Genomic DNA, 144,179 nt, shown 5'->3' with positions numbered 1-144,179 from the left:
AGTGCTCAGGGAGGCGGAAGGGAGACACATGTCCAGCCCAGAGCCTCATCACAGCCTTATGAAAATTAACATGTCTGTGAAAATATGTTCTCTAAGGAGGGGGATGCTGCATGTCTAGGGGGAGAAGAAGAGATGCTTCACTTTCACCTCACTCCAAACTTGTTAAGTTCAGCCTTTTGATGGCTGAAGAGAAGAACTAGAAATCCCACCCCACCAGGCAAGATAATTTTTCCCCAACTCATCAAAGTCTGGAAAATGGGTGTGTGCACTACAGGGATTTTTTTGAATAGGGGATGACAGTTACAACTTTATCTCCTTTTACAAGAGTCCTATAATCTGTACCCACAAGAAATCCTGCTTTCCAAAGGCAGGATGAGGCAGAGACCCTCCATACCTGAAGGGGGAGAGTGCTAAGTATATATACTTTCACATACACATACTCAAGCATGAGCAAAGGGCAGCACCATAACAGAGACCTCGAAACACCACACAGTCACTTTGCTCTAAGGACAAATCCAGGATGATTAAAGAGAAGGAATAAATTCAAATACTTCTCTCTTTTTCACCAAGAAGCTTCTTTGAAGGTAGAGAAAAACAGAGGGACTCAGCAGGGGAGAAGGGATCTGTCTATGTTGCTGTTTTGACTGGATTATGGTAGATCCCTGTTATGGATTGCATACCTCTTTCTTGCCATGGCTCTACAGCAGAAGGCTCTGTCTCTCCCCGCTCTGGCTGAAATGACAGTAATGACGGGGCAATCTCTCCTCTCAGGGTGCTGTGGAGAAGCCACTCACCACCTCATTCCAGAGAGATGAGCCCAGAGCAGCCTGCCAGGTCCTTCCAACCTTTTCAGATGGCATTTTTTTCTTACTGTGGTTTAGCATCCACCATAATGTTGCTTTTGATTTGATGGATAAATGAAAACACAGATTCCCCTATAGCTGTATGGATTAGAAGCTCACTCCTCAGGTTCAGGCTTACTGCTGGTGTTTAATGCACATCTATCTACAAGTGAGAAGGGATTTCTCTTGCTTCTTTACCAGAACCATCAAATTTTTCAGGTTTTCATGAAAACAAAAACACCCTTGTTAAATGCTGTTGAAAGAAAAACCTTTTATTTTTAACAGCTCTCAAGGACACCCATTTTCTCAGTAGATCCATGGACAGAATATGTGAGTGAGGAAGATAAGTATTTTAATCACTGTCCCCCAGCCAGGCCAGGTGAAAGGAAGATGTTTTTCCTATGGCTTAAAGAAGGTCTTATTTCCAAAGGGAGCTCATGATAGTGGCTGCTTAACTAGAGGCAATCCCATGGAATCCAGCATCAAGGGACTGGAACCTTCAGCTTTCTGGAACATTGGACCTTCAGGGCATGAGAAAAATAACAGTCCCCAAAAGAACCAGACAGGATCACAATCCCCTTAAAAACAAACAAAACCCCCCGCTAATAAACCCAAATAAATGGGTGAGTTTTGCCCGTCACACACATGCAGGTCTAGGATGGGGTTCCTCCAGGTTCAGATCCATCTTTGCTACTCCCAGAATGAACACAACTAGAACATCATGTTCGAACCACCTCTCCAAACATGCTTCAAATCCCTTCACAAAGAGAAAAACTTCATAATCCGTCTATTCATGACTGTCCCTCTAAATTTAAACATGGATTTAAAAAATAAATAGGGCAGGGGTGTTATGCAGGAACAGCTTGTTACTTTGGGTTTTTTATTTTTATTTAAATCAATAAAACAGCCTTAAAGAGGCCCCCTCAAAAGAGTTCTGTTCATTTATTTTTCTTGGAAGCTTCCAGTCTTCTTAACTCCTTTTAGACATAGAAGAGGTGAATGATTAAGTTGAAACTATTATCTTTGCAAAGAACATCTCTTCTGGCTGCTGGCCAAGAGAAGAGGAAAACTGAAATGAAATAAACAGTCTGGAGCTATTGTGTCCCTGATGAGTCCCTGTGGTGAGGTGCTGGGAAACTTGAAGAAGTTAAAAGGAGGTCCCTGGGTGGTGACTGTTAATGAGGCAGGGCACATTTTGGAAGAACATTTTTTTTCTGACCAGAAATATGAGCATTTGAATAACGTAATGTGAGGCGAAGTCAGTCGTCGTATTAACAGGTGCCATTCGGAGCTGCAACATGCTGGTGGCCAGTCCTGCCAGCTGTGGCTGGCAACTTCCTTTCCTCAGTCACCCCCCAGAACATGAAAGCAAAACCTTTGCCAGTGAAGTGTATGAAATAAGCTTTGCAGTTCCCTACTTCACAAGCATAATGTTAACTACTCCTTCAGCTGTCTCTGAACAGCTGCAGTGCTCAGGGGCTGTGGGCAGGGAGAGGGACCCTGTGGCACTAGGCAGTAGCAAGGTGGGCAGCAGGCATGCTTTCTGCCCCCTGGGACATACACTGGTATGAGTTAGCACAGATGTGCACTTGCTGTATGAGATTTGTACCTGGCTGTGCCACCAGCTGGTGGTCCATCAGTCAGTAATAGCCTATGTGTCCAGATTCCAGCTGACATGTGAACTTTGGGCAGACACTGCCAGGTGAGTTTGGGAAGAATTAAAGTCTAGTGCATGAAGAGATGAGCATCCTCATGGTCTGACTCCTGGGGCTCCAGTAGGCGTGGTTATCGCTCTCTCTGAGACTCCAAGGCTGGCATGTAGCTCAAGGACAGCACCAAGGCACTGCCGCACTGGCATCAGGGAAGCTCAGGGACACAGCCAGCTGCTGGTGCAGGAACACACAAGCTCTTGGGCTTCAGCTGTCTGGGGGGACAGTTCACAACCCCAGGTGACTCACTGACACAAGACTGCCCAGGGAAGAGGCTGTGCCAAGGGACTGGTGGTTCAGCCAGACCACTTGCCTCAAGACAGATACAGAGGGAGATCAAACTTGGCAGGTCACTAGACTTACCCTTACTAAATGCCAAGGTAAGTGAGAATTTAGAAAGGTTACAAACACTTTGTTACAGCTTCATCTGATTCAGCAAAAATTATGTAATGTCCTGAAAATGAGGTGATTTAAAAGACCTAAATAGTTAAATCCAGCTTTATTTTCAGACTTCAGACTGTGGAATTAACTTGTCTTGAAAAGAAACATGAGATGAAAACTACTTACTGATCTATTACTCCAAAGGAGTTACAAGCAACACTTCAATATCTTGCTCAGGACAGAGACATCAGGAAGTCAGTGGACAAAGTCATGAGATTCATGCAGGCAGTTACATGGGATGCCCATATTGAAGCTGCCCTGAAAATTTCTCTTACTGGCTAATTCTATTTGAAAAAATGATTGACAAGGTATTGCAAGTTGTCCTTGGACCTGACTGAGCCAAGGAAAAGCTTTAAATTACCATCATAGGCCCATGTGTCACATGCCAATTGACTTTTGCTTTGGAATCACCCTCTTTGACTAAAGAAAAACAAAAACCAAACCAACAAAAAAGGCAAAAAAAAGGCCAGAAGTAACATTTACGTCACAAGTCACATCTGCTCCTGTAATTACTTTCCTGTTGGCTGTTTTCAGCGGAGAAGGAAACCTGACAGAACTGGTATCCAACAATGGATTACAATTCCCTCCTTGAAATCTCCAAGTTTTATGAAGGGGGGGAAATCATGGTGCACAGCTGATCCTCAGTGTGTTGCTGTGAGGACAACAGAAAAATCAAATGCTTGGCTTTGACAGCATGTTTACAAATCACTCTCCAGGAAAGGAAAACTTAAAAAATCTCCACTGTGAACTTCCTACATGCGTACGTAGCCCCACATGGCAAAACAATGCCAAAGTCACCTGCCAGGCTGAGCTGCTGGAGAAGAGGAAAACTCATGAGAACCCAATGATGCTGGCTCATTGAGGCTTTATCTTTGAGCCACATGCAATCAAAAGACAAACAGTAAGGCAGCAATAGTGGTGATAGCACATGTGTACAGAACAATAGCATAGCAGCCAGGACAAGCTGTTTAAATGTGGGTCACTTAGACAACAGCAGAAAACCTGGCCACATAGTAAAATATTTAGCTTAGCACAAGTAATTTCCAAAGAAAACATGCAATATGCACAAATTATCTGGTAGGTGAGAAAGGGTGGCTTCTCTGCATAGACTCTTTGTACTATACACCTTAGCTTTGATGAGCTTATAGATAACTTCTTTTCTCTTTTCCAGAGCAGAAGGATAAGAGGGAGCATCTGTTCACCAGAGCCAGGATTTTCTTTCTTGGATTTGAGACCTTGATAGGTAAATCCTGAAGCATTTCAGCACTAAGGCACAGAAAATTCTTATTTCACTACTGCTGCTGCGTACTCTGGCAGTGATACCATTTCAAGTCTGGATGCCATCTTGGGGCTGCAACAGCACATTTGTGCACCAAGATGCTCTGCATAGATGTCCTGAGCAGGGCTGAGCTCACCCTGGGCATGCTCAGCCCCTCACCTCACTGCCGCCACAGCAGTGATGTACCTCTGCACACTGGAAAAACGTTTCTTTTCATTTCCTCCACAGTGGGCACCACACAAGTTTTATTTGTTTAATGTTTTGATGACATTTTGTCCTGATGGTGATGGGCATCCCCAGCCCTTGCTGGCTCAGCCTGCCAAGAAGAGCATTTTGCTACATCACTCTCAGCTGTTGGGAGAGAGCAGCTGTGACTTTCCCAAGCAGATGGAAAAATGATCTGCCATGAGCACTGGATCCAGACGTTCAGTATGACTGTTAAGGCCAAATCTGTGGGAAACAGTTTCTGTGCTATGCCTGTCAAGCACAGAGCACCAGTCCCATTTCATTCATTTTCTTCATTTTTTTTCAAAAATCTAAAGATCATTCTAAAACTATTGTTTCAACAGATATCTGATAAATCAAACATCATAAGGGGAGATCACTGCTGTTCCCTGAGCCAAACACATTCCTGTATTTCCTGGCCAAGGACGGTGACCATCAGGACAAGCATTACATTTCAGCTTTGCTTAAGTCTGAAGTCAGTGAGTGGTGAGAGGTTCTCCATCTGGAATAATTTTATAGTGTTAGAACTGTTATTCTCCAGCAGCAGCAACTGCCTGCTAATGTAAAAATACTTGGGAGTAAAAGTAATACATTTTATTAGGTTGGTAGGAGGGAAAAAACTCTATCCAATACTTCCATTAACTTCTATGAATATCTCTAAAGAGATTTATTTTTATAATAACATTGATGCAGAGGCATAAAACCCAAGTTTCTTGACACTCACAGTATGATTTCTCACTAAAGGCAAGTTGAGAGTGCCTGTGGCCAAGCCTTGCACAGCTTCACATAAAGAGCAGCTCTGAAAGCCCAAGCCTGGCTGTGAGAGGAAGGGTGGCCCTGTGGCTGGCACTCACAGAACCCATGCTCATGTTTTGGTTCTGCTGCAGGCTCCCTGAATGATCTTCTCCACATCACTGGTTTTTGTTCTGGGGATGTTCAAATCTGCTCCTGGAATACCCCCACATGCTGAGGTGACCTATCCCACTTCAGATCCTAGTTTCCAATAAACAGAGGTCATCTTTTGACTGAAAGCTTAGTATTTCTACCCAATTAGTATTATATGTGCTCTGTCTTGACTTTGGTAATTGCCAGCATTCCCACTGTCCATCCAAATTCTAGCCCCTTTCAAAACTCACCACACTGTGGTTCTTCACTATCTCCTGAGGTAAAAAACTCCTTAGACTGGACTCTCTTTATATAAAAATACTTTCTCTGATCTCTTTTGAATTTACCACCTTCTAATTTCATTGAATGTCCCTTTGTTCTGGTGTCATAAGACACGGTTCCAATATATTTATTATTTTTCTTCCTCTCTTTAAACCTCAAGCTATTATGTGGAAGAAGAAAGAGAAAAACAGAACAAAACACACACACAAAAGTTTTAAAAATCTTCCCAGGAAATTGTTCTAATAAAAAATTATTATACTTTACATCATGGCCTTGCTTCTCTCTACAGTTGTTGCAAACAAAACTGGTGCATTGCTAAGCTGTTGGGACAGAGGCACCATGTGTGAGATGCACACATATGGTCCAGGTACCCTAGGTATGCTGGCATGGGAAGGACTGATGCTAGGGAGCAGAGAAATGGAGGCACTGGCTGAGGTTGTGCCCACAGGCACCAGCACCAGCAGCATCTCCAGCACTTCCAGCTGCAGATCTGGGCATTTGTTTGGATTTGAGGCTGTAATATGCAAACCCTGAGGTATTTCACCATTGCAGCTCTCACCCAGCCACCACCACCAAAGAGAAAAATGTTCCTTGCTGCCCAAGCATGTTCTGATGCTTGTAAGTTGTGCTTTCATAACCCAATAGGAAATGACAAAAATATCACTCCAATGGGTGAAAGGCCCTCAGCAGACTTCCAACAGCATCTGGGAAGCAGCTGGCTGGCCAGGGTGTCTGCAAGGCTGCTGTGACAGGTGGATCCTGCCCTGTGCAGCTCTGGGGATGTGCTTTACACTGCAGTCACTGCAAGATGTGGAACAGAAGATCCCTAGCACCCTCCCCAGACAGAGTTCCGTCCTGCATCATGTGTGCTTTCAGCTGCATTTTAAAGCAGGGCTGATTTCTGTCTTGATACGCCACCCAGTGACTGTGCAATTCCTTCTGGGAAGGTCTGACAAGTCCACAGAAGCTAAGTGACATGGACCAGCACACACAGGAGCACTGGGACCAGCCTCAACATTGGTGTTAGCAAGGCAATCCAACAGGTCCCTGCTGGGCTTTTACAGTCCAAAGGGATGAGTGAATGATACCTGCTCAGCCTCACTAGCAGACGCTTGTCCCTGGCCACCCAGTTCAACATGCAACTCCTGGCCACCAATGTGGCCATAAAATACCAAAACACTTAAAGTAACAGCTACATCTTTCAGCAGTAAGCTGAGGAACAGGCTAGGCCCTCACAGTTCTGATATAGACCTCAGACCACCAGTGACCACCAGCTCTTGTCCCCAGTCTAGGGCCACAGACTACTGGGGCAATGAAATAATCACAGCCCTTCTGTCTGTTTCACTCACCATGTCAGCAAGGAGCTTTTGCCAGGGTAGCTTCTCACCCATCCTTGGCTGGAACAAAGAGCATGGTTGGCTTTCCTTAAGGGCTCAACCCAGAAACATCAGCTCACCCTTCCCTCCCTGAAACAAGTGGGGTACAGCTTCTGCTTCTCATCCAGGCCTTTCCAAAGGCCCTAAGCAGCTTTCAAGGGTTCAGAGCAAAGCAGGCAGTGAGCAAGTATGGTACAAACAGCTTGTTCACATACTTGTAAATTAGGAGAAAACCCCCCACAATTGTCTCAGGACATTATCTCCTGCATTGAAGACAAAACTCCCTTTGCTGGAATGGCAGACATGTGTTTCTTCAGGGGAAAGAGGATCTGCCTCCTCGCTTTGCTTCCAGTGATTGAGGTCCCAGAGGGCAGGACGTGCCGTGCATAACAGCACACATTCTGCTCAGTGCAGTGCACTGGGACTGCCCCCCACTGCAGGGACAAAAACAACTCAAGGCAGCTACATTTTAACTTCAGGAAAATTTGTATTTCAGGCAGGATATTTTTTTTACTGGTTGTTGCGTGTCTCTGCATCTCCTGCCCCCACTGCCAAGGAGAAGATCCATGGACCACCAGTAAATTGTCCAACTCCAGAGGAATATCAGAGTCCGGGTACAATGAAGCAGTCTCTTTGTTTCTCCAGATCAGTGGAAGTTCTTTGGAGGATGGCGGGTGCTGTCTGCTCCCAGAGTAGGGCAACAGGCTCAGCCCGGAGCTGGGCTTCCCGTACCGTCTGCGGTACCTGACTGCCCTCTACCCGAAAGTGTGGGATGGACAGCGTGCGGCTCGCTCAGCACCGGCCCTTTCCCACTCCTCGCAAAGCAACACAGTCAAATACAAAAAATAAGAGCCAACGCATCCAGCCCTCAGGACGCACCCTCTTTAGTTTCTCAAGACTCATGCCACAATGCCTCGAGTAAGGAAAATGTGCCATTGCAATGTTTGTAACATCTGATTTAGTGTTACGCAGTTTCTCCCAGCCATAAACCAGAACAAATACTCCCAAGATTTATGACATCCTTCCCTCCAGGGCTTAAGCAATTGTACTTGATTAATTCAGCAGTTAAACAGCACTGAGCAGAAGCATGATAATTTTGTATCCAGGATTCCTAAGACATGCTGTTTTCCACAAGGATTTAGATCTAAAACCAGAAAGATGAATCTTTAAATATGTACTTATCCATATGCACAGGATAATATGCAATGGATGTTTCCTCCTTGCAGAGAGATACTGAGCTGAGTTTCTTCTTGCTCCCCAACATTAGGAATTCCCCATCACTTTTTGAGGCAATAAATACCTGTTCCTCAGCTTACTTCTGGACAGGACAAGTATTAACAAACTTGCCTAACAGCAGTGTAATTTTAAGTGAAAGAAACATTTCTTCAGTACGATTGTTAGCAGGAGTTAACAACAAGGGAGACTTTCTGGTGCATTTCTCCTGTAAACACAAGCAGTGTGAAGAAATTTGCCTTTGCCTGAACCTCACACACAAATACCCAGATTTGACTCAATTCTGCTTCCTTGCAAATATATGAAAGTTTTGAAAGTTTATTATTTCCTTTCTCTACATGAAGACCTCACAGCAAAGTCTCCATGAGGAAAGATTCCATCGTGTTGCAAGCATGCTGGTGCCAGAGAACAGGCGGTTCCCTTCCAGAAAATCATTGGGAAAACAGAGACCAAGTGTTTCTTACACATTTCCTCAGGACCTCTCAGGGCAGGTCTATCCCCATGACAGAAGCTCTTCAAATGCCAGCTAGGAAATGTGAAGGGAGCTAGAAGAAAGCAGTGGGACTGTCTGCTTCATAGCTTCTTCTAGAGTCCTATTTTGCCCTGAGAGACCCATGTGTCCAAGAAAGCGTGTAAGCCAGGGAAGAAAGCAAATCTTTGGCATACAGTTAATTTATGGAAGCAGAATGAGAAAGGAACACTTGTGGACAGTATGTTGCCCTTGAAGTGCTAGAGCAATTGAAAATAACAAGCCTACTTTATATCATCACTGTAGTGAGCAGTGGGCACTAGATAGGGTGTACTTCAGTTAACTATAATGTGCAGAATTTATTGCAAATTAAACTGTTTACTGCATAAGTCAATTTCCAAGTACTGCCATTCTCACAAGGTTTTTTACTGCTGATTTTTCAAGTATTAAAAAACCATCAAAACAATATTAATTGAATGCTCCCTATGCCCTTCCATATCCTCAAAGACATTTACACATCTTCAAGTAATCAAGAAAAATTACCTAGATTGTTTGCATCTGATGGGCCATTACAGTTCTACAGTGCCCACTGGAAAACGCATGTTAACAGTGCTTTGACAATAATGTATTTGAAGCTACACAAAAAAATCATGGAGTGTATAGACTAGTGCTTCAATTCATTTGAAATATGGCCTAGCATTTGTCTTGGCTGCATTAACAAGGTCTGTTTTACCAATACATTTGTATTTATGATGACTAAGGGCAGATTATAGTTGTTAAAATTTGTCCTCCTGACATGAAAACACTACTTTGTCACTAATACATTTTGTAGCATAAACTATGATGTCAGGTCAATGTAAAGGGTAAAAACTTTCCTAAAGTATGCGCACATCATTTTTTTAAAGCTATTGAGCCTAATGGAATAACAAAGGTCATAATAACAAACCATTACAGCTTCGGTCTTGGCAACTATGTCCACAGAAGAATCCTCCAAGAAACAATCATCATTTCTCCAATGTTATGGCATTAGGACGACAGGAATGGTTCACAAATGAGTCATGTGAGCCCAGAAACGCAGTAGCTATGTGAAAGCTGAGCAATCAATTATTCATTTGTTTACTGAGAGCTTTCTCAGCCGACATTAACCAGAACTTCTTAAAAAGAAGAACTTTACAGCTGTCCTTGGCTGTCCCATGGGGCTGTGCTCAGAGGCTGAAAAGATTGCTTAATTTCATTGTAAGCAATCTGGTATTTTTATTGAAATAAACAGCATACAGACTAATTAACTGGGTTCAACCTGAGAGCCTGCAGGTGTCAAAATATCAAAGATCCAGGGCTGGGTTGATGAAAAGATGAAAGAACCAGGCAGAGGGGAGGACATTCAAGAAACAGAAATCTTACTCTTGCTCCAATGCAGTACATGGGATTCCAAGTAAGCTTTCCTGTGCATGGAGTATTGAGGACACATATACACATTTTTGTGGTATTAATGAGTGTAATTAATCTGCTCTGATTGAATTACATTTTTTTCATTTCTTAGTGATTGTTTGCCCCAGACCCTTAAAAAGTATGATCACACCTTCAACTCTCTTTAACATGTGTTACTTTTGCCTTTTCTGGTATGAGAGACACATCCAAACCAAGAAAAACTGTCATATAAAAGAAACTGAGAAAATATGGACATAAAATCTGGACATAAACACAGTGCAATGAAATGCAAAGGAAGCTCATAAAAAGAGCTGATCTGAGTGGAAGTTAAAAGAAGACTTTTTTTACACAGTTTCCTCTGTAATGCTGAAGCCTGTAAGAACACTAAAGCTTAGGGAAATGCAGACAGCAGAAAAATATTTATACATGGGACTACACCAGATTCTATCTGAACTCCATGAATATTTTAGATGAAACAAAATTGAGAAAAATCTGAAGTAGTAAAATCTTTCGTGCTGATGTTCCCATTGTGTTCAGGCTGAATTCTCAAGATGCCGTCTGTGATACCAAAAAAGGTGACTATGGAGTTGGAAATTTTGGTCTTTCAAAAATGCTAGCAAATGAAAACTCCTACCTTAACCTTCTAGTATTTACTTGATCAATCAGCCTCACTTTAATTCTGTGTCCTTTTTCAGATTAAATGCCAAAAACACTTGCATATTTTAGGAAAAATGTCATCCCTTACATCGGCCTGCATCTACTAGAAATAAGGGCAGTAAAACCTACACTGTTCTAAGAGTGTAACTTCTGGGTGGACATGATCTTACAGATCTTTCCCAACCTAAATGATTTTATGATTCTTTAAAGAGCCTGTTGTATTTCTAGGTTTTGTAGAAATAATTCAGATTTTGGCAAGAAGGATTTGAGAGGTGGTGAGGCACTGTTGTGAGATTCACTTGCTGAAGAAGGAAAGGGTCTCACTTTTCATATGCTTCTTTACCATTTCCAAAGAGCATTTACTTACCCAATCTATGCGTGATTCTTCATCCTAATGTTCCTCCTCTATTGTTTATAAAAACAATGGCATAACACTGGCAAAGTCCAGCACTTAACGGGAAAAGCTGCTGGGGTTGCTGGAGTGCCTCACTAGCCAGGGAAGGCTTGGAGGAGACGCAGGAGTCTTGCTTTTACTTCTTCCCCTGATTATGCCTAATGATACTGACACTTCAGATAGTTTACTGTTAGGCATAGCTTCATCTTCCTACTTCATGAGGAAAGCAACTATCAGTCCACCCCACACCAGAGATAAAGTACAGGAGGCTTAGAAAGGCTGTGCAGGGTCACTTCAGGCAGAGCTAGGAACAGAATCCCTGTCTAAACAAAAGTCTCACCCGTTTCATTCCACTGCTTTCCTCTGAATTATCATGCCAATCCTGTGAGCTATAGGCTGTCTGTAGGCAAAATACCACCTGTCTACTTTCACTAACAAAGGAAGAGAGGACCATTAACAAAACAAACAGTGAATGAGTATTGGCTTTTCTGCATTAGCCACTCTGAAGGGGAAATTCAGGAGAAAAGGGAAATCCTGATTCCCAAGATGCAACTAGTGAAAAAAATAGATGGACAAAATATGCATCACCATGGTTCCATGGCCTTCTTCTCAAGATATTGAACCATTTAATATGAAACTCTGCGTAGAAGGAATTTAATCCATGTTGCCTTTGATAGACATATCTTTAAAAGAAATCATCCTTTTTTTTTTTAAGTGTGTGACTGTTGGCTGAGCATTTTGGTTTGTTTGATTTGGGTTTTTTTGTGGCTGCACACATGAATTGAGGGATGGAGTTATACAGAATACATAACACATAAAGGCCAGGAGCTGATCAAAATGAAAACCCATAACATTAACTCACGTATATCTAGATAACATTTTTTAATAATCTGATTTATACAAACTTCTTAGCATTTCAGTTGATCTGAGCTCCTATATATAAAATACATAGGAAATATACACACCTATACGGAAACATTATGCATTTGCAAAAGGTCTGAGCTGCTTATTCAGATCAAAGAATGAAGTAGTCATTAAAAAAATCTAAAATTACGTTAAACAAGAATTTTAATATCTAGGTTACAGTCCTATCTGCAACAAATAGTATGCCATTTTATGGAGTTTTTTGAAAATCATTCCCATATATTATTTAATTTTTAATTGTAATAATGACAGGACAATATTACTTCTATACAATTCTAATAGGTTAACAGAAACAAAAAATGCTACACTAATGGAGCTACACTGACATGAAAGTAAAGTTTTGCCTTCGCTTGATTTGTTCCAAACTGCTACCTGGCAGTAATGTAATTGACATCCCCATTTTCTGATTTCTTTCACCTTTCCATACCTGTTTGTCACAGATGATTAAGTTTTCCATGGTTCTCTGACTGCTCCTTTCCAGCAGCCCAGTTCAAGAAAGGGTTGGCTGTACATGGCACATCAGTGATTTAACAGTAAAGAGCTACTGGTCCAATGTACTCTTCTTTTGGAAACAAGCACTGATGCATCACCATCCCCACTGCCATGCTGCATGCTGGTTCCTGACTCTGGGAGATCCTAAATCTGTCACCCCAGTGCAAAGCTTAATTTTGGATTTCCTCCTCAGAACAGTTTCCAGACCCCTTTTGAAAAAAGCTGACTCTACAATCACAGTAGCAGAATCACTAGATTTGAAATGCTGACAGAGTTTAAAAATCTTGTTGCTAAATCACACTGCCTCTTTCCTCCTTTCTGCTGCACACAGTTGTGCTCACAGACAGAACCACCTTTTGTGCTTTAGGGTTTTATAAACAGGCAGTGGTGGGGACGCTGTAGGAGGGCACATCTCCTTTTGGCACTTGCATAGAGATGCATAAAGCTCCAGCTCACTGCTCACTGGGTCTGAGGATCTGCTCAGTACCACTGAGAAGGCAGCAGAGCTCAGTGCTGTGGCATTTGCTCTCCATCACCTCAGCACTTGCTGGAGTATCTGTGCCTTTAGGAAAAGCAGGTGAAAACAAGGTCCTGTTGAAGTTGGTGGGAGCCTGAAGAGAGATTATCCACCAACAGGTGTGTGGCTTATGCATGTCATTAGGAAAGAGAGCAAGGAACAACCACATGAGCACTGCTGAGCAAAAACAAAGTAAAACCACAAGGACAGATTAGCAAACAGAGACAAACAGGTGGTGAGGAGAGCAAATGAATAAAGGCTATTGCAATACAGATACTGATGCTTATGACTGAGTAACTTACCACAGCTATTTTACAGCTTTCCTTATGCTTGAGGATAGCTTTTCAGGTCATTGTTCAAGCTGAAATTGCATAGAAAAGAAATCAAAACCATCCCATCCCTCTCATCTAACCTGTGTTCTAGCTACAGTGGTCTGCTAGAAAAAGTACAGTAAACAAGAACTGCCTTCCCAGTCATATTCCTTCTGCTTCATTATTCTGCCAAGCAGATAAAACACATGGTCTAAAGTATAATTCATATTCATTTCAAGATAGTTGTTCTATAAGAAGAAGCAAGCTTGTGTCGTAAAGAAAATCTGAAGCTCAAACATCAATATATCACCTGGTGACATGGGAGGAAAGAATAAATAAAGTTTGGCAAAACTTAGAACCTGTATATGGGTAACATTTTTCCAGAGGTCAATACGATGCAAAACACAACTCAAAAAGGAAGATGATAGTTATTTCAGAAATATGGGTTCAGAAAAAAAATTTTCAGATAGCTGCAAGAGAAAAAGTATTCCCTTACTCAGTTTGTTAGTAGGAGCCTGAATTCCTCCCACCCAACTAACTCTATGTACAAGATTGTCTTTGTTTTCTTCATAGTTGGGGGAATGACAGACATACCTCTTCAGTGTGGCTTGGCCCTACAATATACAGACTTCCCTGCTGGACCTTGCAGCTGCATGGGAAGTTTTCTGGAAGGCATGTTCATGCTGAAAAGCATCTCCAAGCAGCTGGCACTTTAAGAGAGACCCTCACAAGAAGAGAAACCAGTTTGTTAAGATGATTCAGAGAAGGATCATTTAAGTTGTGTCTTAAGTACCACTAAAAAGGAAAAGCAGAAACACTGTCTCTAAAACAGTTTTTAACTGGCAATTTTCTTCTTTCAGTAACAAAAGGGGGCAAAACCTATCACAGCATAATGTGTTTTCACTGTTTCTTTGGGGCTATTCCCAGATTATCAGTAGAAACCTCTCAACGGGTACCAAGAGAACAGGGTGCTTCCTGGATTTGCAAGGAACACAGAAGTGTATGTGGGGGAATTTGGCCACAGGTTGCCACAAGTGTGAGTAGCCTCTTTCACCAGTTTTATGATACATTATTCCCTATGGTCAACTAAGAGAATTAAAATACTCTAAAATAAGAAAAGCACATAAAATCTTAAACTGTTGAAGGACTGATTCTCTTTCTATTGAAAACAATGGCAAAACTTCAACTGATACACAGGGCAGGCATTTCAACACTAAAACAACCAGTGGTGAATTTGTGGGCATGCCACAAGCTGCACGTGGGAGCTCTTCAGCACAGCCAGAAGAGTTTCTCATTTCCACTAATACCAAACCACCTATACAGCAAGGGGAAAAAAACTCCCTGAAACATTCATCCAAGAGTGATCTGAGCTCCAGTGACAGCAAACAGGTGAGCAACAGCCACTCTATTCAAATGTGGTTTTAAAGTGTATTTACATTTTATCTATGATTTAAAATCTTAACTTATGTATTTATTTAAAAAGCACCAGAACTGTCAAACATCTGACAGCAGGAGTAAAATACATCCTTACTTCTTGAACATCTGGAAAAGAGAATAGTTTGTGAGAACTGTAGAACTATGACATATTTAGAACATAGTGTTGGCAAATGCAAAGCTCCTTCAGGCATGAGTGAAGGATCCTCAACTGGATCTGTCCTTCAGGATGCAAAGGAAGTCAGTCCCTTAAATTAACAATTCCCTTTCCTGGAAACCTTCACTTTTTCATAATTATGGGATATTAAAGTTCACATATAGTCCTCAGACAGGCTAGAGAGCTCATGCTGAATTCCTTTGTCTAGAAGTTTACTAGTTCTGTAAGAAGGTCAAAAATAGGCAGAGTTCATTTTGTTTGCATCAAAGTCCTCTATAGACACAATTCTCATTTACCCACACAGACATCCCATTGAGTAGGTACAAGGCAGCAGATGACATCAGGTCTTCTTGGATGTAGACTTCACCTGAAATAGGTCTCTTAGCAGAACTGTTAAGTTTCCAGTGCTGTATTTTTGTATATAAAGAACACAGTAACACAAACAATGATGCTTCTGTGTGGTGAGTTTATCAGGTTAATCAGCTCAGGCTAAAAAAGCAGAGCTCTGAAGGATACAGCACAAATCCCCATGGTATTGTTCCACAAAAACATCTTGAAGAAAGGGAAAGACAAGGATCATCTGTAGCACACTGAGCTCTCAAGTCAAATGCTACTCACCTTATTCAGGCGAAATGATTCTTCAGTTTCGGGTCTCCTGGAGATGCTGGATGTATAGCTTCTTAGGGCTTACAAACCCTTAACAGTTCAAAGATAATAACTAGAAAGGCCAGTGATTAAGGCTATGTGTGTAAAAACAAAGAGCTACTGAACTGTGGAATGTCAAGAGTCACAAAAAAAGAACAAATAAGGAATAAGTCACTCTAAAAGCAATTTCCAACAGAAATTGAGGGTGAAAATGTACCCTATTGCGCTGTGAGTCCTGACAAGCATAAATGATAATTGAAATGAAGCAACACAAGTTTGTTGTACTCTATAGATATGTGAGGCCAATTCAGCTTTTCATTGTGCCCACACATTACAGATGCCATGGATTGTTTTTTTCTTGTTGTTGTTGTTTGTTTGTTATGTTTATCCCAGAAAATGCAAGGAGAATTCAATAGCAATTTAAATCTCTTTTAGCCTGTTTATTCTTTGTACAGATCTTTCTATCCAGATCTTTCTATCTATTGCAGCATAGGCAGAAATTAGCATTTATTGCTAGTGACTTAAAATACTAGATCTATTATGCAAGAGATTGAACCCACAGGCTACAATGTTTTAAACACCTTTCTGCACTTACAATTCTAGAAAAAATTTACAGACTAAAGTAGCAATGCGGAAAAAAGAACAACCAAACAAAACCCCCAACTTTCCAGGCAAGGTTTGTCCAACTTGTCCTTAAAAATCTTGAAGAGCAAAGCCTCTCCCAACACCTTACAGCCCTGTCCAGCTTCTCTTTTTCTTGAAAAGGAGGCTCAGGGGTGACCTAATCACTCTCTAAAACTGCCTGAAAGGAAGTTGTAGCCAGGCAGAGGTCAGCTGCTTCTCCCAGGCAACCAGTGACAGGACAAGAGGGCATAGCCTCAAGCTGCTCCAAGGGAGATTCAGGTTGGACATCAGGAGGAATTTCTTCACTGAAAGGGTTGTTAAACACTGGAATGGACTGTCCAGGGTAGTGGTGGATCCACCATCCTTGTAGATGTTCAAGAAATGACTGGATGAGGCACATAGTGCCATGGTCTAGTTGACAAGGTGGACTCGATGACCTCAGAGCTCTTTTCCAACCTGAATGATTCTGTGTTTCTCTCTCTTTGCCATTCAGAAAGGTCTTCCCAATGCCTAAAGTGGATGAGCTTGCCATGCAGATATACACAAATTGAGGGCTATTGTACATGTGTCTCTAAAATCCTGTCTGTTTTAGAGGGCAGATTGTTTTGGGCTGCAGTTAAGTCAGGAAGTTGTGATACCTCCCAGAGAAGCTATTCCAGTTCCTGTTCCAGCAGGCAACATCAAATCCTGAATGAGCCTTTTTCTCTAACCCTCAAAACAATAAAATGCAGTTTTACCTCCACTGCAGCTGTGGATCAACACTGACTACATGTGAGGCTAGTCATAATTATCACCAGCCTTCACTTCAGAAAGGGAGACAACTGCAACCTATACTTCAAGGGGAGGGGAGCTAAAGATGCCTCTGTGCTGCAAATACAAGAACAAGGCAAATACCTTCTCCAGCATCAACCCAGGCTCCTCACAGCACAGCTGACTACCAAGCAGAGATAGTCTTCAAGCAGGATGCATGTGTTATCTCCATTCTGGATGCAACCCAGCAAAGCCCTGGCTGGCAACCTTCACCCACTGCTGCTGTGGAGTTCCTTGGCCTGCACCACCATGAGGCTTCCAGACCCAGCTTACATGCAGTTTGCCTGCTGGCATGCTGAAGGCTCCTGGATGCTGCCAGCTCACTGTGCATGCCTTGCACGGCACACACAGCCCCCTGCCTGTCTCTGAGAAACTCCTGGCAGTCCTCCAGGAGCCACTGCTTTCTGACTGCAAAATGCTGGCATGACCTGCAATCAGAGCATTTCACCTCTTGTGTTTCCCTCTGGTCTTCTTGAGAACAAGAGGATGATTACCCATTTCTCTTGGGGTTTGTGAGAAGCCCAAAGCCTGGCAGGTGCTGAATTAACACACCTGAGGTGCCTCAAGCTCTTCATGAGGTGGCCAAAGAAGTATTTTACAAGTGACTTCTGGCTCTAATTCAGAAATAGTTTCCTGCTCCCCCTGTTGGCTGCAGAAGCAATATCCAATGAAAGAGAGTTGCACACAGCTGATGGGGCACTGCTGAACAGCTGTGTCAAGCAGGCTGGTGCCAGGGTTGAACCACAGCACCCTAGTGCTTTGAGGAGGAATTTGTCTAGGGGTCTTCCAAAATAGAGTGGCACACGAAGTATGTTTTCTTCCCTTTGTTCTGATCGATCAAAAGAACATTAAAAGAATGATGTTAAAAATACACAACTACTAGCCAAAAGAAAGGCTTATGAGAAGGAAAATCATTTCCAAGAAGCCATGTGCTAGAAAACAAGGAGCCGTTTCTCTCCTCCCCTCCCATACTGCAACACCCCAGAAACACCATTACTGCAGCACCCTCATTCAGGGTGTGCCACCCAGACATGATATACCACATGTTGCTCACAGAGAGCTTCTTGGTTATTTCAACTATTCAGATGTCAATTCAGCAATTATGCATTATTACAGATAAATCCTGCACTGACTTTAGAAAAGACTCCCTGAAAGAACTGCTTTGTTAAAAGAAGCATCATATTTGTGATGCCATTTATGACTGCCTCAAAAGCATTTCCCAGAGATTTCCTTTCAGGTGATTGTTTTCCCCACTTGTTTAGTCTCTGTTGCAGAATTTGCTAGGGCATCTTAATGCAGAGAAACAGCTTGAAAGATTATGCTTAACATAGTTACTCCTTCTCAGAGAGTGATAACTTGCACAGCACTTTCAAGAAGCTGATCTGTGTGAAACCTTTATGTATTTATTGTCCCCCTTGTGACTCCTGGCTTGAGCTTGTGCCATGCAATTTATGGAAGACTCCCTAAAGCACAGGCTGCTATTCAGCCATGTCACTGGCAGGGGCTGGTGTCAGCCACAGTGCACATGAAACAAAAATAATCATGCACAAAACTTCACTTAGGACAGGTTGAAGAGAGAATCTTTGTCAATTATTTATTTCTTGGTGTTGCTGAGTGCCAAGGTTTTTAATTTCAATATGAAGTGAAGATTGAAAGCAGAACTTCTGACACCAATGGGATTAGACATAAATAAATTCACTCTAACCAAATAAGCCTGGGATGTCCCATATCCCAAATTGATTCTGCATCTTTCTTTCTCAGTATATCATCTTCAAGAGGTAGATATCTGGCATGCAGGTGATACATTAATCAAAAACTTCTGCAACAATACAGGCACAACCAACATGTAGGAAAGTGCATCACATTGGAAAACCTCATATCTCAGCACAGTGTAAAAGACAGCAAAAGATTTACTGAAGTTGCAAAACCAAGCTAAGCAACATCATTCTTTAGAGAAAGCAGCCCTCAGCAGAGAGTACCTCTGGTCACAGCCAAAGCTAAAGCAGAGCAGACACTGCAGCTGGTAATTAATACACACAAGTCTGCTTCCCAGTTCCTCTGGAACCTCTGGAGATGCCCCCTGACAGCATCCAGCACACAGATGCTTCTTCTACATGGCTGTATAGGTGTGCACACCTTGGAGCTGCCACTCAGCTCTGTGGCACAGGAGGCGGCTGCAGGGTGCCTCACCACCTCTGTGCAGGGTGTCCCACAGATGCCACTGGGATGTCTGACAGAAACCCTGGCTTATCCCAGCGACAGACACCCTCAAGGGTGCATATACCCAGCCAGGTGTGCTCCACCACACACTAGGAGTTGGCATTTTCAGAGTGGGGCTGCATTTATGACCATGCACTCTCTAGGAACCTGCCAGACATGCTGGAGTGAAAGAGAACCCCAGGAGCAACAACAAGGGTCCTATGTTCTCAACAGAACTTGTCTATATCCAGCAGAAACATATTTTTCACTGGGTTTTGGTAAACAGAAACCCCAAACTATTTATAATTTTAATGCATTATGATAGTTGTTCTTTTCCCTTTCCTTTCCCCAGTCTCAACACACTCAGATGAAGAGAGTCTCAGGGCCATCCTACTATCCTGTCTGGCTGCACTACACCCTGAATGGCGCCATGAGCAACTGGACTAAGAGCCACTGTAGGTATAGGAAAGATGTTCAACCTGCAGAAAAGGTTACTGAGCATTAAATACAAGAAGGGATGCACTACCTATATGATAGAGGGGGTCTTAAAAGTGCAGCAGAAAGCACTGAAGTTGGACTATCAGTAAAAACTTCCTTTAAGGTGCCTTACATCAGGTCATTTTCCAGCCACTAAAGACAGACAAAGAAAGAAGAAAGAAAACTAAGCCCTGCCCCCCCCCGCCCTCCCCCCAAAAAAGGGAAATAGAAAAACACCAGACAGAAAAAAAGGAAAAAAAAATCACAATCCAACCAAGTTTTAAAGCTTTAAAAGTTAATTATCACAACTTCATCCAGTGCTGGGACACGCTATACCATTCTGCTTTATTTCACTGATGCCACGAATCTTTTAGTCCAGAGGATGTACAAAAAGTGATGCTTCCATTTTTTTTTTAATTGGAAACCTGCCAGGAAAAAAAAATACATGCATCTATAATAGGTTGTGGTGAGCATGAAACAAGAATAGCAAGTCAGGGAACCTTCACATTTTGCAGGAATGGAGCTTCAATTCCCTTCTCCAAGTTAAACATGCTATCCAAAAGGATTTTCTCATGAGAAAAAGTAAGCAATCAGGAATGGAAATAAACCAGTCAGAGCTGATTATCTTGCCAGCTTTGAGATGCCTTCAGACTTTTGTTTGGGGCAACCTTGGAGAACCTGACAAAACAAAGTATTTGAGTGTAAATGCAAAGCACACCATTTTGAGACCAAGGTTGATTTCTTGAATATTCAACAATAAATATGTATAGATGTATACATACACATAGACTCAGATGCACTACAAACAGCTGACTCCTTTAAGGGTTTAAGATGGAAGGAAACAATGTCCATATTGCACTACCCGACAAAGAAAGAGAGAGGAGAGAAAGAATTTCATTTCTTTTCAAAAACACATTTGTGTTGTATGATTTTTTGTAGAGAATTTCAGGATTTTGTAATTTCAGGGAGAACATGCAGATTAAACATTGATACAGCACAAATAAACTCTATAAAAAACCCCAAAAGCATTATCTGGAGTCTATTATATATAGTGCAGAACTAAAATTTATTTTTTAAAATGGATAAATGAGCTTGGTATGAGTGGCTGTTTTCAGACTCACCTGCAGGCATACTTTCCCTACTTTTAAAATTACAAATTAAAATGGTCTTCAAATCCAGCTTCAAATCCACTTCAACAGCTCCATCTACATGAACAGATAAAATACACTGACCTCTTTTCAAATTAAAAGAGGATATGTTAAATAGCATCTGTGGAAGGCCCCTTCCGAACAGGCATGCCCAAGAAACATACTGTATTGAAACCTATTCCATTTAAAAAGGACAAACAATCCCAGAGGGACAGGGAAAGGCAGGAACTATCTGTGATACCAATAGCTTTAAATATAGTTTATTTTCTTCCAATGCAGCTGGCATCAAACATCTTTCTGTTTGTAGAAAGTTCAGTGGGGTAGGAACAGCTAATTTTGGACTGAAGAAATTTCAGCAGAACACAAGGCAAGCATTGGTGTTCCAAGGCTCTTGCAAGAATACTAAACTTGACAGGGCTTTTTAGGAAGTGCATTTTTACTGAAGAGATTCTGGTACATAACTCCATAATGATTATATGCATTGCTGGTTGATCAGCAATATGGCTTTTCTACTGCTTGGAGTTATGCTGTTGGGAATCCTTTTCACAACAAACAACTGAAAAAAAAAAACCAGGCATTTTTAGTTTTAGGGTTTCAAGGGGTTTTTTGATTGTTTGGCTTTTTGTTTGTTTTTTGGTTTTGGTTTGGTGTTTTTTTGCAGTGGAGTATTTTTGGTTTGTTTGTTTTAAATTCAATGAAATAATACTTTAACATGTTGTGCAAATAAAGTGATAAATTTCTGTTGAAAAGCAAACAAACAAACAAAAAGCTTTAATGGCAGTGATTGTGTAGTCAAACCAAGTAACTAAGGCTTCAGACACACAGATGCAAGAGTTAATCTTTCCTGCTCCCCAGGCAAAGAAGCTATCTGGCCATGCCATCTGTGTAGCAGTTTCTCTACAATTGGTAAGTGCAATACTTACTGTAAGGGCAGTGAGGCACGGGTTGCCCAGAGAAGTTGCGGGTGCTGCATCCTTGGAAGTGTTCAAAGTCAGGCTGGATGAAGCTCTGAGCGACTCAGTCTAGTGGAGGTGACCCTGCCCATGGAAGGGGGGTTTGAACTACAATCTTTAAGGTCCTTCCAACCCAGGCCATTCTATGATTCTAATAGAATAAAAAAGTAGAGAAGTACCCTAATGTTTTGGGTTTGTTTTTTTTTTTTTTTTTACTCCAGCAGCTTTCCACTGTCTGCTGCAGTGCCTGACTTCCCTCAGGTCCAGCTGCATGTTTAAACTAAAGAAATCAAATGGACCTGGCTCTTGCTGGCAATCTTAAAATAAATACATACCTTGCTTACCCTTTATAGATGCACAACACTGACTCCAGCACTGATACCACCATTTTCAAAGACACATTCCACAAGGCCAAGCTGAGAGCAGGTGATAATCTGAGTGAGGTTCTCAGCAGTGCAACAGAAGTCCTTGCAAGCTGTTTCAATTTTATCTGCTCTTGGCATTTTTTCCAGGGGCTGGTAAGGCCCCGCAGCTTCCCTAGAGCATGGGTGTTCCCAAAATAGGTCCTTCCAGAGAGCACAGCCAACACTGCCACCCTATGCTGCAGATAAGGGTCTTGCAATGAGGGAGATCCCAGCTGACCACTAAGGCAGGTGGTTTGGTTCCACAATGCAGTACAGTTTTCACAGGTAGAGAGCACTAACACACAGAGTTGCCTCTCGGTGAGGTTCAGCACAGGCCTTCTGCTCCATCAGACACAGTGTGCCAAGAGCCTTCTCTATTTTGAAGAGATTGTTGAAGGACTCAAGTGTGTTTGAGTTGCATTTCAAGTAAACTCAGTCTTTTCCTATAATCACTTCCAGGGCTGAGCATATACCTACCATGGAATTCAGAAAGTATGAGGTATTTTTCCACACTTGAAACAACTAAGTTTAGATTGATGGATCTATTTGGCTTCCTGGTGCCCCTTCCAGGACTATTAACACAGCAATCTGCATCCCCAGTTAGGATGTTTGTGACTTACATTTTTGAGCATGTGAACAGGAGTGGAAGAGAGTTAGTTCTGCTGAAAGCCAAGCAGCCCAGGATATGGCAAGCCATTATTGAACAGGTTTAGGCCTATCAAACAGACATAAAGCAGAGATGAGGGTTACAAAACTTCATGTTATCCGTTTCTTAAGGTAATTGGAAAGAGGTTGACATTTTGCTTTACCTTAAATAAACCCAAGGGATGGAGAATGATTATGGACCACCAAACTGCATAACTGGAAACACAGCAGAATATGATTTTTTGAGTTCGGTCTTTACCTTTGAAAGTATGTATGACATTGTTGGTACTCTTGATCTCTCTCACGATCTTCTTGCAGTCCAGCTATGACTGTGGCTTTTGATCTTTTACTATAACAAGAAGTTGGCTCTGTGGCCCATGGTCTGTGAAGCAAGAAAAAGCAGGTATTCCCCAAGTCTGAACTAAACATCTATTGTTTTGTTTTCTGCAGCTTGAGAAGACTGCACTCTGATCCAGTTGGTTGGTTTTTTTTTTCCAGTCTGACATGTCAATATGTTATGGGTTTGGCCAGATGGGCCTAAATTTAGGTTTTAAAAGTTCAGCTAGGCCTGGGAATTGTCAGCTGACTTGAGTTGGACTGAGCTCGCTAACAGCTGACTTCTTCTGGCCAATAATATTGTATTCCATACCATATTGCATCATCTCAAAAGGGGTAAGAGCTGGTGTGTGGGTGTGGCTTGTTCAGTTGCTTCACAGCTGTGGTGCCAGCAAGACACTCTGCTGTCCCAGGAGGGATGGGGAGGCCAAGCCCAGAGCACCGGCTTAACATCATGTTATCTGAGGGAAGTAAAATGTTTGTTCTTAGCTTTTCTCTCTGCTTAAGTCTGTCTCTGAAGAACCAACTTCTCTAGAATGATTTGTAGTTAAAATGGTAGAATTTGTGTTTACTGGGAAGTGGGAAGTTATTTCTTGTTATACATAACTTGTGTAAGTGTGTGCTATATTGTAGTATCCTCTTAATTTTCTCTTTTCTGTATAAATACATGTAGTTAGTTTCAGCATAGACTTGGCTTTGGAAGTTTTTTTTTCCTCTCTCCCTCTTCTTTTCCCCTTAGCTGGTTGGGGGGAGGAGGAACCCTTTTCACTCTGTCTTGGACAGCTGGCGTTTTGCCAGCTCAACCTAGGACACTATGTGTGAAATCTTGATAAAATTAAGGGATTTAACCTTCACCTTTAACTTATGCCAAGGCATTATAGGTAGATCTGTTGAAAATAACTGTCCATGACTCAGTGAATATAACTGTGGCTGCTATGATTGAAGAATCATCATCCTTCAGAATCTCTGGAAGACAAACTTCAATTAGCAGTGAATGAAGCTGGCTTTTGGAACTCAGCAGCAAAGTGGCTTTGAGGGTTAGAGCATCAATGGAGCACGATAATTGTTTCACTGTGCTTATAATCCAACGCCTAAAGAAACTGAGAACAGTCAGCTGTTAAACAAGCAGTGATAAGCTGTCAGAGCAATTTTTTACACTAGAGAAGATGTGATTCTCTACAATATTGCTCCTAGAGGAAAGTGAAGTTTCAGCCAGCTAGATGCCTCATGCATAATGGTCCAAGGGCAAAGGGGAGATGCTTTATCTTTACAAAGCCCCATTAAAATGAAAGGTTCCCACCCAAACGCTGCACAGTGATGTACCACAGGTACCACGTCTTTGGTCTGCACAGATAGAAGATAGTCTCTACTTACCGTTTAGCTCAAAATAAAAATCTATTTTATCAATGTCTGTAAGTATCTGAAAGTGGTTATCAAGAGGATGGATCCAGGCTCTTCTCAGTGGTGCCAAGCCATAGGATGAGAGGCAACAGGCAGAAACTGATGCACAGGAAGTTCCACCTGAATATAAGGAAGAAGTTTACTGTGTGGGTGATCAAGCACTGGAACAGATTGTCCAGAGAGGGTGTGGAGTCTCCCAGACTGGGGATATTCAAGAATCACCTGGACACAATCCTGTGCCATGTGCTTTGGGATGACCCTGCTTGAGCAGGGAGGTTCAACCAGATGACCTACTGTGTTCCCTTCAAACCTTACCCATTCTGTGATTTCCTGAAGTCAGTGTGATGAGTTGTGGTCCACTGGGGAGATTGGCATTCTTCAAGCCAGGTTATTGTAGAATACTGGGAGTTGAAGCTACTCCACAACAAAGGTTCATTCTGCCTGTCTGCACAGGAACACCTTAAGAACATGCAACCACCTGGTACCCTGGATTCACAGTCCCATCTCTTGCAACTCCAGCCCTAACACACACTGTCCACACACCTAAACCTTGGTCTTCTCCTTTCCCCTTCCAACTATTCCTGTTCCCTGGTCTGCTTGACCAAGAAAACTGCCACTTGTCATGCTGACACCATCTTTCCCTTCACTGTAGATGGGCACCTACTCAGCTCCTTTAGCTTCATGTCTTCATGCCAGTCTGCTGTGGTGGATGACACACACCTTCACCACAGGCTCAGCCCAAACTTCATTGCTAGGCTTGACCACCCACATGCTGGTTCTAACAGTCCCACACAGGCATTTGTACAGTGAAGAACCAAGAGATACCAACCCCTGGTCCACCAGCACTGACCTGTGCTGTGTGGTCTCACATAATACGATGCAGTCACACAGAAGTATCCAGTGCTCCTCTCTCAGCTGGGGACATCTTCTTCACACACTACCCAGGAAGCAGCTCTGATAGCACACAGGGAAGGCACAGTTTGAGGATACTTGAAAAGGAACACCAATAAATAAAGTGAAGAAAATTAGATTCACAGAATATCCCAAGTTGGAAGCGGCCCACTAGGATCATCAAAGTCCAATTCCTGGCCCTGCTCAGGGCAGCCCCAAAAACCACACCACATGCCTGAGAGCACTGTCAAAATGCCTCCTGAGCTCTGTCAGGCTGACACCTATAGGTGAAAACCTTTGTCCTACATCAGAGAAGTAAACACAAGCAGATTCCAGCTCCAGAGTTCAACTAGTGTCGAGTAAGCAGATTTGTTTCAGAAAAGGCCGAGTGTGTGAAACCCTTACTGAGTTTACCAGTTTCTCCAAGTAAAATGCAAAAATAACAACTAGTAACTGTGATGTTCTTAGCTGAGATTGTTGACATTACCACAACATAGATTATGTAAGAATATGAACCTTTATGGGGTATGAATGCTGCCTTTCAGCTGAAGACTGATACATGTGGGCTTTATGCTTACATTATTTTAAAGAATCTTCTGTCCAAAAGAAATAAAGACTTTGTATGTGTAGACCTCAGCCCTGTAGATACTCAGCAATTTCTTATGAATTTTGAATGAGGAAAAGGTAATTTAAGGTGCTGGGATAGACCAGAAATGAACACCCTGTTGGCAGCCCTTTGTGAAAATTTTGCCATTTCTAGAGGCAAGAATGAGGAATTTTTTTACTTCTTATAGAGCAGCAGAGTGATGCCTTTGGCATGCTGCTTTTCTCCTTAAGAAGCAGAAGCATGATCTTTTTTGGTTTTCTGGGGGGCGGGCAGATTTGGCTGAAAACATACTCATCTCAAATCTTAAGCAATCTGGAAACTTCTGCCTGCAATGACTGTTCTTATCTTACCTGGTCTTCTGCAAGAATTATTGGTGCAGTAAGTGCTGTAAAAAAAAATGTCTTGGTCTTATAAGACATGAAGTAGGAAACATGACCTTGCATTGACTTGAGCATACTAAACTTTCCTACTTTCACACCCATTTTTCCCTATTTTCATATGTTTGTGAAAAAAAAGAAGTTAATCTATAAAGATCTTTCTCATCTTCTAGGCGATAAGGGTTGTAAAACTGAGTCTAATGACCACTTATTATCTGATATTCTGTTCTCTTACACATATCCTCTTAACTGCATATATTCTTGAACTTAGAGGTAGGATTAAAAAAAAATCATCAGTATTAACTACATATAAGAACCTGGAAATAGAGAAAAAAGGAAAAGAAAATTCACAACTGTTACACCTTAAGAGAGTTTGATTCAACAGAAGTTTATACTTTCATTTTCTTCTTCCAGAGTTAGAAAAAAATTAGCTTTTAAGTACACAGTTGAAAAACAGTGGTTTATGATTGACATGTTTTCAGTCAATTTCTTAAAATGTTTTAACAAAATCAAATACAATTCCTACAGTTACAGCAATCCAACAGTCACATAAAGATATGGTGTAATGACCTAAGTTATGCTCTTGACTTCCCAAAACAGCCCTTTTTAACCATTTAATTGATTTAAGTGCCATGTGTGAAATGTGTTGTACTCAGATGCAGACTTGTTTTAGGATTCTAGGCATATTCTTCTAAGAGGCTTTACAGGAGTAAATCAGGGGGTTAGATCTACAGCCTTTTTTAATACGAATGCAGATGGCTGTTTCTCATTGCAAAGACAGCCCCATTTCCAAATTGCTCAATTGATGACAGCCTAAAAAGAGGCAACAGGATCTATACCACACAATTTGTTACATAAATGCTAATGTGGTGCTAAAACAACAGTAAGAAAAATACATTTCGCTAGAGGCAAAAAAACAGCTCTCTTTCCTTCCACTTCTTTGACTTAATGAAGAGACACACACTTAACTAATTGCTTTGGCAGGCCAGCAGGCTGCCTGTGCTTAATAATACCATTAGGAATTCCACAAGCTTTCAGCTTCTAACATTAAGAACCTTGAACATATGCTTTTTAATTGACCCTCAGAATTCTTTTTGTTTTCAGAATATGTTTTTTCTCTCACATCCTTCCACCAGTTGCTGCAGGAGGCATAACAATATACAAATACACAGTCTGCAGCCCAAACTGGGCCCTGTCTGTCCCAGGAAAACTTAATACTTACAGAGCACTCTGCTAACAAAATGACATTCAGAGCAAGTCTGAGTTCACAAATAATAGAAAATTACCTTCCCCATATGTCTGCTTCAGGCTTGCCACACACACTGACCTGAACTTGTGCAAGGCTAAATGGCTCTTCATTTCTCAGATCTAAGTTGTAAACATGCATCAAAATTCCAGGTTCATACAACAGAAAACAAAGAATCTAAACACCAAATTGGGTCATATTTGTCCTCCTCCACACTTAATTACATTCCTCTTTTTGGCTAGGGCAACACTCTTTCTAGGTCTAGTAATCCATAACAAAGCAACAAGCAGACATGCATTTGAAAGATGGCTGGCTTTTATCTTGGAGTCCACTTTTTAGAAAAAACCCCAATCATATTGCATGTAAAGAAAAGATAATACTGCCATAATCTAACTAGTTTCCTCCTCTATTTGTTTTATGCAGTAGAAAATGTAAATTATCAGCTTCCTGAAAATGACTGACATTTTGGTTATATTGGAATAGACCTGGGGGGCAACTAGAGATCTAAATGCAGAACCAGTAAGAATGTTAACATGCTTAGTCTCAAGCTGCAGCTTCCCAAACATCTGTACAGCAGCCTAACTTTCTGTAGCAAGAGATTCACGGAGCCAGAAAGGAGCTAGCCATGAACATGAGCCCTACAACAATGCCTGGACATCAGACTGAACAGGGCAGGCTCAGCATCAAATCGCTCTTGATGGCTTTTCTTCCCCTCCAGTGTGCATGAAGTCTCTGATACAGCGAGCACCCAGTCCATTTAGTCAGACTGGAAATTCTACTGATATGTTAGCAAATGCACCACTCCTCTACAGCCCTAGTGTTACAGTATAGGAGGAAAAAGTGATGTTTTGAAATATTGAGCCAAGGTCAAACCAAAGAAACCCACAGCCATCATTAGCCAGTGTTCCCACCTCTAGACAAGAGTAGCATTTAGTCAGCTTACAATCCTTCTCCTTCTGCTGTTGTTCCAATCTCAAAACACAGCAGCAATCTTCAGGAAACAACTGCAGGTTTAGAAACACTGCAAAGAAGTACTTCTGCACATAGACATAGATGGGTAAGATGATCAGGACCAAAGAGGGGTGGAATCCAAGACAGAGCCCTGCCATTTGCACTCCATGTTCACTTGTAAAGGCAGCTCTCTGACCAACATACTTACTTTGTGCTTGGCATGACTGTTTTTGTGGTTCTTTATAGGCACTAAATGTATCTATTTAATACATGATGCAAACCCTTGCACATAATTTTCTGATTCTGATATTGAGGTTGACATGAAATTTTAGGAGGTGTGATGATCACAGTAGTGCTGTGAAGTCTCTCTGGGATCAGTTTCTTCTTCCACAGCCTCCAGAAAAACTAAAGACATGGTTGCTACAGGCATGCCAGTAGATTACATGATCTGAAATGACTGGCATCTGAAATGACCTTCCTGCACCCTACAAAGGAACATGGCACAAAAAAACATTGCAAGGAATAAGAAAAAGTTGTGTTGGTGTCTGTGCTCATGGGAAAAAAATGTGAAAAATCATCTTCTGATCAAAGTCTCTTTCATTCCCAGATTATCTTGTACACAGGGTCTCCTGCTTGAATTGTTCCAGTTTTGTCAACAGCAAAGTATTTCCCAAAGAGAGGGCTGGTTTTGTAGATGTGTCGCTCAGATGGATCACAAAGGCGGTAACTGCAGAGAGAAAGCCCTTCTTTAGAATCAGTGGTAGCAAAATCTAAACATCAATATATCAGCTATGAAAGAGAAGACATGAATAATGATGCCCTGTTTTGGTCACCGTACTAGACTGAAACCCAAATGAAAAAAAAAGCCTGACCGTATTCATGCAACCATGTATGATACATATACAAAAACTTTCATAAAAAGAAAAATCAAAACATCAAAGTTAGACCTTAAAATATCTTAAATACATGTTACCCCAAGTATTCACCTTAGTAGAGATGAAAGAGACATGGAATGAAAAGTTTTCAAGAAACAAGAGAGAACTTCCTGACTTTTCTCACAATATAGAGTTGCAAAAAGTAGACTGGAAGCCAATATACACAGACTTTTACACTGCATTATTATGTTCCCCACACATTTCAAACCACTTCTAAAATACTAGTCTAACATTTGTTCGGACCTAGCCTAAATCCTCTCCCACAGCCTAAGAAACACCGATATTTTTATAACCTTCTTAATGTTTCCAAGGGCTCCTTCCTGTCTATGACTCCAGTGTCTGGGTTAACAGTTGTTAAAATACACCTGCAATGACAGACAGTGTTAAATCAGTAATGGCTTCTTATCATAAACCTCTTTGAATCTATGTAAAATAAAGGTCTCAAATATTTACCTGCCACAACACACAGTCCCTTTCATCTCCACATCACCTATAAGAATATCCTCCCAGGTGTCCTGAAGGAAGGTAATCATTGGGCACAGATTAGACACATCAACATGCAATCACTGTTCCAGGATTGGCACAGTCATTCATAAAGCTGCACCATTCCAGATGATCACCTTTTCTTGTATCTTCAAAACATGCAGTTATATTACAGTACTATTTTAACAAAAACCTTATGGTCACTGCATTTATCTCAATTTGGGATATTTATTCCAATTCAGGACCCACTAATAATTATATCTGAAAAGAAAGATACACAAGTAATGAATCCTGTTCTTCATTGTGCACTTGCCTGAAGCACTGAACCTAAATGAAGTTCATTCTTACTGTATGGGTGATGATCTGATCTTTGGCCTCCACTAAGTCATCATTTTCACAGAAAGGAAATTTTTAGTTAAACTAACTTTTCACTTCTCATCTAGACAAGCTTCCTATTGTAATCCCTCTTGGGAGACAAAGATCTGTTCCCGCTTTTTGAACTTTTTAGATTTGATAAATTATCAGCTCTATCCAGAGAAATTTTTTTGAAAAATGGCATAATGACATAAAAACACATAAACACCGCTATTACCAGTTCATTTAATCACCTGATATCTTCCTAAATAGTGTTTTTTTGAACTACCAGAACACTCTCAGAGATGCAGTGATGAACTGCAGTATTGCAAGGATCAGTTTTACTCTTGTGACAAAGGCTATTTAAAAAATATGACACTGAAAACTTACAAATTATTCACTTGTGTCCTTCATTAATTGATTACAGCATGCAGTTTTCTCTACTTTACACTTAAAGATGAACTTTCAATGTCAAGCCTGTCATTCAAACACATTTACTTTATCCTTTGCTAAGCTAAATAATCACTCACAGACCTGTATCCTCCCTCAATGTTTCACATGCACTGATGTGAGCAGAAACTGTATCTTTCTGGAATTCATTTGTAAAAATCATGGAATAGCAGCTTTCCTTGCCTTCATAGGCACCATCACACAAGGAAATTGAGTTAAAAAGAAACATAACCAAGTCTTCAAAAAGACATTTAAGGCAATTATTTTACCTCCTCAAAAGCACTGCAATCTGTCACAACAATATTTGGCCTGAAGTTCTGTATCTTAGCTTTCTTTTCCAGCCTGGTATTTAAATCATCCATTGATGCTTCAGAGAGGATCAAGACTGGGCTGCAGTCAGGATAGGCAACCTGAATAAACAAACATAAACAAACCCTAAGGTTGCTGTAAGAGCACAGGAGGAAAGTTATGGGATGGCAAAAGGACAGGTGTGTTGGAACCAGCAGCCACATATTAGCCTGTTAGGCTGCTCCATTCTAGTTTTAATTTTTCTGGGAGTAGGTTAACAAAGGAAACAACATGCTCTTTCCTATTTCAGTAACCATGGCAAGTTTCATTTGCTCCAATTGTAAAATTAAACTTCTCCTTACAGAATTAAACTAGAATTATATAAGCTGCCACAACTTCTTCCAAAATAATAACCATATATATGACCCAGCTGTTTATTCCAGGTGTTACAGACAGAATCAAGCATTTCAGTAAAAAACGTTATGGTAAGTTATGAAAGGTACTCAAGACATTTATGGACCTGCTGAACTGATCCAGTTGATATGATGAACTAACTGGATTTTTCTTACTAATGAATCTGCCTTATCACAACACCAGAGGGAGTTCCACATCCAGAACAGCAATACTCAGTTACAGCTGTCCATTTGTCAGTCTAAGTTTGCTTAGCAGTGGAAGGACTGATACTAGCAAACAATGCCAATGAACAGTATTCAGAAAACCCCACAAACATCCTAAAAGTGGACTTACACAGAAAAATAAAAAAGATAATTTTTGTCAAGAATTTTAGTATATCGCACTCCTGTCTTTCTTTTACATTCTTTCTCCTATTCTTCTACACACCTTTCAAGCATCACATGATGACTACTGAAATGATTACACAAAAAATTCTGCCCTGTTTTCATGCTATGATTCCTGAATGTTATCCATCCTAATCTAACATCCCTTTTGCAGAAACCTAGTTTTCTGTATTATCCTAGTGCCCTTACATAATAAAAGCATATCTAAAAGTCCGTAGTTGAATATACCTCCTTCTCCTTGTGCAACAACAGGCAAGACCCTGATGCCTTACAGATAACAACATTGGTAAGGCAAAGTACTCACAAACTTAATTTCTTTAAAAACCTGACACTTACCAGGTGCAGTTCAAATCATCTTCACCCAAGAGAGTTGTTCAGACAGAAAGAAGGGCATCAGTGGCTCAGATGACATGATGTCTGAGCACAGCACGTCCTTTCCATATCTGTATTAAATTCCTCTAATCTCACACCTTTGAGCCTCTTCACACAGAAAGAGATGAAACTTTCGTAACCTTCCTTGGATTTTAATTCCTAGGCCCACAACTACAAGGCCCTGCCTTAAGTATCATTCCTTTAAACAAAATATGAAGTAATAACTTTTATCAGTACATTCTCAGACTTAACAAGGGATAGGGAACAGAGACTTTCTATGTAACACTGATTACACCACCAAAACATCTTTAAAAATGTAACTTCTGTAATCACTGAGACACAAAAGTAATGGTATTCTACAATGTAACAGTTCCTCTTCAAATATCAGTTTCAGAGTCTTTAGTTGTGACTGGTCAACAGCTTAGAAGAGATTTGAAGTAAAATTTAAGCAAGTCACCTCATCACAGAAAAGGAGAATACTCACATGGGTTTAGTACATCACGACCGCCTTGGTAATCTGGGCTAATCACCAATGATAAAACATGCAAGTTTTGGTGGGTGGGTGGGAAATAGTTAAAAGGAAGTACTTCTGAGAAAAAGAACATTCATTTACCTCATCTGTGCTTCGGAAAAGGTCTATGGTGTTCTTTGACTTTCTTGGCACCATGGAGGGCTCAAAGTGCACCAGTCGATAAGGCTGCGAATTCAGGTAAGTGGTGATCCACCGAGCCACTTCATCGCCGCAGTCCCTGCCTTGGATATCCTGTCCAAACACCCTGAAGAGTCACAAACACATCAGGAAGTCAGCTGGAAAGAGGAAGGCTCAAGGTTGCTTTTTATCTGAAGGCAAGCAACATGTTTTAATAGTAGTAGCAATATAAAGAAAACAAATCCTCTGAATTATGAGGTGGAAGCAGGTTTCTGAATCTAGCACCAAGCATGAATCCCAGTGTGCAATCTCCTTGCAGCCACTGTGTTTTGAAAAGCTAAGTAACATGGACATGGCTGGTGAAACAAGCCTTGAAATAGCCTTTAGGTGCACAGAGCTGTCACATCAGTGACCACTAACAACCCTACTTGTTTGCCACACTTTCAAGAAAAAAGGGTCTACCCTTGCATTTGCATATGACTGTAAAACCAAAAGATTTCTACCAAGAAATCAATGAAAAGGTCATTGAAAATCAGAAAATATAATTACAGTTTGAAAGGATGTGATTAGTTACTATAATTGACATTTACAATTGTTACCAATTGCAAGTGTCCCTAATTGTTAAAGGAAACTTTTCTTCAGATTTTAGTGCTGTAAAAATTTTATTGAGACAAGTGAAACTTAAGCTCAAACTTCACCTCAGTATCTTACAAGCGGTTAAAAATTTATAATGGAAACAAAGTCCATGGGGCACAAAAATCACTGGCAGCAGAATACAAACAAGTTTACACAAGGAACACTTTCCCAGCAAGAAAAGGCAGACCTGAACTCATTCTTTCAATAAACTTGAACACCAGTCACAAATAATTTTGTTACATTCTTCAAAGTAGCCATTTGATACAAATGCACTGCAGTTTCCTATACCTCTGCAATCATAGAATGGACAGCTTAGAGCATAGAGATGCCCACACAGTTGACCCAGAGTTATCAGCTCCTAGGAGCCCTCCTCTACTGTTCTGGGGGAGCAATCAATAATTAGGGTGCTGTGGGAATTGGTTTACAATATCTGAAATGGAGAAAGTCCTGCCAGAAATGGATTTGTGAAGAAAATCAACAAGTCACTGATAATGCTTTAACAACTGATGTTTTTAATGTTGTTTAAATGTACAAAATGATTGTTAAAATGTCTTTTGGCAAAGTCACTGCTTCTCCTTCCCAGAATAACTTGAGGTACCCTGTTATCTCAGCGGTCTGGAGGAAGGTTTCGACATGCGTGTTACCTGACCCCCTACCTATTGACTGTAAATTATTCCCGCTGGCCCAGAGCCAAACCCCCTCCTCTTTCCTATTGGTGGGGTTAGGATCCCTCCAAGGTCCATATAAACCCCTGACCAGCAATAAACTCTCTCTTCTCCTCCCTCTCCGGTGGCCTCTGTGTGTCCTTTTTGGGCTCTCAGGGAACCATGTGGTCAGGGGAAGCGGGGAGCACATTTTCTTCTAGGTAATGGAATAACCTCCAGGACCAGGAGAATCACCATACCGTTGCAGATTGCATCCCACAACAGACAACCACACAGACACAGAAGGTACCCTGCGGAAACAGGGTGCTGGCAGCAATATCTCTGTTCCATTTGCTGGGATTCCTGTATCTACTCTGTCACACAGGCTGAGATTAAACATCATTGCCCAGACAGCAATCTTTCTTTTCCCTCCACTCCACAGCCCCCATGTGCCTTCTGACTGGCAGGGCAATAGAGGTGAGGGTCTTACAGCTTCCAACACTGCTGTTTGCCACTGACGAAGAGCACCTATCCTAAAAACTCGGTGGTATATGGATCCATAGGAATGGATCATGCACTGAAGTATTACAACATATACTGACAAAGGGCACAAATGAAGAACACAAGGTTTCTTAACTAGAGTGGCTGCAGCAGCCCTCTATCACTCACACAAACAGAAGATGTGCCTATGCAATTACTTCAGTCCTGTATTTGAGTCTCACAAAGACAGACTTTTTAAGTATCCACATAAAATTTGCAACTGGAGTTAGCAGTTTTCAAGACTGGCATCTGCACAGCCCTATGCAGCCAGAGGCACCATTGCACTGCCTTGGCTCCAAACCATAGGGCACGAGCCAGCACCTATGTGAAGGCATCGTGCTGGCCCTGAGGTGGAATACACACAAGTCTGCACAGAGCCGGCAGAGCACATTGTGCAGCAAGACAACTACTCCCACTCATGCTGGAAGGGAAGAATCTAGGAGCAAAAGCCAAATCTTCATTTCTCTGAACACAGTATTATTCCCAGACTTCATTCTCATGGATGGTACAGAAAGAGTCAGCCTTGAGCTGTCAAATGGCAAACTGTTTAAGGACAGCAGGAGTCCTACAAACCCATAGGATCCTTCCCAAGAAATACAAGGCAATGTTCCAAATATGGGTGTTGCTAATTTCATGTCCTATGACACCACCTACAATGCCAGACAACTTTGTAATTCTTAAAGCCTGCTTATGTGCATCTAACTTTTGATCACTTGCCTTCTTAAATCCTAGCAGTTTTAAAGGCAGAGTGCAAGTTTATTAAGGCAAAGGGAAAAAAAAATCAGAACAAATCACCAAGATCTAAAATTTGACAATCCAAGACAATTTTTCATCACTGAAATGTTTTAGGCTATTCAAATAATTTTCTAATGACACAACAAATTTCAGAAAAATATCTTGAAAACTGCATGTTTTTGTAGAGTACACATATTTTAAAAAGACTGTTCCATTTCTCTATGAGAAATGCTACTGTTTGTAACTTGCACCTGCCTTGTATAAACAGAGATACTGAGCTATGCTGATCAAGGGTTTCCACAGCAACAGATTTATGCCAAAAGCAAGCAAATGCTGTTCCTTGCCAGCACTCTTTTAATTACAGCAGCTGGTGCAGTAACTGTCCTGCTATTTGAAGGACAAACTCTTACCAGTATCTTCGTAGGCTAACACCATTTACAGTTATTAAATACTGTTACATACTAAACGACACTTCAGTAAATTTTCCAGTTCCTCCTGTCAGCTTTCCAGCATGGATTTCAATAGATGGTTAAGACAACTAGACCCGTGCTTATACAACAAAACTCTAAGCACACAGATAAATCACTCTTCGCAACCCATCCACCTGAAACTCCCTTGAGGTAGCAAGGTCAGGGAATGCCCTGATCTCTGGGGATGCCCGTCCTTCACCTGTGACCACAGGGTGAGACTCAGGCAACCAAGTTTTTAATAGAGGCACCTCAGTTAAATGCCTACAGATGGTGTGAGGGAATCTAAACTCCAACATCTCACCAGCTCTGAATGGCCAGCATGCATCCACAAGTGCTGATGCAGATTTTGGTGAGATCAAGAAATACCAAAGTGCATGACTGAGGCTCTGAAATGCAACTGCTCACCCAAGCAACAACGAAAACACTAGAAGAAAAACAAATGAGCAAACATGACATTCTACGAAGATGGAAGATCACAGTTCATTTGGCAGATGTATAATGCATGGTTTTTGATACTGTGTCATCATTTCCTGAGATTTGTTTTCACCAGTGTTTAGGAGATTAAAAACAGACCTTTTGTTATGACAATCAATTCTGGCCTCCTGTGTAACACATGGCAGAGAATTTCACAGAAATCACAGAACGGTGTGGATTAGAAGGGACCTTTAAATATCGCCCAGGACACCTTCCACTAGGCCAGGTTGCTCAGAGCCCCATTCACCTGGCCTTGAACACTTCCAGGGATGGAACAGTCACATCTCCTCTAGGCAACGTGTGCCAGTGCCTCACTAACCTCACTGTAAAAAAATATCTTCTTTTTATCTAACATAAACCTAACTTCTTTTAGTTCAGCACCACTGCCCCTTATCTTATCAGTACAGACGCTGGTCTGAAGTCTCTCTCCATTACCCAGATCCAGAAAAGGAGACAGACTCCCACAGAAAAGATACAAAACCACCCAACTTTCACCCTCCAATTTTTGCATTAGAAAAAGCAAAGCTTCACACAATCTTGAAAAGCAAAGTAAGTGAAAGAGACAGTAATTAGAGAGAGAGGAAGGGGCAAAAAAACCCCTTCTTCAGTACCTGCAGTTCTGGACGGGGTTTTTCCTGGGGACCTTTATAGGCAAGCACAGCTTCTCCATGTCTGGGGCATCGAAGGTCAAGTGCCCGTTGTCACAGGTGACAGATACGAGGACCAGCCGCGGCTCCTGGCGCGCCGTAACCATGTGCCCATCCTCCGTGACCACGAGCCAGAACCTGCGGCGGGCCGGGGGCAGAACAGCGTCCGACAGGGTTAATGCCGGGCTCGGCAGCACCCGCGAACAGGAGCCCCTTCCCAGGCCCCGAGGGAAGCCCGCTGCAAACGCGGAGCTCCGCGCCCCGTCCCGCCGTACCTGTCCCGCATGTCCCCGCTCCGCAGCCCCATCGGCGTCACCTGCGCCCGCCGCACCGGCACCCCCTTGCATGACTTCACCGGGTACACGAAGAGGCTCAGCACGGTCCCGACGCGCTGCAGGCGGCGGCGGCGGCGGCGCCCGGCCCAGCGCCAGGCCCCGAGCAGGGCGCCCAGGGCCAGCAGCGCCGCCGCCCCCCACAGCCAGCCCGGCCGCGCCAAGCCCCGCGCCCCGCTCATGGCGACTGCACCCGCTGCTGCGCCGCGCCGAGCGCATCAAGGGCCGGGGGCGGAGCGGAGTGGCCCGGCCGGCGCCACCGCCTCCTCCGGCCACAGCTACTGCCCCCTCCGGCCGGCCTCCTCCGGCCGCTGCCACCGCCCCCTCCGGCCACAGCCACAGTCACAGCCTCCTGCAGCCACTGCCCCCTCCCACCAAAGCTACTGCCCCCTCCGGCCACTGCCATCGCCTCCTCCGGCCACTGCTACTGCCCCCTCCGGCCGCCGCCACCGCCTCCTCCGGCCACAGTTACTGCCCCCTCCGGCCGCCGCCACAGCCCCCTCTGGCCACTGGCCCCTCCGGCCACAGCCGCAGCCACAGCCTCCTCCAGCCACTGCCCCCTTCGGCCACAGCCCCCTCTGGCCTCCCCCTCTGCCCCCTCCGGCCACTGCCCTCTCCGCCCCACCGTGCCGGCGCCGGCACCTGCCCCTCGCCGCGCCCTTCGGTGCGAGGATGGGGGCGATCACAGCGGCGAAAATAAAGACCCGACTGTCCGGCTCTGCAAAGACCCGTCAGTGGATACTTTTGTCCTGATACCCGGGCCTGTATTGGAAGCAGTGTCACAGGGAACACAGCGAACTGTGTGGAAATGCGCGGATGCGTTTAATTCGTGCGTTTGGTGGATGGAGGCAAAGAGCTGGAGAGAGGAGCAGCAAAAGGGGGCACCTGATGTAGATGGGGTGTCCCATGTCGTTCGGCTGCTTTGGGGTATCTGCCTGCCCCAGATGCTTGGTATCAAACTCGTGAGACCCTCTCCAAGATCTTCCCTTCTGCTAGCTGGGTTGCAGGGAAGTCACTTTGTGGTATACTGGGCTACAAGGCAAATCTGACATCCAATACGCCATCAAACACAGCTTGGAGTGACAAACGCTGCTGCCACCACAGGTCTCTCTTCACAGGCAAAGAAGAGCCTTGGCTGCAGTTTTGCCCCAGCTCTCCCATTCAGGCTTGCTGGGATCTGAAGACCACACTTACAAGTTGAAGTCTTTAGGATCCATGTGCTGAGACCAAAGTCCCAGGTGGACAGTGGGGTATCTCCATGCTGGGCATTTCTGAAAGATTCAGACAGCTCAGTCGTGACAGATTACTGGAAGTACTACATCAACAGCATCTTGGCAGATAGGAATCTTAGAGATGTGGTTATCATGGGCCTCTCTGACAAAAGGAGTGTGTGTGCAGCTAAGTCAGGAGTGCTCCTTGCAGCTGTCTTGTCACAAGCCAGGATCAGGAAATATTGCTGCTAACAGAAATTACCTTAGCTAGCAAAAAGTGCTTTGTGGCAACCTGCTGGTGGATGAAGACAAAGTGATAGATGTCAAAAGCAAAGGCAGTGACAGCAGATCCATCTCTGTTGGCAAGACCCTGATCTTCCTCATGGGCAAGAAGGGAGTCCACAGAAGAATCCTCAGTTTAAAGGACCAGGATTTGATTGTGTACATGTAAGCATGACACAAATGACACCAAAGAGGCAGACATCTGCCTGAGCACAGAGAAGGGAAATCAGTCTGGTTTTGTTGTAGATGTCTTTGCCTGCTTGTTTCAAGAGGGGTGCTGGACAGGCAGCTGGGCTGGGCCACTATCAGTCCACCTGACCAGCTGTAACACAGAAGAGAGTAACATACATTTCTTGTCAGGATGCTCAGTGTTACCTGAGTGGTCTCCCAGCCATCTTGGGTAGTTTCTCCTTGTTATTTGCATTTTACTGACTGATTTTGGGGTGAAGGTCTCTGGTAACATTAGTTTTTGGAAAGAACAGGAGGGAGGGCAATCCCTTTGCCTTCTTTTTCACCACTTTGGTGTTTAAATCATGCCTGAATGCCAGGCACGGGTTTTGAGACCTTCTTCCTTATCAAGTAGACCAAAACATTAGGGATAAGCAAGACTTGTGCTTATTTTGAATTTACCTCTGGAACAAGCCCAGTTCATTCCAGTGATTAACTATTGATGAGCAGAGCCTTATGTTGTTGTTGGACTGCATGTGTGACATGTGCAGAGATAGTCTGTCACTGCTTACCTTCCACATCCCTTGAAATCCCTTCTTATGCTTCTTTACTGAGAGAATTTGGGGGTTTTATGAGATAAGTTACCTGTCTTGTGCCTGTGACATGGGAATCTTCTGAGGGTTGCTTCCTTTCCATCCTGCTCAGTCACACTGTCCAGCCTCAAGACCACAGGTCCCTGTAAGCTCCCTAGGGCCCCCCAGGAAAATGTAAAGTTTGGTCAAACAACTGCAGATTTTCTCCTCCATTCACAAGTACAACTCACCCCTCCTGCTCCCACTTATGCCCCTAAATGGAGACTCTGAAATAAGATAGAACTGGTGCGCTTGAGATGGGACCAATGCAGGGCAGACTTGAGGCGTATCTCCAGCAGGGCTCATCTCCATGTGTACCTTCCTTGCTCCATGGTTCCTGGCAGCCGTGTCAGCTGTCCAGTAGTAAGCCTGAATCCATCACATGCTGTCCCACTGTAGTACAGATAGGCCGTAACCTCTCGCCATGGTGAGACACCCTGTCCTCCACACTCCTGAGACCCCCATATTGCTAAGGTAAATCTACACTGCTTGGTCTGATTTAACCAGACCTGGCCCATCATCTTCAAATCACTGATTCAGAGTCAAAAATAATTACTTGTGATGACTTTTATAATTCCACCACAGACATGAGAGGAGAGCCAACCATGCTGAGAAGACTGAGAGCCCTTGAACATTCTATGTAATCATTAATCTTCTCATTTAACATGGAGTCTATATTTTGTTGAGCTTAATTGAATTCACACAGAGATCTTTAATCTGCAACTGCACCCAGAGGAGCAGAAAAATGCTGTAAGGGGAACCAGGCATCTAATATATTAGCAAATGTTGAACAAAACTACAGTGACTGATTAGCAGTGCTTCCAAACATGAATCAAAACACATTAAGGTAAGTACTAATGAGATGCAAACAAACCCACAAACTTGTTTTAGAATCTAACAAAAAAAGTGGTGCATCAAATGTGATAAATGAAAAAAAGAAATTTAATATTTATGCTGGACACTCCAGACAAGCATTAATACTTACTGTCATAAGCTTAAGGCAAAAATAACTCACTAACTCCTGTGATTTCTTAAGCATTGGCAGTGTTCTCCACTGTGCAAATTACAAAATGCAGAAAGATTTTGCTCTCTGAACTTCTGTCTATGAGGCACCAAAATAACAGAATTTGGGATCAGAGAAAAAAAACTTTGGTGAGTTACTGCTTGCTTGCTTCTTCTGTATGCCAGAGAAAATGGGTCTGGAGTGTATTTGTACTTTACCAGTATAAAGGAGGGACCTGTGTAGTTGTGAGAAGCTACAGCTCCTCTGTAGTTACACATTATCATAGAATATGCTGAGTTGGAAGCGACCCTTCAGGATCATGAAGTCCAACTGCTGGCCCTGTCCAGGACACCCCCAAGAGTCATGCCATGAGCCTGAGAGTATAGTCCAAACACTTCTTACACTGTGGCAGGCTTGGTGCTGTGACCACTTCCCTGGAAAGCCTGTCCCAGGGCTCAACCACCCTTTAGGTGAAAAACTTTTTCCCAACACGTAATCAAACCTCCCCTGACATGGCTTCATACTGATTCCTCAAGTATTTTCACTGGTCACGATAGTGAAGAGATCAGTACCTTCACTTCCCCTCGGGAGGATGCTGAAGACTGCAATGAGGCAGGCACAGTGTTGTACAAAACCAGATTCTTTTATTTTGAAGGACTTGTAAACCAAATTCAGAAATAATTCACCTTTGTTAATAATTGGATATTACTTTAAAGTAAAAATACTTCTAAATCCAAGAAGCGCCTTAAGCTTTCACTCCCTAGATCTACTCACCAGAAGTCTAAGAAGATTTTGTTCAGACCAGCCCCAAATAGCTGCTGTTACATTTAGTCCTGCTTCTTCTTGGAGAATATGGCAAGAAGGAGCTTAAAGAAATAACAGGAGGTAGCAGCATCTGTATAATCTCTTTTCCCTTGCCGTGATACAAGGAACATAAAATCAGAAATGGCTGCAGAGAGTACAGTTGTGGCTAAACGTTTCAGGTCTAAGACTGCAGGCTTTGAGAAAAAACCTCTTCACCCATGCACCAGACAGCCTGCAGTAAATAGCTTGGCCAGCAGGTTTGTTTAATCCTCCATCCCAGGCACACCTCTGCTTACCTAGGAGCCACCAGTTCCTTCAGCTGTTAAGCAATGGGAACTGAGCCACCGACAAAATGTAGGTACTGGTGTTGTTACAATCCAAACACAGCATTTTATGTGATGGAATTGTATTTGTCATAGCTAAAGCAGGCACAGTATTCTTGTACTTAAAAGGAAATGACTCTGTTTTCAATTGCTTATAACTTCATCAAACTTCAGGACAGTTGTGCTGAAATTCCCTGTACCATGTTCTTGCCTCAGGCTCCTTGAAGGGTGTCTGATCAGATGATGGATTCACAGTGTCAATCTTGCAGCAAACTTGGGTCAGGCTCTCTCAGTAATGAAAGGGGGCAATGCTGACTTTTTTTGAAAAAGCATGATATTAACAGTACAGGGGTAATTTTCAGGTAGAACAAGTTTTATGGAAAAAGTAATGACATATCTGGCTTCAGATGCCATGGGTGATTTGTGGTAATTCTTCTAGAGGCAAACCTAGACTGTCTCGTAGCAGCAGCTCAATCAGATGTCTAAGATGAATGATGAGGAAAGAGTTGAAGAATTTTACTGGTTTCCACTGAAAAAAAGAGAAGTGACTGGGGATCTTGGAGGTTTTCAATATGTGCGCTGTGCTGTACTTTGGAAAGGCATCATATACTGCACTGCGGGGTGGGTTTGGATGGACATTCCGTAACAAAACTCAGTGACAAAAACAGCAAAATGCTGGCTTCGATTAGGTGACAGTGTGTTAGGATGGAGCTAAATGTTGGCTGGGCTTGTCTCAGTGCGAGAATTAAATGTCTATGCCAGAGATATGGCAGTTATTTTTTTAGTGACTCTCTGATAATTCAGCAAAAGGCAGGGATGAGGGGATGACATCACCAAGTATGTGGTCATCCTATGCTGATTGCAACAAGATATGATAAAAATTATATTACACCCACACAGAGACAAATTATGTCCCTTTTCCAAAGTTATAACAAGTAATAAATTCAAAAGATTCCTTAACAGAGCAAAGAGAAGAATAAAAAGATTGCTGTTTCCTCTAAAAATCTTGAAGGAAATCAGAATTCAGTGAGTCATTCACTAGAAATGAGCTCAGTGAAATTCATATATGGAAAAAAATCTCAGGCGAGTAATTGGCAAAGATAGAGTTATAAATAAAGTCATTAATGATAAATGCCTTTTAATGGAGCCAGAACAGTGAGATAAAAGGATCTTTTTTTATTATGGGGTTTTTCCTATACAGAGAATCATATATACCTAAAAACCAGACGGGATGATAGGCTACTTTGGACACCATCCAGCCAATAGAAAGATGAATTGAAAATTGTCTTTTTCTTCCAGTCAAGTACTAAACTTCAGTTTCTCTAAATGCACCAGGACAATACAGAAATGATTGTTGTGGACAAATGTTTGGCCCTGTATGAACTAGCACAGGCTAGTGATATTACAAGTTCTCCCCATGTTCTCTAAATGCTATTCCCCAGGTGAATACAATATCTGTCAGGCAGCTTTAGGAGTCCAAATAGTCAGGGTAGAGCTGCATGTCCTCTGGGAGATCAGGAGAGGCTTTACTGGGGGGCAGGGCATTTGTTCTGCAGCACTAGGACTAATACACTTCTGCAGCTATGGCTGAGCAGCCATCATGAAAGGGAAGGACGGGATTCACCAAGGACAGGAAAGTCCTCACCCTAATTCAGCACAGCTGAAAAAACAATCTGGTGCTAGTTTAGCGTCCAGGGAAAGGAAGGAACAAGGATTCCTTTATGGCAGCAGAAACAAGAGAATACAGAAAGCATGAGGAGGCAAATATACATGGCGTGCTGAAGCTGAGATCCAAGGCAGCTCCTGAGGGAGTGTGTAATTCCAGACTGCTGCCCTCCATTCGAAATCACACTCCATGTCATAGGCAGCTGTCATGTCTCCAGCAGAAGATGAGATTCAGAAACAAGAAGTGGCCATGGCTCATCCCATCACCTTCAGTGAAGCATCCTTAATGAATATTTTTAAGGCACAGCAAGAACTTCAGGGCAAAGTGTAATACATTTTAGGTGTTACGGGGAGGGGGGGAGGGGGGGGGAAGAAAAAAGAAAATACCAAAACCACAGGAACAATGTTCCTTTGGCTACACATTTGAAACACTTTCACACAGGAAGCTCAGGAATCCACAGGATGGGAAACACTGGCATACGGAGACGCACATTAACACTTCTGGGACCCAACATCCTGAGGATGGATCTGGACAAACCGGGAGGCCAGCCTAGGGGAAGGCAGGAAATCCCTGCAGGAGATGAGGCAGAACAGGGCAGGCTGACAAGGCTGGAAGCCGCCTTCTTTCCCAGGAGATGGCAGTAAAGGACGATTGCCTTACAGCCCGCGTGGCACAGTGAAGTGGAAACTTTGGGGGGAGCCGAATTGCTCCTCAGGCAGCCTGAGGTGCCACCTTCGGCAGTCGCTCCTTTTTACCAGAAGCAAAGTGTTATTCTTAGAGTCAGTGCTCCTAGCAAGGGTGAGGACATCAGTCGGTAAATAGAAGCTTTCTGCTTACCATGACAGGATTCCACTCACAGACTTATCCAGACTGGAAGGATCCCTGGAGGTTTTTACTCCAGCCTCCCACTCATAGCAGGGTCAACACTGCATTCACACTGAGCAGCTCTCCACTTTCTACAGTCATGCCTTGAGCCCCTCCATGGACAGACTTTCCAGCCTCCTGAAGCAACATCTTTTCATGCTTACTGATCATACTAGTGCTCCCTTGTACCTGGCTGGAAACGCCCGGTTTGGTTTATGACCATGACCATTTGCTGTCTGGCTGCAAACTAGAGTAAAGAGCAACCATTTCTTAGGTATTGATAAACTTCCATCAAGCCTCTCCCAAGTCTTCTCTCCTCCAGCTGAACAAGTCTAGAGCCCTGTGCCTCTTCTCATATGTGATGCAGGATTCAGGAAGATGCACCACCCTCTCTGACCTCAGGTAGACTTCACCTCAAAGCAGGCCTGGCTGCCTGATGCTGCTTCCTACATGGAGAAGGAAGGGAAAGATTTTCTTCCTTTTAATGTAGTTAAATTATCTCCATTAGTCTACAAGCTCTTCAGACTCTTTACTGCTCATTGAAGAAATAAGGATTTCCAAAGCACACTGTACAGGTAACTGCAGCAACTTCATACACATTTTAGGGCCAGTTTTGTCTCAGAAGAGGACAGTGTCCAACTAGTGAGGGACTCAGGATACAGAAAAAGAGACAACTGGTTTTACAGCACCCCAGCATAAAATCTGCTGCTTTCCCAGTCTTACAGACAGGCAGAGGTCAGAAAGGTCATTCATCCCTGAGAACCTGAAGTGCCATGCTGTGGTAGAGCTCTCCTCAGCTACTGCACTTCAAAAGCAAGCAGTGCAAGAGTGCTTCCTTGCTGCTAATGTTGCAGGACAAAGGACAATAGCCATGAGTCCTCTGCCATTTCCTCAGAGCCTACGGTAAGCCAGAGTAGTAATCAAATACTCTGGCAAAGCCAGCAGAAATATGCTTTATTATGCACTGTGACTCATTAAACAGTCAGTAGGAATAGCCAGGGATTTAAATTAAAAGTGACTTGCCAGACTGTCAGGTTATGAAGTTCATTCCTGAGTAGACTTATTGCCACTCTGGCATGTATTCAACTTCCTGAACTTACTTATCCTGCCATTTGTTATAAAGCATAGTGAAAGGTGCATAGAAATCTGAAGGGAACCAGGTAGCACAGTAGCACACCACCAGAGACAAAAACCTGGCAAGTGAAGCAATGAATAGAGACTCCACACAAGTGCCTGAAGGGAAGAACATATTTCATCTAGCTCAAATGTCAAATCAAATCTTCCCCATGTAACCACTGTACTGTAGTATCCACCATATCCCATCTTTGTAAGCGAGTCAAGTGCCTGTTTTGTTCCTCAAAAGCACCAGGAGATAAGCTGCAAACAAGCCTATTTTAATTAAAGAGCATGCTTGCACCTCTGACTTGAAAACTCTGCCTACTGCTGTGGCTCCTCCAAGCACACCCTTGTCAAGAACACATAACACCTGTGCAGAAGCCAAGAGTCAAACCTGGCCTGCCGTTCTGGCTTGGCACACTGTCAGGGCTGCCCCAGAGATCTTTCTCCGAGGCACTTGCAGACTTCCAACACAACAGCTCTGCTTCAGATGGAAGTTGCCATTTCTTGTCGGTTGAGTGGGCTGACCTGCCACTCGATGCTGAGTTAGTCAGGGAGTATTTCCTCATCTCTCATATCACCAAGACAACACGCAGCAACAGTGCTGCAGGATCTATGCTGTCCCACCTGTTTGCATCATAGCTAAGCCAGACCTGGCACAGCCATGACTGACAGGAACTACAGACCTCTGCCATCTATCCTGCTGAAAAAGGAACATCACCCTCTAGATTCAGAATTTTTGGATGCTGCTGTGTGAACTGGGCTAGTGAAGAGAGTAGCAAACCACCAGGTCAAGGCTTGGTCTCACAAATTCCACTGCTCAAAGAGAACTGATTAGCAGAATTAATTGGTAACCTTGGTGAGAACCATCAGTTCATTTTGAGGAAGGAAAATGAATCACCATGTGTTTTATAGCAACAGCATAAGTTAAGTGCTTACTTTCCCTTTCTCTCTACTCTTTCTTTGTTTCTGCTCTGTTTTGGAAATACCAGTCAGTCGAAGCTGACCCAACAATATGCTTCAAGCTTTGCTTTTCTCAGGCTCGCACAAAAACACCATGTACATGAAATTTGGGTCCTGTATACATAGCAAGCAGGTTATTCTCCTAAAGTTGCACCAGGTGAGAAGAGACCATACGTCAGCAGGCAAAAGTCAGTGGTAACCATTGTGCTGAGCAGTTCAGGAGCTAAAGTTCATGTTTACCTTTGTGGAAAGTCCAGCAGTGAATGGGCTGGACCCTGTGTGTTGCAATGAGGGAGCAGCCTTTCTAGTCAGAGGACACATGGACAAATAGATGGACACTCACTTCACAGAGAAAAATGGAGACACAAATCCCTCCTGCGTGGCTTTAGTAATTAAAAAAAAAAGGGTCTAATGATTCGTGATGTAAAAGCACTGTAAAATATGAAACGGTGTAACAAAATCCGAAGTTAATCCCAAACTCTGCAGGCTGGTGTGGCATGTGGTTGGTAGGACAGCCTTGTTCTTACTGCAGAAGAGACAACAACCCTCTGGCATGTTGGTGGGGCAGGTGAGAGGAACAGGTCTGTCCCCACAAAGAAGATAAAGAGAAGCAACTAAAGGCATAAAATCAATGAATGAAATACCTTTTTGGCTATTCCTACCCCAATTCATGCAACCTTAGATCCTCTGCAGCTGCATCTCCACACCTTGCCTTTCCTGAGCATTTCCATGCAGTCTGGGCTACAACCATGTCCTTCCTAGACGGGCACTGAGGCCATGGGCAAAATAACATGGGGAAGTTTACACTGCAGCTTCCCCTTGCTGGCTGGGCCACTGCTGAGAGACTCCTCCTTTGTGCACTTACGCATGTAGTTAAAAACACGACACAGATCTCATTGTTTTTATTTACAGTCCAGCTAGAAAAGGGGAGAAAAAAAGCCCCACCTTTGATTCACTGGCTACATTTAAAAGAAATAAAGTGTGGTTTGCTAAGACATACAAGCTTCTTCATTCAAAAAAGGCAAAGAAGGCAAGTGAACAGCATTTTTTTTCCAATTTAGTCAACTTCTTGATTACAAATGCTATGAAAACCAGGAAGATCTATAATAAAGAGAAAGAGCTAGCGGGAAAGTCATTTACTGCTACCACAAAAGACTGACAGAAACAAACAAACAAAACCCACAGGATTTTTAAGGTGCATAAACCACCTTGTTCCTGTGTCATCAATACAAGATTTATATTCCTGGAGGTGAGACATGGAAGCTGCTCCATCGTCATTACTGAGCTGAGCCATCTGATGTCGACATCCTCTGGCTACCACTTCCAGATACAGAAATGAAGATGGAGCTGGCAGATTATTTGGCCCCATTCCTATACACAACAGTTGTTCAGTCTTACACCAAATGCTGTATGTATTTTTTTTGATGCAGCTGACATTCTATTTTTTCTCTGGTGAACACCACAGATCTAGGTGTTTTTATGCCCTAGCTTCCAGAATCAGGTATGTCAGATATAAACTTTGTTCTCAGTAAAAAAAAAAATTACGCAGATTTCATAGTAGCAGAGGAAAAGTTTAAAATGTTGATCACAGTGAACCTTTAATGCCCCAAAATCAGAAGAAATACATACTTAATTTTCTTGCTGGATTTTTACATCATTCTTAGGATTTAAAAGCTCAATATGTCCAGTGTTTGAAAAGAACAGCCATGATGCAACAAAGCTCTCCATGTCTCAGGCCACAGTCAATTTATGTCCAAACATACCTTGAAGTACACTCATAATCTTAGCTGTTTCAGGGGAAAAAAACCCCACCAAACCACAAAAAACCCTCAGAAAACCGAAGACTATCTTTTACTGATCCCTTGTTATCTGTTTCCTTCACTGCTTTGACAATTCCTCTCACTACCCAAACTGAGCTCCACCTCCCCAGCTGCTCTCCCATCCTCTGTTTTCCTTTGTTTCTCTCTCCCTCATCTACTTGCTTTTCCATCCATCCATGTCTGCCTTCCACACAGCACAAGCTCTAGAAAACAAACGCCTGAGAACAAACTTCAGCTCAATTAATCAAAGATTATTCCCTCATCCTTGTATTTCTTTGACTTGATCTGATTTTATAAAGCACTGGAAGTTTTTGCAGAGAAGAGCACTCAGTCTTGGGAGAGGGGCTGGCACAGAGGCATGGGACTGGGACTGTTGGTCCAAGGAGTTTCTCAGATGCAGCTCTCAAATTTAATCCTGAGAAAGCAGCAAAGGCCTTGTGTCCTCTCCTGTGGGGTGCATGGAGCTGCACTAGCGGACAAAGGCTGCCACCTGTGTTGCCACACCAAAGGGAGCAGAATAGGCTGTTGCTAATCCTTGCAGGCCGATCACCAAATAGCGACATCCCTTCTGCAGAGCTTTGCCGACGTTCTGCGAAGAGAGATGGGAAAAGGGGATAAAAAACAGGAAAGGTAATAGAAAATACCTTCACCTAAAATCATTCCAACTACCAATGTCACTGTCCCAGAAAATGAACTTCTCCCACAGCTAATGAGGACTTGAGAGTGGAAAAACATTTTACCATCTATTTTTGTATAGAAATACACACCCACAGGGTATAGTTAAAGTGAACGGATGCAGCCTCCACAGGAAGCCAGGCTTTTATGTGGGCTCCTATTCAAGAATAAAATTAGTTTGAATTCACCCTAGTTTGTAGAGGTACATGGTTCCCACACACACATGTTCTGTTAGTAACTCTGAAAGCATATAAGGTGTTAAAACTAGAGCTGAACAAGAAGGTAGTAATCACTGAGAATGCATCTGTGGAAATGTCATTGTTTTTTGCCAAAATAAGATTTTTTTGGTCAAAATAAAAATATTTTGATCCACTTTCATATCTCTACATGTTTAAGAACTCATCTGTGTTCATGCTTTAGCGATAACTTGCTATAGATTATTTAATTGAAAACCTTAATCTATTTTAATTTAACTTTTGATAGTTTTTGGTCATATGGCTGGGGAATAAATAGAGTGTGGTCAGTTGGGGAGGAATATCATAATTAATTGTTAGTAACTGTTGATGTTTGTGTAGGACTAGATCAAAAGCATCTTTTGTAATATGTAAGACATTAAAACAGAGTAAATACTTTAAAATCAGTGAAATCTAGTCGATGTCTGTTATAGTCCTTGGATTTCTTAAAGCTGGACAGTGATACTATCATATGAAAACTTTCAGCTATCATGATGCTACTATATAGCTGAATTTTGCTGGGTTTATTCCTACGGAAACTTATTTGAAAGAAATTAAGATGCCAAAATAAAAAGGCAGCTGGATACCGGAGGCAGAGCCTGGGGCTGGAGGAGGAGATGCAGGGCCTTCCCTTCCCACATCTGCCCTGCTGTCACTGTGTCCCACTGGAGATGTCTTTCCTCCTTCCTACCCTGTGTGCAATTTACCTACTCAGACCTCACATGCACTTTCATGAGTTGTTCTTTATGCCAGAGCCAAATGGGCAAATCTTCCCTGTGGGAATGTCATCTGACCAACACAAAAGGGAGTACATAGTGTCCAAGAACTGGCCTGCGCTCTGAACAGTTCTAAGTGTCCTTATATCAACAGCACATATAGCAATAGCACCAACAACAAAGTTATGACCTGCTGCAATGTAACCGCTCTCAGAAAACTGCACCATATGGATCAACAGGCTTCAGACAGCCCTGCTGCATATGACATAGAAGTCACAGTGCTGAAAATTAGAAGTATCAAATGCATCATGAAAGAATGAAATATTCTATTAAACTCTTTATGAAACAGTAGGATTTGAGAGAGAGCTCCTGACTATGCTGACATCTGTAAGTAACTTTGCCGAGCTGACTGGCATTTTCTGCATGGCAGACCTAGCAAGCATATCTTTACCAAAATCATCTTTTTTTAAAAGAATGCAGTAGAAAGTCATGGTTCACACTGACATCTGTAATCTCTGCAGCAGAAAAAGATTCCTGACAACAGACAGGTTTTCCTGCTAACACAGCAACTATTTTTTGCTACAAATATCCAAGACATACCCAAGACGTACTGAAGTGACATGAAGAAGAGAAAAATAATCAAATTCTTCCACATAACACTTTCATAACCAAAGACACTCATCTTCCGATGGGAAGAAAACTAAACCACCAGACTGCAGGATTTGTGACTTCCCACACAGAAAAGCAAAAGAAAAATTTTGATCCAAAATAGTTGTTAGAGATGAAGAACATGTTGCACTTTCTTCTGTGACTCACACCAGTGATTCTCAGGGGACACCTAGAAGGTGAACTTGGCAAAGGAATGTCCTGGAGGGGTGTTTACCATTTCTTTTGGTCACTTCAGTAGAAGGGAAAAAATGTAGGCCAATTAACTGGAAGTTCTAAGGGATAGTATTAAAACTATGGCGCCGAGGGAAACGCAGAACCAAGCAAGGCAAAGTACCCATCAGGTGGATCAGCTTAGTGTCATTTTCACTCCGAAGAGGCAGATTTTGTGCTCTTTGATCCAGGCGAGGGTCGGTCTCCGGCCCTCCCCAGCAGCACCGGCCCCTTCCTGGGAAAGTCCAGAGCAAGCCCGCGGGCTACCCCCGCCTCGGGGCTGGGAGCTGGTACTGAAATGCCCGAAGGACAAGGGGCACTTCCCAGAGCCCCTCGGAAAAGTCGGCGCCGAGACCTCGCTGCCCGCCCTCTCCGCAACTCCCCGTGGCGATGGTGCCTTGCTGAGGAGTCCCTGTGCAAAGGGTCCCTTGCCAGGGGTCCCTGTGCTGAGGATCCCTATGCCGAGGGCCCCTGTGCTGGGGGTCCCTGTGCTGAGTATCCCTGTGCCGGGGGTCCCTGTGCTGGGGGTCCCTGTGCCGGAGGTCCCTGTGCCAAGGGTTCCTGGGTCCCTGTGCTGGGGGTTCCTCTGCCGAGGGTCCCCGCTCCGGTCGCCCGCGGCGCGCTGTGCCCTCACCTTCCCATATTTCTTCAGCCGCTTCCCGTAGGGTTGCTTGACGGAGCCCCGCGGCGGGCGCAGCGGCTCGTAGGAGTCGGGCAGGGCGGCGAACCGCACCTTCCTGGACCCGGCGCCCTCCTCCTCCTCGCCCAGCGCCGCCGCCCGCGGGGCCCTCGCGCTGCCCCCGGGATCCGCCGCCGCCTCCTCCTCCTCGCCGGGTAGGATGGAGACCTGGTCGTCGCCGGGTCCGCTGCGGGAGAACCTGCCCCTCACCTTGGCGCCCAGCCGCGCACCCACCGTCATGGTGCCGCTGGGCGCCGACCCGTCTGCGCCAACCTCCGGGCGCTTCCTCCGCCGCTGCGCCACAGGTGTGGCCGGAGGCGGCCGCTGCCCGCTCCCCGGGGCGGGACGGCTGCCGGGAGAGGCGCCCCGGCCCCCGCGGCCGTGCGGATAACGGGCCGGGGCAGGCGGGCGAGGGCTGTCGATTCCCCCGGCTCCGGCCCCGCCGCCGCTCCGGTGCGGGAAACTTGTGTCTCGGCTTGCTGAGGAAGCTGGGACATGCAGCGGGCAGCCCGGCCTTCGACCCCGGCAGCTCAGAGGGAACGAGGGTTCGCTGGCGGCAGTGTAGCCCCCGCACCGCGACGGCTGGAGAAAACCTTGGAAGCTCCTTCCCTGGCACCGCACCGGCCGCGGCAGCACCGCTCCGCGAGGTCACACTCTTTTCTCGTCAGATAAAAACGCCGAGCTCCGTTGTCATCCCTCTGCTATAGGTGTTCCTACCGAAGCCTCGGGTGAACAGCCTCTCCTGCGTCCGGGGCTGCGTTTCACTCTCTCCAAGGAGAAAACCCCTAAGTCTTCGTTGAAAGGCAAAGTTTCTGAGTGGCTTCTCCCCGCATGCTGCAGAAGGCCGATAACCCGCGTGCCTCTGCAGCTGGGCGTGCTGGAGTTTAACAGCTGTGCTTCCTGAACAGTGCTCATAAGCTGGGGTAGATCAATACAAGCAAAATTGTTTTGGGAGGAGTGATACAATTTATTCAATCAGTCGGTATATTTATCAACATTTCATACTCATACAAATGCTTTTTTGCATACAAAAGCAAATGCAATACAGGGACAGACTAAACCTTTACAATTGATTTTTCTTACTGAGGAACAAAGCCTTGAAACTGTTTCCCCGAGATGCTTCCATAACATTCAGCAAGCAAATCCTGCACCTAGTGTTGTCACCTGCCCCCAGAATGGTGATTCACCACTGTCACAGCTCCAGCCAGAAAGCTCTGTGACGGACAGTTCTTTGGAAGGGAGTGCTATATCCTTTCCCGTTTCATATTAAAGGTGACACTTCTCCTGTTACCATCATCAGGTTTTTAAGTCTCCAGAATGTTTAAGTGGAGACCTAGACCCAGGACAGAATTTCGTGCTCTGAGAACACTCCAAACACCGGTCACAGACCGCAAGTGACACTCAAGAGCTCCTCCTTCCTTTGGGCTCTGGCTGCGGCAGCTCCTGCAAGGTCCGTTCCTGAACTCCCCAGTTCTCCCCCGTTCTCCAGCCAGCTCCTGGGGCCGGGTACTGAGCTTTCATCCTGGAGGTGCCGGTATGTCCTGAACTCTACAGAGCCAGTGAAACAGAGTAGCACCATAGGCCCACAGTAATTGCACGTGGACAGTCTGAAGCAGCCACGTATAGGAGGCAAATTTTGCTGTAGATTTTCCTGTGCTACTTTCTTAGATAGTTTGAGGGTTGAAGTAAAATTCTTCATGCTGATTAAGTAGCAGCATCAACAAATAAAATAACAATAATCTGTTTAGCAGCTGCAAAATGGGATCTTTCATCTTGTTAACCTGAAGCTACCTTGAAAAAAAGAAAAGAAATGCATTAAATATTGGGGGGGGGGGGGGGGTGAGGGTTTGGAAAGTGTTTATGTCTAGGTTTTCTAGAGCCATTAGTAAATGTATATTTGCACTTATGTGAGAAGCGGAGACAGTGAAAGATTATGTCTGCTCAAGAGGGGCAGGCCTTTCCCCACAGACTGGGTTTGTACTTCACAAGTTTGCGTCATTTTCCAAATTCAACTATCAAAACCTCAGAGAATACATTTCTTAGCTGAGATTTCCTGTCTCCATTTGCGTGGCAGCAGGGAAACCATAGCATGTTCTGTGATGAATAGGTCCAAGGTACCATTGGGTGTATGACACCGGGTATCAAAATCTCATGTCTTAACTCACGGAATTACAGCATCATCATAACTATATGGCATTAATGATGCCACTTGGTTCTCCAGCAGTGTTGTTCATTCAGTGGAGGAATGAACATTTGTAGTCCTTTCACTGACCTATATACATTTTAATGTTTTAAAGTGGACTGTGTGAAAAGGGATGTACTAAGTTTGAAAAGTGTCTGTATGTCTTAAAGAAAGAAATAATGCAAAAAACCACTCCAACCCAAAGAAGCTGAATCATGCAGCAGACCAACTGCTCACCCACACACCCACCCCAAACACCCCCCAGAAATGCTGTCAAAAATTACAGTTGAACATGTAAGCCCTCTGAAGATTTGAGACATCCCTGTATCTGCCTGGACTTGTGAAACATCACGTATAATTTAAAACTCTTCCAAATTTCTCGAGTTAAAGCTGTGCTGATAAAACACCACACTGATCTCCTCCCACATGGAAGTCAGGAACACTTGGATCCAAAATGCAACTTATCCCACTCTTACCCAAGGAGTAACTTCTATGAAACAGGTCCATACAAGGCAGCTGTTCTGAGACCCAAAAACCAGGCGCTGAGGATTCGGTATGCACCATCTCTCTAATTTCCATACTAAGTACATTCTGCTTGCCAATAAAACCAGTTCTGAGAAAAATCTCATTCTCAGATCTTCCCATCTTATTCCTGCCAGAGGCAGATTTGGAAAGCCAAATGCTGCATTTGGGTGCAGCAACACCTTTCACACTCAGATTATTCTCTCGCTGGTGTATTTGCTATGGAGAGCATGAGGTGGTTCACAGCTCACCTTCCAGTAAGGCAAAAGGAAGGAGGGGCAGTAGGGTTCAGGAAGCAGTGTGATTTCACACTGCTGGCAGTCACTGGAAATAATACCATTTGCAAACTGCCCATATATGTAAACACTAAATTGGCATTTTGTTTCATGGGAGAGTTAAACTAAAATTTTTAAGCTCTCTCCTCTGGAAACATGATCTGTTTCCTGAAACGTTAATACATCTCTGGTTATGCAGAGAGTGAAAAGCAGCTACAATCTAGGGCAAAGTTAGCCATGGAAAACAGCGCCTGTAAAGCGGGAAGCTGTCCTAAGTACTTAATCTACTGTCTCACAGCATGACCTATATTTTTTCCACTCAACCTTATGAAAAGGCAAAGGGTTTAGTTTCATGGCTAAGTTCATACACAACCCTGGATTAGTATCATGGGTATATTTGAGTTGTGTATTTTCAAAGATAACTGAACATTTATGGGTAAATTGAGCAGACACACAACCCCCTCAACAAGGCTGATTTTTGGTGAATTGCTGAAAAGCTCTTGGACATTCATTTCTAAGAAGTCCTAAACCATTGATAGTTTCTGGACGGCACAGGACCACCGAACCGATGCAATGCTCATCCTGCGTTCACACAATGTTGAAGATGGACCCTGCTCACCTTTCAACTATTTTGCTACCCGTAGTAATTATTCACTTTTATAAAGGGCAAACAACAAGTATTTTAGTATGAGAACTGTTCAAGTAAGTTTTAATAGAGTGCACCAGTGAATCAAGATGACTTGCATCAGATTTTGTTTCAATGAACATCAGATAAAAAAAAAGGGGCTACAGTTCTTTCTTTCCAAACACCACCCTTTTTCTAAGGCAACAATACACGTCCATTTCCGAACATAACTGTTACATAAGAAAGCTACATCACAGTACAGTATGTAAAGTCCATCTCAGTCAAGAAGCCATTAGAGAATGGCACATTTACTACACTTACAGCCTTCTAACTTAGGGTTACAGAGTTTACCACAGCTTTTTTTTTAATTTTTATTTTTTAAAGTGACAATTTCTTAATGAACTTTCTATTCTTCACAAGAGTGTGCAGATGGGGCCCATATGTTGATATTACAGTAATTACGACATTAAATAACATTGCACAACCAACCTCTATGGTTAATTCAGTACAAAAGAACAAGTATTAAAATGTACCAGTACTAGTGGTTTTACACAGTTTATAATCATTAATCATGAAGGAAAAAAATGTGGGGCTGTTTTTTTTTCTTTTCTGTAGGCAAGTGCCTAATTACAAAGCTGCACATTACAGGCATAATGATGTGGAATAAATACAAGAAATCTGGTAAAATATTAAACACAAACAGGTTACATGGGAACAAACTGTACAACCACAAAAGCATAAATCAACAATTTATCATTATAAACAATGTATGTTTAGCTGTAAAATATTACGTGGAATTGCATGTACTCTTTGGGGGGCACATGTTCCAAAAGCCAAGTTAATTCCTGAGGTGGTATTATTAACTTACACAATTGGTCAACACTTCAGATTATCTTGTGCTATTAAACAGTCCCAATGTTAATATATTTCCATAAAATGGAATTTGTAGTATTCTGAAGGCAGCAAACAAGTGATATTTTACACCATGATATTCAAAAGAAATAATTCTGGTTCTCCATTGTGGTGCTACATTTGTTAATGGGCCATGGGAGTAAGGACTGGAATTTGCAGACAGAACACCACTTATGCCTGGTTTCTGTTCCCCCACAGTTCTGAGCTGGCCCAAGGCAGAACAAAGTTTCTAAACTGTAAGTGCCAACACTGTAAACATGTTTACCTCTTTTTTTCAACTAAACACTGTCCAACAACAAGGATAAGAGCCAAAGATAAGCAGGAACAGTCTCGTGTAGAACAAAAGCCGATTCATCAACTTTTGGTTCAATTAATGAACAATATTTAAATAACTAAAAATGGTCATGCTACAGTTGTGAAATTGTGCATTTGACTCAGGACAGAAGTTTTTTTAAAAAATGCATGGTAGAGGTAAGACTTATAAAAACACCAAAAATGTAAATGATAGGGAAGAACTTTTCTTTCAAAGCATCAAACATACATTTCTGTGCAGAAATCTAGACAACTATACAAGATCTGAATTTAAGCAGTCATCTTTTTATTATACAACTCTATGAACATAAAATGAACAGAATGCTCTATATACTTACCTGTACATGTGAACATAACTTCTTTAGCTACAGTTATTTAATATAGGTCATACTGGATTTAACTTTACAATTCTGAATAACTATGTATAACCTTATTGCAATAAGGGCAATTTCTACATGGGGAGTTTCACAGGCCAATCACATTAGGCGTAACCAGTACATTCAAAGTGTAGATCATGTATGAATCTTCCCTGATCCCAAAGAATTTAGGTTCTCTTTACAGCTTAAGCTCATTTGCTATCTTGGATGCAATGTTCTTAAATGCAATAGAAGTCCCAGATATTCTCTTGAAACGAACTCCATTGAGCGACAATCGTGGCAGTTTGCAGACTTCCATCTCCCACTGCACAAGGCTATCTTGTCGTGCATCGCCATGAACACAGAAGAGCAAAAACCTCTCTTTCTGTTCGTAATCACAGTTATTAGCATCTAACACTTTCCGAATCTCTCTCATCATATCGTTCGGGTCCATAGAACTAGTGGTCTTCATACTCCACGTGAACCGCAAGGAGCGTGGCTTTGAATCTTTGCTATCCTCCTTCTCTCTGTCTTTTGGCTCCCCAGAAACACTCCTGGAACAAGTGACATACAGAAAAGTAAAAACCAAAAGCAGTATGACCAAGAGAAAGAAGAGAAATACAGCTGTTGAACAGGGGGTTCTAAACTGCGACTGACAGACCACTAGTCACCACAATCTAATTCAAAGAGTTAGATGGATGCTGCTGGACAGTCATGCCCCATCTCCTGCACACTGCGCCTCAGCACAGCACTGCAGTGGCCACAGTAGTGCCACACAAGCAAAGCCAGTTTGGAAACCCCTGCTCTACAGTCTTCTGATGACAGCATGTGCAATGGTAACTGCAGCAGACACACGTTACTCCATACTGCTCCAAAGAAAGTGGAATCTATGTAAAAGCATGGCTGAAGTTCTGCTGATTTCATGATCTGGAGCATGCCATACACCAACAAAACTGAAGTTGAGGGACACAGTCCTGAAGCATAAATCATACTGTAAAAGCAGCAGAGGAAGAAATCCCACCCTGTGATTCACAAGTCTTCAGTTAATTCCCTCCCTTTCTTTTCCACCTTTTCCCCTTTTGCATTTATTATGTATTTTTGACCTCTCTCTGTGTCAAAAGACCTTGTAAGAACATGCTTTATTTTAACTGATGAAACAAAATTTTGTGCTGTAAATTGGTTGTAAACAGCTTGAGGTCACCATTTCAGTACAGGGCCAACAGCTTTTTCACAGAAGAAACAGCGACGTGTAGACACAAAGTATTTTATTTGATACACTGACTCAGACAAAATTGCAATGGAGTAATTTCCAATTAATGGTCTTAGTCTGATGCTTCCTTACCAAATAGATTACTTATTTCATTGTAGAAAGCATTTTGAGAAACAGCACTATTTATTTTAAAGTCATTCCACAGGCAGCTATATCTGTCCTTGTCCCAGGTACTCAAGATGCTGATGCATCCCCATCCATCACTGGGGAAAGGTGCTGTTCTCATTTTGATAGTCTATAAACCATCATTCTTCAGAGAGGAGTCAAAACAAGTATTTTAAATTTAACTTCTAGTGTGATCCCCAGAGAACCACATTGATATAAAGGGATAGAGAATGGCAGGGATAAGATCTCAAATGACTTTTTTAGCCCCAAACAGACACTGTAGGATGACAAAAAGCAGAGAAAGCTAGAGAATGAAAGCAAGAGCTGAAAGCAACCTCACACTTCATTTCATTTGATAACTTGATTAATCCCTCTTCCCTTTCCACTTGCAAGAATTCGACAGCTAATAGGCTTTGAATTGAAAAGGGCTAACTTAAGACAAATGCATTGTGTATTTTACAGTCTATCATGTTAAGAATGTGCTGTTTGTGTTTTTTTTTTTTTAAATAGAGGCTTTCTTTTTTTGAAAACCACGTCGATACTTTCTGTAAGTGATCAGTTTAGAATGAAAACTACAATGCCTGTTCATTAGAGAGCAGAAGAATAAAGAGTTATGCACTGTGCTTAAGCACACCAAAAATGCAGAACTAAATGCTGAAACATGGCAAAAGAGCAGATATACTGGAAAAGAAGCATATGAAGGAATGTTTTATTACTAACAAAGCACCTATAGATTTATGTACAGTGGTTGCCATACAAATTCAATACTCGGCAGTCACCACCCCTTTTGTCTGAATGTCACCTGTTTTACTTCTCAGTTCAAGTGACATTCATTCCTCAGGGACTATAAGGTGTTTACTTCTAGCAAACAGCAGCTTTAGTAATGAGCACAGTATGTAACCATAGTAAAAATTTAATAGATACATATACACACACAAAATATATTACACTCTCCACTGAAACCAGAAGTAAACACCATTAAATATTTGTAAGTCAAAACATTATTTGAAGTGCCTAAATGATTGGTTAACTCCTACAAGGGGCTTTATTATTCAAAGAAATATGGTTACATAAAATTTCATATTAAATACTTCGCAAGAAAGTAGATATAAAGGGATATAAAGAGGGATGTAAAGGACCTCACCAAAACCCCCTCCCCCCAAATAAAAAACATTTTTGAAATACAGATTACTTAAGCACTATTTTATTTCACATCCTGATTAAAAGTCTAGGAAATCACTTAAACCTTGATGCGAAAGACCTGGGAGCGAAGTATTAATAGTGACTCCTCACCTTGAGGTGTCAGTTCTGCCACTGGCTTCGCCTTCACTTGGATCCCTCAAAACAAAGTTAAGGTTGAGATTCAATGATAAAGTTGAAAAATAAAAGTTAAAAAACCCTACACCTAGAACAATGTTAAATAGCTACTGAAGAAAAAAAACCTCAGTATAATAATGTCAAGCCTAATACTGTTTAATAGTATTTTTTCACAGCTGTAATTTTAGTTTTCCTTTATGATACCTTAACTTCTTTTAATTCTGACATGAAATTGTTTTGTTGTTTGGTGTTTTTCAAACTGATGGCAAAATTAACACATTATTCTCAACCTACTGCAGACAGAGCAATGGCCACATGTAATTCCAGCAAGCACAGAGGAGCAGTCAGTCAAGGTGGTCCAGGGGGCTCCACTCTGCACCCTTCTGGGTCAGGCCTTTATACCTCAGTCCTGAAAGCACTTCAGGACATGTCCATGCTTAAGCACACTCAAGTAATTAACAGTAAGATGTGCCTAAGAGTTTGTGAGACCAAGTATTTGGAGCCCAGTTCACAAAAGTTACTTCAACATCTGCTTAACTTTAAGCAAATCAGCTGTTACATTGACTTCAGTACGATTAGCAGCGAGCTTGAGGTTAAACATATCTCTGTCTTGTTGAATTAGAGCTGTGCTTTACAAGAAACTGTTTTATATTAGGTCTTTTTAGTATGAAGCAACTTGAATGTATCCACAGATTGTATAAGCCACCGAGGTACTTTCCTAGTGCTGCTGTACAAACATTTTAGCACCCGTTTTCAAATACCTAATAAATACCTTCAAAATACCAATACTTTAGTAACTAACATCAGAAAAGTATCACTTGACATAAACCATTGATTCAAAATACTTCAATACCCTACTCACTAAGCATTCTCATTATGCACTAGTTTATATACTTACCAGAAAAGGCGTTTAGCTTTGCTAAATTTAGTAAAAAAGTCTTTCATAAACCGTTATTTCCCGAACAGTACAGAAGTTAAAAGGCATGCAGTTATGTGATACAACCCAAAGAACAGCAAAAAATAAAACCCTGAACCTCCACCCATGTAATCCCAACCACTAAGTAAACAACCCAAACTTTAACAAACTAAAACCACAATGAAACACTACCAAAACACCCCACTATCATCAGCAACAAAACACAACCCCTACAAGGCCTTTATTATAGGAAAATACACTTTTAACAGTATAAAACATAATAAGAAATGGTATCAGAATCTTCTATACTAGATACATAAATTTAAGATCTATTATTCTAAACACATTTTTGCAAGACTATTTTAATATTGTAGTTTAACATAATGAAAATATTGATTTCTCAAAAAAAAGGCAAGATACCATTCCTTGCAAATAACAATGATCTATAAAGCAAAAACCCAGCCTGAGCTCTTGAAATTGGTTAGTTACTCAACAAAAAATTCCTTTTTCCCCACTTAAAAATCTACACTGACACCACAGTTGACTAGCTTTGTTGTAACTTTTTTTCACTCTTTAAAACCAGAGAACAGTTCTCTCCCTGCACTTTTATGTAAGTGCTGGAGATATCAACAATGGAGGATCATAGTCCTCTATCTTCAGGTTTCTGAAAAAAGAAAATAATTAATATACTTTTTTGGGGGCAGTCATCATAGGAGGTATTCCTTAGACACACACTGATGCACTATCAGCTCATCAGGTGAAATCAATTTTATGAGGAACATCACTGCATTTCCAGCTTTCTCTCTACTTTTCCCTTTTAGTACCACGCTATGCAATTCATGGTTTTTTCCTTATGAATTTCCAACTACAAACTTAATGTAGCTTTGAATTTCTTTTTTTTTCCCACACACAAATGATAGAATTCAGTACGTAACAGAATGGTTCTGTAAGGGAAAGATAAATTTCCAGGATATAACTGTGTTGTAAAGTTGACAGTAATGCAGTATGAACACATCCATGAAAAGGCTTAAGAATTATAGACAAATCATTGCTAGAAAGAGGCAAACTGAAAATTAAGTCCCCTTTTGAGAAAGCTCTTGTGACTGCTAAGTCAAGAGTTACTTGATACTGAACAGTATATTTGAAAATCTTTCCCAGGACCTCTCCTAACAGTATTATTACTGTTACCTTCATCACAGGAATGAATGCAGATCCAGGATGTATGGGTTTTCTTCTTTCAGAATCCTGAACCTTAATTTGAAGAAGCTGGTGACATAAGAGGCTGTATGATACCGAATATTTTTTTCCAGACATCCAGAATTCTGCCTGCTTCTAAGCTTCTCATTTATTCACAGATTTTAGAATTCTATGAAATAATTTGTTAATACCTATTCCTCCTAAGCACAGTAAAAAATTAATTGTAAATACAGTGCTTGCAAGAAACTGCACCCAGTTAAAAAAGAATACTGTTAAATTAAATAACTCATGTTGAAGTCTCTGTTTTTGGTATTTAAATGTATTTTCTTTTAACTTAATAATTGTATCACCTTTGTATTTTAGCTGTAAAGCAGGAGCAAAAACCCCTTTTGGGCAGTGTTCTCTGGCTCCTTTAAGATAAAGAAGCTGATTGGCTGGTCAAACACAATGCTTACAATATATACAGAGAAGTAAAACAAGGCAGATTCTGGAAGGAACACACAAAATCAAACAGCATTCTAACTAAATTTATATGTGCTTCAGACTTAGACTGCAAATTCTCAGACTTCGCAATTATGGCCCTGGTTACAGGCTGCACTTTTTAAAATTTTTTCTCTTAAAAATCGAGGTACTAACCTGCGAACAAACTTGGAGGTTATCTTGCTTATTATACCAGTTGAAGTCCCTCTTCTAGCGTGTGCAAAAGCACCAGTTTCATGGGATGGAGAGGCAGGCGGTCCATTGTAAGTGGCATTGCGCCGCTCCCTCAGCTGCTCACCATGGAAAGTGCTTCGACTTGAACTCCCCCGAGGAAAGCGGGTTCGGTCTGGAGTGGTAGTGCTAATACTATGAGCAGACGGGGAAGCAGCAGGCACTCTTTGAGTTGCACTGCTGGGAAAACAGAAGTATAAATAAAGAGAAAGACTATGCTAAAAACCCTCCTACCTGACAATTGCTCCTCCAAGACAGGAAAGAAAGCCTGCACTTGATTTTCTTTATTTTAGAAACTGAATCTGCTACTGATTTGTTTTTATGATTCATACTTAGAATCAATCAGGAGATACTTTCACTATAAAATCAAAATATATTTTCACTGTAAAATCAAATGATCTCAAGTATTAAGAGCAGTTTAAAAAGTGTACACAGATAATAGGAAAAAGGTAGAAAAGTTTGTAGCAAAATCTGCAAGTGTTTCCAGCCTCCTTCCAAAAAAATGTGTTAGTCAAAACCTTTAAAACAAGCATTCCCCAAAAACTTAACAGGTATTTCTTAAGCAATAGTCTAACAGAAATAAATGTGTAAAGCTACTCAGGCAGTTAATGGTAAAAACAACTACACTACAGTGCTTTTAGACACAAATGAGCTTAGCAATCTACAAATCAGAGAGGTTAACATTTTTCACAGACAGAGTTCACAAACTATTCTGAGTTGGAAGGGACCCACAAGGATCATCGAGTCCAACCCTTAAGTCAATGGCCCACATAGGGGACTGAACCCATAACCTTGGCATTATTACAGCCATTTCAGTAACTTCAGCTGAATTTATAGAGGCCTGCCCTGTACGGTCCTGTCTAAAGTAGTCAAATTTTTAACTTAAGTTTTCCAGAAGTTTCCAGAGGGAGGCAGTCAAGGAACTTCTTTTAACGGTATGCATGAACAAAAACAGGCTTAAATCATCTGTAATACCCACAGTATTTGAGTAAGCTACTGTTTCAGAACAGAATGCAAGGCGACAGTTTTGACTAGATTACAAACTCACTGGGGCCTATCCTGAACCGAACAACAGCATTTTTGAAGTGCACAGCAAAGAAACAACCATCCATTTCTTACCTTGGTCGATAAGCTTCAGTACCATCTTTGATGGTTGGCAGTGTAACTTTTATAGGATGACCAGAGGCAGACATAGACTTTTGATGTCGAGGGCGCGTGGATACAGAGGCTACTGCAGAGCCTGCAGACGATGTGCTACTTGCAGACATTTCCGTTAGGCTGCGATGCAGGAGAGACAGGGAAAGGGAAAGGGAAAAGAAAGGTTAGTGTAAAAACCTTCAAGTAATTTCTTCTTTTAGAACACAGCAAGTGTTATTTAAATAACTGGATGACTGAGTGACCAGGCTGTCTCACTCAGCTAAAGTAAAAAATACAGAATTCTGTGAAAATTATGTTCATCCATAAATCAATTCACCACACCTGTTAAGTTAGGCCTTTTCACTCCTCCCAAGAGTAAGGCTTACACAGACAAAGTAATTAAGAAAGACTACAAAGAATGGAAGACACAAAAACTACATGGAAGTAGGAAAAATACCAAAAAAGAAATTTGCAAAAGGCTTAAACAGATTGATTAAATAGACTCCTCTTTTGAGACTACCCCTATCTGCAGTTAAAACAAACATATAAAACTTGAAACATTGGGAACTGTTGTCCAGAGAAGAGCAACAAGGCTGGTGAAGGGACTGGAGCACAAGTCCTATGGGGAGAGGCTGAGGGAGCTGGGGTTGTTTAGCCTGGAGAAGAGGAGGCTCAGAGGTGACCTCATCACTGTCTAGAACTACCTGAAGGGAAGTTCTAGCCAGGTGGGGGTTGGTCTCTTCTCCCAGGCACTCAGCAACAGGACAAGGGGGCATGGGCTCAAGCTCTGCCAGGGGAAATTTAAGTTGGATATCAGAAAAAAATTCTTTCCAGAGAGAGTAATCAGGCATTGGAATGGCCTGCCCAGGGAGGTGGTGGATTCACCATCCCTGGAGGTTTTTAAACTGAGATTAGACGTGGCACTGAGTGCCATGATCTGGTAAATGGACTGGAGTTGGACGAAGGGTTGGAGGTTTTTTCCAACCCAATCAATTCTATGATTCTATGATTATCACTTGGAAGTGACTGTGTTTTTACAGGACCAATTTGTACTTCTCCTGTGGACTACTCCAGCCACGGCTAGGCTGAGTCAACCCTTTCAAAGTGCAGCTCCTTCTACCAGTACTTTTATTTCTCCTTCCTAAAGTAGCAAGAAAGATGAAAGTAGTGGCAAAACTACTGTTATTAATTTTTAAAACAAAAGTCAAATGACTTAAGACAAACTACAGCTTTGCCCCTACAAGCATAAGTGAAATTGCATTAATAATGTATTCGCTACAGTCGGAAAGCTAAATAATATCTTTAGCAAAGAGGTAAATATTTCAGATGAATAATTCGATTGCACAAGACACTCAGCTGCACCAAATCTGAACTCAAATGCAACACATCATCTTGTAGGAAAGGCAAATAATAAAATTCAAAATATATTCTTCTTCATTTCTCAGAATATGCCTACAGAAAAGAGCATGATATTCATTGCACTCATGAAAGGAACAGGGATTAAGAGTCTTTCAATACTATAGAAAAAAATTAAACTGTAAAATGAAAAACTTTGAAATAAAATCCTTTCTTTTTAGTGTTTTTAGTATTAAATCTCTTGGAAGAAAATCTCTTTGTAAGATTGGAAAAAAATACTGTAGTATGCATTTTAACCCTATATCTAAAAAACGTGTTATTTTCTTTCTTTTCAAAAAAGGATTCTTTCTACTCAAGTTTCAAGTATTTGAACAATACACAAAAAATTTGGAACACATTTTTGAAAGCACCCATCCAATAATTTTAAACTAATACTGAAAATTAGTGTTCTGCTTCCTAATGTACCTTTTTAAAGCACTTTAAAACTTTTCTAAATAGCTGTACTTTACATATTCCACAGCTAATCATTTTATTATAGATGAACAACCCTATACTTCTCTTATTTCCAAAATTACATGCATCATTAAAAAATTAAACCTCTATGACAGAACAGAAAACCAAACTAGTTTACCAGATTATGTTATTTCATGCTATGGATTTTTTGTTCACTTTACATTAACTGTTTTATTTCAATAGCTTAAAAACATCAGAATAAGACCTGTTACTTAATCTAAAAAAAAAATAAAAATCCAGATTTTGTTACTCTCCATTAAAGCCACTACTTTATTTCTCAGACAGGTAAAGGGGTTAACTAATACCAAAGATCAAAAAAGAACGTATTTAAAAGAAACCAGTAAGTGTGGCATTGTTAAATACAATACTGTTTAACAAAACATACTAAACTGATGTAATTATCATCCCCTATAAAGACAATTTGGTTACCATCACTATGAAAATGTTATTTAGACACAGAAGTTATATTGAAAGTGATTGACAACTTTAAACAATTTCAGCTTTTTGAGTGATTACAGGGGGAACTGAAAAAGGATCAAGTGACACTGTCAAAGCAATCCATCTGAAGTTCTCCACAGCATAACTGCCCACTTAGCAATTAGTTGTTAGCACAGTTATTTAATTCTGTGTTGGAAGACAACCCATGTTAATACAGAGCAAAGGTTGACTGACATAGTTAAAAAAATTCCCCACAAACACAGAAACAGTAGCGGAAGACAAGATGAAAGCATATACCTTATGTGTTTTACACCATGCTTTGTAATGCTATTGATTGTTTGCATAACCTGCTTCTTCTGTACCTCACTTCTTGTATCCAAATTAATATGCAAGAAAAGATGAACAATACCTGTTGTCCTTCCCATTCTGTATGGCAGAATACCGATCTGAAGAACGTTCACAAACGTAAGTGTTCCTCCTTGTCATCCCACTACCAGAAAACACATTATTCTAGAAAAAAAATTAAGACTAAAATTAAATCCTTTCTTCAACTGTAATTTTGTTGTACGAAATGTAACATCAGAAGCAAATCAAAATATTTCAGCTGTTTATGTATATTCTTAAAACTTCCAAATGTTAATCTATTGACACAAATCATTTATATTATTTGCTACTTTATCCAATAGCTCATTCACCATTTTATTACTGCACCATTGTGACTACACTAAGGGAAAACAGAGAAATTTAATTTTGCTGACACTTGTTTTAAGAATTACTGTGCAATTCCCACATACTGTGTTACAGAATTATTTGTCCCTGGGATTAAACAAACTGGAATCCCAGAGTACACACCTATGGCTGGCTGAAAGGCTTCCCTACACAGATTAATTTGCCAACAAGGGCTCCAGCCTTACAGTTTGCTGTCCATGTCAAAAGAGCTTTCAAGAGGAAAATGAAAATACTATCAACCTGTGTCAGTCAGCCCAGAAATGATGATGCAGAAAACATGGCAAATAGGTCTTGTATCAACAAATACTGACAGGGATTTCTTTCTGTTATTAATTTTAGTTTGCATATTCTTCACAAAATACCTACACATGTTCTCCTCCACCCCATCACTCACAGGTTAGCTGCTGAAGGTTTACTTTTAGTATGTGATGCACAATTCTCAGTTCTCAATATAGCACATATTGAACAGAGGGTGGGAGGGGTTGCAATGCATTAACATTATGTACTGACACATGCTGGCAAGACTTCAAACACATTAGACTCAGGCACTGTAGGATATTGTGAATTCTGTAAGACTTACTGTGCTTAGGTCTCACTCACCTACAGTTTTTCAGCATTAATATTACCCTGCAGAGACTACTGAATAAACTGTTTCAAGGCCAGTTTGTAAGGAAAATTAACAACTGCACCGTTTCTGAAATTAAATTCTTGTAAGTTAGATGGAAGGTGATAAATGTTTTCAAGAAATTCTGCCTTCCCTAACATCACATTACTCACAAAGTTACACAAAGGTATTTTAAATCCCCCACATTAAATTAGCTTTGTTCACTTTAAATGTTTGAGTTAAAAAGAACAATTTCACTTTCTGTGTAAGTTGCTCAACCTTGAATTACTGTTGCAATATCAGACACCAATACTCCTTAATCGTGCCCATCACAAAGCCTTTTAAAGCCCCCAAAATAGCAACAGAGCTAAAAATGTACAAACACTGAAGTTGCCATTAGCAAGTAAATCAATTTCTCATTCTTCATAGCCAAGATAGTCCATTTAATTAGCTCTCACAGAGCAGAGAAATGCTTTTGACATATCAGCTTGTACCATACATGACTGGAATCAGCTTTAGGGCAATATAGTTTTGGGAAAACTCAGATAGGGAATCTAATCTTAGAAGACTAAAGGTTCCTGCATGCAATCCACACAGCCATAATTTCCAGACTCTCAGAGAGGGCGCTGGGGGTTGATGACCCTACTTAAAATATAAAAAAATATTTAAAGCATCTGCAGATCTGCTGTAGACACAGCCTACAGAACATTAAGAGTTAAATGAACTTCAGCATTTATTTTGGTTAAAATACTAGCAAAAATGCATGTCATCTTTTCAGAATATCCAAGATGAGAGCCAGCACACAGAATCCAAAAGGACAAGGAGAATTTCTGCTGCCAGCCTACTGCACTAAAAGATGGCCAGAATTTTTGTATTTAATAGACCGTGTCTCTTAAACCACAAAAAGTATACTTGAATCTTAGAGAATGATTTATGCATATTTTTTATTTCCCACATGAACTTTTGCTTCTAATAGCTGTTTAAACACTGAAATATTTTTTCATAGTGTATCTTAAACACTGACACTACTGCACATGAATTTCCATGGGGCAAAGTAGATGCTTTCACATTACAAGAGACAGACTCCTATTTAGAACAAAGACGTTTGAGGCAGTATTATGACAGCAGTTTACAGAACTATGAATGATATCCTAAGAGAAGTACTAAGAAATTATTAATTTGCTAGTTCAATTTCTGAATACAAGAACCAGCTTGTAAATCATAACATCAACAAGCACACACACTGGGGAACCAGTGGGTTGTTCTCCCTCACCTCACCCCATTTGTGAAGTCCAAAATGAAGTGGTTTCAGAAACTAAACAGTCAAATTTACAGAAGTTTATGAGGCATATTAGGTGAATACAGATGAAATCTCTGATTCAGGAAGTCCCTTGACTTTCTTGTAGATAGGGAAGCATTAGAAATCAGAAAAAGAGCACTCCATATTGGCTCCATTCATATATTCTTTCCCTAAATATTCCCTATTTGTCTTGTCTACACTTGGGCAAACTGAAGTTCTGTCATTCTCATGCTTGCTGTGTTAGTGTTAGAAAAATAAAGTTGGGGGGGGAGAGAAGGGAAAGGTTTATTTTAAAAGATCCACTGTAGCCTATTTCTGTCTGCCAGTAAAAGTGACCAGAAATAGACTTAGTGGTTTAGTCAGTAACCTTTATGTCTATAGTAACCCTGTGCTGCAGATTTTGTTTAAATAGGGAAAAATAAATATAACAAGCCAAAAGCACACACACTTACACTGGTAACTGCACTTGATTTCTTTCTCTCTGGACCCACAAGTGGACTTGCAGCCATCTCTCCTTTGGATCCCACTGTAGTGCTGCCAAGTTTGCGCGAGACATCCTTGTCCCAGTCTTCTTTCTGTTCACTTTCCACACTATTTGCCTGAGACCTTTTTGTGTATGACACAGCAGGAGGAATTGAGGGACCAACTGCCAAATAAAAACAGCATTAATAAATCTCTAAAAATAATCCCTGCATTTTTCTTGGCCGAAATAGTCTAAATATAGTTTCCCAAATCCAAAAAAAGCATCTGAACAACTATGACGGCAAACTCAGCACTTATACCAACCTACTAAATTGAGTTTTGACAGCCTGTGCTCTTTTTACCCACTCTCTCTTCATTACCAGTTTGCAGTTCAGAATTAGTTCTCATTTCATACCAGTACGTAAAACCTAGAAGAGTATTTAAATTCTGATATAGTTGTGCAATATTATGAAAAAAGGAATTAGAGGATGTTGTTCAAAATTGTTAGTACTTTATGTCACATACCTTTTCCTCTAAATACTATGAAAGATTATTTTCCCCTGAAAATCCTAAGACTGCTTTGTTTGAAAGCATGTTTAACAATTTTCCCCCTCCTCATCATTCTTTAAAATGGTTTAGGAAAACTCCTCTGTCTGTTGCCTTTTACATTCCCTTAAAATAAATCACATCAGCTAACAATTTTTATAATATTGGTTACTTTCTTGGAGGGGAAAAAAAAAGAAAACCATAATGTGAATTAGGCAGAGAAAAGAGTCAATTACTTTAGAAATATTTACGGCAATTTGATAGCTCTCTGAGGAATAAAAATTATCTTTCTTTTAATGTTTTAAATATGTACTCCTTTCACTCAAAAATGTTTCCTCAATACTTGGTAAATTTGTTGTACCTTAGAATCAAACAATTTAGCCACAACTCCAAATGTACTGATAAAAATTAGTTTGCTGCCCTGGGGGTTATCCAGACCCATATTTGCCATTAGTTTCTAAACAAAACACATCCACAATGTCTTAGTGAGTCAACCAAGTAATAAGTCCAAAAAATTAATTCTGCAAGTTATATTCATCCAGATTTACCACAGAAATGTTCACACAAATAGAAGCATCACAGCAGAGCACGATGACATACACAACAAATGCACAGAGTGGTGGACCTGTCAGGTTCACAAAACACTGCACATTCAGACTCAAACTGTGTATGTTACTTTACTTGTTGGAATGTCATCCCCACCATGATCACTGAACCGCCGCTGTTTCTGGTTGGTCGATATACTCCGCTGGACCTTCAGGTGAGCAGGAGACTGCACAGAACTATTGTTGAGGTCACTGCTGGGACGGGATCTCTGACCCAAGTTGCTGCTGGACAAGGAATCGCCTACTTCAAACTACAAGAAAAACAGGTTTTCAAAACATAAACAAAATTCAACACTATTAGTATTTTTAGGGCATAATAAGGCAAAAAACTTACAATCAAAGGCTGTTTTTTTGTAATTTAAAATTGTATCCAGGCCGGAATAATCTTCAAGATTAATTTTATCACTTAATCTGTGTTTAATGTGCTTTAAAAAGACATAGCTAAAGCTAAAAAGTTAACGAATGCTCAAAATAAAATTAGAAGAATCTTGACAGAAACAAAAAGTGTGCTATTTTAAAACTGAAGCCATGGAATGGCTTTGCTTGTCTCTTTTTTTTCATTTTATTTTAAAGCCTAAGAGTATTCATAGCTGCAGAACAATTTCAAAATGCATCACAGAATTAGAAGGACTAAAAAAGCAAGCACTGATTAAAGAATTCTTTATGGCCTTCAACACACCTTTCATAAGGTATGTAACTCAGCCACTGGTTCGTTGACATCTAAGAAATATAAGTTGTAAGTAAGAGCAGTGGAAAAAACTGCTTGGAAGATCCTCTTCCAAGCAATTTGAGTTAAAATCATTTTAGACAGATGCCCTCCGTGCTCTGCCACCGCAAGGGAATTCTGGTTCAGAGATGTGAGAAAATGCATTCAAGGATCCTTGTATCAGATCTACACTGTCTTGGAACTGAAGGAAGGTGAATGATGAAGCAGAAAAAAATTCCTTCAAAAAGAAAACCTTGTTCTCAGTTTGATTTCTTGAAAAATCCTTGTGACCGCAAAAGATGTATAGATCTCTCTAGTTCCACAACAGTCAAAAGAATTTCTACCACCAGTTTATTAATAACTACAATGCAATTAATTATTAAATAATAAAATACACTATAAGCAGTGTATGAATAAGAAAGGATGAGCACATTTCTGAGAAATGAAGGATGTCATATCTGAGTAGTTTGACAAATAATTCCTGTAGTCAAATTAATTATTTCATATTTTAACTGAAAACACACATGACAGGAAAAGGACTCAGCACTTAAAAGTTATGCCAGGTTAACAGTCAGCTTTTTAAAAAAGCAATTCAGTGTATTTGCAAGCAAACACAAAGATACTACATTTAACTTATTTCTTCATATGGGAACTAACAAGATATCCAAGAAGATATGAAAAAAAAAGACATTAATAAGTGATTAATTGCTATTTTTTAAACACATTACAAAATAATATTCAACCCAGCCATATTTAAAGGCTAAACCAGAAAATATAAATTAGATAGCACTTACTTCAGGTGGTTTTCTACCTAGAAGCAGGTAAGTAGCCATAACTTCATCATACTTTTGATTTACTAAAGATTCATGGATTTCTTCTCTTGAAAAGCCCATTGTGACCATAATGTCTAAAAGTAAAGCAAGCCAGAGGCATCAGCAGAGTAAGTGCTTGGGTTTACTGATAACTTAAGAACAGTGAAAATGGAAAAAACCTTATAATTTACAGGTAACTAAGATTCAACTCAACCCAGTGAGGTTTTTCTGCTGTGCAAAAATAAAAAATGGTACAACTCTCTTTCATTGTTATTTTCATCTTGAAAACTCTCATCTATATTATGGAACTCTTAACTAATTTATACAACAGTGTCATTCAACAAACAATGCACTGGCAAATGGAAACTATGAACAGATACAGGGCCAACACAGTAACTTTCTCTAACCACAGCAGGCAAAAACTGCTGCCCTCATAACAATATCTGTTTCCTTCAGCCTGCTGAGTTCTGTAGTCTTATTTGTCTACTGTGCTTGTAGATTGGTGTCAGCTCAGTGAAGTCACAACAGTAGTTAAAAGGATGGCATTGTAATGGAATTCCTCATTTAAATGAAAAGGAGACATTTGACTTGTATAATGAGATTGTAGGTCAAATTTGGTAAGAGTTCAGTTTGCCTTACAAGATAAAATTGCCTGTCTACATCAGATGCAACATCCCTGTAAACGTCTTACCTATTCTCTTGGTGTCATTAAAATCTGGTTCAGGCTCAGTATATGGCTTTAGTTCTTCTTCTTCATGGCCAACATTCATCCACCGATCCTTCATAATTTGCTAAGAAAAGAAATCAGCTTTAGGTCAACTTGCCATTTACCAGACCCCATTAAATCTCTGCTACCTGCTCTACTGAAAAACAATTTTAAATTCATAAAAATCTAAATGCTACTTTTTCCTTCACGCCTTTCTACCTCGCATCTTTGTTTTTGTTTTATCTTTCATATCCTTGTTTCCATTTGTTCATTTCCCCTACAATTTACCTCTTATAATACAACCCCCCTGTCCAAAATACCAGAAAAACTAGTGAGACAAAAAACCCTGCAGTTACAACAGAAAAATCTTTCATTTTGTACCTTTCAATTCCACCGTCTCCTAATCTCATCTTGCAGACTGCCTGACACTCACGCTCTAATCTTGGTTAAGATCCCTAAATGCTACTACAATACCAACTCTACCACAATAAATAACTTCTTCAAATAATAGCAAAGGAAGTGTTTAGGAACTAAGGAATATTTCAAAGTGTGCTGATGCTTCCTACAGTCATTAGGTTCAAAAACATGATGCCAACTGGTCATTTTTTCCTATGGACCTTCTCACTACACTTGACCTAAATATGTTCACAGTTTGGCTGGAGGGAGAAACGCCTCTTTAACTCTCTCTATGCCAGGTAGTTATTTACTCCAAAAATTTCTTCTAAATTCTTTGGAAAATTTCCTTCTGCTGTGTTCTGGATCTTTTATAATGCCTTCAAGATTAATCACCTGGAATCCCCAACCATCACAATTTCTCGCTAAGGGCATATTCATCTTTAAAACAGCTGACACCATTTTCCCTCCTACAGCAACAGGCATACATGTCTCTTTAGGGACAGAGGCTAAAATACTGCTTACTACATGGACAGAAGAATGAAACAAGTGGCAGCCACAGGCTCCAGATACACCTTGCAAATACTAAATTAAGTTATTTCTCACCAAGAGACAAAGACTCAGTTTTCCACTGATATAACCAAATTCTTTGTATGTAGTGCTACTTCCAAATTACAGACCCCATGCATGCTGTATCATGCAGTATCTGCAATTTTTTAAAGATATCATTAAATAAATCTGAAGTTAAATAAATCTGCAGTTTAAGCATGATGAAGTGGATGACAGTAATCATTGCTCAAATCCTGCCTCCCTGTCTTGATCCTTCTTGAATTAACAGGAAAACCAAACAATGCCCAGTTTAAGTTTTTCATGTCTCTTCAGTAGGTGGATCTACAGTTCAAGTAATTTGCTCTCAGTTTCCATCTGATAAATATCTAAACTTTTGCTACCTCCTGTATTTTAAACACATGATCTCAGAGACACACTGAGTTATTGTACAATTCCTAAACAGGCTCTTACAAATCAAGCATTTTGAAGCAACACAAACAATCCAGTTCCAGGATCAATATTACATTTGGGTAAGTTCAGCTGGGCTTCCAGGCAGCTGATTAAAGAGCAGCAGCCTTAAAAATCTGACCCAAACTACATTTCAACCAACTAAGCATTATTAATGAGCTTTCCTTCAATTTTCAGGAAAACTATCTAATAAAAATCTGGTCTGGCTCAAGACCTGTCTGGGTCAAAATTATTTGTGTTATTACATTTCATAGGCCTAAATCTGCTCTGTGGGAATTTCAAAGAAATACTATGCAAAAAAAAATTGAAGACTGGGGGAGAGGAAAGGAGGAATTAGTTGAAATACTGACAGTTAAGAGAGACCCACGTATTTTGACAATGCATTTTTCCTATCTCTTCTTGAGGAGATTTACTGGTTTATAACAACATTCTTCTACTTCTGAATTGTTCTCTCTCTGCAGCAACCACGAAAATGTCTAGATGAATGGTTTTAATGCAGATTTGCCTGGTCCTTACCAGAGGACATGTGCTAAGCCTAACCCATATGGTGCTGATCCTGTGTGAATCTCAGCTTTGATGCTAATGTCACCGACAAACATCCTTATGGGATGGTCTGTGAAAAACATGCATGGGAACTGAGAGGGCGTATGGCTGGGACTGAGCAAATAATCAAAAGGCAATGCATAAAAAGATTCTCCCCACCTAAGAGGACATTGGCTTTCCACTTTTAGAAACTTAATAATAAATATATACTGTCATCTAAACATATATTTTTAGAAGTGGTCAGATGGAAGAAGTGGTAATTTCTTTCCAAGCCACATATCATAGCTTTTTAATTCAACAAATGTGATTTCACGAATATTCCTTTTAAAAAAGGTTGTGATGTCTCTCTCTCTTAGATTAGCACACTGATCAACGTCTGATATCATAAGTGTTTTGGTACGGGCTCAAGACCCTCCGTCATACATAACATTCCCTTGCTCTCTTCCACACAACCTGACAACCTTGCTCTTTCAGTGAGGCTGCTATCCAACACCTCTCTCCAGAGATGGGAAGGAATTTTAGAAGAACTGGGTAACACTACAATGTCTAGAATGAAACTGAAATTAGATCTGAAGAGAAAGTGCTGAAAATCTAAAAGAACATTCAATAAAAGAAAAATCTACTTTCTTAGACCTTAAACATGAGACAGAAAGCAGTAATCTTTCAGCATCTTTGAAACACTACACTCCTATCATTATGTCCACTAGACACTAATAATAGAACATAATTAAGGAATTTCAGTAAAGTAGAAGCCATCATTCACTCTTCTCCTCAGCAGAGATTTTACTGAAGTTACAACTGTTTATAACGAGGCATAAACCAGCATCAGTTTGAAATGAGTTGCATGCAGACAGAGCTCAGTCAATGCAAGCTTCCTTGCGCAGGTGGCATCCATGCCAGCAAGCACAACTCATGCCACTACAAATAAAAAGCTGCTTAAATGGGATTTATTCTCTGGGACACCATCCACCGCTGCACAAGTATGTGCAGAAAGATGAAACAAAAGTCACTGGTGATTAACTCATGCAAATACTATTTTAAAAGCATTCTACTTATCTTCTGCTCTACTTTCATCTCTATGGTAAGTAGATGCTATTTTAAAAAATGTGTTCTTGTTGAAGAAATCACAAAATAGAACAGAGCAGCTTTTAGAGTGAACTCTACACCAAATATCTGTTAAATGCCAGTTCTGGCATCTTGAACAAAAAAGTCCCTTAAAGAACACTGAACCTTTTAGACATCTTACAAGTTATGAACAGATATTCTCTGCACCGCATGAAAAGAAAAAGCAATTTACTAACAAAAATAAAATTGTAACTCAGCAGAAATCCTCAAAACAGATTTTAGCTGAGGGACACAGCAGGTATTATTAAATGTGCTGATTTTTCAGCTATACAAAAACAAAGCTACCAGAAGGGGGAAAAGAAAGGATTGAATAGAAACAACTAGTGATTATTAGCTTATGAGTCAAAGAGTTCTTAGTGTTTACATGTATCATGACACTAAAACAAGCAAAAAATCCACTTTTACATCACAGTTATTCTTTTTGTACATATCCTTTTAACAAAGTCGTGCTGAAAATAGTAAATTAAATCCCAAAAGCTTATGGGGGTTTTTGTTGCTTTTTTGTCCTCTGAAAAACTTCAAGTAGATATTTACAATCTTGACCTGCTTTGCACAAATTTTGAACTAGCTTCGTTATCTGACCAAAACAATGGGAAGTAGTTTGTACTTTGAAATGCTTTTAAATGACAGTCAGTTGCAATTTAAAAGGTTAGACTTTTAGTCATAAAGTTATTATTAATTTCATCCATAACTGTCTATTTCCAAGCTGCACTGTTTCTGCGACATTTCCTCTTTTTTTTTTTTAACAAAACCTTTAGGCCCTTTAAGCAGGAAGAAAGTATCTATTGTGAAAAATAAAAGAAGTCTTAAGCAATCACTGTATGTGATATTTTCTTAATCTAAAAGCCACTTTTTCCAAGATGGAATGACTTACTTCCAAGCTGCCTCGTTTTATTGGATTCAGTACTAGTAGCTTCTTAAGCAGATTTTCACAGTCTGTGGACATGTAGAATGGAATGCGGTACTTCCCTCTCAGTACTCGCTCCCTCAGTTCCTTTAAAAGAGAGTTTTAAAAGGTGAGCTCCTAATGACACAAGAGATTTAAAGGCAGTAAAAGCCAAGCTTTCAGACAGTAACTGTACCTTTAGATTCTGACCATCAAATGGCAATGATCCGCTTACTAGTGTATACAAAATCACCCCAAGGCTCCACACATCCACTTCAGGACCATCGTATTTCTTTCCTTGGAAAAGTTCAGGAGCAGCATAAGGCGGACTCCCACAAAACGTGTCCAGTTTGTTACCAACCGTGAATTCGTTACTAAAACCAAAGTCTGCAATTTTAATGTTCATGTCTGCATCGAGTAGAAGGTTTTCTGCCTAAGGGAAAAATAAAAGAGGAAAAGGACAATTTCTGTATCAAAGTAAGTATATATACAGAGTACAATGTATCACTTAAATACAAAAATGTTTCTTTTTCTAAAATGGCTCATCAGCTGCATCGGTTTTGCAGAACAAACTAATAGTCCCAAAGACACTATAGGGATTGAAAACCGACTATATTTACTCAAGAAAATAAAACTTAAAAGCAGCAAAGCAGACTTAAAAGTCAGCTAGTGAATCAACTATGAAGATTTTATTTTCTGTAAGAAATATCTTAGTTCAGCTTTAGACTCAAGTATCTAGACATCTCAGAATAGCAGCTGCAGCTTTTGACAAGCTCATGCCAACTTCTGATGCCAAGGAGAGTAAATCTAGTCTCAGACATCATCCACCATTTTGGTGGAGTAAATGTTAGAAGTGATTTAAGAGTTTAGAAGAAGACATCTTCTGCTTACAAGATGAAACACTTCAAGCCACATGCTGTTATCTTAGTATGCTGTACCAAGATATTCTCTCCCTTTTAGTATTAGCGTTTGCTTCAGCAATTACAACACTGAGGTGTCAATACTCAAGTATCTCATTTTTTTCATACACAACGTACGAGCTCCGGTCATCTAATCCATACATTAATGCCCCTGCAGCAATGCATCACATACACATAGATGCAAGTATACAAGTACTAGGAAAGTCAGTAAATGGTATCTTATATTTAGTATCACAGGCAGGTAAAAAGATTAAAAGGATGAAGTCACAGAAATGCTAATACATTACTGGGGAGAAAAAAGTGCATTTCTCAAAATGCAAGGATGCTTTTCTGGGAGTGCAGCAGAACTAGGCAATGTTTATTCATCTAACTAACTGAGTCCTGGCTCCTGATCTGTGTATCAGCAACAAAGGAGCTGCTCTGAGAAGTGCAGGGATTCTTCTTTTTACAGAGAAAGGACAATAGGCAGAGCAAAGGGTTCATCTAAATGCCAAACATCAGTTTTACTGCAAACAGACATCTCTCATCAAATGTTCCGCTGAGAATAGAGCCCAGAAAATATAAAAACGTCTTAGTTCACAATCAGAGAAGCAGCAATCTAATTGTTACTTGCTTTGATTAAAAGGGTAATATGATTTTGTTTGGGTTTATTTTTAATGATTTCACTTACACTCAGTGAACAAAACAGGAGACAATTAACTGCCAGTATATCAAGCCAATAGCCGTGCGACAGAATTTAGCCTTTATCAGGAGTAAGATATAGCCCGTTTTTACAAACTCTACCCTGGAAAATATTTTATTTTCCCAATTCATGACCTGTAATTCCAGCTGGTTCCAGCTGATGTGCCTGCAGACAGACTCACAAAGCTATTTTCCAGATTTGACAGCCTTCTATGCTAGTGCACAAAGACTTCATTTTCCTTGTGGTGAAAACAGTACTGTCAGTGCAGCTGCTCTGTGATTACAATAGTCCTCCTGGTTCAACAGTACTCTGCTACCCAAGTACCCCTTGCTTTTGGGTTCCTTACTTCAAACAAAAACACTACAAAACCTTTCTAATAAGCCAGATAGAAATACTATACTCTTGTTGTTTACATGCTCAGAGCAAAAAGTGTGAACTAAAAAGGTAAGACAATTTTTGTGCATCATGGGATGAGCAAAGCTAGAACTGGTTATAGCCCATTCTACACAAGCTGTTTATAGTAACAGAAAGTTAAAAGGGGACAGTTTTAAGTTCCCACGGGCCCTACACTTCCTCCTCTGCTGCCAGAATGGTCTCAACAAACTTGCACATTTTCTTAAACAACTTCCTAGTTTAGTCTGAAGTAACTTATATTTGATAGAGTTTAACCTGTTATTAAAGCCAAAAAGTCTTATCAAGTAAGTGGTAGTAGACCTCTGTCTTGTGGTGCTGCAATGCCAATTGCTTAATGTGCTTATACCACGGAGAGTCAACAGAAGCAGATGGGAATGCAGACACAACTTTAAAGTTGCTTTTTCCTTCTCTGCAGCTCCATGAGAAGAATTTTAAAGGAGACAGAGATGACATAACACTTGGAAAGAAGAGATGAAGCAAGAATACCTCCCCTAAGCCATACATTTAGCCTTTTTTTTCTTTGGAAAATGTATTTTTCTTTGGCTAGGCTGGCTGGCTTTCAATCACACCTAACTAAACTTTACAAATGAGTCTAGCATAACTCCAGCCAAGACATGACAGAGAGAGACAAATCAAATAAAAAAGTTATTTTGGAGCCTGCCTGCCTTGCAAATAGAAAGGAGATGAGCAGCTGACTATTTGTGGCAGGTAATTCCTGCATGAACACTGCAAAGCAGTTTTGGACAGGTCTGTGAGCCATGCAGTGAGCTGTGTGAGCTATGGAACTAAAAAATGGGAATGGTGGAGGCTGTAACAGGCACTGGGAGAAAGAGTAAGATGCAGGATGCCAAGTAACTGCAGGGGTTAATGTAGCAAGAATCAGTAACATAGCTGGACTGAACGAGCCAGTGCTAGATAAGTGTGAGGAGATGGCTGGCTCTCTACTTCCAGCCAAGTGTAGGAGTGAGAGAACCAGGGCAAGTGGCTTGTCCTGGCAAGCCAATAGGTCCCTAGGTGCAGCTGTTTGAAAAGCTCAACAATAGTGGCTGCGGGAAGCTCCAGGGAGCTTGACAAAACATTCATGGGCTCCAAACCATCACGCAAGATGTGGAGGAATTTTTTTAATCAAGATTTCAGTGAGATCCAGCCCTTTCCTTCCTTGCATTCTGACTTCAGAGTGCTGGTCAGGCACCTCCACCATCAGATGATGACAGTCCTGGGGCAGAGACAACTCAGCAGAACAGGATTTATTATCCAGCACCACGTGCACATGGCAGGAGCTGGCAGACTGAAACGTATTAGGGAACAGATTTTTAAGACTGAAGTTCAGAGAACACTGCAGTGTATTATAAGAACATTAAAGCAAAGGACACCGGTGGGGAAAAAAGCCCTCCATCTTAAAAATTATTCAGCCTTAGGTTTTCACAAGTATTTAGATACATTTGTAGAAAAGAATGCACATCAGTGTTTTTACTTTGTAAATGTACAAAGTCATCAAAGCAAGAGCACAAGACAGCTTTTAAGTGGGTGAGGATCTTGTGTCCAAGTCCCATGGTATCTAAACTTGGCAAGAAGACAACTTCAGGTTGAAGACCTAGGGTGTACCTGCAATTGCTGAACTCTTAATATGGTCTGGTGGTTTACAGATAGATTACTAGAAAACATAACAAAAACCCAAATTCAACTAATTTCTCTTTACCCTCAAATTATTTTTCTGCCCAAATTAGACACTATACTATAAACCAGACATTCAAATGGATTAAAACCCTAACATATTTCTTATAAATCACTATGAAAAGACCCTTCCATATATCTTTGCAATACACTTTAACTGAAAATATTTTAATTAAGTAGTGCTGACTGATATCAATTGAACTTCTGCAGCTTCACAGTGTAGATATCAGCATGACAGCAGGTACAGTTCTCTGGAGAGCATGTCCTTTCCTTAAAGCCAAAACTGGAATGAAAGTAACATATGTTCTATTCTTGTCTCTCCCCTGTTCCAACAGGCAAGCCACATTATTTCTGTGCTTCAGAAAACTGAGAATAAAATACAAGTGTTAGTTCCCTCATTCACATGTTTGAGGCATTCACAGACAGTGGCAAAGACAAATCTATAGAATAAAATTAAGTCTATACTGTCAGGCAGTGGAAAGTAAAGCAAGCAATAACCTACCTTAAGATCACGATGAACTATGCATTTTTGATGGCAGTACTGTACAGCAGATACAATCTGAAACACCAAAATGATGAGTATTTTATTTCAACCTCAATATAAGTTTTTGCATATAACTTAGTAATTTTGGTTCCTGATATGATTCACTAGAACATAAGAAATTAATAGATAAAGCTTTTATTTTTGAAAATATTCATCCAGGGTTCTTTCATTAAAGCTTAAATACTAAAACTAAGTCATCCCTAAAAGCAGCTCATTTTCCTGCTAAAACAGGTTTCATACCTACTCCTCAAGGTCAATAGGAAAAACATGTATTTCTAACGGAATTCACCCAACAGCAATACCTACTAAAAGGAAATTTATCTACCCTTCAACCAATAGCCCTATGCATCATCTCAGATTTTATTTTCTAAAATATCAATTGTGTATCTCAGTAATTCATCCCTAACAAAACAATTCATTTAACATTTTCATATATGTCTTTCACATATATAACAAAAACCAAGTCTGAAACAGCAAGTGAGGAGCAGTTTCTTTACACATTAGTTATATAACATAATCTGGAAGAATACCAAACTTGGACTATTTATCTAATTAAAGCTTTTGCAAAATAATCACTAAAACCAGGGTAATAAAAGGACTAAGATGCGAAAGTTTCTAATAAGAATATAAAAGCCTGTTACAGAATAGCCTCCATACAAAACAGTGTGACATGCCACAGCAGCACATGTCATCATATCAACATCTCTAGATAGAACATCTGTTAAATTCTAAAATATTCAGAAAAGGATTTAAACCTCAAGTGAGTCACAATAAAAAAAAGTGACTCTGAGGAACACTGACTACAAGAATGTAAAACACTCTTACTATTTTTAGACAGTATGTAGGAAGCAGATCTTTTTCTCTTCAGGGATTTTTTTTCCACTGCAACTTTAGTAAACATTATCAAAGCACTTAGTGTTTTTTAAAGTAAAAGAAGTATGCTCACACTCCTGTCTACCTGAAAACACCATAAATAGAAACAAAAGGAAGAGTGAATGTTAATTTCATACCTGCCTGAATTTTGAACGAGCCTCTTTCTCTTTCATTCTTCCATGTGCAACTAGGTAATCAAACACTTCTCCTGATCATGACAAGGACAAAACATCAGTACCATTTTTTTTGGCTGTCATGAACAACCAAATCATGGCTAAAAACAACACACATCTGATGCTCCCTCCCTTCTTTAAAAGAAGGGAAATAGAAGCAGCCAATAAAAATTCATTTTTACTGTTTGCATTTTCAGACATATAATATAGAAATAATAATATAATAGAAATATATTAGAAATATAATGTAGTAATAATCTAGAAGTGCAAAAATGGAACCCTTCAATTTTAAAATTTTTAAAAAATTGACTTAATAACCACTGTGAAACCAACAAAATTAATCATGAAAAACATGCACATTATGTATAAGACACATTGGAAATTGGGCAACTTCTCATCTACCAGATTTGTTTCATGTATCTCTAGTGGCTTCACTTAACATTATCTGTATTACTTTCATTTTTTTCCTTCTTGATCTCTTTCTGATAAAGCTGCTCAAATGCCTTTCAGATCCTAATCTTTGCACTGTCTGACAGCAGCCTTTCCTAACTGTGTGAATCCAGCCCTGTGCTGGATTCTCTTCCCACATTCAAACATTTCCCATTCAGATGTTAAGCAGCTTCTCAAGCACTCACTCACTATCCCTCTCACTATAATCCTGTGAGTTCCCTTTCCCATGTTTTTTATTCCTGTCCCCAGACCTGCCTCTCCAATTGCTTCAGCATGTTTTGAAGATAAAACGAAGCCACCAGTACTTGCCTAAATATAGCAGATAAATAGAGTCAAGTTTTTGCCAGAATCAGCACCAGATTATCTCCTGATGCAGCAGCAGAAACCTCAGAATGGGAACTACCCTTAGGCACAAAGCTAAGAGGTTACTTTACAGAATGTGATGCAAAGAAGAAAGTCTGCCCTAGGAGGTCTGCTAGGAGTGTTGTGAAGGCCAGATTGGAATAACCTATTAACCGTTAAATCCTTAAATCGTTTTGAGGCATGTAACTGGCATTTCAGTTTATCCTTAACACAGATTTAAGAATCTACTTACCCCCACTGGCATATTCCATTACCAAATACAATGTCTTTTCAGTCTCAATAACTTCAAATAATTTTACTGCAAGAAAAATGAATGAGAGAGAGATTGCAGTTGGGAGTAAAAGCACAGCACAAACAATTATACTCATGGAATGAGTATAATTTATGGGCAGTGATAATGCTATATCATACAGAAACTTTATATCCTTGAGGTTAGCATTCTTTTGAGGGGGAAAAAAGCAAAATTAATTTCTAAATCACAGTTGATAACAAAGCATATTAATTCACAATTTTCTCAGAAGTTTATGCACACTGTACAAACAAGTTCATGCTGAAATTAGTGTTTAACTTGACAGACTTCTTTAAGATCATACAAACCTCCCATTTTGCTAGTGAACTGCTCACAGTCAGAAATCTGAGATTCTGACCAACTATGAACCAAATGGATACCAGAAATGTTGTCTGCCTTTCCTCAGATTGTAATAGTAACCACTCATTTAAAACAAACACAGCCCCACCACCACCCCCGAGAAAACAAAAAACAGCAGAAGCTATGAATGCTGAAAAAGCAACAAACAACTCAAGGGATGAGAAGGGAGTGCCTAGCATGTAATAACTTGTACACCTCATCCATACCTTGTATGCAACAAGCCCTCTGGCCAATTCAGGACCATTAACTGTCTCTGGAACAAGACTGTCCAGCCCTCCTCAGCCAGAAGAATTGTCATCACAAAGTAGGACCCTGAAGCTGTGGGGTAGGTGAAAGAACTAAAGCAGAAAGGGAAAATTACATACTTGGTAATTCTACTTTTCTGGAAATATCAGTCAGCAGGAATCTTTCCTAGACTGAACTAATGGAGTTTTGCTACTCTCACCTAAGAAACTCATGCTTTTGGGTCTCAAGAGTAATTTCAATGGAAGAGAGGGGTTTGGGTTCTTGACAGACCGGAGCGCTCCACATCACCTACTTTGTGTAAGCCTTTCCTGGACTGAGCAGTTTACCTCCTCAGAGCAAAATTCTTGTTGCAAGCACAGTCAATAAAGGAGGTGAGACAATGAAGCACTTACTGGATGCTTACTGTCCTATTATCTCAAAAAAAGTTAATAGTAGTACATTCAAGAAAGCCAGATAGAGTAAAATGTAAAGAGTGTAACAGGAAAAAGTTGGCAGAAATGCAGGGCTCCTACCAATATTGGGATGATTCAGAATCTTCATTATTCGTACTTCTCGAAACAACTGTCAAGGAAGCAAGACAATTTTCTTAGTGCATGTTTATTAGGGAAAAGTTATACAAAATATGCAAATTCAGTGTCAAAAGGGAGACAGAAAAGGCCACAGAAAGTAGCATTAGCATAAAATATAGATAAATATAGTGCAGTGAACTCCAGAAAACAACCTACATCTTATGCATTATACAAAAATAACCACTACATATGAAAACCAGATTAATTTTTAAGCTTTATACAAACAGACACTAAATTCTATAGCCTTTCATTAACCAAAACAAACAGATTATTCACACAAGTTTTCATTATCTCCTTGCTCTGATTTCTTTGGTGACTGACAAGCTCAGCCAACTACCCTGAATACAATAGAGAACTGCAGGTGCAAATACAAGGTGCAGTCCTACAGAAAGGTTGAACACAGATGTTCAAATGGAATTGGATTCCAGGAATCCTGATGTCCTCCGGTCCTGCTGCTCCACAGAAGTGAAACAGGGGAGTTAACTTCTCACAACTACCAAATTTTACATCAAGACACAAGCAGTGATGCCTGCTCTTCCTCTGGCAAGGTCTGAAGGTTTATGATTGCTGCAAGTCTGCTTTATGATCCCAAGTCGCATAACTAGAGACAACTGGACAAACTTATAGCCCTAAACATATAGACTGGAGGCAGTGGTGTGGTTTTGGTTTTTGGTTTGATTTTTTTTTTTAAACCAGAAACAAGAGACTGTTCCTTTTAAATTTCTATCATTTTTGGGTTATTAATTAGAACTGCAACAAGACTAACTCAAGTCCCCAAAGGAAAGAAGGCAAATGAAAGAAATCAAAAATGACCACATAGTTTGGTGCTGAACACTTGATGCTGACAACACCAAAAGCTTGTACTGGTTTACTTCAAGTGAGCAGCATATCCCCATCATCAAGTCTACTTAGAGTGCTGCACACTCCTTAGTCCCTTACTGGGCTGAAGTAGGATGCTGAAATGAAGGAAGAGACACTCATTGGCTTCAGTGCAACTCTTAGACATTTTGGAAACTTAGCGCCACAGTCCTCCTGAAAGAGAAACTTGGCTCAATGCAAAAGCTTGTTGCTGCTGTTTTGCTTTGTCTGATGCCTGAGACACCTCTCCCTCCATTTTCAAAATTAGTCCCATTTGTTCAGCTCCAACCCTTGCAAAAGGGTAAAATTATGCAAGGCAGAGACCAAACACCTCCTCAAGAGTAGCACTTTAGTGTCTATTTTATGGCTGTGACTGTGAGTTAAATTAAAATTCTTTGGCTTAGACAACAATAATTGTTTTTCACTCCATTTGTGCAACTTAGTCATAATGTTCCTAAAATTCTGCATTTATTCTACAATTTAAGAGTACAGATCTTTTTGAAATTCAGCTTTTGATAAAGTACTATTGCTACAGCTTAAGTAATAATATTACAGTTCCATATTTGAATGAACTATTTCAAGTTAATTACTGTGCACTTGCCTTGTAAGTACCATTGAAACAATTTCAGAAGGAAGGAAAGATTATAAAAAGCATTTCTCTGTGAAAACATTAGTAGCATGGTGCAGTGTATTTGCTTGTGTCCAAACTGTAGCACATGGGTATGTAATACTATGCACCAGAATTAACCCTAGCAAATATTGTTTCCTCGTAAAGTCAGTTATTGACAAGAAAAAAACATCACACCAGGACATTGTTTGCGCATTTCTTGTTTTTCCAAGTATTTGAATTTGTTGCACAAGAATAAATTGCTCAGCTAAATCAGTATCAGCTGGTCAGAAGCTAACAAATCCAAACCAATAGACAGTATAGCTTCAGAAGAGCTTCTAAGCAGGTATGTGGAAAACTGCAATTCCTGCCAAAAGATTAGAAAGCTATTTCATAACTTAACTCTCTTAATGCTGGTATAAAAGTTACAGCAATAAACACATACCCTCATAAGTAGGATTAAAATAAGTAATTTCAAAATTCATAATTTTATGTTTCAAGTAAAGCACATAGGAATTGCAAAATAAAAGGGTGCATTTTTCTATTCAACGTTCTTACAAGATTTAGAAGTTTTACTAACTGGATTAAGATTCAAACCGATTTTACAGTGACATGAAATTATGACATGTTGTTTCACATGTATTTTTTGTTGCCATAAAGGACAAGCCCATTAGATAGCAGACACCAAAGCCTATTTTCCTCAAGACATAACACTACTGGCCTCTAGTCTGATGCAGATACTTCGCTATATGAAAGAAACATTTACTCGGTCCAGTTCTGAATAGAACACATCACCAAGACTGAAAGTGTGGGCTTAGGTTTATTTACAAACATGAGTAAAATTTTTTACAACATCTTGTATTATATATCCTGTGGTGTCAATCTTCCTCATGACAGCAGGGAAAGAGAGAAATCAGCACAGTAAAAATTGAAAGAATAGCCTGAATAGCAGATAGCTGCTGACTAAATGGCTTGCTCTGAGAAAAGATTAAAAAACCCTAAGTGGTTGTACTCCTATAAACCTTCTCTCCCAACAGCCCGTCTGCTACTGAGATTACAGTACACAAGGTTGGCTTCTTTCCTGGGAGATCCACATTCCTCTTAGTTTGTGCTTTGCAGTTGTTATCAGCTTCTGACAAGTTTCCAGCAGTGTTCACCTGCAAATCAACATTTTCAAGACCTTTTTCTGAAGTAACTCAGGTAAGAGGCATCTTGCAAATTAGGCAGATGTAACTCACATATTCTGTAATACTGCTACATTAGTAAGTCAAGTAGCTTCACTAAAGCTGCTTGGCATGACAGATACCCTCCAATGCGGGAAGAAAGATATCGTTTAAAAGGCTGAAAGAACTGGAACAATGGAGCAGCATTGTGTGGAGACCACATTACACCTTGAGTTGTTCCTGGCCCGTAGGGTCCAATTGGATGTCTAAGTGTCTCTCAAATGCAGAGAAGGGAGAAAGAACAGGGAACCTTATTTCAACAGAGATGTTCAAATCAGCAGAGGGGGAGTGGAATGGAAATTGGACAAGTGAACTGTCCTCTGAAGTTCTGGTGCATATTCAGGATTTCATTTGGTCCAGTATAAAGGCACACTTATAAAATCTAAGCAGATGCCAACGTGCATCCCACTTCTGCAAGAGAAAAACAATCTAGAAAATCTCTGAACAATGGATCACACTTGAATAAAAGAGTTAACAGTACAAGTAGTAGAGTGCATTATTTTACATTGCAACTCTGCATTCCATGAAGCACTACTTTGGGATAAATCTCCTCTGGTCATTAACACTTGTTACACCAGTAAGTATGCACTTATAGAAATATATACACCTTTAACAAATAGCCATTACACCGCTCAATAACAAGCAGGATACATCTCTTTTCTTGCACATAGAGGTATTTAAGCAAAAAGACTATAGTTATTTCCTATGAAGTCAAGTCTGTTAAATTCATAAAAATCTGTACGTAACAGGGATAATTGATGCTCCTTTCACGACAAGATGACTTGTAGGATTATGATCTATTTTACTGATAAAATAGCATTTTCAGAATTCATGGACACCTGAACTTTCTTGAGCAGCAGTGTACAGCTTTCTCAGAAGGTGTAAGTGCTCCCTGACTTCTCTTTCCCCACTCTACCACACATTTATAGGACTACCCTTCATTTTTAAAAGTGCTACCAATCAAATGAGATCTCTTGAACAAGCATTTCCTTGCTGCAAAAGGGCTGTAGCCCCAATAGCTCCACTTACAGAAAAGAACAGCCAGTACCACACTGAATTCCTAAAACCTGTATGTATAGAAAAGGTACAAAACATTAAAAAAATCTATTCCTGCATTCCCAGCTTAATTTTTTAGGGCATAGACTGCAGAAAGTACAAAGATCTTCTGTCACAGCATTGACAACACTTCTAGTCGCTGCCAGATTGACACCTATCTTTAAGATTTACTATTTTAAGTCACTACAATTAAAATGAAAATCTTCAGTTAACCAAGGCTTTTTCTTGGTTTGAAAGATGTACTTGAATGCTTCTCTAATTTGGAAACCATTTGAGAAGTGATGCTGCAAAAATCCCCCTTTGCTTTCAATGGGTAACATTGAAATTGTTTCAAATCTTCTACTACTACTTTACTTCTGTTCTGCTTTTGTTAACAACAGAAAGAGCATTTGAGCCTTCAAATATGTTTAAAGAATAAAAAGCTTGCTCATTCCTAAAAGGGGAAAATTTGAAATATAATTTCCTAATTAAACCTATTGAGGAAAAAGAAAGCACCTTCTGCTCCACTAGCAGTTTGAAGACGATCAACAGAATGCTATTTTAGAAACATCCCTGACAAAGCCAGTACAAGACAACACTTTCAATGTAGCAGACATGCAGAAAATAGAACAGCTATTTTGATACAAATTCAAGCTATGACGAAACCCAAATACTTACATTTGGGATTACAATAACAACAGTGCAAAAGCTAAGTCAGTACAGTATGTTACTATCAAGACAGCAAATCAACAAAAAAGCCAGCTCTGTCTTCTAAACACGAGGCCACTGAGTAAGGTGGGAACCATATACTGAACAAACTGAAAACAAAACAAAAAGGCAGGGCCCTTAATTCAACATCGATTTTCTAATTAAAGAGGTAGAGGTTTTGAAGTGAGAAACATCATGTTCCTTAAGACAATGAAATTGCATGCACAAGAAAGCAAAATTAAAAATTAACAAGGTCAGTTTAGTTAAACCTCCAAATGTTAGGAGATGACCCAAGTTAAAACAACTATGTCTGAAGTACCCTGTCCACACTACGTGGCATGAATACCACTGGGAGAGAGCACCTAAGAAGAAAATAAATGCTATTTGCTTTTATACCCGTGACTAACTACAGACCCAGCTTGCATGACACTTTCAGCAACTGAAGTACGTGCTCAAATATTTCTGTTTACAAAACAGAATGGTGCATGCCAAGCTGCGATGACTCATTTCACTTAATTAGGTCAGTAGCAAGTACTGTGGCAAAACCTACTTGCACTTAGTATCCAGTGAATGGAAAGCGGATGGTTTTGTGAATGATCTTGTGCCTAAGATCACTACGAATTTGCCTTGTTTGATTAATAATAATCACTAGTGACTGAAGGCCTAGAAGTTTTGCTGAACTGCATACAGTTTATCAGCTTTGAAGTTCTAGAGACTTCCCTCTCAATCATGCAAATTTAGATGGGTTTCAAACTCAGGAGTGGTATTTTTGTGGCAATAAGAGCGTTGCTCTGTAAACTTTCAATACAGAACTGTCTGTTCCTATACACACAATACTACTATCACCACTTCCCATTTCCAACATTACCTCTTGAAAAAAATTGACTACTAACAGCCCTATGTACAGTATAAGCCTGATGACAAAACTATAAAAATTCACATTACAGTGATACCAAATAGCATATAAAAAAAATCAAACATTATGTAATAGTTCAGTGCAGAAACAAATACAAAGATGACTGATTTCATAGAACAGAACAAGAATTTCTGTTATTTTATTTACAAATTAGCCATCAAAATACTAACAGAAATTCTCCTAAGCATGCTAGTGAACCACCCTCCAACTCTCATTTGCTCCTCATTTACAGTTGCTTCAGTGACTCTGAAAAAACCTTCAGCTTACTTAAAAGCTTTCAGGGACATCAGTATCTGGTCACTCACTAACAGTCAGAGTCTAAGACATACAGAGCTTCAAAACAAAGATGACTTTTTCTGAAAGTTATAATGAATATTTTACAAGTAAAAAATTTTATATCAACAAATTATCCCACTTTTCAGTTAAGGCAGAAGATGCAAGGGATACATTCTTTTAGAAGCTACTGAGGAAATAAATTGTGGTTTAATCACTAAATTTAAACTCCTGTCCTTAGTTTTGCTATCAGCTCCTTCTAACTGTACCTAATACTGTTTCTGTTGTTACCAGCTTTGCACTCGAAAAACAAATAACAGCAGCAATGCCCTATTGTATGAGTATTCTGTGTACTTTTTGTGCAGTATGACAGCATCTTTTGTAGGCTGTGAGACTTTTATTTATTCATGGAATGATTTATTGAGTTATCATTGAATATTGTTGTGTGAAATGTAACATCATTAAAACAACTGTCCCAGAATTCAGTTTTTCTTGCTTAGTTTTCCAGAGAGTTTTAACACTTTTTTACCCTCTTATTGCTCAACAACGAGACAAACTTGCCTATCTCTCTAAGTGTGAAGACCAAGGTAGGTAGGAAACAAGCTACGTGAGCAGCACCACAATATGCTCTAGCCTGTACTGCCTCTGTGGGTCCCTATTCACTACCTTAAATATTAGCAAAGAGATTTGCTTAGTATAGGATTTAGGACGTAACAGCAAAGCTTTTGCATGGACTGCACAGCAGGTTGAATTAAAAAAAAAACAAATCCAGAAGAACCCACAGTCAGAAGTACTATAAAAGAGAAATTAAAGCAAATGAATCAAAGTATAAGAGAAATAAAGGAAAAAAGAAATTAAAGCAAAGCTGTTCATAACTCCCCATAACCAAAGTTACACAAGAAAAAAAATGTAATGACAGCCAGAGATAAAAGAACAACAATAAGCTCTGGCCTCTTTCTTTCATTTTACAGCTACCAACAGCAGCAGCTGAATATCTGGAAACAAAAAATATCCCAAGTTTTTATAATGGCTATGCCCCAGTAGGACAATATATTTCTGTCTTTCAGCCACAGAGCATATGCCAAGTTAAATAGTAAAAAAACCCAAACCAAACAACCCCCTCCTGGGTTTTGATAAAACAATTATTATGACAATGATTATGAAGGACTTCTGAATTTTTATCTACAGGTAGAAAAAAGCAAAACTGTTCTGATTATATTCAGTCATTTCATCAACTCTATACACAAGAAGTAATTGCCACAGGTGCCCTGAGTTTAACAAACATTTTATTGAAATTGGAAAAATAAAGATAAAGGTAGAGAAACCCATTAAAACAATAAAACCTGGTATTCTAAGTCCGCAAAAAACAGTTACTCCATTAAAGAAAAATCCAAGAAAAACACCATCCTTTACAGCATTACCTCTTGATTTAGTATGTAGATAAACTGTTTGTGTACCTAATTAGGAACAAATTTTCCTGTTGGCAAATAGCAAAGCTAGAGGAGGAAGGAAGTGCAAGGCAGCAGTGCTTAGATAGGAACCACATCGAGTAACTGCCCCCAGACAAATTTTATGTGCAATTATAGCAAAGACAGTAACACACCACCCTCTCCCAAGGTTATATGCACAGAAAGATGTTGTTTAACAAAATAAAGGGATAAAATATTTTTGTTAAGTAAATAAACAATCACATTTCATCTGTTTACAGAATTTCAGATGTTATGGTCTATTCTTACCTTTTGCAGACTAGTAGGATTCAGCTGGGTTTTATCTATTATTTTCACAGCAACCTTGGTTAAAAAAAAACAACCATAAATTACTAAACTCAGAAAAAGGTTTCAGCAAAAATACATTGCCCCTCTGTGAGCAAAATCAGATTCACCCTGAGAATTGCATATGCATCTACTTCTATACATTTCACCTAGAAAATTGAGTAACCTATTAGGATGTCAGAATTTTGTCACCAAGGAATCAGTTTTATACTTCTGTCAGTGTTTAGACAGAACAATGTTATTTTCTCCACTGCAAAACCAGGCCCTCCAAATAGTGGATCTATCAATAGATTATGAATATCAACGTAATCTACTTATCAATATATTTCTCTTCAGTTTTGAAAATGCTTGGGGATGAACAGACCCCCTCCCAGACCCAAAATACCCCTTGATATACAAGACTTCATCTTGTTACCAAGAAGCTACATTTTAAAAAAGTGTGTGGGTGGTTAGGTGAAAACTCAGGCATCTCAATTAACTTCTATGTCCTGAAACAGCCTCTAGAAGAAATACTTATTACAAAGATAGCCAAAGAGAAGAAAAAAACAGCCCGTCAGCCTGTTTTGGTTTTTTTTTTAAAGGCTTACCTCTCTTCCAGTAAGGACATGCCTTGCCAGTTTCACTTTGGCAAAATTTCCTTTTCCTATTGTTTTCAGTAAGCGATAATTTCCAATGTGAGGATGCTCTTCATTTGTAGATGTAATGGAGTTTCTACATCGGGGGATGTTTTGTCTGCTACTTGACTTGATAGGCTGGACATGTGGTTCCGTGTATCCATCCACAGAGGTATGCTGGAGGGCAAATGAAACAGTTGGGAATTTAGCTACTTGGATTTTAGACAGCTGCAACAGAATAGACTAAACGCATAAAAAGGTGTAGAGGGGAGCAATTTATTTACTTCTACAATATAACTGATAACTTTGGTCAGCAGCCTAAGGGGAACACGCTCTCTTTGGGCAGAGCTTGATGCACGTCTCATGAAAAAAAGTCTGCAGAAAGATTTTACCAGCTCCAAAAGTAAAACTAGAGACACCTAGCCAGTAGACAACAAACCATCAGAGATCTTTTTAAAATATGCCCAAATACACAGTATAGCACTGTTGCTTGTCTAATCATAGCCAAATTTAGTATTTTAAAAATACACAGTACAAAATATACTTGTACTTTGGTATATTTGGAATCGAGGTTTTATTCTATTTTTTCTTTACTTTCTTCACTCAAATAACATTACAAAAAAATTTACTTTGCTCCCCAAACATGTTGGCATCTTTTTGTAGGTCACATAAGTTCTCATTTGAGCAATAACCTACAATTTTATTTAAAAACAACTATTCTTTAAAACTCCATGATATCTCATGAAATATTTTAAATCTCAAAAAGTCTGAAGAACTAAAAGGAAGTTATTTTTAATGCATGCCAACACATCATCCCACATTAGATGTTAGTCACTGAAATCTGCACGGCTTCTGTACTCTTCCAAATACATAAGGGGCAAGATACAGATGGGGCTTGGCAATGTTCCAAGGAGAAATCAAAGTAATGAAAAATATCAAAGAGGTGGTAAGTGTTTCAGTATTTCACATACTTTCTAACAGTGGCAGATGGATACAAATGTTTAACAGGTAAAATTTAGCTTCTAATCTTTTAAGTTACAGGTTTTTAAGGTTGGCAAATACTGGAGGTAAAAACAATGTCTTCACAGACCAGTTTTCAGATTTTATAACAGAAAGACATGCTTACTCCCAGCTAAGCATAAAGCATCATCAACTCAAGAGACGCCTTAATACCTTCCCATTGCTGACTGCCTCAATCAAAAAGTGGTTATCTTTGTACAGAGCACGAACTGAGACTGTTTCTAGATCCTTGACCTTGGGGTGAAAGCAGAGTCTGAGGGCAGACAGAGGTTTCACTGTTTCTCCCAATGGCCAACCTAACATTTTTCTATGCTGATCTCACTCATCACTCCTTATGGAATTAATTATTTTAGTATACAAAACAGAATTTAAAGCAGTATTCCCAGCTTCAGTGAGCATTTATTATAGACTGAAGTCAATCCCCTCCTGTAAACACTCAGATTTACAGATAGTCCCACTGAACCAAGCGAGATTATATCAGGGCATAAGCACTAGTGGATTGGGAAAACCAGCAAACAGCTGTAATGCAACTGGAAAAAAGCAGGGAGCAGACCACAACCAGAATGTTCTCCCCAGATGTGGCACAATTCTGCTTACATCACCTCCAGCATTATTAATTATTCACTATGGCCAAGAAAACGGTCCTAAATATAATATTGTTTGTCTTTTCATTACCTCAGTATCTCTGTAAAATGCTACTGTCCTGCCACTGCTGATCTGTTTTCCAAATTACTGGAGAATCAAGCAAGCCAGGCATGTTTAGATTCTCTCTATCAGACAAATTTATTCAGCCATGAAACAACATGCTAGTAATAGTATTTATCCTTTAGAAGCACATCATTAAAATATTTTCTGTGGACTTGGAAAGAGAAGATCAGAAGGACAGCTCCAGGCAAGAAAGCTTTGAAATATTCCTTCAGAATCAGACACTAGTCCCACATGTGATAAGCCACAGTCCGAATAAAAGTCTCCCATAAAAATACACCCTGCAAGATCAGTACCTGTATGGTGCTAATAATGAATATTTTAGCTGTACCTAGAACCCCGTCTGGAGCTACAACACTGTGCTAAACAAGCAAGTTTTAGAAGTCTTTGAGCTTGTTTACACATGGAATTGCATCTTCACTACAGGAAACACAACACCTACCAGAAGCATTGGCAACCCCAACATCAACAGCCAAATTCATGTGCTTCCCAGGATTAGCCCACTCCCAGCAGACAGCTAAAGGGATCTCTCAGATAAACAGTTGGATAGGCAAGTTAAACCAACACCATGGATAAAGAATATGATGGCTTCACAGAACAGATAATTTTAATGCAGATTTAACAGGGAAAGCATTGCTTAATCATAATGACAATATAACATACTACCAAATTCAAAGATGAAAAAAGGTAACAAGGTTCATAGTCGTGATAATTATGGATTTTGGTCCTATTGTGACAGAAAAATGAAGCCACTCTGGATGGTTCCTAATTATTCCCTCTTAAGCAGATTATCTTTAGTCATCCATTCTCCCCAGCTATGCCCAAGGATGACAGAAATCGTGCATAAAGAAAGTCAAGTTTCCCAGTTTGTGAGCCACATATAAATAAATATATAAAATTTCTGAATTGAACAACACTGAATGAAATTCAAATTATTTTAAGTCTTGTAATAGGCCTCTCTTTTACACATAAACAGCTTGCTATTGTTGGAAACTACAGAGGAATTTAAAGTAGAAACTCATCAGCTTTAGAAATTAGCACTCAATAAAACTGAAATAAAAGGTTAAGAAGCTGAAAAAAAAATCAAGGTCAAATAACAGTATCTCAGACTATTCCCAAACAATACTAAAGCTGAGTTTCACAGAAGCACACAGCACCAGTACTGTCTAGAAAGACCAGCTTTAAGATCCTTCTGGCCCATTACAATACATTCATTCATTATGCATCAGCAACTATGTGGCTATTTAAAATGCCATTTTAGTAGGAAAAAAAAAATCTCTAAATTCTGAGAAATTTTTCAGGGTGCTGGGAACAAGGAGACTGTAAGAACCAACACTCTTCTTGAAGTTCACTGCCATCTAAAAACAATTCTAGCTAACAAATTGAATTTCCCACACAGGATTTTAATTAGGGATTCTGTTATTTCTCTACATACCCTGATAACATATCTTCATATATGTATAATGTAGTGGGAAACACAACCTTACTAGTACATCATAAACATGACTCAATATATTCAGTTTATGTCAATGTAAAATAACATGTCTAGAAATAAACACAAAGTCAGATGTTTCTTAAAATAAAGTGCACTTTTACACAAAAACAAGGTGCAGCAGTAACAAAAGTTTTGACCTGAAGCAGTTTATTAGAGCAGCCATTTAGGTATTTTTCACACTAGTCAAGTATTTAAAAATAAGAAAATAAAAACTCATGCAAAACAAATCCACCAAGTTTCCAGAAATCTCAGAAAAGTACTTCTAGCATTCAATTATAAATTGTGACTAAAGAGAGCTTGATTAACCTCTATTACTCCCAAACACGTTTGTTTCTGACATGTTCCATCAGAGTTATTGCAGAAAGCCAACGGCACTAAGATCACAAGAGAGTTAACCTGACCCATTCCTTCCCTGAGATTCAAAGCTATCGTTTTCTTTGTTTACCCAAGGTAAGTGTGCCAGGGCCAGATGACCTGATGGCCAGACACATTATCTTTGAGAAAGTGCAGAAGAACTAACCCCACCAAGCTGGTACAAAGTGTGGGCTCCACTACTTTACAGATCAACTTACTCGCCACTAGAGTAGTATTCTCATGGATTATACACTATATTTAAACTTACAGCATCACCTACATTATGACCTCTTACAACTTAGTTTTAGGAATTCCCCAAACCCATTCCAGCCACCAATCCACACAGCCCTTCTCAATTAAACAACATTGAAGGCCTCCATAGTCCTTCAGAGTAAGAGGGTAATTTCCACACATCGATCTGCCTACAAACACACCACACTTGATTAAACAAACCTCTTAGTCCTGAATTTTCCCCATCTTGAACTATTGCAAGGCAAATTCCTTGGTGGAGTCAGCCCATGGAAGCAGAGTATGCACATGCAGTGCTAGGAAAGGCACATCACCACACTTTGTCCCTCAATAGCATATCCTGTCCTGGACTTCAGCATCTTGCAGCCAGGTTTTACGTCCATAACTCCTAACATTTTCAAACATGTGCCACACACATCAGCATTTGTAACAGCTGTCATACTTGGCAAATAGGAAAATATTTTTCAAAATAGGTAGCCCAGACAGAGGGAGACTGAAGAGTTGAGAATACCATCTTCTAAAGTGGTCTGATCTACAACAGCTTTGACAATACAGGGGAAGGAAAGGGGAGAGAGGAGCGAATTAATGTCCTGGATGTCCAGCTCTTTTCATGCTTAAACCGCTTGCTGTCTGCAACTATTCCTGTAGGATCTAGGAGTTTCTAGAAAGCAACCTCAAGCAAGTCTTTTTCTTTTGCTGAAATAACAATCAAACACAACTGCAAAAGTAAAATCTTTTGAAAGCTCTTGGTAAACCTCAATGTAGAAACCAGCAGAGATGTTCAGACTCGACTGTTCTGCAAATAGACGAAGAGCATCCATAGGTCCAGGCATACAGGAATGGGACACGGTGCAACTGCTCAAGATTATAGTACATGATCCCTCAGCTTGCATCAGAAAAAGGAGATTCTCTCCTCCTCCAGGTAAACCTCACATCTGCACAAAACCACAGCTTACTCTGGCCACATACACCAATCAATACAATTAGTAAAGGACATCTGGTCTAAATCGAAACATTAACAGAGCACTAATTTTTCCTCTCTCTCAGACATGTGAAAAAGTGCTTTGGAACAGGCAAGTGAAGAGACTGAATGTGTGCACACATGATTTTTTCATAATTTCTTATCAGCAATTAAATGCATACTAGATTGGGAATGCATGATAGAAACTTTGCTATTAAATAAACCTAAAAATGAAAATCAACCAACCTTCTCCACTGAAACAGGAGATGACACACAGGACTAAGCTCAGAAAAACTCAAGCATCAAACACACAAGAGTGAGGAAAGAAGTATATACAGATTTTTAAATCAGATACCAAGGTCCATGCATGGCATAGACAGAAGAGAATCAGACACAATTGTGATAAAATGTAACATGTATCCATACCCTCAGCTTGCTCACACATGCTTTCCACAAGAGCATGAAGAAAACAATCAAACACATGCACGTGATCCTTTTGTTTAGATCAGATTTACACAATATGTAGAAATACCAGGCATGAACTTTTGAAAGTATTTGAAGCTATCAGCAATAAGATACAAGGATTTTGAATAAATCTGGTCTCTGTCAAGAATATGCAAATATTTCACTAACTGATGTTGCAACTCTGAAAAGCATTTTATAAAACTTTCTAAAGAAATCCAATCCATAGGAAGTACACAGTATTAGAAGTTCAATAGACAGTATTGAGATACTGAACAAAATAACTTCCCCCTTATTCTTTTTCTACATCTTTCCTTTTCTTCACAGTTGTAACATTCTGGATTTCACAAAAACAACTTCTAAGCTAATAGCAAAACATTTCTATTGTTAGGTGCAAAGCAATCCCTTAATGCCAACAGACAATGAAGTTCCCTTTCTAAAGGCAGTCATATACAGTGGTGAGAGACTAATTTATGCTGAACTTGGAATAAAGTCTTATTCTGTGTTTGTTAGTATGGACTCTAAGCCCCTTGGAAGTTTTGACGGGTTTTTGTTTTGAGGTTTTTTTGTTGTTTGTCTTTTAAGTGCTCAACACAGATCAACATATGTGAGACATATGAGAAATAAACTTGTACACTTCAAGACAGAATTGTTTTTCTACTCAGAATTGTGATGCAGGATGCAATGTTTACAGCTCCACACTTGAAGCAATCTAGGATAGAAAACAGCCCATCTACCAGTGCAGCAGGAGACACAGCTAGTAAGAGTTTCAGAATTTCATTACACAAGGATCTTTAGAATACTTCCTAATTTTCATACGGTGACACCAACTTATATTAATCCTGTGCATGTTAGATTACTCTAACTCCCTTTTTTTAATTAAACACAGCACTGTCATATGGGAGGGTGGAGTTCATTACCACATGGAATCACAGATCCTTTTTATTTAAGGGATGAAAAAAAAAGCATTGGTCCATCCCTGAGATGCCAGTCAAAACACTTCAGAAAAACAAGTACCTTCATACCACTAAATCAGGTCCTGTAACCTGAACTCGGGTAACTTGTTTCCTCCTCTCCCTCAGCCCGGCCAGGCATGCAGGTGCAGCAGAACAGGACCTTCCTGCTTTTGTTCCATTTCACTCAGAATTGGCACAGTTATTCCAACCTGGCACTTTCCTTCCTGACTCATCGCAAACACACAAACAAGATTTTCCAGGGCTAATTCAGGACAGACAGCCCATATCATCTCCATTAATTGCTATGACAAAACTGAACCCTCCCTGTAGCCCCAGTGAAAACTGAAACAAGCCAGCTAAAAGCTGCTGCAGTAAACCACAGGTGAAGTCAAGGAGAGGGAGAAAAAGTTTTTCCCCAAATCCTCTTCTTTACTTATTTTTATTTGTCACTTGGTACAATACTAGAAGGTACAGTCAGCCCTACCAAGCAAAACAGTAAAACATTTTGGATCTTGCCAAAATAAAACTGCTAACGCTGCTCACCCAAGAAATCTAACACAAACCTATTGTTTTGAAGGAAAGGGGGAATGAAGGACAGACTCCTGGACACATTTAAACATAGTCTTTCAGAGACAGAGTTCTTTCCACATTTCTTGCCAGCCATTGCTCTTTGCTCAGGAGGTGATCAGTTAAACCTCGCTAGACTTTTTGATTTATTACATGGGATCTTCAAACCTGCCAGCAAAGAGTTCCCAGTGAGCATTCCCAACTCACCCAGGACATCCTGCCAGCACCTGGAGACACAGGCAGCTATAGGGCAATACTGATTCTGAATGTCACAGAACACACAGTTTGCTCAAAAGCCCTCAGTGAAACAGAAAGAAAACTACATGCTAATGTTGATCATTAATTGAACCAACTAAACAAGAACAGAACACACCCAGAAAGCAAAACTTCTGGCAGAGGAAACTTGGAAGAGTTTTCATTGCACTTATAAAGGATGCAGCCAGGTCATTTTTCAACTAGCCTAAAAAAAGACAGGAGAGACATGAAACAACTTATGGCTCAGGATCATGTCAAGCACATGGAGCTTCTCAGACATTTTAAGGGGTATGAGAAGTAGAAAATGGTTTAATATCAAACTTCAAAACTGAGAGGAATGGGTTGTTTCTAGAGTCTAGAAACTACAATCTGAAAGCCTGAAGTTTGCTTCCAGACAAGGAAGACAGCAGCAAGGTTTACTCACAAAAGAGTGACCAGCTTAAAGTGTCAAGTGTGTTTGACATGATCAACCAACCACTCTTCTGGGCCAGCTGAGTATTTTTTACAGAAGCAAAGTATACATGCAGCTAATCAGGACCAGGCTCTGAATCTCAACTCATTCCTTCTCTCAAAGTTTATAAACTGGGATTTTTTTTCTTCTCCATTGCATACTTAAAACAACTCTGGTTAAGTCCCCATGTGGTATGATGGCTTCTGAAGCCAACCCATCACTGCTTACATGTCTGCACCTGCTTTCACCCCCATCACCAAGGGGGCAGCAGGATGGGCAGCAGCACAGGCAGCCAAGCCTGATAAACCCTGACAACTCTCCTGCCAGGGTAACTTCCAGCTCCCTGAGCACATGGACCCCCCAGACAGTTCCCCAAGCATCAGCACAGGCCCAAGGAGGAAGTGGAACACTCAGCACTGAGAAGTCAGCACCACATCAACTCTATGTTAAGCCCTTGTGGAACCGCATTATCAGGACAGGAACAACATGGAAAAGAAAATTGATCACACCACTTTTCTTGATAATCCAGAGGCAAATTGACACCAGTAGTGAAACTTTAGCTAGGAGATACTTACTCCTATTCCACAACAAAGCAAAAACACAGAAGAACTGGGGAAAAAAACCCTGAACACAACAAGAACACAAAAATCCAAACCCATTAAAAACAATCCCACACAGAAGTAAACATACTTGTTTATTCATGTTGCTTTCCTGCACTGGGTGTGTGAGACAGAAGAGCACACCACAGGAGCCCAGGAAGCTCCCCTGTAGGGGTGACATGCATGGGCAAATCGCCCCCTAAAGTCTCTGCTCATGAAAGAGAAAATTACAATATTCCCTTAGCAAGCTGGACAGCATTTCTAAAAACTTTACATCCCCGTTACTGGATTCATCCAAGGGACGGATCCAGTGATAAATTCATCAAGACAGATCACCATTCCATTTGGAAGACTGTTTTGCCTCAAGGTCTTATTAAATTCCTGAAGCGAAGCCAGATTCTAAAAAGTGATGAGATGACCAAATAAAATATCCAACCTGATAGCAATACATACTAATTGAGACACACACGTCCTAGAAAAGAAACTGTCTAGGGCAGTGCAGGACTCTGCAATGTTCAAGGATCACGTAAAGCTGTTTTTCAAATGCAGTTACCCAATGTTCGGAAGGATTTTCCAACATTCTCTTGACATACAACTCCTAGGGATCTTGGAAGTCTAATCTTAAAGGGTGCAGAGATTAATTTTAGGATTCCCCTGCATACAACACAGTACATACAAAACAAATGTAACAAAGTATATATGTATGGCCAGACTTCGCCAAGGAAGATTTGGGCAGGGCTCTCCCCACGTGGGTGCCCTTCCAACCCGCACAGTGGATTTTTTTAGGTGAGGCACAGCGTGCACAGAACCGGCCCCACCGTTTAAGTCCTGAGGTCCATTTGCCACGGCCAAGCGAGCTTGGACAGTGACAGTGAAGTCCTCGGGACTGTCACAGCACCTGGTCCTAACCAGGGCTGACCCTGCTCAGCATCCGAGATGTGATGGGATGGGATGGCAGGGAGGCATTGAACTGTTAGGGGATGGTCCCCACTGAGACTCGAACTCATGACCTTGGAATTCAGAGTCCAGAGTGCTCTCCTTTACACCATGAGACCACCCTGTAACAAAGTACATACAAAATAAATGTAACAAAGTAATTCTCAAAACTAACGTGTTGCCCAAACAGAAGGGGGAGTGGGGGGGAGCATGAACCTACAGCAGAATAACGAGGCCTATCACATAACCTTCCACAGGGGCTGCACCCTTCCAGGGCAGAGCATCCTTCCTTAGCTGGAGAGAACTTTCATGGCCTCTGGCACTAGAGCATACTATCTTAGTTTCTCTAACTTCAAGGCTTGACAATATGTGCTGGTCCACCTTCCTGCAATAAGGACTTCTGATGCCAGTAACAAGTCTTGCCTCAGCAGACTGAAGTGCAGAGTGCCTACTGGACCTCATCTGCCAAGGAGATGCGGTTTACATATTCAAGCCAGGATATAATCAGACCCAGCATTTTGCAGACTTTTTTGTTCCTTAAACATTAATACAAAGTTGACTTTGACATTTTGGAACAGGAAAAACAGACACCATCCTGAGAGGAGGAAGTGTGAAGCACCTTAGATGGCATAGGACGTTCCTACCCATGAGCCTGCACTCAATCAGCAACCAGTTACAATAATTTTGTAGGGCAGTTAAATGCCTCCCTGACATCCGATCCCGTCAGATCTCGGAAGCTAAGCAGGGTCAGACCTGGATTAGTACTTGGATGGGAGACCTCCTGGGAAATGCCAGGTGCTGTAGGTTCTAGTCCTGAGGACTTCACTGTCACTGTCCAAGCTCGCTCGGCCGTGGCAGATGAACCTCAGGACTGAAACGGTGGGGCCAGTTCTGTGCACGCTGTGCCTCACCTAAAATCCACTGCGCAGGCTGGAAGGGCACACAGACATGGGGAGAGCCCTTCCCAAATCTTCGTTCGTGAAGCCGAGCCACACACACAATCATTTTGTCTACTGAGAACAGTGTAGCAGAGCCTGACCTGACAGTAGGAACTGCAGACAGTTATAAGGACACCACTAAATGTAGTTTACACTTTCAGAAGACCAACTATGCTTTACATACAAAGATTATGACAATGTATCCAAGCCAACTTGTAGAGTGGGACATGGCGAACTCAGAGCAGAATGAAGACTGACTTTTGCTGAGCACTCTCTACTTCGTGATTCATGTAAGTATTAATTAACAGATCAAATACAATGTCCTCAGTTGGGCTGAAGTAACTATTTTACCTGTATGTTCACAATGCTACCCCACATTGCAACTTAACAAATATATTCTCAACCTTGCACAGATTTATGCTTAACTTTAAGCTGTCCAAACACTGTCTGTCCCGTGGACCACCTCCTATCTTATGATCAAAGAGTGTGCTTTACACAGAGCTCAGACTAAAATCTCTGTGGAGCCCCTTATTTCTAAACTTTTGCAACCACCTGTTTTAACCTTTGAGATTCAATGATTTGTTATCACAAACCACTGTAATTCAGCACTTTAGAAATATATGCAGCTAGGAAGTTCAATGGAAAAAAAAAGAAAAAAGCAAACAGCAGCAATATTCCTAAAAGATTTTGCAAAGTATATAATACAGCTAGAAAAAACAAATACATTTCTTCAGATGTTTTCAACTGGCTGATACAGTAATACAGTAGATAAATACTGACAATATCACATATAGATATTAGATATATGTCAACGTATTGAAGTCAAATCATAAAGAGAAATCATGTGTGAGTATAACCGAGATGCAAAAGCCAAGCACAAGAAAAAGAATAAATATAATAAATGAAATAGTCCATATTATGTAAGTCAAAGGAAGGGAAAAAATTAAAATCTCAGAATGAAAAAAAAAAATTAAAAATAACATACACTTGATTTACCCAGCCCATTAAAATAAAATAGTAAGAAAATGTGGAAGAATTAATGTGTGTGTGTGTATATATATATATATATACACACCACCACTAGCAGGGACAACTCTTGGTTCTGCCACGAGCTGGACTTCAAAACAGTTTGGGTAACATTAGATGAACATGCCTGGAAATTCCCAGCTGAAGTGGCTTACTTAATCAGATGCTGTCTCATAATAAAACAGGAATTAATTTGACTCAGTCTCAAAGAAGGGAAATTTATAAAAGCAGGGAAGTCCTGGGAACCTGAGGGAAATGTCAGCAAATGACAGGAACTACCAATCTCCTCACCAGAAACTGGGAATCTGTTCCCAAAACCTCAAAGGAAAGTCCTTCTTATGCAGATTTCAAACGGACATCACCGAATTACTCCAAGTCTTAGGATGAGCCATCAGCAATGTTTTGTTCTCTCTTGCACCATCAACCTGCCAAGGGTCCAAAAAGTCTCTTTGCCTCTTAAAAGATGAGGAAAGCCACAGCACTATAGGAGAGACGATCACATATCCTCTATGTAACACTGCAATTCCTGAATTCTCACAGGCTCACTGGCAATTTTTTTACTTAGTTTACCAAACTAACTAGAAGGCCTCCAATCTCATCAAGGGATGAGAGCTACTGAGTTAAGTATCTTTCTCATTTCACCAAGGAGTTAACAAAGAACCTGTTAATTTTCTACTGCCTTCCTATGACCCAACAGCTGACCTGAAATCAGGCACAGATAGCTTCCTATCCTCTCTAAAAATTATCTGGAGGTATACTTAATTCAAATATTTAGATAAATGCTACCTGCCAATATTTCTGACAGTCTCACAGCTTGTTTTCTTATTTTTCTGTTTGTCACCAACTGTCCTAATGTTAGAAATATCTTCAATTAAATCAAGACATGGGGCAGTCCTGTGGTGTAAAGGAGAGCACTCTGGACTGAATCCCAAGGTCATGAGTTCGAGTCTCAGTGGGGACCGTCCCCTGGCAGTTCAATGCCTCCCTGCCATCCCATCCCGTCAGATCTCGGATGCTCAGCAGGGTCAGCCCCGGTTAGTACCGGGTGCTGTGACAGTCCCGAGGACTTCCCTGTCACTGTCCAAGCTCGCTTGGCTGTGGCAAATGGACCTCAGGACTTAAAACGGTAGGGCCAGTTCTGTGCACGCTGTGCCTCACCTAAAAAATCCACTGTGCAGGCTGGAAGGGCACCCACGTGGGGAGAGCCCTTCCCAAATCTTTGTTCACAAAATTTGACCATACAATACAAAATCAAGACATTAAGAAAAAAATGGCTCATGCACCATTAACATTTCACTTGGTCATAACAACTCTAGTCCAAGAGTCAATTGTTCTACTTAATTCAACTTCTTCAGGTTAGCAATTATTATGTGAAGGTAAAGACAATGAATAGATGGATATAGGAATCCAGTTTGTCTCTTCTATGCTACGTAGAAGGCTTGACACCACTCACTTTGAAAATAATTCTACTGAAACATAATATCACACACCACTAAGAAATGCATCTAATGAGTAATGGTGAAAAAGCTTGTATACCATACCAAAATACCAAGTTTTACGATTAAAAAAAATCACACAAAAACTAATAACAGCAGGAGTAATAACAATCAATATGTTATCTTGTAGTCTTTAGAAAACATTAAACTTTTTTTTATATGAGCACTATACTTCTGCAATCACTGGAGAAGCAAAAATAACTCTCTTTAAAAGGATCTTTAAATGCAGGTTATCAGTCTACTTTGCTCAGGCTGAGAGATTAGATTTTCTTCAGCCTGACCAAGAACACTGCTGCAGGCACACATTCTCTAATAGCAATTATGTCTTCCAATGACTAATTCCAACACCTATATTAGCTCGACCCTCATTGCTCATACCAACTTGCTGAGGATAAGATTTCTCTGGGCTATGCAGTAGATGGAGCAAGAGTTTCATTGTGAAATGCTTTAATAAATTTTCTTTGTTCATGTGCATCTTAGGCCAGTCATGGGAAGAAAGAACTCTAAAGAGCAGCCAGTCTTCTTCATTTAATATCAAATTAAGAAAAACAAATTTGGAAAGATATTATACGTAGGTCTGCATGCAAAAGACTACTCGGGACAGTATAATTAATATTTTCTGTATACATTTCATTGTATTGAATGATTAAAATTGCTATTCTTCCTGGAATCTGATCTAAAAGAAAAAATAATATTTTCATCCTCCAGTAAGTAAAGATACATTCCTGGGGTTTTGGCTTTTTTTTAAACTACCAATAGGCTGTTCTTGCTGTAATAGTGGCAGGGGGAAGAAAATCTGATTACTGCGGGGAAAAAACCTACTAAATAAAAACCCAAATGCTTTAAAGAGTTATATTACCTTGAATCAATAATTTTATCTGGAACAGAGATATGACTAAATACATTACACATGTAATCCATTTGTGGAAAACAACCATATCCTCTGTAAGATCTCAATGTAGCATTTCACAGGCTAAGGTAATTTTCATGGCAAAAATAAGACTTTTCTTAACATGAGATTCTTTAAATTTCTGAGCCATGTCTCTGCTTATTTTAAGCAAGGACAAACATCTAAGAAATAGAAAGATACATACAACTGAAGCCAAACACGCTCTCTCAAAAGGAATTTCAGATATTTACTGTTTAGCACAAGTAAGTAATTTACACTGCTGCTACACGTACTGCAGTACATCCTACACTCCACTTCTCCAACTTGGCAATTCTCACCTATTAGAATCCTCGTCTATCTGTGTGTATGAAGAAAATCTCTAAAAGAACGTTATAAAACTGTATGCCCTTCCTAAGTAATCACTATAAAGCTTTGATTACTCTCTGATGTTATCTGAGAGAAGAAAGCACAGTAACTCTACTGGAGTGGAGGGAAGGGAAAGTGGAGAGAGGAAAATATAGTCTAATACCTCAAGTTGTAACAATACTTTTTGCTAATACCTCAAAAAGAGCCCCCAAAACAGAAAAGTCCTCCCAGTGAACCCACAGCAAAGCATCTCTTCACTCCCTTTAGCTTTACAATTCAGATGATTCCCATATTAAAATGCTCCTTGGGATTCATACAGAAGAGTATTACTTGAAGGATAAACAGGAGCTACAGCTACGTAGCTTTTTGTAAAGCTTTGTATTGGGTTTGCTTATGTCATTAAATGAGCAAAACTGGAAGACGTCCCAGAAAGAGTGAGAAGCATAAGGAAGCTGGCAATGAGTATGCCAAGCTCAAGCACAAAAGCATGTTAGTAAGCAAAATGGGGCAGAAAACAAGGATGGGGGACCAAGAATGTGATATATAGCAAATTGCAGGTTTTAAATGGCCATCAAATTAATCAACATAGGCAACTGGAAACTGGGAAAAATGGATGTTGCTGAAATGTGCATGGATAAAGCTGCTGTGATGGCAGACTAAAGACTAGCACCAGGTTTAAAGCAAAATTGGTCAAATATTTGAAGAACTAAACAAGAGAAATTACCTATAACTTCTAATGTTAAGATTACAAATAAATGGCCTCTTCTGCTTAAAAAAAAAAAAAAGGGACGGCTTGGGGACAAGTAAAAGATATTTTACTTTATTTTTCCATTACTTGCTTCTTGAATATTTTTGGGTTAAGATGAAAAAGATAAAAACCAACAGTGGGGAAAGGAGGAAGCCAGGAGGAAAGCTACCAGGAGATCTGAAAATAGCACTCCACCACAGTGACTAAGGCTGAGCCCTCTGCTTACAAAATGTGTGTTTTACAGCACCATGAGTAAGGCGTGGGCCCTCCTACCGAAGCACAGCAGAGGCACTACAGGTTTCACCACAAGGCTTGCCCTGGGCAAAAGCCTTTACAGCAAGCCCTGCTAGAGCCTAATCTATCCAAATCTAATCTATTTTCTTCAACCACATCTGTCTAATGAAAGATATCACTTCCCTCTAACAATCTTGCCTAATTCTGTCTCTGCTTGAGATTTTAAAAGTTATCATGGGATACTATTATTTTATAATATAGAGATAATTAGACTTTGTCACCAGTATCATTATCATTATCTCCTCTTGCAAAAGACTGCCATGGGCTACCCAGAAACTCCATATGTTCAGCTACATGAACATCTATGTACTACACAAATGCTTTCATCAGAGGTGAAGTAAAGTTCTGTCTTACTTTCACACTACTCATATCACAGCTCTGTGTACTTAAAATACAGTTCTGCAACACAGCTGGACAAAGCTCCTTATGTTGAATCAATTAAATATATATTACATTTGGACATCATTCTTTGCTCTGATTAACATTCTGCTACTTTTGTGAATTCTACAGGTGTTTAAACATAAACCAGGAATATTATTCTGCTTAATACCAACACATGGGGTCACAATGAACAAGGCAGAGGCTGATCTGAAGTCATGAACATGTTTCAGTCTGACCTCAGTATAACTCCAGTATGTGTAACCATCCTCAACTTGGAAATCATTACATCTATGAACACACGTGTCAGTGTGTGGGCATTCAAGGCTTTCTTAGATTTGGTATACATCTTGGAAATTAATCTAATTATTCTGGCTAAAGCTAACTATAATCAAGAGTTCTCTTTCTGCTATATTGTCAGATTTTCAAAGAACACCAGTGTGAAGAAATATAACCCCTTTTTCAATGCATGCTGTAGTGCCATATTTTGAATGCAGGTTTCTTCTGTAAGAATCTTACATCTTTATAAAACACTGCAAACTGGAAATAGTTTGCACACAAAGGGAAAAGAGTCACTGGTACTGAGCACTTAGACCTTGAACAGCTCTGCAGGAGCTTTTACAAAAGTCATCTTGACTGCAAGGCATACTCACACTAACCAAACAAGCGGAATGCAGACCACTTCTCATGATGACACTCATAGCCTACCCCCAAGGTGTCCCACAAACATAGGAACAGCACAATAAAAGAAGGAAAATTATTTTTTTCTGAATCCATACACAACAAACAGCAGAACAGGAGAACCGGAAAACTCATGGACAACACATTCATTCCAACAAATGAGAGCCTGCTTTCCACAGTGATTTAAGCAATGTGAAGTGTCTGTCCATCAGCTGTCCCGGTGAGATGGAGAATTTTAGAATAACAATGATCCTTCATTCTACAGAGAAGCCCAATAAACCTGTGCTTTTGGATTTCACACAAACACACTATTTATTAATCATTACAGACTAAGCTGTGCCACTGCTCCATGAGCATGTCGGGTTCTCTGCTTTAAAGGTTAACTGTGGCCCCGCTGAATTTCACTGTGCAGGCACCTCACTACAACTGTGAACATGTCTGTCAATGCAAGTTGCTGTTTTCTTTGAAAGCATACAAAAACAAATCCCTGAAAAAAAATGCTTATTTTAGGAAAAAATAAACCACTACCAAAATAACAAACCAACCAAAAAACCCCCACCACAACCAATCAACCAAACTTTTTTTCAATTGCCATCTCAGCTCAAAAAAAGTAGGATTATGACAAGCACAGAGAGTAACTTCTAATGCTTCTGCCTTCAACTATTTTACCATGATAGCTACAGCATGTTTGATGACTGCTTAGGAAACAAAAGTTGAAACAGCCACAGGGAAACTATCTTCAAAACAAGGGTCATCCTAACCTCTTGCAACTTTTAACCTTGGATTCACTCGGATGAGTGAACTATCTAAGATGTATCATAACATGCAGTTACAAAGTGTGAATCTGACCTTGACATCTCAGCAATCCTTTGAATTTGCTATTTTACTAAGTTATTCACAGAAAAACAAAGATGATTCATTCTTACATGAAATACAACTGGCCTAATTTAAAGCCCAGTTTAGCACTGAGCACAGAGAACACAAAAAACACCCCTAATTTAGAATGTGAAAGAAGTAGAGAAATGCTAACAATTAAACAGGCTTGGTAGTTGATGTGGAGAAAGAGCTTCTTATTAAACCTCAGATTGAGTTGCATTATATTCATTACACTGAACAATGCGAATGTTTTGGTGAAACTTTCCTGTTTTCATGGCTGCTTTCACAAACAGTCAACTGTGGAGCACATTTCTTCTTGATTTGCCACTATCTAGAGCAGAGTAAACATTCAAGAATCAAGACCCAGAAAAAAAATATGAGGGCATAAAAAAATATTTTTGGCTATTTTGAAATTCCAGAAAGATTAAAAAAAAACACAACAAAAACAACCACAAGAACCAAGCATTCTGTTTACAACAACTGAATAGATGGTGTCATGATCACAACATAAATAAGCTAAGCTTGAATTTTGTCACTGTCTGCAGCAGCTTACCGGGAGGACAGCACAGACTGTAAATGTGTATTTTAAAATAAAATAAAAGCTAAAGCTAATAAAAGATAAGATCAAAACAGAAACATTTTCTCTCCAATATTGCAACATACAAAAAGTTTGCTCAAACTCTCAAGTTGTGAGTAGGCCCACTCATAAGCGACCTGTCTTAGGGCTTTAGTTGCACCATTGATTTATAGTTCCACATTAACTGTAAAATCATCTCTCCTTTTTTTAACAGGGTAGTTTCTCAATGAATCTGCTCTACTGGAAAACTGTTTTAAGTTGTCTGAAGCATCAGTAAGATATTAAGGCCAGATCTATACTAAATTCTGAGAACAAGAAAAAACTCTGCAAGTACAAATACAAATCACTGATCCAGAACATATTTCACAGAAACCACTGTATTTGCACTTAAAAAGAAAAATTTCTTTTTGTGTTTAAACTATTAATATCAATTAGAAGTTATCAGGAGCTTCCTCTGCTAAGCAATAGTAATTGTGATAGTAGAAACTTAACAGATTTATAACAGAAACATTAATTTAAAAATATAATTGGGTGCTACAGGGAAAAAAATCATGTCTTTACTGATGATTAAACTATTTTAAGTATACAGTTAAAAACATTTTAAAATTTGTATTAATATAAGCAGTACGTCCATATGATTAGAAAAATATTACAGTAAAAACCCCACTGATAACAAGTCTCCCTAGACCATAACCTCCTTGTACTAGTTCAGTGTTTAACTTCACTGACCATGGAAGTACAGTTTGCAGAACACCAACCACAAACAACCCAACTTTATGTTTACCTATGAACCTCCAAGCCCCCACTTAGTATGAAATGAAACAAGTACTACAAGCAAACTGCGCTCTTTCTGAACTTTAACCCTGTGTACTCTTTCATGATGCCTGGAAAGAACACTGAAGCATGAAGCTAGATTTTCACTCCTTTGTACCAAAATATTTCTCTTTACAAAAGCAAAATGAAACTAAACATCTCTATCACCTGTCCCGTTGCTTTCTCTGATCCACACAGAAGGTTCACTTCAAAATGGGTAACATACTTTATAACAAAATGAACCTTGCTCTCTCTCTGTGCACAATGCTCTGGCTAAACGTGTGTTTTCCCCACACAATGTAGGAGCTGCTTCCAGATGTGCAGCAAAACAACAACAAAAAAAGTTTGCATAGTGAAAATGCAACCTTCAAAATAAGATTAGGAGAACATAGCCTGCTCTTACCATTCAAACAAACATACAAACTAAAGGTGTGTTTACGATCAAGGAAAATATTCTTACAAGGAAAAAACACAGGCATTCCTCAGTTTGCTCAAGCACATCTCCTGTGGATAAGAAAGATACAGCTGTACTCTTGAACCCATAAGGCTTGGAAAATAGGCCATTCCTCTGCTTAAGGCACTGAAGGAAAGAATTCTTGTCAGATACTTTCTCCCACGCCCCCTCTGTCCAAATCAAAACCATGTGTTCTTATTGTGCAAAACCAAATCCAGAAGGAAAAAAAATAGAAAGAAATTAAACATGGTATAATCATTATAGCCCCAACTTGACCACTTCACTCTATCCTCTTATCTCTTGCCCTGTTCAATTTTTTTCTCTTTAAAATGCAGCTGTCTAGTAGCCTCCCCTATCAGAAAGGCTTCCTTAGCCACACCCACTTCAGCTGGCAGCCGAGACATCACCCTTCCCTTGCTAGCCCACAAATGGTTGTGTGTCAAATTTATAATTATTTGTATAATAATGAAGCAAGTCACATGATCATAGGTCACAGTTTTATCCTTCCTTAAAACTCGTGCTGCCATGACATCCCTTAACCATTCCCACATAGCACTGGTTTGGTAAGACAGACCACAATTCCCACATTCCTCCTCGACCCTGGCCAGAGTTATCATCCAGCACTCCTGCCTTGTTTGTTCCTTCTTCCACAGTAAACGTGCCAGATCGCTCCAGCTGAACTAAACAACTTGGATGCATCTGAAAAGTACAAAACAAAACAATACCTTTAAACTTAGCTAGATGGGTGAGACCACAACACAAATAAACAGCAATACAGGTAACAGTGATCCCTTCAAAAGATTAAATTACACTTAGTGCAGAGAAAAAAATGTATTCTTATACCAGACTAAGAGGTCCTTATGTCAGAAAAAAGCTAACTGCAACATTCTCATTTTTATTAATTTTACTAAAAGCACTATACAGCAAGCAGTATAGAGCCAACTCTTAAACTCTGAGTATCTTCTTATACAACGCTCTGGAAAAACATTCAGGAGAACATATTACTGATGCATTTCTTTTGTCTTAATTCAGGAAAACCATTCCCCAATTTAGTGACACAAAACACTATAAAAATATATAGGAAAAAAAATATAAAAGCGCCTCTTCACTCAATTAATACCAACTCAATGAAAACAAGAGAGACAGTCTAGCTCCAAGCTTTTGATTTCTGTGCTTCTCCTCTTCCAGCGACAGCAGAGATGGGAAGCTCTGTTCACCCAAACTAACCCCAACTACAAGTGTTTGAATGCACTGACACATTACCCGTCACAGCCTACGTAAAATGTATCAAGAGGAAGCTGAAAATAGTTACACGTACAAAATCAAAACATGGGGAAATTATTATTTTGAATACCACTCTTAGCCCTCATTTGAAAAAATAAATCCGGTAATAGGCATGAAAATACAGTACAGTAATACCAATAATTTCCCCAAGTTTCCCAATAAAATGTTCAGTTAGAATAAATGTTTGACAATCATAATCTATTTTGTTTCCTTAAACACAGCTTTCATGAAAGAAAAAGAACATTTCCAGTGAAGAGTATTTGTGGGCATATGCTAGAGAAGTTAAACATAGCACTGGGAGATGTGAGGAATAGCAAAATGGCAAATAAAAGACAACGGGTGTGAATCTGCATAAGGCAGACCTATCAGTTACACAGACACTGCTTCACAACCACTGGCTCCCTCCACCTGTTGTCTGTCCGTTGTTGACAGTTCCTGACCATCTTATTCCAGCTTTCTGATAAGACTTTATCAAGTAATATGCTGCATGACCTTATCCCTTCTAGACTATTTTCAAAGGGCACTGTGGGATAAAAGGCACAAGGAATTATGGAAATATGCAAGTTTTTCATCCATCCTAGTAGTAAGTACCATAATTTCTGAAGGCATGTATATTCTTACGATAGGTGCTATATCCGATTATTTTTTTTTCAAATGATGTAACACATACTTGCACACTGAGAAAAGCACACATTAAAATTTTATTCATTTTCTATTTTAAAGTACTGAAAGCAGCTGCCAAGAGACAAAGGGGGGTGATGGCAGGGTAGTTCCCCATGATTTCATGCAACAACCTCACACCATGTGCAAAGCACAGCTGGACGCGTACATAGGTTTGTACTCAGAACCATCAATCAGCCCTCTCCGGGATACAGAGCTACAGCCTGTCCCTTGGGAGTCACACAATGGAGCCACACTGCTGAGATGGCCACAAACATGAGACACAAGAAAAACGTCTCTCCCGAAATCACCATTAGCTGCAGAACTTGGGAGAGCTTTGCTAATATGTATACTCGAGGACTGGAAATATGCACTACGAAGATGGATGTTTTTACCAGGCCAAAAACTGGTCCTGATTCCTCACTCTTTCCAATTACTTCTTCCTTTTCTTGCAACTTCTCACCACCTCAGATAGCCAGAGCTTACTAGCTTGACTTTGTACATCAAGCTCTATCAGCATAAACAGTTCCCCAGTCCATTAGTGTTTATTAGCAGAAGGAAGCACATTAAAAGTAAATTAAGAGTCTCACCTCACCCTCACAAAATCCATTTTAAATCAAGGAATGCTGCTGATCAGGAAGTCAGCAACAGACCATCTTCTCCTTCTCCATCCTACACTTACCACTTTAGCAAAAGTAAAAGACACCACAGGTAGCAAAGACAGCTTCCTGAGGCTGCCTGACAGGCAGACCTTGAGGTCTCTGCTCCAAAACCCAGCAGACGCCACATTAATGACAGCACTAGAATTACTTTGTGCAGATGTAGGAACTTACTACTGCACAGCTCTTTGCTGTTTATCTGACTGGAGAATTATATTCATTAGTATTAGGTTACAGACTTACACAAAGGTTTTCAGAAGCAAACGTGACTTTTGAATATTCTGATATCCTGTACAAACCTGGGTTTTTTTCTGATACCAAATGCATCCTCTGAAATTACAATAGTAAGAAATAACACTTTCTGTTCCCTAAGTGTCAAAATTGAGCACTTACAAGTAGCATATTTTTTAAAAGAACTACTAACATTTTAATTGAAATTTTCATTCTATATGGACAATGACATTTGAGAATATTTCCATTTGCATTGTGTAAATTTTGTAAGTCTTATGCACTACATTACTGAATATATGTGTCTATATAACATCCCTTCTGTCATCTATGTCTCATCAACATTCCTATATACATTTGAAATGGAGACTCACGAGTAACACATATCACAGAAACATGGATTTTATCATTTAATTAAATCGAAGTTTTCATCTCAAGGACTTACTGTTGTTGTGCCACTAACACAGAACTCATCAGTCCATGAAGGGATACAACAAATGCATCTATTTGCTTTAACTAGCAATAAGGCTGATATTGCTGTGTCAATTAAACTTCCACTGAGCGACTGATACTACAAGCTCATTATCATAATTCACCAAGCTAGGGCTTCCCTTCTTTAGCCGTTACCTCATTTCTGTTACTTCTGTCTCCTAAATCCTCTTCTCATATTCACTTTTCATTTTGTATCAGTCAGTACCCTATTCAGAAGACATTACTACTTGGGCTTGTACAGTAACACACTTTATGAGATCCTACTGCTTGCCAGAAGCTCTATAGATTGATGCAATACAAACAAGCACTTTCTTCAACCCGTTCCAGCCCACTAGGCCATCTTTCTTCATTTCTTACCAATCACTTTCCAGCCAAGTAGAAGGTGGGTATGACTGCACGTGTTAGATTTCCTATGACTCCTTTCCCCCTCCGCCTGCCACCTTTCCAAAGGCAATGAACAATACCTAACACATTGCAAACATATTGCTTTCAACATTGGTCCCCTCACCCAAGAGGAAAATTTCACACCTCCCACACTACCACTTATTTAAATAATCACCACTGATGGACAGGACCAGACAGGGTCCAGCATTCCTCAGGTACACCCTCTATCGTAGCTAGGTCTGGCTGTTTTCTACAGAAGACCACCACAGCAGAGAAAACCACAGTGCTCCCACTCCAGAGGAGAGCGCAAAGATGTTTCAACGGAGCACAAAGGAAGATACAACGAACTCGGGAGGAACCAAGGACACGACAACAGCCTCTCTCAGCGAGAACACAAAGCAAAACAGAGGAAGGGATACAGCAACAGCAGGGACCCTCTTGGAAGTGCACACTGAACAAAGAGCAAGTACCGCTGAACCCCCGAAGGCGAGACAGGCCCAAGCGTTAGGCGGTCTGACAGCCCACAAGTGGCTATCCCGACCCAGGCGCGGAGGTGCGCGGTGCGGGGGCCGCCCTAAGGCGGGGCTGTCGCCCGCGGGCGCTGCAGGCCTGTCCCCGCCGGGGCCCCGCACCGGCGGCCCGTGTGCGCCGACAGCCGAGGACATATAAGGGCAGCCCAGCCCGGCGGGACTGGAAGGGGCTGCGGGAGCGCTGCCGGTGGGAGGCTCCGGGCCACGGGCGCGCTGGGGCGACGTGGAGCGCGGCGGGCCGGACCCGCCCAGGCAGCGCCGCATGGAGGAGCCCGGGGCGCGGGCAGGGCCCGCCCGCCTCTGGGGCACCCGGCCTGGGCCGCCCCGGGTGCCGAACAGAGGCGGAGGGAGGGAGGGAGAAGGGGAAGGAGGAAGGGGAGGGGATCCCGGCTCGGCACTCACGTTCTCGGTGTCCCGCTCGTTGACGGTCGGCAGCGGCGTGCGGGTGGACATGGTGTGGGCCACCGCGGCGCCGCGCCCGGCGCTCCGAGGGGAGAGGCCGCTCCTAGGCCGCGGCGGAGCCCGCCGGCCGCCCCCGCCGCCAGCCGGGCGCACACGGCGGGACGCGGGGCCTCCTGCCCGCTACGCACCCGGCGCCATCGCCTCGCCCGGCCGACTCTCCCTCCGCCCGCCTCGCCGCCGGGTTCCGCGCAGCTCGGCCGCCGGCTCCTCCTACTCCTCCGCCCTCCTGCCCGCTCAGGTGAGCGACCGGCAACGCAGGAGGGCCACGGCGCCTCCTCACAGCATCCGGTAGCGGCCCCGGCTCCTCCTTCCCGCTCCCTGTCTCCTCCTTCTCCTCCTCCTCCGCCCCCTCCCTGTCGCCCCCGCCCCGCCAGCCCCGCCGCAGGAAGCGCCGCGCGGTGCGGGCGGGCGCGGCAAACGCGGGCGGGCGGGGCCGGTCCTGCCGCCGCTGTGACCGCGGGCGGGGCCGGGCGGGAGCGGCCCCAGAACCAGCGTGGGGTGAAGGGGGACGGGGCCCCATCGCAGGTTACAGCTTCTCTACCCCATGGGGACCAGTGACAAGACCCGCGGGAATGGCCTGGAGCTGTGTCAGGGGATGTGAAGGCTGAATGTTAGTTAAAGATTCTTCACCCAGAGGGTAGTTGAGCACCGGAACAGACCCCCAGGGAAGTGGTCACAGCACGAAGCCTGACCGAGCTCAAGAAGCATTTGGACAACGCTCCCAGGAGCATGATGTGACTCTTGGGGTGTCCTGTGCAGGGCCAGGAGTTGGATTCGATGATCCTTGTGGGTCTCTTCCAACTCGGGATACCCTGTGGTTCTATGGGGCGGGTGTGAGCGAGGCTGCGGGGAGGGCAGCCCCCGGGACCAGGGCCCACCGGGCGTATCCCCAGCCTGAGGGGATGGGGAGGCCCGGGAGCAGCCAGCAGGGCTCAAGGAGTAAGGGGATCCGAAGTCCCCCTGCATGAGGCATGCGGGATGGAGCCCACGGGGGTGGTGGACTGATGTGAGCAGTGGGTTGCTAGGAGTCGTCTCTCAGTTTTCTTGTCTTAGCAGGAGCAGCCCTGTCTGCCTCTTGTACAGCTCCAAGCCCACAAGGCACAGACTTTCTGGAGGTTTGTAAACCCCTGTGTCAGCATCAGAGCATCTGTATGAGTCAAGTCATCGACCATCAGCCATCCTCCTTTACCCACTTGAAGCTGAAATGGGATGAACAAGATTCTGTGGAACATCCATTCACTCAAGTTCAACAGGCGCACAGTCCTCAAACACTTAACCAGTGACCTCATGTGCTTAAAATTAGAAGCAGACACACATTTTCATCTTTGAGAAGTTACTGGTGTTTACATGACAGCAGCCTTTGCTATAAAACCATCCGAACCCTTCACCAAATTCTAAAAATAATTTGCAAAAATTACAAACAACCTTCCCTGCACCAAAACCAAAAGAAAGACAGTGGCTCTGAATTTCCATTGCAATATCTTGGCAGATTTGTGTAACTGACGCTGTAAATGTCCTCATAAATTGTGTAAACACAATCCTTGTTCTGAAAGACTTTCCTTATGAAAGCACTTCGGAAGGCACTTCATGAGTTGTATGTCTATCTTCAGGAAGCCTTTATGTGCTTATGAAAGGGCATAGACTGTTATACATTACTTGTATATTTAGATAATATATATATGCACACCTATGTTTATAGACCTACTAGTAGAATATATTTTGTTCTAGCTCTGTTAATTCTGGTGTGATTCAAGAGGTGTCTCCAGCTCCTCAGCACTGGTCAGCTGACAGTGAAGTTTTCTACATGTTTGGGAAAACAGCTCTTCCTCTGTAGCTGATGCAGGCACAGGCAGAAAACATTCCCATGCTGTACGAGCAGCGTAACTGAACTCGCTGTTTGCACATTCAGCATCATGTTGCTCTGAGCATTCACAATTTGTCAGTCTGGAGTGACAGAGGTTCCCAAGCAGTCCTTGGACCAAAGCCTCCCAAATCTTGACAAGGGCCTCTGTGAGTTCTTGGCTCTTTCCTCACATAGCTGCCGCTCCCGACTGCAAGAGAAATTTTAGGGTCTTTCATTTTACTGGGAATGAAATAATTCAAGATCGGGTTTACTCGAGGTAAGCAGCCATGGTCTAGCCAGCATGCCAAAACAAGTTTGTTGACAAACTGGATATTAACCCAGTTTAGTTGCTTAGCTCATCAAAGTGCATTTGCTTTTATCCCAAATAAGAACAAGTCTGTGTCTAAGGCTCTGCGTGGGGTCTGACTCTGCAATCCTTACTTGGTCAAAACTCCCACTAATGTAAACCCATCATGGTATGGATTTGTGTACGTGATTGTGGTTGGAATAGAAAGGAGTGCAAACTCCAGTATCTGTGGATGTGTACCACTAACTGAGGGAAGACTTAGAAAGACTTCCTGCCCTACAATTTGAATATGCTTTGGTCAGTAATTCATAGGAAAACGTTGGGTCATCAGAAATTAAAAGTGTAATAATGTAATAATTCTTGTTATCTGAAGATCTGCTTTGCAGTTGCTTTGGCTGTGGTTGTTACTGTTATCATCTTCTGTGTTAATAAGGTCATTCAGTCATTTAATAGCTCAGCTTAATTTTGTTGTCTTATTACTACAGGCTTCTTGTTTCCCTCCGGTGTGAAAATGCAGGGACAGTGAATGAAGAGCTGCATGGAAGAGCAGGTGACCACAGAGATGGTTCTGCTCATCCCCCAGCCACTCTCCAAGAAGACAAAACAGAAGAAAGGCAACAGATTGAGCACAAAATTGGCCTGGGAGGAAGATGCTCCAAACTGAGACCTGCACTAAAATATGCAGAAGTTATTGCTGCTTCAAGCGGCATTAAGTCCTGCTTGGTGCCCAGTGTGAGTCATGCAGTGCAGGAGTGGAGTGAGCCTTGGTTCCTCACATCACAATTGAAAAGGACAGACTCATGTCAATGGAAAGCTCTAGCTAGTGGTTGTTTTCTTTTACCTTGAGCTCCAAGGAACCTGCACAGACCCCTGCTCAACCCTGGGCAAGCACCCAGTTGTTTGTTCCTGGCTGGATCAGGCAAAGAGAAAGGATGCACATCTCAAGATTTAAGATTTTACACCATTTTCATTCTGAAAAGTGCTCGTTCTCTTCATTTAGCAAGAAATAGCTGTTTATTGGTGACTAGACAACTTTGTTCAGTGAGGAAGCTGAGGTGTCTGTGAGCTTTGTAGACACTTGTCCCTCCCAAGGAGAGCTCCAGCAGTGAGTCAGCTACAGCTTACTGGCACACAGACAGAACAGATTTGTTGTTTTATGCCTTGTAGAAACCAAGCCCATGTGCCTCCCCCTCCATGAAGCCAGGTGGCTGGTTCTTAGGCCTGCTCTTTTTCTTTGCAAGGATGTGCTGGATGGGAGCAGTGCAGCCAGACAAGCAGAGGAACCTTGATCCATCTAGCCAGGTGCAAGGCTGGCTTCCTGGCTCCAGTGCTCCCTCTGGACCCACCTCAGATGGTCTATGATTAATTTAGTGACTGGCTTGAACTTCAGCACTGAAAGCGGGGATATTCCACCACCTTAACAGTAACTGAATCCCATCCACTACTGTAGTAGTGATTTCAGACACTGACTTGAATGAAACCTTTTCCGACAATTTTCAGATTCAATTCTCAACAACAAAAGGGTGAGAAGTTCAGAAATAACACAGGAACAGGTGACCACTGAAATGTGAATAAAATAGAGCAAAATCATGGGGTTTATTTCCTTTCATTACACCAGGACATCTACTGTAGTGTGGAAAACTAAATGAAAGACCTAACAAATAGGAAAGAGTAAAATACCTCCAGCTGCAGGTAATAAGGCTGAAATAGCATTAGGGAATCCTGAGGTCATTACAAACTACAGATACAGGGTGCCATGAATTGTTTATGTTCATGAGGGACACAAGACAAAATTATATGTACTCGGAGTATAAATAGCCTTTGAAAATATTAATTACAGTCAAGATTCTGATTTTGACATAAGAATCATTAGAAAGTACAGCCTTAGTGAAAAGTGAAGTATCTTGTAACTTGCCCAAACAATTTAAGCATCAAAAAAAATTAGCTTTTTCTTTTCATTTGAATAGCAACTCATACCCCTTGTGAATACCCTTATCATATATATGCAAAAAAAAAAAGGTTTATATACATCTAACAGGTCAGAATTTGTCTCAGCATCAGTTGTACTGAAATTTTTCCCTGAATGTAGCTAAGCTTGTGTCTTCACGTTTTCTGGCTAACTGAAGATTTTTATTGGTTTGATGCCATTACAAGGAACTGCCATAAGAATATCCATGTAGGAACTTCATATGTAAACAGTAAATAAAAGCAGCATTTGTCACTGATCAGCCTGTGCCTCTGGGAGGAGTACAATAAAATCATAGTACAACATTATAATTACAGAGCTTTCTTGCCCATCCCCAAGGCCTCTAAAATGGCATATCTACTCCAGAGAAGGAAGAACTATCTCTTAAACATGTGGGTTGCCAGTGGTATGGAGAAGCTTGTGAGGGTTAGTTGTTCTGTCCCTGCACATGCCTCCAATGGCATAAAAAACCCAGAAGGGTTTTGTAAACTAGTCCCACTTTGTTGAAGATCTCTGCACTGGCTCTCATTGCTAAAAATAGGTAGTTTTGATTGTTTCCTTCAGCTTTGATATCTCATCTTTCTTTTGACACCCCCAGTCTCTTCAGCCACACAGCCAATTTCTTCCCACATCTGAGGAGTTTCAAAAAGGAAACTAGCAAGTTACTGTAGCACTGAGGTAGAACCATAATGAAACCTGGGGCAATCGCAGCTGCTTGAATTTCACCCCTTGATTTCATTTGCTGCAGCATTTCTTTACTGCTGTGGCTTTCAATAGTGGTTTCAAACTTGCTTTTTTGAAAAGTCTCATTTTCTTTCTTTCTTTCCTTTTTTATAGATTAAGGATCTTGGCAGAGGAGGTAAGGCTGAATCATTTCCATGTAGCAGCACTGACAATATCTTTTTTGCTCTTCAATTTTTGGGAAACATTAACATTCTTAGAAAAACTATGTGTCAGAGAGGAATAACAATGAAAACAACATAGCATGTTAGAAGTATCTGTAATGTATATGCAATATGTTGGTATTCCTTTTATCTGGAAATACTTATTTGTTATGAAAACATGGCAAAGAGTAAACCAACTATTTAAATCAAGTATTTACACAATTTCTATCATAGCTGTAGCTGAGCTATCACACAAGACATAATGTACCTCTCTGCATTAGAGCTGGGAAGCTTCCCTAGCTGTTGCTCAGCTGTAGATCTGAGGAGGAGAGAGACTAAATTGCCAATCCAGGAATAGAGAGGAAGCCAGGAACAAAGGAGACAGCAGACTCATGAGAACTAGTCCTCAGGGACCCTCTGGGTACAGTTTTAAACCAGCTTTAGATAACCCCTGGAGATGGGGTAGGATGGCAGAAAGCCTGCAACAAGATGTCTGGTAATCTGCCATTGATCTTCAGAGGGCCACCAGAGACCAGAAGTGGGGGAAGAGTTGGGACAGGCAATTAACCTAAGTGGTCACAAATGTTCTCACTCTGCATCTGCCCTCTGCAGACTTCAGTGGCGTGGTTTCTGTGGAAATAGAAAGTCAGTGCTAAATGGAGCTGCTACTCCTTGCAAAATCTAGTATTTCCAAAGATATATTCTACACTAGTACAACAAGTGCTCCTTGATGCAGAAAGGTGCAAAGTGGTGGTATTGCATATTCTTATCCAAGGAAGAACAGCTTTTTGATGCAGGAACCTTCTCCTGGTTTTGTTATGAATTGATTCAATAAATGATTCTGTAACAGGTAAGTAACTGTTGCAAAGACCCTATGTAATCCTCAAGGAGCACAGGGGCAGTTTGAGGAGTCTTCCCTCTGCCCATTTGAGCTAAACTCCTGGCTACAGCATTCAAGCATATGTGTGTGTGTGTGTCTCTATGTGTGGTTATTTTTTTTACTTATTTAGGACTTATTTGGTTAAAATACCTTTTTGAGTGTACTATATTTGACTTTTTTACTGAGTCATTCTACCACCTTAAAATGACTTGAGTTGTGTGGTACTTTTTTTCCATCTCTCCCCTAACACTCCCCCCCCCCCCCTTCCTCTATCCCCCAAAAGAAGCAGACTCCTTATTTTGTTTTCTGCTGACGGCACCAAACTGGCAGAATAGCCTTAATTGATAAAATGACAGGATAGAATAAAATGTTGGAAAAGAAGAACTGACACAGGCATTCCTGGACTTTTTAACAGTTTAACCACAATGGCCTGTTCAAATGAATGCATTATTTCCCCAAGAGAAAGTATGTTTTATCCCTCCCAGGATCTGTATGTGGAACAAAATGGGCAACAACTGCTTTCTGCCATGAGTTGTGCTGACCATGTCTCACAGTGGGCTGAAGATTAATTAGAAATCTGTCCTCTCTTCTCCAAGGTTATCAGGAGTGGAGAAAGGCCATCTGAACCTCTTACAACAGCCTCTGAGTCAGAACTGGCCATAACCTTGGCTGCAATAGCTTCAGCAATGGATGTAAAAGAGGATGGATTCTAGGGATCTCCTTTATAGAGTCCTAAGAGGGTGTCATACAACCAGATGAGAATGATAAGGCATCAGAGTTCACTCTGAATTGACTAATTGCCTGCACAAAACCAACACCCTGAAGTCAGGTGCAGGGAGAGCAAAGGGAACCTTACTCTGAGTTACGTGGTCACTCCTGAGATGTGATAACTGACTGTACAGTGCACTAGTCTGCCACCAGTAACATTGCTGCACAAACCCACGTCATCTTGCTTTCTCAGCCTGTGAAACAGGAGTGCCTGGAAACAGAGAACACAGAAAACAAGAAAAGCAGCACGCTGTCAGATTCTACTTTTTAAGTTAGCCAGAGAAGTAAGAAACAATGTCAACCCCATTTCCAGAATGAGATAAAAATAAACTAAAGGGTTTATTTTTAGATGTACCAAGCTATCCAAAAACAATTCAACTTTAAAGCATGTGTGAATAGGATCCAGAGTCTGATTTTGGTCATATTGCTGGAAGTTTTCTATTGGCTTCAAGGATAATTAGAAATTTCACCAAAGAAATTTGATCAGAATTTGACCAAAGATCTATTGTTCCTTGATGTGATGCACTTAAAAGTTTTAGTGGAAAAATAAGAATTAAAAAAGTAAGTAGAAGTAACATGCTTCTCTACCTCACAGGTTTTTTGAGGTTTAAATGATTTTAAGTGTTTTGAGAATGAACTATGCTCTATGTCTGCTAAGCATTATTATGCATTATATAAATGCATAATATCAGGCATGCTATTTTCATCTTTGCCCACAGCATGATAATGACGTATCTGCAGGAAGATGAAATGCAACACTATATTTAATAAAGGTTATGGATTTTCTTTGTATTTCTTGTTGTTAGGTGCTATGCTGCTTCTGATATCTAGGTCACTGTTCAGATCTGTCAGGGGTTACCCATGGCCAGTTGTTCCTATCTGGCACCTAGTATGCCTCTCATGCTACAGGAAAAGTTGTTCCCCTCTCTAACTCATGAACTTAGTTTAAAGTCAGTGGAAATGCTCTGTGATCGTGCCAGCACTTGCAGGGATGGCAGAAAATGCCAGTCTTTATTCTGGGATATTCGAAACTCAGCCACGCATTGTTGGTGATAGTGATGTACAATGAATTAAGAACATGTGGCTGAAGTACTGTAAAGTTCAGCACCTTCTAGGAGCACTAAAAAACTAAACAGAATATCTGAGAATAAGTTTAGCAAGCTAATGATTTATTTAAGAGAATAATTTCATTTTTTTACACAGATCTGATGTGATGCAATGACGTGTCGGACAGATGATCCCACTAGGATATGAAAACGTTTTCCAGTATGGTTTGCAAATCCATCTTTGACAATGTCAAAGTTTATTTCTGTTGCAAAATTGAAATATATATACATTTTTTTCAGGTTAGATTTGTGTCTTAAGCCTAACTTTTGGCACTACTCATCTATTGCTAGTATTTGCCCCATAGAAATACATTGAAAATGCACTGAAACAAATCTTAAGACCTCCTGGTCAGTTTTCACTGAGCTTTTACTAGAAAGAGAACTTGCAGTTGTACAAATCCTGATGCGTAAAAACCAGCTGAGCCTGCACCCTTCCCTCTGATTTCCATAGCCATTGTTGCTGAGTAAGGACTGGATGCATCTCCTGCTCCTGCATCAGGACTGCTGACATGAACATGTGGGAGGAAGATCAAGCTCCAGCAAGGACAGACTTCAGGAGCTGGTTCATTCTTTTTCACACGGATGGGAGTGTCACAGCACGCTTTCCTGTCTAATCAGTCTCAACACAGCCTTGCACAACTCAGCCTGCTTTAAGCTTTTAACCAGGGTGTAGGAGTTCAGAAAAAAAAAACCACCTCCCTTCCCCCAAGAAAAATGTAATTGCAAAGATTTGTTTTGATGTAGGTTGTACAGTAAACTTGAATCACTGAAAGTGAACCACACATTTGTGCAAGTGTTTTTTCTTTCCCTAATTTTCATTCCTAGTTAGCTATTCACCTTCTGGAGAAAACACACTAAAGACTGGATCTGACTCCCAGTGAGGCTCATGGTGGAGCTGCCAGGGCCATAATCCCTGGGGCTGTAAGACAACTCCTTTGCTGACCCCGCTGGGGATATCCCAGTATATACCAGCAGACAAGTTGGTCCCCAACATTAATGCAGACAGTGATTCATGGGCCAAAGCAAATGTTAATGCAGAGTAATAATATCAAAATAGTGCATAGTGATAGATTCCACTCTCATTGTAATTGTGTTACTAATTACAAGTGCTACTTATTCTTTATAAGACTCATTTGTCTTAATACTGTGGGAGAGATCAGCAGGCTAGTGAATTTCAAACAAAAGCCTTGATGTTACAACATGAGCTGCACTAAAAGGAATGCATATATATGCAACTTCAGTGTCAGAATCATGGTTCTTGTAAGCTCTCTAGACCTCTGGTGAAGACTACACAGAAACTTCAAATTTATTCTTCTGTTAACAAGCTCAGATTATGGATCTTGGTTATTACTGGTATGTAGCATGCCGAGATGTGGAGGACAAATGGCACTCTAAAATTCAAATTAAACAATAAATGAGTGTAGTAAATAGTGGGGTGAGAATGGAACACCAAGGCACAAAGCCCATAAAATATTGTTTAGTTTAGTGAAGATGGTCCAACAAAATTAACCAATATTTAACAATCACATAGTCTAGAGTCATTTATATGACAGCAATAAGAAAAACAGTAATGGATGGCTATGGAAATGTACTGATTGGGCCCCTTAATGTAGATCTAAACAACGCCATCAATGAATATGAGAATTCCTTGGCAAGATGAAAAGACAGGCTGAGAGTTGGGGCTGTTCAGCCTGGAGAAGAGAAGGCTCTGAAGAGACCTTAGAGCACCTTCCAGGGCCTGCAAGAAAGTTGTACAGGGACTTTTGAAAAGGCCATGTAGTGATAGGACAAGGAGGAATGGCTTCAGACTAACAGAAGCTAGGTTTAAATTGGATATTAGAAAGAAATTCTTGACTCTGAGGGTGGTGAGACACTGGAACAGGTTGCCCAGAGAAACTGTGCCTGAGTACCTGATCCCTACCTCCTGACTGCACAGCTTCTGGCACCACCACCTAGCAGTAGCGCTCCAAGCTTTCCCTATCCCATCTCATCTTCCCTTTTCTGCCCTTCATACTAATGACAACAGGAGGATGGAAAGAATAAATGAATCTACCAAAAAAAATCTATAGTAGAGAGAGACCCCCAAAAATTAATCTTCCCACATGCAGGATGTTACTGTGGTTACAAAGAATTTCTTTTTGTGAAACCATACTGTCTACATGTTAATCCATGCTTCTGCATTCTTTTTCTCATATGTTTGGGTCTTGAGTTCAATAAAAATGCAGTTTTGCTTCCTCTGACAATGTTGATCAGCAGAATTTCTATTGCAAACATATTTAGGTAGTGAGAAAATTTTGCAAGTTTGTGTAACTGTTAATCTGGTTCATAAACTGCATGAATTAACCATTCTGAAATCTTCCTGTGGGTTGGCGAGTTGCACAGACAGGGATTAGAAAGGCTGCCATCTAACAAAAAAGGCCAAACTGTAGGCAGCTGGTACTCTAAGCAGTTGTCCTAATGCATAGTTCATGAGCAAGCCATTGGCTGCAATATGTTTGTGTTAGTCATGTATCAAATAATAATGAGCACTGAAGACTAGATTCTATAAATGAGTGAAGGGGGCTGATTTCCTCACCTTGGTATGAGGAATGTGTCTCCAGGCCTGTGTTCATGGAGCTACAAATTTGTCTTTGGTCTTTTACCAATAATGAGACCAAAGGAAGGCAAATTTTGTCATTAATATTTTGCCTAACATTTGTCTGGGGAAAGGTTGTTAATATTCTATAGTTATCTCATCAGTCTCAAGGGACATGTCATATACATTAAAGGAGACAAATCAATAATTAACATAAAACCATTCTAATCCTAATGTCAAATATTAACATCATCCAATTTTTTTTATTTGTTTCTGGCAAATTCCTTAAGAACCAAAGGCTGAGAATGGAGGAATTTTGCTCAGAGATGGCAAAAATAGTGAGACAGCCCTGTGCCTGCCTATCTGTGCCAGATTTCAGGCATGTAAGTCTGCAGTAAGCTCAGAAATTAAGTATACAGGGAAGTGCTTTATGGTGTGTCATAATCATGCAGTTTGCTCTAATCAAGAGAAGGTTCAATACCCATAAACCAATAAATTTTTGGGACAAAATGTATTATTCTTTGGATTAAAGCTGCTTCTTTCTAAAAGTCTATTAAAAACTAATTGCTATTTATAAAAACAATTGATAAAATCATTTAAAATATGCCTCTTTGGTCATCTTCAAAATTAAGCAGTTAGATGTTTCTGAAACTGAGTTGTGAACCTGTACATAAATCTTTCCAGTAAAATCTCCATTTTGTCTTGTAGCATTAGCATTTAGAACAGTTAAAAAGGTGTAATAATGCCATGTTTTCAAAACAATCCTAAATTCCCATTAAAGGGTAACATCATGTTAAACAGTTTAAAAGTTAAATGTATGTGCATAATTTATTAGGTATAGTCATAAAGGTTTTTTCCAACTGTCTATGCACATCTGCAAATGGTACCTATGCCTATATATTTATAACTGTATGTATAATAAACTGCACACTCATAGACAGACTAGGTAGAAGAATAAAGACAGTTCAGATACATTTCCAAGGCATCTTCAATCACTAACATTTTTGTCAGTGAGAAGGAATGTGATCTTTCATAATAATTAAGTGTTTGTTTTCTCCTTGCTACTTTCTTGCAAGAATTAGACATTTTGGGTTGCTTATTACCATGAGATAATTCTAGTTGGTCTGCTGAAGGCACAGGCAAGGCGAACTGTTTGCTAATTCCCAGAAGGCATGTGTTATCTCACGGTAACACACACACATATTGCAATGTGGCATTTCTCCTTGATACAGGTAAATGGACCATACTGTATCCAGGATACAGCTTTATGCTTCCATTAACATCTCGCTTGTGTTTCCCTGCTTACAAAATACTTTATCAAGCTTTATAGTACAGAATAAACATTTCAGGGAGCTCTTGTAACCACTGTGATTTTAATAAATCCAGAGAAAGACTAAACAGAAACATCCAACTGATAAAAAGCTTCAGGGCTGGAATTTAGGTGAAAGTTTCTGTCTATACACTTTTATATATGGGAAAGGGCATTGATAATCTCATGCTATTGATGGCCTACAGTATGTGGATAGCTGACTTAGAATATATTGTGAATACAATGGAAACATATTACTGTTAAATGTTTTCAGGATCTTGCTGTCGAGGCCTGACTATAACAAGGTTTTCTAACTTCAGTCAGCAGATGAGGCGAGGAGCCTTCTGCAAGTCGTCTTGCCCCTGGCTGCCTGTATTTCTCAATATTCTCAGTCAGGAATGCAGCCAGGATGCCTCCCAGCTTTCAGATTGTTCCTTGTTCTGTCAGTTCTGCAGTTAGTCACTTAGAAAGATGGACAAGTCTCTGCAGTGGGCAGCCACCTTGCGTCACATCGCCCGCCCTCAGGGCCAGCTCTGGCTTATTTTTCCACACATCGGTTACTCCAAGTCAGATATTCCCCATGCTGTTAATGTCTGCTCAAGGGAGATGTAAAACCTCCTTTCTCCAAGATGCAGGGGAAGGAATACAGGAAAGCAAGCCCGTAAATCCATTATTAATTTCTGATTGCAACATATTTGCCTCATTTCCTCATAGTATAGTATAATTCTGCCACTCTCAGCTCTTTGAGTTTGGAGTCCACTGAGATCAATATGAAACAAATGTGGGCATGAGAGGACACATAAATGATAGAACAGGGAGAGGACAGTGAAAACAGCCTATTAACTATTGTGCTTGAGGATTTTCTCAAGAAACAAGGTCCTTCCAGATTCCTTCTAGAAAGGAATTTACAGTCACTGGGCACATACTCTTTCTATAAATAATTTACTATATACTGCCAATGAGGCAATACAGCCGATTCTTTATGTTCAATCATCTGTTACATTGGCAGATAAAGTCACACATAGCATATTATAAATGTGATCTTTAAATCCCAAGTTCTGTGTTACAGAATCGTCAAGAGAAGAATCTCTTTACTGGGGTCTTGGATATGAGAAAATTGTCTACAGGGAACTCCCATATACCATAAAAATGATCACAAACCTGGTTATCTTCTAAATACTGTAATAAATAATATTTTCATTTTTGTTGATAATAATGTGCCTGTTTAGTTTGAGACAGGCAATATTTTGGCAATAGCTTCTGATTCTTCAAATGCTTTCCTTCAAGAAAAAGGGGGAAAAGACTCTTGGACCATAGAGAACTGGATAGGCATACTGACTTGAACACAGCTGCAGTAGCAAGACCAACATGAAAACCACATTTTTGGGGGGTTGTTTTGATTTCTTTCCAAAAATTGCCTGTTGGACTAGCTCCCCTACAGATGTATTTCTGAAGATGACAGCCTTTGTTTGCATCTGTTACACAGGGCTGAACGTGAGCTTTGTAGTTTGAAACTGGATTTCCTGTTCATAAGAGTTCAAGGAACACTTTGGATTTTTTTGGCTTGGTTTCATAGCTTATTACATGGGATAAAGTCCTAGCTGTCTTTAAGTCAATAGCACAAATGCCACTGGTTTCAGTGGGGCAAGAATGTCACCTCTTGCAGTTCAGCAGACAACTAGAAAATAAACATCCCACAACAACTATGATTCTGACAATAGAGTAATTATATCATCTCTATTCATGTCCATACTTTTCATGCTTTTAGTTTACTGGATCTATCCATTTCCCTTACTATATATTTATAAAGGTTTCTCTGCCTGTCTTTGTGGAGTTCTTGTGATCTTTTTAAGGGGTGTGATCTTCCAGTCCAAGAGACAGAAAGATTATTAGGAAGTGCGTAAGCTTGTGATAAAATGTTGATAACATTCTGGCACTTAAATTCCAATTCCCAATGGGGTCACAAGACAAATTCCATTTATTTTAATTGTTTCTTCTTCAGTTTTTTGTAGTGCTTGAGATATACTGGACACCATCAAATGAGATGTGCCAAAAGTGTTCATCAGAAAAACATTGGCAATAATCTTCTGTGTCACTGGCCTTTTTTTTTTTTTTAATAATCAGCATGTCTTCCTCAAATATTCCTGGCCTTATATGGTATGAACTTTTTGCCTTTATTCAGGAATTTCCTTTTCAATTTATCTCTTTTTTTTTTTTTATTTTAAGACATTCTATACTGGGACAACATTAAAAAATTCTGGAGTGTGATCCAGATTCTCACATTCACAGCTGATAAACTGATGGTTCTGTGAGCCTCAGGCAGTGGAGGAATATCACCACATCACATTTATAGCATTTTGGTGACAACTCCAATAGTTACTCCAAAGATCATTTTTTACACCAATATTTTGCACCGAGTAAAGAGGAGTGTTCTGCCAAGACTCCTTGGTGTGCTTTCTGACAGCTGTGATGCTGTCAGCCCAAAGACAATGCTTGTAGTGAGAAGCCCAGCATTCCTGCAGAGGCTCAGCTGACTCAAGGCTGGATCTCAGCCAAAATGTTCCTGAAATATTTCCATGGGCTACATTCTGATGCATGTGGCCTGTGCATTCACACAGTTCTTTCTAACAGAAGGAAAATTTGCAGGATACCTGCTGGAATGGCTTAAGAGTCTACTCTGGAAGCTCATAAGGCATAGAGATCCCCTCTGTGGAACTAACATTGCATTATTTTCTATTACAGCTGTGCATTTACAGATATTGTGTTGTGTTACTTTGTTTAACAAAAGACCATTAAACTACGTGGCATTAAATACACCCAAGCCACATTGCTTTGTAGTATCCTTCTTTTCAGACTGCTGTGTAAATGTTGCTATGACCTTGCTTAATGGAATGGTGGGGTTTTGTGCAAAGACCCTGTTGTGCTGATATTACCCTTTGTTCTGCACCTGATGGTTTCTCTGGGAGTATACCCTGGAATAGCCACCACAAAGTCTAGGAACTGGGGGCTTGGAAATTAATGTCCCTGCTTCTTCTCAGGGTATTGATTATGAAGAAATGGAGTGAGTACTTCAGCAGAACACTTACCTGCCACAGCTCTGCTCAGTGCAGCACCACTTTGCGTGCAGTGGTGGGTGCAGCAGGGTACAGATACCATCCTGGGGCCATCAAAGAGAGTGACTATTGTTAAAAGTTCCATTCCAGTCTGCATCAGCAACAGGCACACACACACAAAGCTTCTCTCCAGATACCACTCCAGACTATTAACGGCTGTAGAAATCCAGTTTTGCAACAACTGATCAGCTGTGGAGGTGGTTGTTACACAGGCATTTGTGATTTCTATGATGCTTCTGTATTGCTTAATAAGGCATGACAATGCAAAAGAATTTATTAGTTGCACTGCATTTCAAACAGTTTAGAAAAAGTCCTTCCTGACAAATGGCTCTGTCAAGTACTTTAGCAGTTGACACATTAATACTTTGATTACTAATAATAACATAAAAAATTAGATGACCACACAAAACTAAATCACATACTCCAAGTCACAGGTTCTTGCTTTGGTGAAGAGGTAATTTATGCAAACCTAAATTCCTTTCACACCCTTCATGCAAAGACATCAACCAGCAAGAATGGTTATTCTTAGTGGATTTTGACATACGTCAGGTCAGTGCTTCATACCATTATAGAAAAAACACCTTGTCTTATGCTTCTCTGCTTTCTAAAACCTTTCATCTGTTGGTTGGGCAGAAGAAAACGGTGGTCTAATTCTGAAGTATGCATTTGCAGAGTGCTATTAATACGCTCTGTAATAGCTGAATTCAGTAGCAATGCCTATGTAAAAGCTGATCTCTCCCAGCATCGTGAGTCTGTCATGCTAAGTGTCCGATGCCTTTTGCACATTTGTGAGTGTAAGAGAAAGATGCTGAAGGACTGGGGTTCAGGAGGTCAAGAGATTCTCTGGACACATGTAAGTCAAAGAGGAGACATTGGCAAGCTGCCTCATATGGTCAAGGAAACAGGATCAGGGAGGCATTATTTTCTCATTTAAAGACCAGAAAATAGCTGGAGGAGAGGAATGTTGTGTAACCAAGACTATGTGTTTGCATTTACTCATTCTTGGAGTTAACAGCATGGACGAATATTATGCTATTTTTAGGTGGTGCTGCAATGAAATTGTGCAACTGAGTGCTATCAGAATAAGTTTATTTTGTGATAAACAATAACAGAAAGTAAATATAAAAATGTTGGTAGCATGCTGTTTCTTGAAAATGAGCCCCTGGTGAACTGACCTTTAGGCAATGAGGTAGGTAAGTAATAAAGCAAGGAGATGGTGCAAGTTAACTGGATACAAATCAGAACCTCTTCTGGAAAAGTGGTAGAGGTCTGCAAATCACAGACTACTGATTAAGAATGACCAGTGCAGGTAATGCCTTTGTTTTCATCCATCTCTGGTGGTGGATTGCATTTTGCATGCCATGGAATGGCCCTCTAATCACCTCTGAATGGTGTGTCTTCTCCAGAGTGCAGCACTCTGAGTGCATCATTACAGCCAGTCACAAAGGAAGTTAATCCATGACATTCCTCCCTACAAGATCTGTGTCAGGGCTCTTTCCAGGGCAATGAGCTCTATTTCAGTCCTCTAAGGATTCTCCAGGAAACGCTTTAGGGCCTTTGGTTGGATTAGGTCCAGTAGTTGCTGGAACAGATCCCTCTCTTGCTCCTTTTTCTTTTTGCACTACATGTTGGTCATTCTGTCTGTGTGTACCACTTGCTGCTTCAGGGAAGCTTTGCCATCAGAAATCCTAAAGCAGACTTTTAAAAAGAGGGAGGGCTTTGAAGTTATACTTCCCTAAAATCAGTCCTCACGTTAAATGAAATAAAACTGCTCTCTTAACACTGCTCCCTTCAGTTCATGCTCTGGAGTTCAAGCAAGGCAGTAAAGTGTAATCCAAACTGCTTTTGCTTGCTGTTGGTCTTGATGCAGAAATGATGAGGTGCTTTGGAGTATTGCAAAAGGGGAGAAATCATCTGGAGAAGGTAGGGGCTGTGGTGGCCCATGTCAATATAGGACATCAGTTAGAAAGTTCACAGTTCCATTGTACCCCCAACTCTGTTTGTATAGGAGAATAGTATAGCTTCAGTAATCAGAAAGAGTCTTACAAGAGTCCTGTGCAAGAGAAAGGACTTTGTCACAATGATGGCCCTGTGGCTTATTCAGTATTCCTGTCTGTGCTGGGGTTCTGTGCAATTTTCAGTCCTGCTGATTTGTGCAGCATTGGCTTATCTCATAAATCTCTTGACTGAATCCCAAGGCATACACAAGATCAAAGGAGCTTGGAATGGGTTTTATGCTGTTTGTTTGACTGTCTCCAGTGCCTGCACTGCAGTCTTGGGTGTTTGCAAATACATAACTACCACATAATGTTTGGAGCCTTTGCTGCAATACTCGCAGTAAGGTGGTCCAGCTTGTCCTTGGGTAATTCATTCACTTGGAGCTCTCTAGCTTTGCCTTAGTAGAGTGTACAGCACGGTGTATTTTTTATTCCCTGTTTCTCTTGAAAGTGTTCTTTAAGTGCTCTCTGTCTGCATTCTGGTGGTTCTTCTGGGGCTGACTGAACAGGTCAGTATGAGTGCCGGTAAAACACTAGCTTTCAGAAAAGGCACACTGTCCCGGTAGTTACTCTGCTTTAAAATACAAAATAATAGCAATTCCTACTTACTTTTCCAGCCTGGGGTCTTCATGGATCCCAAAACTAGCTTCATATGAAGTGTTGACCCCAAGTTTTCCAGCTCCTAATGTAAGCCTAGCCTGGGAAACTTGGCAAATCCCAGCATTAAGCACAGCTTGCCAACCCTTACATACCACAGAGTTGTGTGGTGTGAGCTGGCAGTGATTGTGGCCTATTTTTGAGCCCACAAGTGGCAGAAACTGTTGCAGGAAGCAGAGGTGTGGAGGATGTTGTTCTAAGTATAGAAATTCTGCAAGACCATTAAAATTTGTTTTCTTTTGCTAAGTTCCTGACAGTAACTTTCTCAGAAACCTTGCATGCCACAGCTGCTTGCTGCTCTGCTAGTTTCCATTTTACCTCTGAAAATTGATTTCAAGCACTAAGACATCATGACAATTCAACTTTGCTCTTTGGCACCATTGTAGGACCAGAATCTATCATTTGGTATTGCTGTTTGTGAGAGTCACTAGCCACACACTGCAATTTTTAGTCTGCAAATCTGTTAAAAGAATAGCTAGTCCTGATCCCTTCAGACTGAATATTTCCATGGTTATAGCAACCTGCTCCCTACCTCTCTGTGATAATACAGGTTCTGAAAACTGCTATGCAGCTATTCACATGCTGAGTGTTTTCTGGAGACCTAAAGCTATGTAATCAACACAAACATCTCCTATTCCAATCCAAAAAGTAGAACTCTGCTGTTTTATTAAATTCTCAAATTACCTGTATACACTGCACTTTCCCTTAAAATCCCTTGTGCAATTCCATCATGTAATCTACAGGGAAGTTGGTGTGTGCTGGTGCTGAGGTTTCTACCACCACGTCAGCCAAACTTGTCTGCCAGAGTGACCTGTTTGGAATTCTCAAGCTGGAAGGGATAGTACACTAGTACATAAGAACACCTGATTTCATTTCAGCATCTGTAAAAGGGACATTTTGGTCTCTTCTGTGAAAATGAACTCTGATTATAATTTGATGAAGTAATTTGATGAACACAGAGAGTTGCAGAAACAAAAAATTTGCAGCAATGTTCTTTTGCCAGATGATTAATACAGTGGAAGACAGCTAATTAGGAAATTGAACAGATGACCACAAAAATATTTATCATAGAAACATAATTTTCAAGTGTTGTTGATCTCTTTCAACAGCATTGTGTAGACAATTTTAATCAAAGAAGTTCACACAAATATTAGCAGTCACTGATAGTGGTGAGCAACAATTCAGTCTTTTAAATATACCACTGACCAACTTCATGTTCCAGAGACTCCACATAGATCATTCCCTGAAGAGTGCTGTAAATCATTTGCCCATCCCAACATTTTGTTTGAACAACAACTCTACTAGTCATCTGATTTGTTAGACAACTGGATGATGTCAGATTTCTCCTCTGTGTCTCACTTTGTGCCCCCGAGGCTGAAAATGGATTGATTTTAAAATGGCACCTATCGTGCCAAATTTCCTGAGCACTTCAAATGAATTCTCTTGCTCAGTCATGACAAATGCCTTCTCAGATTCTGAGAACATGTCTGTGACTTGCGTGCTCTTCTTTCGGTTGAATAACAAAGAACCTCCATTCATAAAGAGATCTTTCCAGAAACTTGTTGTAAATCAATCAATCACAAGTGCATAGTGAGTCTTCTTGATCTTGTCAGTTTTTAATTAAAAAGTTACACCAACAAGTGACGACAGACACAAGGAGCACAGCCTTCTTTAGAATGTCCAAATATATCTGAAGGAGAGAACACAGAACAGATTACTGTACTGCTCACAGAATACCAATTGAAAATGACTTGCCACATAAACTGAACATTGAAAGGCAATTTTAAAAATTTTTTTCTTTTCTTTTTTAGATTTTGTGATCTGCGTATGCCCAAAATGTCAACTTTTTGCCCTAACCTGGGGCTATGTAGCCCCAGAATAAACAAGGTGACTGGATTTACTCTGGCATCATTTGATGGCAGGGGCAACAGCATTCACTCCACGATACTTGCTTACAAGGAGTCAAGGTATGATGGCTCTGTGTTTTCATCCATACATTCTCCTAGAAAGCACTTGGCTGTTTGAATTTCAAATGAATTAATGTGCTGGAGGAAAGAAAGCTCTGTTCCAAAGCTATCCAGCACTAAGCATGTTTTTCCCTTCACACCACTTCCTCTTGGTGATTTTAATCAGTACCTGAGAAGTATTGACACACATCCTTACAGGATGCCAGCAGATGTTCATGCAAACATAGTGACAACCCAGAACTGACAATTCAAGTGACATGAGGTGAAGGGAAAGCAAGGCAATATTGTTTACAGGTTAAATCTTCTCATGATGCTTTTCATCATTATAAAGAGGGCAAGGGATGGAGAAATGACAACTTAGTTTTAAGGTATTTCTTTCAAGACAGATAATCTTAAAAATACAGAAATGCAGGGAAGAAATCTGCTGATTTGCGGCTTGTGAAATCTTCTGTTCATAGGTTTGTATGTAACCCTTGTAGTTTTCTGCTTGGTCAGGAAGCAGAGATTAAGGAAATTGGACCTAATTCACAAGAAAACTTGAGGCTTATTTGGAGGCTTTTTTATCTTTGACCCCAAATATGAAAGTTTACATTTCTATCATTTGTTAGTCAACTTTGGATTGTCTAAGATAGGAGGACTTACTGAGGATTTGTGTAAGTCTTTTCAAAGGCCTTTTGTTTCTACACTATCGAGTAGTTCAGGCTGGAAAGTTCAGAATTCCCCACTGGTTTTGGTTTTGTTTTATGTAGCAATGCCTGAGAATTAAGTAACAGGAAGAGAGTAGAACAAAGAAAAAGTTAAGTTTTCTTTATTTTATTGTATCCAAGCATAGGGCAAAGGTTTTACTTTCTCACTTTTTATGATACTTCACCTGCATTACTAGTTAGGGCTCATTTCTACCTATGCATCCAGTAATATTGACTACTGCAGTTATGTGGTCTTTTGCTCTCTGAACCCTGTTTTCCTTGCATTCTGAGTAAACAAGGCAGATTTTGGCCTTAAAGATTTAACCTATTCTTTCCTTACAAGAAGCTCTTCTTAGATGGTGCAAGTTTACAGCAGTGCTTGATACTCAGTACACCAAATAAACAGTCAAAATATGTGAGGGATGTTGCTTGCCTGGCCCAGCATGTTTTATAGCTTATAGTATTTGAGAAATACATTTCACTATAGGAAAGGCAGAACACAATGTTAAGCAGGCAGGCAGACCTGATGGGAAAGAAAGTGAAAATGTTAGAAAAGAAAAAAAAAAGAGGAGGGAAAACGTAAAAGACCAAATCAATGCTATATATTTAACAACACTATGATGATCAATAAAACCCTCTACTTCTCAGAAACAAGCAAGGCAACCACAAGAACATTCACAGAAAAAAAATTTAATAATTACAGATCAAGAAATAACATCATTATTCATAACTTCGTCATAACAAAAAAGTGATATATATGTAGGAAGAAGTCAAGCATATTCCCTTCCTTCCAATAAATTTAAATAGCCAATACCTCCCCATACATTATTTTATTAAGGTTTGCATTATTGCTTTAAAAACCCTTATGAAACACTTTGGCTTGATCTGCAGCTTCCAGACTTTTCTCTAACTTCTCTCATCAAGAGAAAAGGATAGTACTGTGGTTAGGGTGTGGCATTTGGGCTCAAAAAGTTATCCCAGGCATCCTTTAACAGAGAGCTGTAGGGCTTGTTTTCAAAACTGCCTTCAATTTTTGTTGTGTTTGGTTTTGCTTGCCCGATTGGAGGCCTGGCCTTTAATGTCTCCAACTCTATATGGGATTTGCAGTTTCTGCCATATGTAAATCAAGGTCAAGGTGCTCCCAGAACAACCAGGAATGGCATATTCCCAAATTAGAAGCCATGCTTAAAAGTCAGGTTTTTAATCTCTTGCGATAATTCAGAAAACCTAATTTAGGTTGCAGGAGACTTAACTGACTCTATAAGGAGCCTAAGGCTCCTATGTGCCAAGCCAGAAGCTTAAAGGTTGGCAGAGTGAATATGTAATCCCCCGTAAAATGGGATACTGTCCCATCAAACAAGGCCACCATTAAGGCTGAATCCTCACATACTTTTGAAGTGCTCAGGGACCATCATGTGCACATCAAAGCCAATATATAGAAAAAGAAGAGTAGGGCACTGATGACCCTTCAGGTATGCCAACTGCAGGCACAGAGCAGTACGCTACTAATTTCGTCCCAGCAAAATTTCTTGAGGAGGCTCCTGTTTAACTATATCCAGAAATCACATCAGCAACCATGTCCTTATGGCAGGGATAGGGAATGGTGGTGGATAGCCAAGAAGAAAGTTAATGTATTAATATTAATAGTTTGATTCTCATCTTTTTTCATACTCATTCAAACCAGGAGCATCTCTCCTGATACTGATGGATGTGCCTCTGTGAAATTCCTTTGGTGGAAATGAAAACCAGGCTCTGACAGACAGAGACTGCTCTCCTCAGTTTCGGGTGCCAGCATGTAGGCAATACATATTGACAGCAAGAAAGAGCTTAAGTTCGATTGAACCCTCTTAATGACTTATTGTATGTTCTAGTAAGCTTGATGTCATTTTGGGATATCATCCAAGACTAATAATAATTATGATACTAATCACATGAAATTTGGCTTTACCCTTACCGGAGCCCAGCACAGCAGTATGGAGAAAAGAGAGGACAGAGCAGAGACCCCTCACAGCTTTTTCCCATCCGTGCTGTTCACAGTCACTCAGGGAAAACTCACTCTGTGCTCTGGCACATGAACACCCTTTGATGGTCAAAGAAAGAGTAATGGCAACACCAGCAGTTATACCTCTGCAAAATCTCTTCCTGGTATGTGATTTGCAAAGGTTGTCTTGAACTGGGGAATAATTTCAAAGGACTTCTTTATACCTATGGCCTGGGGCCAGAGTAATAAATGTTCTGAAGCAGTGGAGGATTCCCTTTTACTTAGGCTGTTTGTTCGAACTGTGAACACAGTGCAGAATCTGACTTACCAGTCTGTCCCATCCAGAGGATCCCCAAAGTGTTTTCTTACAGCACCAAAAGAAAATCAGCTGCTTCTGGAGATGAAAAGATTAGAGCTGAATTTGTCACTACGCAAAGCACGTTGTGTAACATTAAGGAGGGAAAAGGCTGGGCCAATGTCAGGGGAAATACATGCTCTTATAAAAGCAGCACTAAGAGAGAGAATCCATTAATTGATTTCCAAAGCCCCATATGAAACCCCGAGACAAGAACATAGAGATCTAATTTTAAAACTGAGCTCTTAAAAAAGGGGATTTTCTATTCTTTTGATTCTCTTAAGTCTGTGGTCTGAGACAAACATCCTATCAGATCTTTTGGAAGTCCCAGCCTTCCTTTTTTAAAATGACTTACATTTATTAGCAGATGGCTATTACTTTCTTTAGCTTAGACATCACCTAAAGCTCAGGCAGGAGAGTCAAATACTGAACTTTTCTCTTCCTAAAATCAAGGTATGGGTGCTCCAGAGTAGGTGCAGTTGTGCTGAGGCAACAAATGTGAAATTCCTGGTGACGGTGTTTAATTCTGAGAAGCTACCATTGCCAGCAGGACCTCTTCAAGGGGTCCGGCCTCATAAGACCCTTTCTACTCTTTTTCTTCTCCCCAGTCTCTCATTCTTTTTAACTCTGGAGACTGCTGGATCACCATGGCAGGTAGAACTTAGTATATGCCTTTTTTTGCTTTCTAATGGAGGTGTTGTAAGCTTGTGTAATCTTTGTGCCCCAGGCAGGTTGACATAGTTGTGGTTTGCAAATGGAAGAAGGCTAGAAACTTTCATTCTTTGCTGCAGTTAGTCACAAGGCTACGGTACAGTCACCCTGTTTAGATTGTGCCCTATAAAGTTTGGCAGAGGTGCTCAGAGACTGATATCTGGTTTACTGCAGAATACACTAAAGTCCCCTTTTTTTCTCCTCCTATCCTTTATTCAGGTTCCCAGTTTCCTCTTTCCACAACAATCACAGCTGCCATTATTCTTTGCCCAGAAGGAAATCTCCAGTCAGGCTGAATCCCCAGACTGAAATCCTGGGAGCAGCCATACACTGCTGTCAGATTGAATGCACATCCTTTTCATTGTCATCCCATGAAGCTGATCACCACAGACTGAGGGCAGGGTATGAATGTGCATGTGCAACCACAGGACTTACCCCTCACTCACTGGGAATACAAAGCCCATCCCCAGGCCACTATTCCTTCAAAGTCCTGCCTTTTAATCAGTTAATTAGGACCCACTTTTGAATGATCATAAGTACATCTTAACTCCAGATAACTTCAATGGAAGCTAAGACTAAGGTTTCCAAACACTGACCACAAAAAAACAAGGAAACCTACCCCTGACCAGGTCTCATTGCTCAGTTGGTTCCCTTCTCAGAAGCAAGCTTGTTACTCAGCCTCAGAGCAGATTCCTCTTCTTGTCTGACATGGTGAGACTGATGCAGAAGAGAGTTTCTGCTGCAGATTCCAGCCCGAGTAGCTACTTCTTGGAATTGCTCCTGAAAATTAATTTACAGCTTCAAGACTACACCTGCACAGGAGATGCCTGTGGCAGTCAGTAGGGAATGTGGCTAATTAAATAGGAACAGATTTTCAAAGATTACTTCATCCAAGAAGTAAAAGCTAAATAATTATATGGAACAAGATGATTACCTGGAACAAGATGATAAAACTGCTAATGTTCCTGCTTATAATATGACTGTGAAGCTTCTCTGTTAAAGCTGGGATGCAACGTATTTTAGTTTATTGTGTAATAATACAAGAAATAATGCTGCTGGTATTCTGGTAGAATTATGTTTTTCTTCCAAATAAAATTCCACCTGGAACTGACCTATCCAAGGAACTCCCCAAATTTTCTCTGGTTTATCCTCATCTGGGAGGAATGAAGGTTTAAAAAAGGCAGAATTATGAGTTTGCTTCATGGGAACTTTGGTAGATTTTGAAGGATTGGTCACAACTTTACATGAAGAAAAAAACCTCAAACCACATTTCTACGACATGGCAAATTGTAGTCGGATGGTAGATCTGTGATCCTCTGGCTCCTCTTTTGTGTGATGAAAATGTGCTGATGCAATGGCCATAGCTACCCTTCTCTCCTGGATTTTGTTTTAAAAAGGAGAGCTTTGCCACTGTGCATGCGAGTCAAAAGCTACCGGAGATCTTTTGTTCCCCATCAGCCGAGTCTGTGATTGCAGGGTGTTCCCAGTCCGTGCATTCAGCCACTGTACAAGCAAATATAGCTGTTAAAATGTTGATATTCGTGCTGATTTAACTCCTCTGACCTCTCCATGGCTGAGTTCCAAGCTATGTGCAGGCTCCACTCTGCTCTCCACTCAGCCTCTATGCACTTTTATTTATATTCACATTTTTTTCTACTTTTCTCTATTTCTTTTAAAGAAACCTGAGATTCTGGAGAATAAAAGAGCAGCTCGTGAGAGGTGTCAGGGTGTCCTTCCAAGCTCAGTATAAGTGCTGTCTAAACTGAAAGACAGTACTTACTATATTTTAACAATGACCTTTTGCAGGACATTAAATTACTGCTTGTCTCAAAACAAACCCTTCCTCCTCTACTGTCTCTCACATCTTCCCTGAAGTCTTTTATAATGACATCTTTAGATTGACTTCAAAAATTTCAAAGTATCTTGGCATCTGCCAGTCTAAGTGGCCTTGATACTTTAGCTCCACACTCATGTGGAGCTTCCTAAAATGAACCCCAACAGGGGGGATCAGCACCACTGGGGTTTCAATACACCATTTACGTCTTTGGAGATTTTTTAATTTCTCTTAGACAGTTCACATTTGAGAGGTAAGTATTAGTTGAAAAGGCTTCTTGGATCAGGACTTAAGTTTTACCTGGGACAGTATCTCAGGACTGGGTCTTGCATTTCTATGTGGCCTTTAGTGTGCCTGCATAAAATCTCCTACAGAAAGGGATCCTGGAGTCTCACAGGGATGAGCAGCCTATTTCAAGTTAAAAAAACTTTGATAAATAATGGCTTTGTTTCATTTTCTGTTTGTTTTTAACCATTTGTGCAAGAAAATTGGGGGGAATAATTGGTTCACAATGCTATATTAATTAATATGATAAAATTGCTTTGCAAGAAGGAAGAGCTAATTAACTACAAAGCATTAATACTCCAACTGTGAGAAAACCCAAGGGGAAAAATCTACAGTGTAATTAATAGAGAATATATTTTTATTCCTGCCCTACAGTCTCCCCATAGTCACAGTCACTAATGACTTTCACTTGGCTTTCTGGGTGTTTTTCTGGTCTCTATAAACCTATCACATGCTTAAAAATATCCACAGGTAATTTGTATTATTTTTTTTCTTCCTGACCTTATATTTCTGGTGATAACTTTGATGCAAGGTATGAACTCTACTTTCCCCCTTCCTACTATGAAATGCTTGTGAAGCAGGTTCTTTCTTACATGGAATGGCAGTGGTGTTTAAGATCCAATATCATCTTTTCAGTAGCATAGGCACAGCAGGAGAACAGGGCATGCCACAGAAACCCTTTTCATTCTATACTTTCTCTTCCTACTGTACAACCCACATTTTCCCTATGAATGGCAGATGACTCACTGATTTGTTACAGTCTTTTTTAAAAATTCTAGTTGGCTGTCAATCTGCTTCAAACCACAGTGTATTTTATTTGTTTGCCATTCTCTAGTAACAATCCTCAAGAAAAAAGCCAAACAAAATGGCAAATTATGGACAATTAAAGGAGTAAAAAATTTAACAAATATGTGCTTGTTTCTATAAAATTCCAGCTGTCTTGAGATGGTGTTTGAACTGAAAGCATACTGCCCTGCTTTTTATGTTTGGACTTCAACCACCTGCACAGAAATGCTTGTGAAGGTGCCCTGAGTGAGGAGCTGGGGAAGGGCACATGGAGAATTGTCAGAATAAACATCATACGCAGTGAAAACAGCTCCCTTGTCCCTGTAAAATATCTCTATGCTAGAGTTTGGGCTGAGTTAACTAATGGCATCTAGGAAACAAATGTTTACAAATGTATAAACCAGAATTTATAAACATGGAATAGCAGCTTCATTGAACTAGCCATCAGATCCTAAAACCTTTGTCAATAAGAAAATGCTTTAACTACTTCAGTGTAACTAAAAGAGTAGACCAAACAAACTAATCAAAGGCAACTGTAATACTGAAGCATTTCTGCAACATACAGCTTATTTACTGGCAAGAAACATTTTTATACATCTGCAGCAGTGATTATACCTAATTCTTCAGTTTAAGTAAAAAAAAAAAAAAAAACCAAACAAAATTAGACATTATTATGCATCCTCCAGCATTGCTTTCCTAGTGGAAAGCAGTTAGCACAACTCATAAACACGAGCCAGGAGGTTCAGGTGTGAGTCCAACATGGAAAATACAGTTGTGTGTATTGCCAGAAGAGCAGCACTGTGTCATTAAAGAGTCTGTTCCTTCAAAGGAGAGGTTAAAGCAAGCTCCCTAATCTCTGGATGAATAATCTCATTACTTTCCTGAGAAAACATCTCACCAAACAAATATAGTTGAGTCTTGCCCAGACATGTTTTCTATAGGTGGGGACTGGTAATATGTGGATGAGGGTGTGGAATGGCTCTTCTTGATGAAGTCTCTCTCCATTAATCATTACATGTCTCATACATGACAAAAAAGTGTTGATGGGATTGGTTTAGACATACTTTTGCATGTCACACCAGCTCAACTAACACTGTATTGTGTTTGTAGCTGTCTGGTATGATGCAATGGAAAATTGCAAATAAAATTCTGATGCGCTATCAGCTCTCATGGACTTTATCTACAGGCAAGAGGGTGTCACAGAAACAGAGCAGCTCCCCAGGTCTTGCCACAGAGGTAAAAGATGAGAGAAAGACTAAAATTACCATTGTTATAGGTTATTTTTCTCACAAAAGGAGTTTGATTATGAGAATTTTGTTTACCTAGAGTTGAATTTCCTTTATCACCTTCTATGAGTTTGTTTAATCCACATGGGCCAAATTCACCTGCCTGTTTTATGGAGCTGGGCAATGCGCTGTGATCCCTATCATTGGGCTAGCATTTCATGCAATGAAAGTTTTCTGCCACCTCTTTTGAGAAGCTCCAACACATTTATTGTTTTGTGCTTTGAAATCTGGCAGGAAGAAAGTGATCAGCATGGAAAATACCTTCTGTGAATTTCTCTTTGTGTATTGCCACAATAGAAGGGATTGAAAATTTACTATTTCTTCACTCCTGGAGGAATTTCTGAAAGAGAAAACATTGGCTGCACATCAAAATTGTAGCTGATTACAAATATTCTTAAGAGAGGAATTCACATGCCACCAACGCAGCTGTGAGAAATGATACGGCACTGGCAATGGTTGGAAATTGCCAGAGCAGATGGAGCAGCAGGTCTGGGAAGAAAGAGCAAGTACAAACTCTCCAGCCACCACCTGGTGGTGTTCCTTGCCTGAAAGACATGCAGGATCCTTTAAGCTATTTCCTCCCCCATACTCCCCCTACATATTCCTTTCCACATCCCATGGGTGACCTGGAATAGGATTCTTCCAAGTATACCTAACAGGCTGCAGAATCTCCTGCCTGATACTACATCCTTGTCTCTTTAGAGAATCTAGACCATTGTGTGGGTCAAAAAACCACCCCAAACCACTTCCTGTCTGTCCCCAAGCTTCTTACCCCTGTTACTCTGGGCTGACTGGTTGATGCCTGAGGGAAGAGCAGTATAATCTGGCACTCACCACTTATCCTGGCTGTCAGCCAAACTGGCAGGTCACCCATAGCAGCCCTGGGAGACAGCTAGAATAGGTTTGGGAGTGGTGCCAGCTTTCCCTGGTGGGGTCAGGGAAATGGCCATAGCCATGTTTGTTGAATTAACTGAAGGTGGAGCTGAGGGTCCCCTCCACTGGGCTGAACAAGGGTCTGTGCAAGATAAGAAGATGTTTGCATCTCCCATCTCGAGCTGCCTTGACAAACAGCTCACAAGGTACTGCTCTGCTCTCTGACTGCAGGAAGGCAGGTCCTGGAAATCCCTTTGCAATGAAAATCCTCAGGGCAGCAGGTTCAAAAACCAAACCTTTGACAAATCCTTTAGTGATATTTCCTTATCATGCTGTTGTTACCACATACCATCACCAGTCTAATTTATTGGAGTCCTTGCAAAACAGAAATACAAAATAGGCAGAAATATATTCAAAGCAAAGCAACTGAGTGGAATAACAGAGTTCATCTAGACCTTTGGTGGTGGAAATGAAGGAGAGCACATGCTCAGCCACAAGTAGTATAAAAGCCATTGGTCACTTTTTCTTCACGCTGTTTAGTTAAACATTCAAACTGGGAAATTTTACTGCAAATATCACACAATGTTCACCCAAATCACCCAAATCTAGGGCTGGTTTTCTGTATTTATTACAAGGGAAAAAAAACAGATAGAAACACCTATGTTGCATGCAGTGTTCAATATAGTTTTTATAAAGTGGCGTTTGAGCCTATGGAAATGAGTGACATCTTCTGTTTCTCTTATATTTTTGTAGCATCTGCATGATTTGAGCTTGAGCATATGGTCAAAAACTAATGCAGACTCATGAGCCAAAGGTAATATCTCTGACTTACCGGCACAAAGCACCTTTTCCCTGTAGATCCTCCACATTGTTTGATCATGTGTCTCTTTTTAAGTAGCTTCCAAAACTGATAAAATGTATATTGTTACAAACATTTCAGATGTACATTTTCAAGGCCTTATGGCCATGAATTCATGCTTATGTGTGTCATTCTTTCCATTAGGGATGAGCTTGA

General features: G+C 40.5%; 3 protein-coding genes and 1 long non-coding RNA gene across 10 annotated transcripts; all 4 read right to left on the bottom strand.

Moving 5' to 3' along the window:
- Positions 1-26,939: 26,939 nt before the first annotated feature.
- MTARC2 (mitochondrial amidoxime reducing component 2) lies at positions 26,940-37,878 on the bottom strand. Its single transcript, XM_071579169.1, has 7 exons — positions 37,519-37,878; positions 37,208-37,381; positions 33,062-33,224; positions 31,261-31,401; positions 30,158-30,219; positions 29,998-30,069; positions 26,940-29,496 (listed from the first exon to the last, which is right to left on the bottom strand). The coding sequence occupies exons 1-7, from the start codon at positions 37,755-37,757 to the stop codon at positions 29,367-29,369; spliced, it is 981 nt and encodes a 326-aa protein (XP_071435270.1). The 5' UTR covers positions 37,758-37,878; the 3' UTR covers positions 26,940-29,366.
- A 9,616-nt stretch (positions 37,879-47,494) lies between these two features.
- C2H1orf115 (chromosome 2 C1orf115 homolog) lies at positions 47,495-52,456 on the bottom strand. Its single transcript, XM_071579158.1, has 2 exons — positions 51,565-52,456; positions 47,495-49,016 (listed from the first exon to the last, which is right to left on the bottom strand). Exons 1-2 carry the CDS (start codon positions 51,847-51,849, stop codon positions 48,897-48,899), a joined length of 405 nt encoding a protein of 134 aa, XP_071435259.1. The 5' UTR covers positions 51,850-52,456; the 3' UTR covers positions 47,495-48,896.
- Positions 52,457-55,281: 2,825 nt separating this feature from the next.
- On the bottom strand, positions 55,282-115,304 carry MARK1 (microtubule affinity regulating kinase 1). 7 transcript variants are annotated; one of them, XM_071579101.1, is made up of 18 exons: positions 114,936-115,300; positions 91,724-91,927; positions 91,101-91,154; positions 83,688-83,736; positions 82,513-82,578; positions 81,432-81,502; positions 80,380-80,436; positions 76,384-76,620; positions 76,176-76,295; positions 72,209-72,308; positions 71,500-71,612; positions 70,097-70,250; positions 68,839-69,032; positions 66,163-66,263; positions 63,429-63,587; positions 62,235-62,489; positions 59,462-59,506; positions 55,282-57,347 (listed from the first exon to the last, which is right to left on the bottom strand). In XM_071579101.1, exons 1-18 carry the CDS (start codon positions 114,984-114,986, stop codon positions 56,993-56,995), a joined length of 2,385 nt encoding a protein of 794 aa, XP_071435202.1. In that variant the 5' UTR covers positions 114,987-115,300; the 3' UTR covers positions 55,282-56,992. The 7 variants fall into 7 exon arrangements, with proteins under 7 accessions (XP_071435202.1, XP_071435211.1, XP_071435217.1 ...); XM_071579110.1 differs by having other exon boundaries at positions 62,235-62,486; XM_071579116.1 differs by lacking the exon at positions 59,462-59,506 and having other exon boundaries at positions 114,936-115,301.
- An 18,192-nt stretch (positions 115,305-133,496) lies between these two features.
- On the bottom strand, positions 133,497-138,812 carry LOC139668454 (uncharacterized). Its single transcript, XR_011697062.1, has 3 exons — positions 138,720-138,812; positions 137,363-137,428; positions 133,497-134,090 (listed from the first exon to the last, which is right to left on the bottom strand). It is a non-coding gene; the product is annotated as an uncharacterized lncRNA (long non-coding RNA).
- Positions 138,813-144,179: the final 5,367 nt, after the last annotated feature.

Source organism: Pithys albifrons, chromosome 2 (assembly GCF_047495875.1).
Source record: "Pithys albifrons albifrons isolate INPA30051 chromosome 2, PitAlb_v1, whole genome shotgun sequence".
Lineage (NCBI taxonomy): Eukaryota > Metazoa > Chordata > Aves > Passeriformes > Thamnophilidae > Pithys > Pithys albifrons.
Note: the sequence above shows the minus strand (reverse complement) of the source record. Positions and strands in the feature narration are given on the sequence as shown.

Bases quoted from the DNA above. Each gene is read 5' to 3' on its own strand.
- MARK1 (XM_071579101.1), bottom strand. From the start codon at position 114,986: ATGTCCACCCGCACGCCGCTGCCGACCGTCAACGAGCGGGACACCGAG. The intron at 76,296-76,383 runs GTACAGTTACTG...TCTCTTTTAAAG, and splicing joins TTGATGGTCAGAATCTAAAG to GAACTGAGGGAGCGAGTACT. The intron at 70,251-71,499 runs GTAAGTGCTATC...TTTTTCTTGTAG, and splicing joins TAGGTAGAAAACCACCTGAA to TTTGAAGTAGGCGATTCCTT.
- C2H1orf115 (XM_071579158.1), bottom strand. From the start codon at position 51,849: ATGACGGTGGGTGCGCGGCTGGGCGCCAAGGTGAGGGGCAGGTTCTCC. The intron at 49,017-51,564 runs GTGAGGGCACAG...CTCTCTTCGCAG, and splicing joins GGCTGAAGAAATATGGGAAG to AACGTCGGCAAAGCTCTGCA.
- MTARC2 (XM_071579169.1), bottom strand. From the start codon at position 37,757: ATGAGCGGGGCGCGGGGCTTGGCGCGGCCGGGCTGGCTGTGGGGGGCG. The intron at 33,225-37,207 runs GTACTGAAGAAG...GTGACTCTTCAG, and splicing joins AACCCCGTCCAGAACTGCAG to GGTGTTTGGACAGGATATCC. The intron at 31,402-33,061 runs GTAAATGAATGT...TTGTTTATTCAG, and splicing joins TTTTCCGAAGCACAGATGAG to GTTGCCTATCCTGACTGCAG.